General features: G+C 40.1%; 1 protein-coding gene across 6 annotated transcripts; it reads left to right on the forward strand.

Annotated features, from left to right (window-relative positions):
• The first annotated feature begins 18,439 nt into the window (after positions 1–18,439).
• TMEM260 (transmembrane protein 260) lies at positions 18,440–85,294 on the forward strand. 6 transcript variants are annotated; one of them, XM_058566992.1, is made up of 16 exons: positions 18,440–18,715; positions 24,045–24,076; positions 24,800–24,951; positions 45,650–45,827; positions 46,999–47,112; positions 52,312–52,491; positions 54,017–54,057; positions 56,872–56,955; positions 58,152–58,266; positions 59,501–59,670; positions 61,611–61,782; positions 67,093–67,241; positions 74,444–74,620; positions 75,990–76,043; positions 77,609–77,699; positions 81,681–83,972. In XM_058566992.1, the coding sequence occupies exons 1-16, from the start codon at positions 18,556–18,558 to the stop codon at positions 81,933–81,935; spliced, it is 2,124 nt and encodes a 707-aa protein (XP_058422975.1). In that variant the 5' UTR covers positions 18,440–18,555; the 3' UTR covers positions 81,936–83,972. The 6 variants fall into 6 exon arrangements, 5 of the variants coding, with proteins under 5 accessions (XP_058422975.1, XP_058422976.1, XP_058422977.1 ...); XM_058566993.1 differs by lacking the exon at positions 81,681–83,972 and adding an exon at positions 81,321–81,487; XR_009223683.1 differs by having other exon boundaries at positions 18,441–18,715; positions 77,584–77,699; positions 81,681–81,748.
• The last annotated feature ends 58,885 nt before the right edge of the window (positions 85,295–144,179 follow it).

Consider the following 144,179-nt stretch of genomic DNA (forward strand, 5'->3'; position numbering starts at 1 on the left):
GCAAAGACAGACGTTCTTGTTTATATTAACCATCACTTGATAGACCAGAGGAAAGTTTAAATCAAGGCTTGCAACAAATTGAATGATATTTCCTTATGTGAAATTGGTTCTGGTCCATTGTTTTTATTTATCTGCAATAATGGTACTCACTCAAGTTTGTAATAACACTGTCATGGCTGAAGGGAGTTTGTTTTAGGTATTATATCTATTATCTGCTTCCTCTCCCTTCTTTAAACAGAATCTCCAAGGAGAAAGTCTGAATGTGGTTTGGATTTAAGAAGAAAAGAAAAAACAAATGCTTTCCTAAAACCTCATTGGGCAGGATGTTATTTTAGATTGCTTTAAGATTTTTAATAATTCTTGTTTGTTTGCCCTTGGCATTAAACATTGGATAAAACAGACCTTGCTTTATTCTTAAAGGAGAATTATAAGGCTTGGAGTAGTCATATAATGTTCTACTCATTTCCTTTGCTGTTTTCAGGCAAGCCTACCTAACCTTTTGCCCAAACGAGGAACATTAACCTAATGCTCCCTGGCAGTGGACCATTTAGCAGTTTGGAAGTGTTTGCTTTGCGTCACCACCACTAGAGCGCGCTCTAGTGCCATAAGATTCAGAATATTTTCTTTAGGTAGTTGGCAAGGTAGATGAGTGAAATGCCTGGAAAAAATATTTCCATCTAATTCCCTTTAGGTGTCTTGGTAAGAATGGACTAGATTAAGGTGAAGCCGAAGACTTTACCTTCAATATTAACGCATGACAATATTTTGGGTGAGTTCATTTTTTTGTATTTAAATTAGCTCCACTTAGTTTATGTGGTTAAGAAGTAGTATGTTTCCTTCCATCCACAAGCTGTATTTTCAGGCAATAACTCTTTCACTTTATGTATAAAACAAGCCTCGCTGTGGCCCCATGCACGGATGTGCAGTGGGATGACTAGGGAAGAATGAACTCCTAGAGTGCCTGCTGCCCTCGTCTCACGTCCCTGGCAGAGGACCCCTCCCCCAATCTTGGCCCCTCCAGGTAGAGACCAGAGCACAGTCGCAGTATCTGCACCCGGGACTGCTCATGCTGGGGGGCAGCACTGTGCTCATCAGTGTGATCCCAGCGCATTTTAGCAGCACCTCCTCCTCCCTCAGCCCTCTATTGGCACAGAGCACTGACTCCTCCTCAGGAGAGAGCATCACTGAGACTCGCTCCAGGCACTGTGGCCCTTCAGTCCCTTGTGTCTCCAGTGACTCACAGTCCTTTTTCTCTCGAGCCTTTAAACAGCATCAGATCCAATATAACTTCTTTTCCAGGCGTCAGTTGCTCCAGAAAAGTCTGGACCACTTGTCTCCTAGATGTCTGAGACTCTCTGCTCAGGGTTCAGAGACCACAACCTCTGGGATTCACATTCTCCTTCTGGCCAGAAGGTAGCCCAAGGCCACTTTCAAAGAAGTATGTATCTGGGTCAGATGGAGGCCCAGCTCAAGTCCAGCTCTGGAGTCACCCTGAAGCAGATTGGCCATAGAGGGACCAGAGTCCACAGAGCCATCTGAGGTGCCTAGTGTGCCAGGCTTTCCGATGGGCCTGGAGGGACCCCCACAGGTGTCTATGCCCTGTGTGGGGCTTGGTGCTCCCCATCCCTGTGAACCTCAGTGAGATTTGGAGTGGACAGCATTCTAGCCTCCTTCTCAGCAGGGCGGTGGTGGTGAATGCTCTTCAGGTGAGGGTTTCTCTTGCACAGTGGGGACACGAAGAGGTGGCTTGGGAGATTTCAGCTCCACCCCCCACAATAATCTCCACCTATCCGCTTTCAAAGCCACCCCAAATAAAAGCAGAATCTAAATAAAAGCAGTGCACTTGCGGGGCCGGCCTGGTGGTCTAGTGGTTAAGTTCCCAGTCTTCGCTTCTTGCGGCCCCTGGGTTTGCAGGTTCGGATCCCGGAGGGGACCTGTGCACCACTTATCAAGCCATGCTGTGGCAGGTGTTCAACATATAAAGTAGAGGAAGATGGGCACGGATGTTAGTCCAGGGCCAATCTTCCTAAGCAAAAAGTTGAGGATTGGTAACAGATGTTAGCTCAGGGCTAGTCTTACACACACACACATACACACACACACACACACAGCAGTGCACTTGCTATGTAAGTACAGCTTTAAGCCGAGTCATGGAACGAGCAGCCTCTGCAGCCTCCAAGCGGAGCCCCATCCATGTGGACATCTACGAGCTATCTCTCTTCTGGGGTGGCTCCTGAGCAGTCAGTCCTTCAGACTCCCCTTCAGAAACCCAAGGGTGCCACCCCCTACTGGGACTCTAAGGCTCCTGGGGCAAAAGAGCACCCTCTGTCCTACTTCTGAGCCCGAGATGCTATCAGGACCAGGAGCCCCCAAAATGCCATGTTTTGTGGTACCTCTCAGAATAACACCTGTGATGATGGTCTGTGTAATAACAAAGCCCCCAAGCCGATCCGACTCTCCTCTTGCCCTCCTGAAGTTCCTTCAGCCTCTGTGGTCGCGTGACTTGCAGACACTCTTTGGGCAGAAAAAAACCAATGCAGTCCCAGCATCTACTTGTCACTTGGGCAGCAGCGTGATCCTGTGTGTGGAGAGAGTACAGGCCCCACATTCCTCAGCTTGTCAGTTGTGTAATCAAGGAGGTTTACACAAACTTTCTCGGCCTCCGTTTCCCTTTTTGTAAAAGAGAGGAGATAGGAGAGCCAGGCTTAGTGTGGCACAGTGCCAGCCCAAAGCCATAATCGGCGCTCTTCACTCAGGTGGAGACTTTGTCAGCCCAGGCGCACTCACTGATCAGCTCACCGCCGAGGGTTCACTCAGTCACGTTCGTCAAAGCTGCCTTGAAAAAGGAAGCGGTGTATTATTCCTTCCTGGGTTTACGTTACTTACCAAACAAGCCATAAATTTCAAAAGCAACAAAGGTTTGACAGACTTGAAAAGAAAAAAGAATTCTGAGATTTACACAAAATAAATTTTCCTATCACAATATTGAGTTTTCACCCCTGAACATATCGTAATATGTTGGCGTTTTTTAATCATTGCTATTATTTAACTGACATTTATTAAATGTACCATGGGAGTTGGAGATATAAAAATGATAAAAATAATATGGTTCCCACCTCTAAACTACTCACATTCCACCTGAGGATAGAAACACACACCTTGGCATTGTAATGAGAGCTTGTTACATAGAATTTATTGTGCATAATTACGGTTCTTCACAGTTTATGATGATGAACACTATTTGCTAATCTCATACAAAAACACAAATGCACTTATATTTGGGAGTATTTCCCCCTATAGCATTTTACCCATTCAACACAATGACAGGAATACAGAATATTATGGAAAAACATCAGACTAAAGCCCGGTTCCAGTTCTACCATCAACCAACCGTGTGGCTCAGGTGAGACGCTTGACCTTCCAGGTGTCTGCTTCCTTATCTGTAAAATGAAGGGTTGTCACTTTAGATCAGTGGGCCCCAGACCAAGCTAATCAACAAGGGCACCTGAGATATCCAGGATCTACCTAGAACTATTAATTAGAATCTTCAGGGGTGGGCCCAGAAATCCACATTTTTAAAAAGCTCTGCCAAACATTTCTGATGATCAGCTCGGTTTAAGAAATACCACCTTAGAAAACTGGCCACTCTTGGTCTTTCTTTAACATACTACTTTTCTCACTCTACTTAAAGTATTTCTCTCAAATTCACCCCAATCTCTTCCATCACCTTCTCACTCCTTGCTGAGGGATTTCACAACTGCCCTTTTGCATCTGTGGCCTTAGACACACACCTCTGCTCCTCCTGTGTCCACAGGTCCCTCTTTCCCCGGGAGCCCCACACTGTTCTGACTGCCTCAGTTCCTGCCCCCACAGCTCACTAATGCCCACCGCTGAAGTCACTTATAGGATGAACCCTACCCCCCCACCACCCACACACCACACACTCAGGCTCTGAGGCCAACCCAGCCCAACACAAAGGTACTTCAAAAACTAACTCAAGGACTCAGTGTTAAAGCAAGGGCCACAGATGAGAGAGTTGCCCATCGTGGTTAATGTGTGGGCCCTGAGATGAAATACGTGGGTCTGACCTCCTGCTCCACCACTCACTGGCTGTGTGACTTGGGCAAATTACCTGACCTCCCTATAGCTCCCTTTCCTCATCTGTAAAATGAGAATAAAAATGGTGTCTAGCTCACAGGTTGCTGGAATGTAAAATGAGATCATGTGTAACAGCTAACATTTTTTGAGGGCTTATTACGCTGCAGGTGGTGTTCTAAGCATTGTACATGTATTAACGCAGTTCACTGGTGAGGCAGGTCTCAAACTCAGCAGGTAGGCTCGGAGTCTGTGGTCTCAGCCACTACTCTATAACTTATGTAACACACTTGATGAAGTGCCTGGCATACAGTAGGAGTTCAATAAATATTATTTTAAAGAAACTCTGTCCATGTGTTTGTTCTGATTCTGACTCAATTTTTATTTAGGATTCAGAATCTGGGCTCTTTCTTTCTACATTATGACTATTCCTTTATCTTATAGTCCAGTTGCAGCCAGACTCTGCATTGTTCTCTGTGACTCCATCTACTTACCCAGTTCTCCCCACTCCGGAGAGCTCCCTCATGTGAGGCCTTCCTTCCTAATCCCTGTGTCTTTAACCCCACACACTCTTTCTGCTCTTCTTCCGCCATCATCCTGGGAAGGACATGACTGTGCTAGCCTGACGGAAGATGGAAGACCCATGGAGGAGAATTAAGTCATCAGTCCTCCCAGCCCAAGCCATCCTAGACCAGCTAGCAGCCAGCAGGTCCTCAGACACATGAGCAAGTTCAGCCAAGATCAGCTGAGTCACCATGCCAATTTCCCCAGATTCGTGAGCAATCATAAACCCTTCTTGTTGTATGCCTCTGAGGTTAGTGTTTTGTTACATGGCATTATTGAAGTAAAAGATGACTGGTACATAAATGTTAATGTCATTTAGTCATCCATCACTTGGATGCAATAACAAAAACCAGAATGTGGGAAATCCTACAGGATGAATAATCCAGTTTCTTCTCTTGTCCTATAGAATTCCCCACGTTCTGGAGGGAGAAATACTATAGATTAAAGGAGACTTAAGAGACATATGAGCAAAAGCAATGTCTGGATCTTATATGAACCTTAATTCAAACAAACCTGCTATTTAAAAACGTTTATAAGACAACCAGGGAAATTTAACTTTAACAGAATAGTTGGTAATATTAAGAAATTATTGCTAATTTTTAGGTATTATAATGATAATATAGTTACGTTTTTGAAAAAGAGACCATATCTCTGAGAGACACATGCTGAAACATTTACGGATGAAATGATGTCTAGGATTCTCTTTAAAATAATCCAGTGCAGCAAAAAAGTAGGAGAGGGGTATTGATGAAACACAATTAGTCACATATTGATAAGTGTTGAAGCTGGGTGATGAGTACTAGAGGTTCATTATACTATTCTCTCTAGTTCTGTGTATGCTTGAAATTTTCCATAATAAAAAGAAAGAAAAGAAGGAAGGAAGGAAGGGAGGGAAATAAGAATAGGACAGTGAAGAATAAGAAGCAATTAGAAATCATGAAAGTTAAAAATACAGTTGATTATAGATACCATTAAAAATATTCATTAAGTAGACTGCCTGTTTTTAACTGAAGAGATAATAAGTAAATTGGAAGAAAGAACTAAGTAAATCTCTCAAAACGTAGCTCAGAAAGGTAAGAAATGGAAAATATGTAAGAGATGTAGAAACAAGGAGAAGCCCAACTGGAGTTCCAGAAGAAAAGGAAAGATAACATGATAGAGACAGAATCTTGAAAAGATAATGGCTAACAATTTTTCAAAGCTAAAAGACCTGAATCTTCACATTGAAAAGAAAAAATGAGTGCCAAGCAGAATAAATTTACAAATATCTATGCCCAGATACATCACAGAAAATTTAAAAAACAAGAAAGATGAAGAAAAAACCCCAAAAGCTGCCAGAGAGAAAAGGCAAAATAACTAAAGGAATGACAATTTGATTAATAACAGGTTTCTCATCAATAGATGTCTGGAAAAACAGGGCAATAAAAGTGCTGAGGGAGAAAATGATGAATCTAAAATTCTATACCCAGCTAAATCATCATTCAGAGTCAGGGTGAAAGAAAAGACAAGGTCAGACATTCAGAGATTCAGAAACTACTGAAAGATATATTTCAGAAAAAAAGAAAAAATGAGCCCAGAAGGAAATGGCAGGATGAAAGAAATAATAGTGGAAAAAATTTTAAAAATCTAAGTATTGCCTGAAAAAGCACCTGCATTTAAATATGAATATTATAATGCACCTAATTCCGTTTTTCTTCATCTCCACCACCATTGTTCTGGTTAGGACCAAAGCCATCTGTCACCTCGATTACTCCTGTGCTTACTCCTAACCAATTTCCCTGCCTCTGTTCTTACTTAGCTTTCTTCTTCACTCAGCAGCCAGAGTGAACTTGCTAAAACATAGATCATACAATCCTTTGGAAGTTTCCTAACATTTTTAGGATAAAGTTCTTGGGATTATGTGTGTGACCAGATGAATAGGACGCCAGTTTGAGTTTTGTTTTTGCTCCTCTAAGTATTTTTCGTTCTCCATCCCAAGAAGGGAGTCAGATCTTCATGTTCTCTTGGGTCTGTGTTGGAGAACAGAAAGGAGAGGTAACCAAGAAGACAACTCCAGGCCTGGCTTTTGTTTGTGACATTTGGACTCATCAATGTTGGCTCATCCCAGAGAGGGAGAGGAAGGGCACAAGAGTTGAGGGTATAAGACACAGGAGTAACCAAACTAGAGGGGTGAGAGATTTCCAGAGATAAGAGACCAGGTTCTCAAAGGTTTTGCAGGAGGTGGAGACCTAGATTCACTTGTTAGCAACACTTCACACTAATGATTGATGGAGGATGCTGGAGTGGGGTAGAGGGAACAGGATGGGGATACATACATAGAGAGGCATCTGTTTGGCATCCAGGGGGAAAGTCTCTGCAGGACCAAACCTGGCACTGGCATTGATGGCACCTGCCTTCAAGGGACCATGAGAACTGGACAAGGAGCACATCAGCAGAGGCCACCGTGACGATTAAGCCCAGAATGTGGCTTGACTTTTCTTACCTTATTTTTCTCACGTATAAAATGAGGATATTGTGAGAATGAAATAAAATATTCTAGGTCAAGTGCTTAGGAGCCAGCCTGGCACAGAGTAAGCACTCAACAAATGCTGGTTATTATTCACTTCAAAAACATCAGTTGGGTATCTACTTTGTGCCAGGCTGCATGCACTGGTAAACAATTATAAGTATGGCAGGCATTATTACTCAATTGATGTTTTTGAAGTGAATAATAATAATAACCAGCATTTGTTGAGTGCTTACTCTGTGCCAGGCTGGCTGCTAAGCACTTGACCTGGATTATTTTATTTCATTCTCACAATATCCCCATTTTATAGATGGGAAAAACAAGGCAAGAAGAGTTAAGCAATTTGCCCAGCTGGTAAGTGATGGAGGTGGGATTTGAACTCAGGCAGTCTAACTCCAAAGCCCATGGACTTAACCACTGCCCTGTAGTCCTGAAAGGAGCATGGCTCCTGGTAGGTCAGGTACCACCGTCTTTCTGAGCTCTTGCAAGACTACCATTGCACTGAGAGGCCCATCTCACAGTTCAGGACCGCTTCCCGCAATCCCTACATGCTGTCTGCTCACTCCACGCTCCCAGCACTGCTGCTCTTGCAACCTTCCTCTATTCTACAAACATGTATGCTTCATGTACTACCCTTGTATCTAAGACAGTACCTTTCAAGGTAAAGACTCTAGAACCTACTAAACCCGTCTTCTTTCATATGCACAGAGGAGAGAGGTCTCATTTGTCCCTTAGGTAGTGTATTTGAATCTTAATAATAACTGTTGATGAACGGGCCCTGGGCTGACTCCACTGATTTACAGTCAGCTTATTCAAAATGTCCTGAGCCCAACCTCGTGATTCAACCAAATGATGCACTCCACATGGGGCATTCCCACAGTGACACAAAACCCTTTTATTGGGAAACTCTTTTATTGTGGAAAAATAGAACACTAGGAATGGCATTAACTTCCTGACACCTGATAGAAGTCTCACATATTCAGACATTCTTCATCTCAGCTTATCTTTGGCTTCAAGTGGACTTGCTCTTACCATCCTTGCAAGATGAGGATTCAACTCTCAGCATCCTTTCCTTTCCCATCTGGGGAGAGACAAGCAGTAGGGATGGATCTAGGGCGTCATCTAACAGGGTGTAATGCCAGCCCCAGAAGCCTTGGTGTATGTGGGGCTCAGACCTCCAGAAGTATCCCCGCTTCCTACTCTATCAAGCTCCCATCCTTATGGGAGCTCCCCTCTTTCAGAGAAAAGCCAGTTTCCCACTGGGCTCTGTTACCTGAGAAGTAAGGGGTTTCTTCCTCACTCATCCTGTTTACTCCTAAGACCCCAGCAGAAGAAAGATGACCCATCTTATCTTACTTGGGAAGACAAATTTAACCAAGATGCTCTTCTGATGAGTAGTGAAACACTAAGTTGTCTTTTGACTTTCAAAATATTTTGAGCCACTATTTGCCTTCTTCTAAACCCCAACCGTTAGTGTGTGGCTATTTTCTAAAGGGGAAGAAAAGTATCAGTCTCAGAAAATCATTAAAATACAGTCTGACACGTATTTTACTTTTTTATTCCCAACTTCCAAGATTAGATCACTATAAGCAAACTGACACTTCTGGAGACAACCTCTCCAACTTTGGTGATTAGCGTGGCTGAGTGACTAATCACAGAATTTCAGGTCAGGGAAAAGTAAAGAGCGGGATCACAGCCTGACTGGCATTGGGGTCTGAGGCTACTGATCCTCAGAAAGCACCATCCAGGGACTCCCTTCCTGCACCCAGAGAAACCATTGCATAGTCCAGAGTGGGTAAATACTTGTATGCATATGTATGAAAATATTTATTTTATCAAGTATGTTAAACTCATTACCATGTTACATATCTATCCTTTGGTAATTTTTCTTTAAATGTTGAAATCACCATCCCAGGAAACCTGAGAGAGAAGAAAATACACTAGACTGGGAGTCAAGTACTAGATCATTAACTATGCTTGTGGTTCAGAATTTGTAAACCCTGTCATATGGAAGGTCCTTTATTCTACTAACCAAATGCCTTTGATGACTTTGGGTATGCTAGTTTGGGCAAGCTAACATGCGGTGCATACGAGGGGGGAAGAATTGAGAGTTTGCAGAGGCAATTTTGGGAGAGAGACGGATGAGGAGGAGAGTGAGTAGGAAGTTGAGGTGATGGCTGTTTGTTGAACACTTCTTCCCATTCTACTAGAACTCAGCTTGTTTAGCATGAGTGGATTTCTACGGAAAACGGAGAAACGGCCGAATTGGGCTGATGCAGCATGATTGAAGAGTTAGAGACAAAGTGGAACATGGTAGCAAGATTTCCCACTCTGGAAATATTGAGAAGGAGTTTGGACTTCCATACTGCATGGAACTGGGTGTTTTACCCAATTAGACTAAGTCTCTAGGGAGCAAAGAGCTTCCCAGATCACATCTAGGCTGCAAGTGAATGGTTTGTTTCTCTCATATATTTTCATTTCTAGCGGATTAACTTTGAAATTGAAGTAGAAAAGTATGAGTTGTACTTGCTCTATTATAAAATGATATCCTAGAGTGTTTCTTCTAAATGTTGGACAAGAATAATAACAGTGAATATTGATTGTGGCTCACAACGAGCCAGGCTTTGTTCTTTTTATCATTTTACTTACACTTTAGAACAAACTTATGAGGATGGCACTATCGTTATTCTCATTTTTCAGATGAGCAATTGGAGGGCCAAAGAAGTTAAGAAACTTGTTCAAGATCACAAAGATAATTAGTAGAAGCAGGATTTAACACGAGCTTCTCTCTGAACTATTAAACGTTTAATATCATATAAGTGCCATAATTACTTTCTAAATTACCCTGTATAGTTATACGCATCTTAAATTTCTTTTGTCATTTGATTTATATGGCAGGTCTGTTTAGGACAGATCTTCCTTAGGGTGGTTGGGTTAGATATAATCTTTTCTAAAAACAATGGCAAAGTTTCATTTCCCCTCTACAACCTTTCTATTGTCAATTATCAAATACTTTTTGAGTACTTATGTCTAGGTACTATGCTAGCCGCTGGGATAAATCGGACAATCCTAGTATTCAATACCCATTTTCAATATGATAGACACTTTTTAATATCATCTTCTTTACTGAATGTAAAAAATTCATTACTTGAACTTGAATTAGAACAAGAAGATGTGGAAAACAGCATGAACCATGAAAAACTCTAGTTGAATTATTCAGGTACAAGCTCACCAGATTTTGAAACAGTAGTACCACAATATTTGTTACAAGACTCTTCTGTATTGGGGCCAGACACTTCTTTTCCTAAATGCATATTGTGTTAATGTTTTGAATTTTCTAGCCATCCTGCCTCAGATGTATTTTCTTTGCTCAAACAGAAAAAAATAATATTCACTCCATATATTTTGTTTATTTTTGTATCAAGGGTCTTTTTGGAGGATATATTAAAGATGGCTATAAATTCTTTCCTATCCCCTTTGATAGATGGAGTCTAATTCTCTTTGTCTTGAATCTGGGCTGGCCTTAGTAACTTAGTAAATTTTAAGTGGCCCAGTAACATTCTGGGCCTTCTGAGGTCAAGTCATTAAACAAAAAACCCCAAAAAACCCTGCAGCTTCTGCCCTGGCCTCTTTTAAGTCTTTGGGAAACTCGAGCAGGTAATAAGTTCAAGGACCCTGAGATCGCAATGCTGGAGAAGCCTCATGTGACCACTCAGATCAAAAGTGTCAGCCCAGTCCAGCATTCCCGCCATCCCCAACAAAGCATCAGACATGTTATGAAGGCATCTTGGACCTTGCAGACCATTTACCACCAAGTGACCTCAGTCAATAACACACAAAGCAAAAGAATCTTCCAGCTGAGCCCTGCCCACGTTTCTGATCCACAAAATTGTGAGATACAATGAATGGTTGTTATTATATGCCACTAAGTTTTGAGATAATTTTTAACAGAAAAACAGTTAACTGGAACAAAGATTTTCAAAATACTTTATAAACATTTAATTTCTCTAATATGGGTAAAATCATATTTATAAATTGAAACAGAATGGCTAAATAAGAGAATTTTAAAATGTAATTCAAATAGAAAACTGATTTAGTGCAAACATTTATATAGCTCCTACTATGTTTCAGGCTTTTCATATACATTATAATCTCTAATTCAATAAAGCTATGGTTTGGGCTTTTTTTCATTCTCATTTGTTCCTTTACAAATATTTGCCTATTCTTTATCAAAGTAATACAATGCACATGGAAAAATATATAATAGTATGAAACAACTTAGAATGAAAGCAATATTTCCCATCCTGCTTCTCGCCTCCCCTAGACTCCCTTCTCAGAAGTAATCACTTTAAACCTTTTCTGGTTTGGGTTCTTTTCATGATTACCTCCCTAAATAATAGGGCTTTAGAATGATCTGTTGATTTATCAGTTTAAGACATTATCTGTTGAGTCCCCAGAAAGAATGAGGATTTGGTTCATTGCTACAATCCTCACCTCCACTTCTAATTTTGAGAGTTATTAGGTTAACTTTTCTAATTGTTTACTTTTGTGACTTTCAGTAATATTCCTCTTTATGTGATATCTTAGACTTTTGTTTTTAAAAATTGGTTCATTAAAACTTTGAAGAATACTGATAGACACCAGACTATGAAACCAAGTATTCATTTTTGCCAAAGATCTGGAGAATAATTCATAAAATTTATGTTCAAAAAGTAAATTGGCTTCAGGAGAGAGTTTAGTACTCTATTACATTAGATCACCAGAAGGGATTTTGAAAGAAAATTTACTTTCATGCTGAAATGTATCTTCCTTGAGTATAAAACACCCCCATATAATCACTTATATTACACGGAACTAAAACGATGCAGGAAAATTCATGAGTTATCACATGCTATCTAGGATAATATTCTGGTTAGCATTCATTACAAAACTGTCTGTTAGATAACTGCTCCATAATCTTTCTTCCTTCCTGCCTACTTTTTATATTGTGGAATATATCACATAGATAGAAGAGTGCAAAAAACATTTATGAGGTTTAAAGAATAATTATAAAGGAAATACCCATGTAGCCCCCGCTCAAGTCAAGAACAGAAACGTTGACAGCACCATAAACATTGGCCTACACGTTCGCCTCCCCAGTCACAGCCCCACTCACCCCCAGAGGTAACTATCATTATCCAAACATCCGTGATGATGATTTTCAATTTTCCTTATAGTTTAAAACTCTGTGGATACATCTCTAAACAATTTAGTTTAGTTTCACTGTCTTTCAACTGTAAACAGCTAGAATCATTCTACACGTATCATTTTATCACTTGCTCTGTTTGCTCAGTATTTCTTGTGAGAGTCATCCATATTATTCCATGGGAGCTAGCTGTAGTTTGTCCATTCTCTTTGCTGTATAGTATTTTATTCTATAAATACATCAGGGTTTATTTCTCCAGTCCGTTGTTGATGGGTGTTTGGGGCTCTTACGAGCAATACTGCTATGAACATTTTGTGTCTGTTTCCAGATACAAACCTTGGTACAAACCTGGAGTGGAATTGCTGGGTTACAGGCTCTGCAGATCTTTGTCTTTACTAGAAAAATGTCTATTTTCCAAAGTGGCTTTACCAGTTTACACTCGTGCTAACATTTCCATTGTTCCACATAGTCGCCAACGTCATATACAGTGAGACTTTCATTTTTGCTAACCTGGTAGGTATGTGATATCCCATTGTGGTTTTAATTTGCATTTCTCCGATTGCTAATAAAGTTGAACACATTTTCATGTTTACTGACAATCTAGGTCAAATTATATGAATATCTTATAGATTTTTTGATACATTTTGATATAGACTTTTTGAAATTTTGATAATTTTGTAGCTAAATTGCCCTCTAAAATGTTATACCAAATTCCTTTATCACCAATACTCTATAGATAGTAAATATCTTTGATAATTGGAAGGGGAAAAACGGCTTTTCTTTGTTTTTATTTCAAATTCCTTGGGTTATACGTATATTTGAACGTTTAAAATTATTTTTCTAAGGCACTTAACAGGGATATTTGTGTCTTTTTGTATTGTCCTGTTGTAGATGGTTTATTGGATAGTATTCCAGCTATCGATTTTCTAATCCAAAGTTTCGAATCTAAACTTTCACAGATATTAGTAAGATTAAGACACATTTGACTTTAAGTGGAGTTTTGGGGGACAATGACTTCTAAATGATAACTTTTTAAGGCAAATTTTAGTGCATTTATGTCTGTGAAGTTGCTCAGAAAGAATAAAACAAAGGAAAGTGACTCCTGCTTCCAGAAAGATGGAGTAGACACACTTTCCCCTGCTAAATACCACTAAACAACCTGGACAGTACATATAAGATGAACATAAGACTGAAAAGTGGAGAGGTGAAGGCAGACCAGACAGGAGTTTTGAAACCTGAAGAAGGACATGGTGGTGAATTCCCTGGGCTTTCTTTTTGCCTCATGTATCCCAGGTTGGGTGCTAGAGAAGCTGGCAACCCAGAGATGCCAACAGGCACAGACAAAAAAATCCCCAAAGAAAGCCTGCTTTCTCTCTGGTCAAAAGACAAGGAAAGGAGCAAGACAGATACATTTAGAAAATAACCTCTCTACTGTAGCCAAAAACCAAAGAAAAACTGTGGTCCTACCCCCACCCATTCCAGCAAAGTCTGAGTGGGAAGTCTAGACTTCCACCCTCTCCATATGGCCTAACACACCCACCAGGGTGATGCCTAAGAAGGCTGAGGAGGGAGCCAGAACCTTCATCCTGGCTAGCTAGTAATGAAGCCCCTCTTCTCCATGGTGTCAGTGGAGGCCACGGGGGGAGCCTAGATTTCCACCACCCAGCAGTAATGAGGTGCCACTCTCTCTCCTTGCTGGGGTGGTGTCAGATGGAGCCTGAAGGAGAGTCAGGACTTTCACCAGCACCCTAAAAAAGGAGGCCACTTCCCTGCCCTGACTCCTCTTCACTGTGGTATCAGCAGCAGCCACATGAGTGGCAGTAACAAGGCACTCCTACCCACCCCCAGCTAGGGAGGAATCAATGGACACCCAGTGGGGAGCTGGAATGCCCACCCCTGCCCAGCTGTAATGAGGAGCCACTCCCTTGGGTGTCCATAAGGGCTAGGTGCTGGCCATAGTGCCAGGGAGACTTTGCTTTCCCTGGGGAACTAAGAGGCCACACAAACGATCCTGCTTCTCTTTCGTTTTGTTTCCATGACTCACACAGCCAAATTTGGGATGCCATCGGCCCACACATCTGTGTATTTAGTTCTCCTCAATCTGATGTTCTATTTCTAATTTACGTGTCCTCTGGTGTTGAATTTGCATTGCATATACTGTGATGTTCTTTGTATGTGTCAATTTGGCTTGGCTATACCCCCAGTTTTTCAGTCAAAAACTAATCTAGATGTTGCTGTGAAGATATTTTGTAGCTGTGATTGAAGTCCATAATGAGTTGACTTTAAGACAGGGAGATTACCCCAAATAATCTGAGTAGGCATGATTCAATCAGTCAAAAGGCCTTAGGAGCAGAGCTGAGGGTTTCTTGATGAAAAAGAAATTCCATCTGTGGACGGCAAGCAGTTTCACCCCATGCCCAAGAGTGCCAGCCTGCCCTTCCTGATGGCCTGCTCTACGGATTTCAGATTTGCCTAGACAGCCTCCACAATCAATGATACAATTCTTTCCAATAAATCTCCTAATATATATCTCATACTAGTTCTGTTTCTCTGCTTGGATCCTAAATGATACACGCATTTTTCTATTTTACTTTATGTATTATAGTAGCTGTCTCTAACCCACTGTGGAATGAAGCAGAGCACACATAATAGGTAAATACTCCTTGTATATTTTACTAGTCTACCCAAAGATCAATTGGGCATGTATTGCCTCAATTTCCCACTCCTCTAGTATTTTCCATCTTCATCACATATCTTCTTTCCTCCTTGGTCCCATCCCCTGCAGCCTCCTCTACATCTTTACTTCTTCACTCTCTCTCTCCAAATATTCCCTTGGATTACAAAAAGCTCATGTGACACTTCAATCCCTGTGAATTTCCATACTACTTTTCTCTTCCCCTTCACTGCCAGACTTCTTGTAAATGTATTCTATTTTCTCTTCTTCTATTTCCTCACTTCTTAGCCTCTATTACTTGGTTTCCATATCTACTACTCTAGGAATTCACCTCTTGAATTTTCAAGGTTCAAATACCTCCAGGTCACCAAATCTAACTACAGCGGGGCCTGCTAGTTACCTCCCAATAACCGTTCTCCCCTTCTTCCTTTGTAATAGAATCCTGGAAATCTGTCTAGCTAAAAAGGTATGTTTCTCAGCTGCCTTTGCCCCTAGCAGTGGCCTGTTACTCAAGTGTGGCCAATGAGATGTGGCAGAATTGTGGAATGGCATTTCCAGAACACTCTTTAAAAGGACAGGGCATGCTCTTCTCTTCCCATCCTTTCCCTTTCTTCCTCAAATACAGATGTAATGTCTGAAACATTAGCAGCATCTTGGATCAGGAGATAATCTTGAGGATGTAAGCTGAGTGGGATGGTGCAGAAAGATATAAGGACCTCAGTTTTGTCCTTAATGACATCAAGGACTTGCCAAACCAGTGTTGGACTGACTTCTTCCTTACTTCTTTTACATAAGAGAATAAATGCTTGCATGTTTAAGCCACTGTAGCAGGGTCTTTGTTACTAGTAGCTAAACGCAACCCCTGACAAATACACCCACGGTTCATCATTGTTCACTTATTCATTCATTACATAAATATTTGCTAAGTGTTATTTTGTGCCTGGCACCATTTTAGGCATGGGTATACAGGGGAAATAAGATAGACAAAGTCCTCCAGGTTTGAAATGCCGTTTAGACATAGAAATGGAGAAATCATAGGGCAGTTGCATTAAAATTAAAACAAAAAACTGTAGCTTACAGGAGAGAATTATGGTATGTAGCTTTGAAATGTATCAGCCTATAGTTACTATTTAAAGTTTCAATAAAATCATCTTAGGAAAGAAGGCAGAAAGAGAGAGATTACTTCTACAACTCAGCCGTGGCACACTCTAATGTTTGGAGGTCTCACAGAAGCCGAGCCAGGGCGGAGAGGCCAGTGGTAAAAGGAAAGCCAAAGGAGCATGCTCCCTCTGAAGCCTGGAGGAGAAAGGTTGCAGGGTGGAGGGAGGAGTCAGCATGAGCACCGCGAGGCAGAGTCAGGCACAGACAGAACTGGCTGTTCTCCTCACAGGAGATTAACCGTGAAGCTAATGAAGCTTAAGTGTCACAGCCCATCACTAGCACAGGCTCCTTCCGATGCCTGTACCTAATTTTGTACCTGAAGTTTTGCATTCTTTGCTTAGAAGATTCTGCAAATTGCATAATCTCCAGCCCCATAAAACCTAGATGTGCCTCTCTTCATCGTCCTTCACCTCTCTGTGACAACCTGACCACATATTCTTCATTGACGTTGTTTCTTCCTTAGCTTCTTGTGATACTGCGCTCTCTTCCACAGTTCTCTCCTCTGCTGCTGCCATTCTTTAAATGAAGATATGAGCTAACATTTGGCCTCAACCTTGTTCTCGCTACACTTTGCCTTTGCCAACTTATTCATTCATCTCATCCTTACACGAACAACTCTCAAATTCATACTTCCAGTGCTGATCTGTACCTCCCAAACATGGGGCAAAGAATTATGCCCTTTTAAAAGTAATTTGCCATGATAAAATTATATCTTTTTATAAAGCTCATGAGCAAAAGATGAAATGGATGAAAAGGTTAAGAAGTATGTACTTGGCTCAGTCAACATTAATCACTAGCATGCTCTTTCAGGAAGAACTAGAAGGTGGCCTGTCTTAGTAATCTATTGCTAAGTAATAAATTACCCCAAAATTTAGTGAACCCAAACAACGTGTATTATCTCACGGTTCTGTCGGACAGCACTCTGGGTGAGCCTTAGCTGGGTCCACTGCAGCAGGGTCTCTCACAGGCTGCAATCAAAGTCTTGACGGGTGTTACAGTCATCTCAAGGCTCACACATAGAAGGATCCCTCCCTAGCTCTCTCGCAGGGTGTAAGCCGGACTCAGTTCCTTGCCGTGTGGACCTCTCCATAAAGCAGCTCACAACATGGTTGGTAGTTTCATCCAAGTGAGCAGGTGAGGTAGTGCCCACAAGAGGGAATGCAGGAAAGACGAAAGTCAGTCTTTTATAACCTAATCTCAAAAGCAAGATTCCTCCATCACTTTTGCCATATTCTAGCAATAGAAACGAGTCACTAGGTCCAGCCCACACACAAGGGGAGAGGATTACACAAGGGAGTGAATACCAGGAGTCAAGGATCATTGGGATCCATTTTAGGAGCAGCCTACCACACAGGCCGTTCCCTACAGAAACTCATGATACAGCTGAGAGCGTTATGTAAGTACCTGAGGAAGACTAAGGGATGCCGGCACAATGACCGCCAGTCTATGCAGGTAGATGTTAGTTACTCTGCAGCTGAGACACTTGTTCCTGTCAGATTGCTTGTAACACGTTTTAGATTGCCACTGATCTTCAGTGTATTTTGAGACGCATTCCACGGAGGTTGCCCTCCTCCCCTCTACTCCAGAATAATTGCTATAATGATGTAAAATGTAAGCTTAAAAATCCTACTGATAGCCGTGCTATGTGGTTGTCCGGTAGTCCCCATTGTTTTTTGCATTGCAGTTAATTAAACACTAAAACACTTACTAAAGTATAGTGTCTCCGTTTCATTTCCCACTTTGTGGTCAGAGCTCTCTTCATTAAAGTAGGGGGCAACTTTATCACGATATGAGTTACTTCATAGAGAAAATATTTCTCAAGTCATCTGCCGAGTTTTCCTCGTGCTATAAGAAAAAAAAATAGACCAACTAGTTTTATTTTAATCTCTCTGAAAGTAACTCAGCAATCTACTAGTTAGCACACGGGCTTATAATTAATCGTAATAAACATGCGATTAATGCCTTTCTTGGCTTCCTTTGCACAGCCTGCGCGCACACTTCCCTCGCTTCAGCAGTTCGGGCTCCGGCCGGCGATCGGCCCTTCCGTGTAGTTCCACCCCACACCGCAGGGGGCAGAGGCAGCCCGTGCTCACTCCCGGCTTTCGACCCTGCTTCCGTCTCCTTCAGACCCGACCAAGTCAGTGCGCCGGGGGGAGCGGCCATAGAGACGGCGGCCCTGGGCGCTGCGGGAACCTCCCGGCCCGGCTCTGGCGAGGCTGGCATCCCCCCGCCCGGCGGAGAGAGGGGCGGCCCGGCCCGCAGGCCCGACCCGGAAGCCGCCGCGCGGGCCACGCTCGCCTCTCGCCGGGACGGTGTGCGCCGCCCCGCGTGCCCTGGCGGCCGGCTGTCCGTGCTCGGCCCCACTGGCCCATGGGTCTCCGTGGCGATGGCGGGGGCCTGGCCCGGGGACGGACGGCCCGGGCGCGGCCGCGGCGCTCCGGGGGCCTCGGCGGCGGCCTGGCCGTGTTCGGGGCGGTGGCGGCCGTGTTCACCGTCACGCTGCCGCCCTCGGTGCCGGGGGGAGACTCGGGTAAAGTACGCGCAGGCCGTCCCCCGTCCCGCCCCGCCCCGCCCGTCCACACGCTTCCCGCCGGGCCGGGCGGCTCGCGCCTCCGCCCCCGCCCGCGCCAGGTGCGCGGGCTGTGTGTCCGTCCTGTGACCGGGCTCCTCAGCCCTCAGGCGTCCGGGCGGGCTCCCGGCCGCTCCACTCCCCGGCTCCTTCTCCGGGCCTGTGTTTGCTCCCCGGGCCCGCGTGGTGCGCCGAGGCTCCGCCTGAGCCCTCACTGCGTGTCGCCGGGAGGGTCGCGGGGGCGGCGAGCAGGCCTCGCGGAGAGTGTCCTAGGGCGGGGGAGCCGTGCGCGACTACCGGCGGACGGCCGCGCGTTGAGCGGTGAGAGCTGGATGGAGAGTGAGAGGGAAACGGAGCGAGGGCGGGCCGGCACGGCGCTTCCCGACGGCTCCCGAGGAGAGGCCTCTGAGGAGCGGGTATTTCGGTTGAAACCTGAATGTGGAACAGGAACCAGCCCTGCAGAACATTTAGGCGAGAACACTTAAAAGAGTGGAAGGCAGCTGCAGCTTCCAGCAGGCTGCTTCTCTGAAGAAGAAAAGCATGACTCGTGGGCCACTTAAGTCACAGGAATAATTGTTATACATTTAGGGTGAGAAACAAGATCCAGGTGTTGTTCTTGGTTTTGATTGGCTGCCAAATTAAGTGACCCTCCAATAATGCCTAATAATGGCCAGTAATATTGTCAGAATAGTAACTTCGGGTGGTGAATCTATAGATTGAAAACACTGAGTGCACTAGTTATCTTTTGCTGCAGGACAAGATACCCCGAAACTGAGGGACTTAAAACAGCAAACGTTTACCGTCTCACGTGTTCGGTGGCTCAGGAGTCTGAGTGCGGTTTAGCTGGGTGCGCTTACCAGGGTCAAGTTTGCTGTCAGGGCGTGGGCTGGGGCTGCAGTCCTCTCAGCTCCCTGGAGGAGGATTCGCTTCTAAGCTCAATCCAGTTCTCTGCCAAGTGGGTCCCTCGCTAAGCTGGCTTCTGTCGAGAGGAAGAGATGGCACCTCTGTCTGGAGCCTCTGTCATTTCGTAAGCTAATCTTGGAAGTGATATACCGCTGCCCTATTTTATTCTTGACAGTTAGTCAATAAATCCAGCCGTCGCTCAAGGGGGAGAGGATCACACAGTGAGAATACCAGGAGTTGGGGATCACTGGGGGCATCTTCAAGGCTGCCAACACTTTGAGGGTCCCTGATGTTCCTTTATAAGTCATTACCATTACTCTTTCTTTCAGGTCCTACTGAACAAATGGGAGCAACGTTGCATTAGTATAGTGGGGGATGGAGTTACCGTATTTCCAAGGTTTATGTTAAATAATAGAAATAACTTTACAGTTGTGAGAGTTTTGACATTGGAGAGCATTTCTCAGAGGCTGAGTAGTACTGTACCTTCCCCCCAAAAAAGAAAGCACTGACAGTTACTTACCATGGGTGTTTGAGCCTGAGGTATGGGGATGGGATGAATAATAGTAACTAACACTTATTGAGCACTTACTGTGTGCCAAGTACTGTACCAAGTACTTTATGTGGATTGTCCTTTTAATCCTCCCAGCTCCTACCCTATAATGTAGGTATTATCAATATCTTCCTTTTATAAATAATAAAAGTAAGGCTCAGCCGTGTCCAGAATCACACAGTTGGAAAGTAGGGGCAGTCAGGAAAAGAACCCAAGTAGATTGCCTTTAGAACATGCTCTCTTCACCTTTGCTGTAAATTCTTTGTTAAATTTGTCATCACATATATAGTGATAGTTAAAGTTTATTTAAAATCTATGATTATTGTCTTGTCTTTATTAATACTGTCTTTTATTTTTCCATAAAGAATAAAGTTATCTCTTCACTTTGAGTTGCCAAACTTTTTAGGTGTTCTGATTTGTTTAGTTTGATGCTGAATAGTGGTTGCTTCTAGTATTTTTATGTTCATTTTTGAGAATGATAAATAAACTTTTCCAAGTATTGCCAGTAAAATTTGTATAATCATAGCTTTGATAATTTTGTTTATATGTTGAATGTACTGTTCTTGTGTTTATGAAATATATTTTTTATCAATAAACAGAACACATCTGAAAACCAGTATAAAGCATGTATTCCTGAGAAGTCTAAAATTATACTCCATAAATCATCACATTGTATGGCCTTGCCAAAATTATTTTTTGCACCACTTGGTACACATAGTTGATTTATGGGCAGGAGTGCTCATGGTCCCTTGGAGGAGAAGGTGGGACTCTAGCCTTTACTTCTATTTGTTATTCTTGGGAAAAATAAATTAGCTTATATATGTGTTTATATATTTTAAGGATACTGTCTTTAAAAGACTTGATATATGACAATATAATTGTATAATTACTATAAAATATAATAGAGAGGGAGATGGTTTTTATATAGCTTAAGCATCTGCTAACAACTCTGAGCTTGCCACCCATTTGTGTCCCAGACAAAAAAACTGTGGTTCTCAAACCTAAATGTACTTCAGAATTGCCTGGGAAGCTTGGGCTCCAATGTCAGAGGTCTTAGTGTAGGTAGCTGTGGGATCTCGTCAAGGAATCTTTAATTTTAAAAAGCATCCAGGTAATTTTGATGCAGGTAACAGTAGGACTTAAATTTTAGGAAACCATAGTGTATTAAAGAGTTGAGTGAAAGCAAGGACCAAGCTGGCTTTTTTTTTTTTTTTTAACTCTTCACTTTCTGTTTTCTCTTTGTCAATTTTAAGAGTTTCTCTTTAGCTTTTTATCAAGGTTACATTTATAGACTTTGAAAAGTAGCCATCCTTTTTCTTTTCCAGGTTCTTTTTTATCTCCTGAGGAAGATTTGCCTTGAGCTAACATCTGTTGCCAATCTTCGTCTTTTTGTATGTGAGCCGCCACCACACCATGGCCGCTGACAGACAGGTGGTGTAGGTCCGCGTCTGGGACGTGAACTTGGGCCTCCAAAGTGGAGCATGCCGAACTTAACCACGAGGCTGGTCCAGTAGTATCTTTTCTGTTTAGATTTTAGTTTAACATTTGAAAAGAGTTGGTTATGTAAATTTGTCACATTCCAGAATTTTCTTAATACCAACAGAACTCCAGCAAAGAATAGCAGCATATTGACTTTTTAATGGTAAAAAGAAGTAAAGAAAAAACAGGCTATTTTTCTTAATGTTAAATGTAACTAAATACATTTTAAATGCAGGAGAATGAATAGTGACCTTAAAAATTTGAGCTTAACTTTGCTTCATTGAACCTGTAGAAATATAAGAACAAAAAACTGATTAAAACAGTTTGGCACTGAAGACACAAGAGCTAACTCATTCTAGAGTAAAACTATAGAATATTTTTGACAGTAGTTATAAAGGGAACAGTTGTTTTAAACATTTTTAGACCACAAACAATTTCTTTAAAGTGTATAAGAGGGGCTGGCCTGGTGGCATAGTGGTTAAGTTTACATGCTCTGCTCCAGCAGCCTGGGGTTCATGGGTTCAGATCCCAGGTGCAGACCTACACACTGCTCATCAAGCCATGCTGTGGCAGGCATCCCACATACAAAATAGAGGAAGATGGGCACAGATGTTAACTCAGGGCCGATCTTCCTCACACACAAAAAATTACACTAACAAATATGTAAGATAGAAAAAGTGCCTTTGGTTTCTAAGGTGGTCTTAAGTATCTTCAGAAAACTTAAAAGATGTTCTTCAGTAATAGACTTAGGTGAGCAATACCTGTCTTTGGGTGCCTTTAATGGGGCTTCCATGATGCAAGCGGTCATTCACCTAAGATGTGGTGTCTGATTGGCAAGGATGACAATGTGATAGGTCTTTTTGTAAACCCCTATGTGCAAGGCTTGGATTAGATTCTGTGTGGCCAGCGGAGGGAGAGGGGGTGATGTCTTGACAGGATCCTGAAATGCATAGGATAATATTTTCAACTTAGTGGAAAAGAGAAATGAAAACTAATCAGAATATAAGGCAATCTAAATAAGTGCAAAATAGAGCAGTTTCAAGCAGGTTCTGTGGAGGAGGAAGAAAAGATTAATTCTGATGGAGGAGGCCCGGGAGAGGTATGTGTAAGGAAAGGTGTCACTGAGAAGGTGACAATTGAACTAAGCCTTGAAGGGTTTAGGAGAGAATGCTGGGTGAGAAAATGAGTGATAAGAGGTGTAAAAGAGACCAGTCTAGAGGAACAGTGGGTAACAGATTTGACTGAGCTGAGCCTAGGTTTCATGGATATGAGCCTTGTGAAGGGACTTGAAGCCATAGAAGGCTTGCACGTCATTGTGAGGATTCTGAACTTCATTCAGTAGGCAGAGAGCAGCCATTGAGAAATTTTAGACTAGGGATACGATCCAACCTTTTTGGGGAGGCTGGGGGTGGCAGTAATAAGTGATTTCAGTATGAAGATGAGTTGAAGGAGATTGGTCAAAGCTATTACTGTAGTCCTGGCCAGAGAGGGTAAAGGTCTAAATGTGGTTGGAACATTAGAAACTAAAAGAAGAGTATTTATATCTATTGAAGGATAGAAAATGGACATTAATACATTTCCTAATAAATAATAGTAACTTTCATAAATCATCAATTAGTATTAATCGATTTCTTACATTGTACTCTATTATAGTTTACAGGAATGTGTCAGAAATGGTCCCTATGCTCTGAATGCTTAAAATATTAACAAATAGGCATGAGTTACTGCATCATAATTTTAGAAATAATCACTACTGGTGAGGAATTATAAAGAACAATGTAAATACTATAATGATTAATGGTTTAAAAAAATGTATTATGGTAGTCAGAGCTTACCAAAATAACCTGGAGCTAATAAGCATTTGGCCATTGTTTAAAGCTGTCTAACCTAATTAGTGTAGAGAAGGTATCCAAACGCCAGTTTAGGGCTGAATGGCACATTTTATGGAGTCTCCAAAACTCAGATGTCTGCACATTTTACATATGATAAGGTTGAATCTTTATAGACAGGTTTGGATTAAATTCTTGAGGGATAAGGAGCATATTACACTAATGCTCTGTAAAAGTTTTTATATATTTGCAAGTGTATACAACTTTCAGGAGGGAAAATAAGCATTTTTTTAAAAACTAGAATTGACCTATATTTCCACTGACCAGTTATTAAAAACTATCAAAGATAGTTTATTCAATAAGGGAGAAAATATTCTTAGACTATTTCATGCTGTTAAATCTCTACAGATTTACAGTTTTATCCAGTCAAATTAATGCAAAACCCCAATGCAAGCATTTGGATTTTGAAAACTTTGGAGGAGTGTCATTTTCTAATAGTAATTATTGGTTTTACATTATTTTTTCACAGGGGAACTGATCACAGCTGCACATGAGCTTGGAGTAAGTATTAGTTTTATTGTTTAATCAATGCTCTCATTAACAGTTTTAGGAATTAAGAAAGTTTAATTAAGCATGGAGTAAAGTAGATTAATTTATTTTCTAACCTCAGTTTTTAGTAACTTATAAGTACAGTACGTGACAATTTACTTTGTTTTAAATCCAATTAAAGTAAATTATAAAGCAAAGCCTTTACTATATATACAGTAGCTGGCTTATTATCACCCCAAATTTTGTATAAGCTATGGAGAATAAAATAAATCGGGTTAACAGTTTTAATAAGTTTATTATTTAATAAACTTTATTATGGTGCATGATCCCTTTAGGCAAGACCTTAGGACTGTCAGCATGGTGGTAATCCGATAGCAGTGTGGTCTTTCAACTTTCTAACCAATACCATATTTCAGAACCTGCTTTTTTTCAATAGCCTTTTAAATGACCCTAATGTACTGTGAACCCAGAGAACAAACTGCTTAAGAACTGACAATGAAATGTGTCACCCTTTCTCTAGGTGACACACCATGTGAGAGACGCTGCCAAATCCACTAAAGAAAATATTTATTTGTATTGGCACAAGAGGATTACAATAGAAAACCACTATTCGAACATTTAGTCATTGGCTCTTAATCTTTATACTTGCCTGAGGAAAGGGCTACTTTTCAATTAAAGCCAGTGTGACTTCCTTTACGAGATGAAAACCTTCTCACTGTTGCTAATTTTTCGTAGGTTGCCCATCCTCCTGGCTATCCTTTGTTCACTCTGGTGGCTCAACTGGCAATTACACTATTTCCTTTTGGTTCAGTTGCCTACCGAGTCAATCTTCTCTGTGGCTTATTTGGAGCAGTAGCTGCATCATTACTTTTTTTCACCGTTTTCAGGTAAAGTAGTTGATTAGTTAAAATTAATTTTGACAAATTGGAGACGTAGCTTTCTGATGGCCCAAGTATATACATTAAAAAAAAAAGCTTTTGTTGCTTGGTTTTCATAATCACTCATGTGAATTCACTTTCTTAATTTACGGTAAGTTCATATGCATTTGACCCCCTCAAATGGTGACATAGTTGGTTCTGCTTCATACAATGGAATGAAGGTGTCACCAGTTCATTATCACAATTCTCTGGTTAGGCAGAACTAATAAGGTTTGTCATTTTATGGAGATGCAGATGGGCCAGTTTAATTCAACAACATGAAGTTCATCTTTTGATAAATGGTAAATATCATTTAATTACTCACAGTATTGCTGGTGGGCAGTTGCCCATTAGATCCAAGCTAATATCAAATTATATTGTGTTCTAAATATGCACATGTTGTGTACTTTTTGAAGTGAAGCTGTTAACTAAGGAAATCAGTTTGGGATGTGGTTTTAGCAGGGTTTCACTTTGTTCCGTTATAGCTATAAGGAGGACTGGCAAACCGGACCCCACTTACTTCGTGGTGGAAGGCTTTCTTAGTTTGGAAGGCTACCCTGCTTTTAAAAAACGGGTCATTAGTTTTTTAAACTCATTTGTCTCTGCTGTTTCTGTCTCCTCCATTCTTAACTCAGTCTAACCTATGCCTAAGAGGATTATAGTGAAAAATACAAATTATACTTCCTGCAAAGGGAAAACCAAATTAAAACACTTCTTTCAAAAACTGTTGCAGGTTTTATTATAAAAACAAATAATTTTTGTATGTGAATATGTATAATTTGAATAGCCAATTTCAGATGTCTTTTTTGGAGACTAATGTTTTTATTTGTGTTAGTCACAATATTGCCCTTTGGCTAAATTCTTCCTAAATTCCCTTTTAATTATTTATGGAAACGTAAAAGTTAACATAATTATGACTCTAACGCTTACTTTTAAATCTATTTGTGGAAAGCTTCCAGATTCAAATGTTATAATTGTTGATCATTTACTAAATTTTTATCTACATCATTTAATTTGTTTCTATTTCAGTCTTATAGGTTTTCAGTAATAGCCAAATCTTTAAGTATAAAATTTTTAAAATAACATCTCTGCTTGGATTGATTAGTTATGAATACCTTCTTTTTCTAATTGATTAGAATAACCTTTGTTAGAATTGTTTCTTCTGAATCTTTTATAATGAGGAATGTCATTATTGTCTTTGAGAGACAAACTAATCTTTCTTATTTTTAAATATCTAAGTTGAAATTTAGAACTTACCTGTTCTGTATTGAATGTATGAGTTATTAATTTTTACAAGACATTAAAGACAAAGACAGTTAAAGAAAATTAATACTTGTAGGTATTTTGATGGTTTATCTGTATTTTAAAAGATCATTTCTATAGTATATACATATATTTAAATGCTGTGTGGATATAAATAGCTCTTATGCAAATAAAGCAATCAGTTTTCTAAAACTGTCCCATGTTTTTCAATATATTAATTGTTGATGCCATTCCACATGAAAACCACTGTAAAACTTATACATAAAAATCTTTATCTCTACAGAATCCAAATAGCTTTGGACAATAATTTTCCTTTGAGTTTTCCACATTTTAATGTAGCTTTTATTGTTATGTTTGATTCTAATAGGTTTTAGATTAGCACACTAGCCTGTGACCCTTTTCTTTTAATATATAGTCTTAATGATAAATTTGTATTCTTGCTGACATATGTTTTAAATCAAAAACTCTTAATATGACTAAACTGGATATTTGAGTCGTTTTAGTAATATAGTACTTTGGAAAAGTTGCTTTCTTTCAGAAAAGGGATCTAACAATATTATCTCTTACAAACATTTTAATATGAAAATACTTCATTATTTTGAATACAAATAATTGACAAGGTACACGTCCTTTGGGAGCAACCTAGTTCAAGTGGCAAATCTGTTTTGTCAAACAATAGACACCCTTCAGGAAAGAGCAAGCCATCTCTATGGTAATAGGACTAACAGTAGCCTATTGATTGAGTGGAAGAAGACATTATACAATGTCAGCTGGCTTGTTACAATTTCATTTGTTGTATGACCTGAACTTAACCTTTAAAACCTTTCTTCTGTGAATATAAACCCAACAGCAGGACGGTTTTTGTACGGCCGTTGCAGTGACGAGTTTTTTCCAGCCCCAGCATACAGTAAATGTATTCCTTTACAGGTTGACTCCTTTATCAGAATTTGTTTAGGAGACATTTCGCTACTTGATTCATTTATAGACAAAATCGTCATTCCATTTTGTTGTTGAATATTGAAGGCTTTTGATCCAGGAAACAGTTTTATTCTTTCTTTCCTCCATCACTTAAGAGAACATTACTGTACATGTAGGATTAGTGCTGAGTGGTGTGCAGTAAATTAATTCTTTTAACAGGTTTAGTTTTTTTTTTCAGGTAATTGTTCACATAGCATTCACTATATTTAGCTCTTGGGGTGGACATAAAGACCTTCTATACCTTTTAAACAAAGATTGTGTTTCAAAAGCAAATTTCTGTTTAAATGTGTTGATGTAAAAAGCTCTATTTTTTTCAGTAAACATGACTTAGACTGAAAGAACAATTTATTCGTTGTTGCCAATTACTATGTAATTTTTGCTTTTCTTGGATCTGTCTCTTGCTTTTAAAAGCCGTAAGATGTCATTAACACTGCATTTTTTGTCAGTCTTTCCTAATGGTTGGCAAGAACTCTTTTATATTTGCTTTGCCCTAATGTAGAAAGCATATGAGTAAAACAGCACATTGAAAGCTGTATGTGTCACTGTAGTTTATTGAATTAAAAATAGTAAGATTGTAGTAGTTGTTTCTGTGTGTATTTATTTATGTATTGTCCCTTTCAGGGGTATTTTTAAGCATGCATTATATTAAGGGAGTATAATCTAATATATTTCATTTATATGAAATAGTATTCATTTTATTAACATGTACATGTATGCATTTAAGACTATGTAATACAGTTAGTGATTTATAGGAACTGGGAATTTCTCTTTTAAGGCCATTGAAGTAAATGATTTTTAAGTTTGACAGTATGATATTTAAAGTGTCGTATTTGAAATTCACAAATCCTGTTAATACAAAATAAAAAAGTTGTAGATGATATAAATCACTAATATGAACACCATTTAGCATTGCCTAGTACTTGAATTTCAAACTTATTTTCTAAGAAACGTCAAACCAAGTCCCACAGACTGAATAAGGAAGGACTGAAATCACTATCGTGAAGCGCCACCATGCTTGCGTTTCCTATGTTCTGCTGTCACTAAAAGAGAATAGGGCATGTTGATAGCATTGTTTAAAATTTCTTTACCTGAGGGAAGATTTAAGTTACTGAGGATCTCAGATGAAGGCATATATCGTATCGTTTATTTTGGTAGTTACAGGGCAGGTGATATATTCTCAACAGGCTTGAGAGTCAGCAAATCCTTTTCAAACTATTATGGGCCAAATGGAACTACAGACAGATTCATTTAACAGTATTTGTTGAGCACTCATATGAATTGAAAGTAAAATTGTTTTAGTTTTTTTTTTTTTAAGATTTTATTTATTTATTTATTTTTCCCCCAAAGCCCCAGTAGATAGTTGTATGTCATAGCTGCACATCCTTCTAGTTGCTGTATGTGGGACGCGGCCTCAGCATGGCCAGAGAAGCAGTGTGTCGGTGCACGCCTGGGATCCGAACCCAGGCCGCCAGCAGCGGAGCGCGCACACTTAACCACTAAGCCACAGGGCCGGCCCTGTTTTAGTTTTTATAATCAAAATTCAGTGCTTCTTTTAAAGAAAGTAAGACAAAGTCAGTTTTTCAAATATTTTTTCTAAAAGGCACTGTTTCAGGAAACTTCCATAAAAAAACTCTAATACCATTAACATTGTACACTAAGAAATCAGATCTCTTAATGTCAAGCAGGTTACGTAGAATATATGAATATTAAGCATAATTAAAGGTATATTGAAACTATGCTTGCTTACTACGAAGAACTTACAATCAATTACAGTAATATTTAAATATATTCTGGCAGATTGTTTTGTGCCAGTATTCTATTTATGGGGTATTTTATTTTTTATAAGTTATATATTTCTAAACATTATGCTGCTGCTAAAAATTAATTTGATCGCACTTTTGGAAAAGGAACACTTGATTCTGAGCACTGTGTCTGCTATTCTTATAGCTTCAGCTAAGATTCCATTCAATAAAGAATAGAAAATTAAAATACCTTAGAGAATGTTGAATCTCCTGCTTAAGGGACGTTTGGATTTTCCAGCTCAAAGAGTATTTTAGATTATTGCCATAGAGAACAATGTGAAGCTCTTCCTAATTTCAGAGGTAACTGTGCATAAGTAACAAATAGTCACCAAGTTTTTGTAGTTGAAGAAGAATGGAAAGTACTGGGGCATTAATTTCCATTCAGGAGAATATCTGTCTTGATCCCTGGTTAATTGATCATATATTTCTCTCATACTTGTATTAAAATTGCATTGACTGGGACTGGTTGAGCATATTAACAGCTTGGTTCATTTGCATTTTCTTATAAGTAGAGGAACATATTAGGCTCAAATAGCAGCACTTCATTTTGAAGGGGAAAAAGCAGGGCAAAAACTCTTTTTTAAGACTGTAGAGTCTTTTCTGACAGCTAGTCAGAGTTAGAATTAGTTCAAGGAAATGTTAATAATGCACTGCCTTGCCTAATCCCTTTGATATCACCAGGTATCCTCCTGTTCATGGGTTAATTGCTTTAAAAGCGGAGGCAATATTCTGAGCGGTGGGCCGCTTCACCTTTTCACAGCTGTTACCATTGAGTGACAACTAAATCCCATGTGTAAGATGAGGAAGAGCTCAATCTCCAATTGGGAGAAAATTTATGTAAACCACAATCCCTTCAGAATGTGCGGAAGTCATAGACTTTCTTGATTTACTCTGCTTTTCCCAGAAAGCTCTATTGTTCACTTTCCTAAGTCCCATCAACCCTTTGTAGCAGAATATCACAGCGGCAGCAGATAGCTTGAAATATATAAATGCTATCATAGCTCTGATTAATAGCAGTGCTTATGAGTCAAGTCTGATAACGGTGCAGCTCTCCACTCAATTTCAGATACTGCTAATGGAATCTGTCTTCTCCAATTGTAATATGAGAAGGCCTAATTTGCCATGGAGCTTGGAGCTGTCACCAGTAGGGGATTGTGGGGTCAGATGGGAGCTGCCAGGTTTTTGCCCTGCAGCTTGTATCTCTCACTTTGAATAGAGCAGCCCCCTGCCTGCCAGTTAGCTGATAGGCCACCGTGGGGTTTATGCCACTGTATACAATAGGAAAGGGCTACATAGGCTGACTTTATAATTGTGAAGCTAGCTCATATTTCCACAGCTACTGTGCTGCATAATTTCTAATAAGTGGTTTTAACAAATGTCAGATTATGAAAAGTTTCCTCAATTACAAAAACTTATAAAACATTTAAATTGCTAAATCTGTTTCCTGCCGAGATTTTGCCCCTGGAACTAGTCATCAGTCATTATGGCCATAATAATAAATGCATATATTTCTTAAAATTACGAATAAAATTATAGATCATAACGCACAGAGATTTGCAGCTTTTCAAAACTACAAAAATAGAAAACAGTCTTAATGAACTGAAATATTAAGATATATTTCATAACTTTGCATAATAATACTACTTAATATTAAATCTCTATTGTTTATTAAGTTGGTTAGTGTTGCTGATGAAAGTAGTTTAATACCCTCGTTCTGTTAATTTTCGTCATTTGGATCTTTTAGGTTTACTTCATATACTTTTTTAAAAATTATGCAGCATCTTCTAAGTTTTGAGTTAAAAAGAACCTAGTGTGATGCGTTGGCCTGTGCCTTTGAGAATAATATGCTGGAGTATACTTTTAACGAATTTCGGTTTTGTTACTGAATACAAAATACACTATCAAGATTGAGTAACAAGCTAATCGTGAGATCTTGTGTGTTTTTAAACATTTCAAACAAAATTGATAAAAATCTATAATTTGGGAGTTATTTTAAACTAGGCTGTGCCTTAAGAAGATATTGCCTCCCATTGTGCAAGTTATTTGATGTACCATGAAAATTTAGTAAAATGTAAAGTAAATGATGGTGATTCCTATAAAGCCCAACTCAGTGTTTTTCTTTTAGATATTCAGGTATAACTTGATGGGATATAATAAAATGAATTGTTCTAAACCTTAAATAGCTTTTCTCATTTATTGGTTAATGCAAAAATCTTACTTCTAATGGAAATTGTGTGATTACATTTTATTTATGGAAGCTATTCATAATCTTATTCCTTCCATTTCAGTTGTGCTTTTTTTCCTTTTTGAAGGCTTTTAAATTTTTTCCTCAATTTTATTTAGTGGTTTTAAATCAGGAATAATATTTTGTACTTTTCCTTTTAGTGTACTGATAGTTGATATTTATGTAGCTAAAAATTCAGAGTAGAACAGTTTTTTCTTTTTGATTGAATCGCATGAAATAGAACAAACCTTGGTAGGATTTTATCTGGAGTGAAAGTAAATTTTTATTAAATGTGGGGAAAAGGGCTTACTTGCAAATTTATTAAAGATGGAAGTGTTTTACACTTTTTTAGGTATGGCGGTGGCTTCAGAGATATAATTTTAATATACCATGTTCTAAATTACTGATTTACATTCATTAGGTCTAAACTTGAAAATGATAAGAAAAAGTTTAGATTCTACTGCTGTGTAAATGGCCACAGACTGCAATTTGCCCTAAGAGTACCTGGCACATATTAGATGCTCAATATGCATTTGTTGAAAGAGGGTTGAGTGAACTCCCACCAAAAAAGAGAGGTTCAGTGGTATACTTTTCTTTGTAGTTGCTTAGCTTCCCAGTTTGACCATTCTCCAGGTGCACTGAAGAGATAAATATATGCATATTGATTATGTGAATGAGCCAGAAGGTAACATTTATATAATTTTCATGAATAAGACCCAGAAAGATAAGAATTTGGAAGGATGAGGGTGGTAGATTTGCTATTAGTTGTATCCTGCTTTACCATACTTCTTCCCTGTAATCCGTTGCATTTTTTTAGTCATCAATATGAGTTGACAGTAATTTATTTAACAGTAATGTTCAGATGCTGCATTGTGGGCCTTCCTACACAATTCTACTTACTTCAAGTAGGAGTTTTCAGTGTAGACAGAGGGTAGTGTACCCTCCATGTTGGGTTCTTTGCATGCAAGTAATATCGAAGACAAATACATTCATGAATTTTATGAGGCACATCAAATGTGTGTTCTGAAAGAATTTCAGGTTTCTGTTATTTGCCTTTTGATTGAGGGTTAGACAAACATGTGACTGCACATGAAAATCAAATACTGTGTAGTAGAAAGAAAAATATACCTTATCATCAATAGCAAACCTGTGTCAATGGTGTACATTGTAACCTCCTGATTTATCCATTGTGTCAACAGATGAATGGTATTCCATCAGTGAGAAAACCACTGCACAATCAGTACTTGTCTTAGGAATCTTATCTAGGGCTCATAAAATTTGTGGACCAAAAAGAAAGCAGTTAAGGCTTTTTTGTGTGTGTGTGAGGAAGATCAGCCCTGAGCTAACATCTGCCAATCCTCCTCTTTTTGCTGAGGAAGACCGGCCCTGGGCTGACATCCGTGCCCATCTTCCTCCACTTTATATGGGATGCTGCCACAGCATGGCTTGACAAGTGGTGCATCGGTGTGTGCCTGGGATCCAAACTGCCGAATGCCGGGGGTGCCACAGTGGAGTGCGTGCATTTAACCGCTTGCGCCACTGGGCTGGCCCGAAAGCAGTTAAGATTTAACCATGGAATTCTGAGCCTCGCATTAGTTAGGCTGCTCGTAATGGTATCACATATCTCTCATCCTAGTGGAGAATGGCTGTCATTTGCATTATCTGGGTGAGATTTTAGACACTTGACCACCCTTCTCATACTATCTATCACACTCTTGGTTTATCTTTCCTCATTGCCTAACCACTGTGCTCTCCTGGAATGTGAACTACATGATTTTAGTGTGAACCCAAATAAAAAGCAATTAGGAAGATTTATTTACTGGAATGTAACATATAAAATATATTTATTTATATAAAATAAAACATACTTCAATGACTTTTAGATTGATATTTTGAATCATCTGTATCATTGCCTTGCTCTGTTTGTGTGAGACCTTGAAAATTGAGCATACCTCTCTAAGAGGGTAAAAACTTGATTTTGATTGTTAGTATTGGCATGTGACTATCTTTTACAATACAGTGGTTGTGTTATTAAAATTATTATTGTGTTTGAAGTGTGTGATCTTTATATAGCCTCGTAAGATGTTATCTTTCTATAGTCAAGTTAGATTCTAAAAATATATATTTCATTTGAAGAAATGTCTTCTTTGACCTCCTTTGAGGCTCTATGAAAATTAGATGCAAATAGAAAACATTTTTTCTCATATTATATCTAACTCATCATAAGGTGTTCTTAAGTTAAAGTAGAAAATACTTTAGACTATTGTCCAATTGTATTAGAGAGTTCTGGTGGTAAGAGTTCTCATTTTATTCACAACCTCATTTGAATTTCTCTTCTTTTTCTCCAGTTTATTAGTTTGCTTGAAGTAGTTTCATCAATTTCAATAGAAAAATATACGTCTTTTAATTTTAATGAGCTAATTTTAAGATGCCACTTTAGCACATTAAGTGTAAATAAAATTAATTCCTTAGTTGCTTTTTAAAAAATAATAACTAAGTATATTTATTCAAAAAAAAATCCAAAAATTGAAAGTAGGACTCCTGGATTGCCAGGTGAAAACACAGTCATGTTTTTGATTGTGTCATTTTTATTTGAAAAAAAAAATCAGACTTAGTCTATGGGTAGCTGACAGTTGTTTTGTCTTATTTGGGAGGTACTTCTATTTATAGTCCATCTGTACATTAGACTTTATGGATGATACCAAACAGCTTGTTTTGTTGTTTCAGAACAACAATTTCATTTAAAATTCATGTTTAAACAATAATTTTATGTTGAATATTCCTTCTGTATATTTTTACAAGAAAGATTACTTACCAGAAATTTGAGGTATCAAGTCATTTAACAGTATTTAGGCAGTCAGATTTATGAGTAGTGTTTCACTCAACCTATATAATCTAATTCTGCCAAGAAAATTTAAAATATATGTTGTAGCCTTTTTAGGGAAAAAAAAAAATTGTAGAATGTGTATTCTCGTTAGTATTATTCCCAAAAAGAGCTAGATTACTGGGCCAGCCCTGGTGGCCTAGTAGTTAAGTTCAGCACGCTTCTCTATGGTGGCCAGGTTTGGTTCCCTGGGCACGGACCTACACCATTCTTCTGTGAATGGCCATGCTGTGGTGGCAGCCCACATACAAAAAAAAGAAGATGATTGGCAGCAGATGTTAGCTCAGGGCAAATCTTTCTCAGAAGGAAAAAAAAAAGTTAGATTACAATTATTTGTCTAATCACTCACTCTGGGGCACCTTCATTGAGAGGGTTAGTCATTGGCAAACTTATAAGATACCAAAGGCCCAGCAATCAAAACAGACAGTGGGTTAATTGGAGGCTCTAGGAATTCTGTAGATTCATTACTTTTTTAAAAAACTGATAAACAGAAAATAAAAGAGCTTGCTCAGTCACCTTGTTTGCTTAACGCAATTAAGACTAGATTCACCTTCAGACATACTCATCAATATAATCTTTGCAGCATCCTTTAGTTAAGTCTTCTGCACATTTAATGTCTTTTTCTGTCTCAGATTTGCAGTGGCTTATTCATATGGAAAGTTCGTTGATATTTAGCTCAATAAGACATAAGATGGAAACTTTGAGGTATTTTATTTGAAATTTCACAAAAATTTGAGAAAATACAAAAAACGTTCTTTTACACATCAGTATGCAAAAGGCAATATGAGTAACTGTGAAGCTTCTATATTTTATTATTCCCTTTGAAATATTTATGTTATAGACAAGGAATAAATCAAGTAATATGAAAAAAATGCTTTTTAAGTAAATTATTATTTCTATATTCTTGCCAAAAGAATATTTAAACACTTGAATTAAAGTACAGAATGATGAAGAGATTGTTGCTTAGTTTCTATAAGATATACCCATATGGACATCACTTTATTTAAAAAAGAATCAATGTAATACAATCAAAATAAATCTTTAATTTTTCCCTTAATTTCATTTGTTACTAAGACACCACTTTTATAACATTAAAGGACAGCAGTGATAAAGGACATGGTTCTTAAAAGAAACAAAATTTACCCCAATACCAAGACATCTTTTCTTTCAATTTTCGAAAAAAGATTAGTTTCTAAATAATAGCATAAGTAATTTTATAAAGCATTATTTGGAAATGGTTGGACTTAGGGTGAGGTAATTAGAAACCATTGCTATTTGGAGAGTGTTAAAAACTACAGATGAATTTTGTCTGAAATAAAAATAGATATATATAGGTGGGAACATTTAGTTTTTAAAAAAATCAAATAGCTTTTCTAGGGACACACATACACGTACACATATGTATATGTATATATAAACTGAGATATACTTTTAATTTTAAAAATGCACTAATATGCTGGCGTGGCAATCCAGTGGTATCAATAGTCCAAAAATAATTCTATTTTTTTGTAATACATTATTTAGAGGATTTTAAGTTCCTCAAATCTGGTTTCCTTACTATGCTTTGATGAGTTTACAGTTAAAATTTTCTATTCTTCAGGATCATATTTTTTTAGAAATATAGAAAAAACTGTCTACTCAGTACCCATTTAATACCTTTAATTTAATGAGAGTCTGAAGAAGGGGCAACCACCCTAGTCTTGCGAAAGTACTTAGGGAAAACTTCCTGGAAAGGTGATGCCTATTCTGAGTTGTAGACAATAAGTGACAGTTGGCCAAGTGAACACAAAACAGTGCTCCAGATACAGGGAGCTTCATGTGCAAAGAAACCCAGAGGTGGAGGAGAAACAGCTTGTAAGTACAGGAGCTTACAAGTCCTTTAGTGTTGCTGGAACACCATGTTTGAGATGGGTTATGTACAAAAATGAAGCTACAAGTAAGCTAAGACCAGATCATAAAAGGACTCGTCTATTGTGAGGAGGAGCTTGTAATATGTTTCATAATCAAAGAGGAGTCATTAAAGGGTTGGAGGCAGAAAAGTGCAAGATGGGATGTTTTAGACCCCTCACTCTGATGGCAATGGTGGGCCTAGCACTGGAGTCAAACAGCACACAAAGCTGTTGCTTCGGTGTCAGGCTGAGGTGATGGTAATAGCTGAGACGAGGCAGTGGCAGTATGGGTGGAGAGAAGAGGATGAATTTTTTAAATATTTATAAAGTAAAATTGGCAAGATGTGATATGTTCAAAAGGGGGAGGAGCTTTGGCGATGACTCCTAGGTCCCTAACTCAAGCTCGGTAGATAAGGAAAATCACTTAGATGGAGAACACAAGAGAAGGAATCATTTTAGAGGAGAGGATGAGAAATTAATTTTGACAGTGAGGTTCTGTGGGACATCCAGAGTTGGGGTGGCTTTGTGGTGAGGTGTACAACAGTCAGGTGGAGACGTGTAAGTCTGAAATAAGGGAGAGGCAGTGCTGGAGACAGATTTGGTTTTTCAGTTTGTAGTTGGCAGTTGAAATCAAGATAGTGGATAAAAGCCGCCCAGGCAGAATATGTAGAGTGAGAACAACTGCCCGAGAATGAAATCCTGGGAAACACTGGCTTTAAAGGAGTTAATGGAAGAAGAGGAGCTATTCGGAGAAAACACAGGAAGAAGATCCAGAGCCACAGAAGGAAAACCAGAGGGATCTGGGGTCCCAGATGTCAACTCAGTAGAATGATAACGTGGCAGAGAGGTCCCAAAAGCCTGTCGTATTTGGCAGGTAGATGGTCACTGGGTGCTAATTCAGTGGAGTGCTAGGGAGAGAACGGAGGGTAGAGGCTGCAGATGTGGACAGTGTGAGGCAATACTGAGCCTGGCCATGACCCTGCAACTTGTCTTCATGAAATCATCCTTGACGTCAGCTTGCTCTTTAGTCATTTATCTCTGCCTCGATAAGATGAAATGAAGCATGCTCAGATAACGTAATATGCCTTGAACAATTTGATGAGACTGCCTACCTATAGCGTCAGGGAATGTGTTGAAGACCTTCTCCAAAGTCTTCAGAAAGTCCTCATCCTTACCATTGCTGACATCATCCTTTGACTTGTCAACAAGTCAGAGACTCAGCTTGCTGTGTCCTGATGTGGGGCATCACATCTCCCAGTTAGCATGTGTGTGATGTGGCACAGGGCCGCACACCTGTCTTCCTACATTGCATTCACCCTGCACTTATTAATCTATGATGTACCGCTTGTCTTTCAGGACAGATACTTAGTTTTTTTGTTTTTGTTTTTTGGTCTTTTTTGGACTCTTTACCTACGTGTACACATTTTATTTATTTTATTTTTTATTTATTTATTTTTATTGTGGCAACATTGGTTTATAACATTGTATAAATTTCCGGTGTACATCATTATACTTCTGTTTCTGCATAGATTATCTCATGTTCACCACCAAAAGACTAATTACAGTCCATCACCACACACATGTGCCTAATCATCCCTTTCGCCCTCCTCCCTCCCCCTTCCCCTCTGGTAACCACCAATCCAGTCTCTGTCTCTATGTGTTTGTTTGTTGTTGTTGTTATCTTCTACTTATGAGTGAGATCATACAGTATTTGACCTTCTCCCTCTGACTTATTTCACTTTGCATAATACCCTCAGTGTCCATCCATGTTGTCACAAATGGCTGGATTTCATCGTTTCTTATGGCTGGGTAGTAATCCATGGTGTATATATGCCACATCTTCTTTATCCATTCGTCCCTTGATGGGCACTTAGGTTGCTTCCAAGTCTTGGCTATTGTGAATAATGCTGCAATGAACACAGGGGTGCGTGTATCTTTACGCGTTGGTGTTTTCATGTTCTTTGGATAAATACCCAGCAGTGGAATAGCTGGATCATATGGTAGTTCTATCCTTAATATTTTGAGAAATCTCCATACTGTTTTCCATAGTGGCTGTACCAGTGTGCACTCCCACCAGCAGTGTATGAGAGTTCTCTTCTCTCCACATCCTCTCCAACACTTGTTGTTTCCTGTGTTGTTAATTATAGCCATTCTGACGAGTGTGAGGTGATATCTCATTGTAGTTTTGATATGTGTTTCCCTGCTAGTTAATGATGTGGAACATCTTTTCGTGTGCCTCTTGGCCATCTGTATATCTTCTTTGGAGAAACGTCTGTTCAGGTCTTCTGCACAGCAAAGGAAACCATCAACGAAACGAAAAGACAACCTAACAATTGGGAGAAGATATTTGCAAACCGTATATCTGCTAAGGGGTTAATATCCAAAATATATAGAGAACTCATACATCTGAACAGCAAAAAAACTAACAACCCAATTAAAAATGGGCAAAAGACCTGAACAGATACTTAGTTTTAATGAAAATCCTGTGATTTGGAGAATAGCTTTATTAAACTCTTTTCCATCATGGGCTGGTTTCAACAGTAGAGTACAGTGTGGCTTAATGGGCCTATTCTATCCTTTATTGATTTGATGTCCCTTTCTCCAACCCACTCTCCACACCCTGGCATGACTTTAGCTTTCAGTTCACTCATTTCCTTGATGCCCATACACTTGTCTTTCATTTAAATGAGACCTAGAACCCTTTGCTCATCCTTTTTATCTCCTCCATCAGCCCCCTGCTGTCTTTACTTCCTTCCCTATCCAATGTATCATTACTTTAACTCCCTTTCCCTCTTGTACTTCTGTCCTACCTACCTAGTAAAGTACCTAACCCTGGCTCCGTCCACCCTCTCCACGCTTGACTCAGGCTGCTGCAGACCTTTCCACAGCCGTGCAGACTGATGCTGCTGCTCCATACCCACTGTCTCTGCAGTCTTCAGCCTCAGCTGAGCATCTGTTGCTTCCTACAAATCCTTATGTATCCCTCCTTAGCTTGCAGACTTTCCACAGCAGATGTTTCAGATCTACTTTTCTTTTTTTTTTTTTAAAGATTTTATTTATTTATTTATTTCCCCCCTCCAAAGCCCCAGTAGATAGTTGCATGTCATAGCTGCACATCCTTCCAGTTGCTGCATGTGGGACGCGGCCTCAGCATGGCCGGAGAAGCGGTGCGTCAGTGCGCGCCCGGGATCCGAACCCAGGCCGCCAGCAGCAGAGCGCGTGCTCTTAACCGCTAAGCCACGGGGCCGGCCCAGATCTACTTTTCTTTTTTTTTTTTTTGAGGAGATCAGCCCTGAGCTAACATCCGCCAATCCTCCTCTTTTTTTGCTGAGGAAGAGGGCCCTGGGCTAACATCTGTGCCTATCTTCCTCCACTTTATATGGGACGCCGCCACAGCATGGCTTACCAAGCAGTGCGTCGATGCGCGCCCGGGATCCGAACCAGCGAACCCCGGGCCGCCGCAGCGGAGCGCGCGCACCCAACCGCCTGCGCCACCGGGCCGGCCCCAGATCTACTTTTCTTAATCCACTAGTTTGTGTGTTATATGGTTGGTAAATGTTGATTAATTCTGAATCTTAGCATAAAGCAAACTTTTAAAGGCAGTGGGTCAAAATATGTGCATTGTAAGGGACATTCACGGTTTGATTTATAAAAGGCTGTTGAAATCAAAGAAATTCATACAGACTTAGCCTATATGCATTATTTTATGAAAAACATAAATAGTAAAATGATGAGGTCTCCAAAATGTTTCACATTCTATATATTCTCTGTATAGATGCACACATAACTTTCTGCTCTTAGGCATACTGCTCTCTCTTCTATTTTCCACAAAGCTATGACAACTTCAGCATTTATTTTCAGAATTTCCTCACAGAGTTTCTCTTGAAAACTTAATAGAAATAATAAAGAGGGAAAGCAGATTGTTTCAGTCAGGATTCTTGGTTGCAAGCAATTGACTCTGGCTGTGTTCAGCAGAAAATAAACATATTAGAAGGAACTTGGGAGGAACCCTACAACTCAATGATAAAAAGACCAATAACCCAATTTAAAAATGGGCAAAGGATCTGAATAGATACTTCTCCAAGGAAGATATACAGATAGCCAAAAGCACTTGAAGAGATGCTTGACATCATTAGCCATTAGGGAAATGCAAATCAAAATCTCAATGAGATACCACTTTATACCCACTAGGATGGCTAGACTCAAAAAGTCAGATAACAAGTGATCACTAGGTTGTGGAGAAATCAGAACACTCATCCTCATCCACTGCTGGTGGGAATATAAAATTGTGCAGCCACGTTGGAAAACAGTCTATCAGTTCCTCAAACAATTACACAGAGTTGCCATATGACCCAGCAATTCCACTTCTAGGTATATACCCAAGAGAAATGAAAACATATGTCCACACAAAAACTTGTTCAAGAATGTTTATAGCAGCCTTATTCATAATAGCCAAAAGGTGGAAACAACCCAAATATCCATCAGTGGAAGAATGGATAAGCAAAATGTGGTGTATCTGTATAGTGGAATATTAATTCATCCGTAAAAAGGAATGAAATACTGATACATGCTGTAAGTTGGATGAACCCAGAAAACATTGTGCTAAGTGAAAGAAGCCAGTCACAAAAGTCCACATATTGTATAATTCCATTTATATGAAAGTCCAGAAGAGGGAAATCTATACAGACAGAAAGTAGATTAGTGGTTGTTTAAAGCTGGGATGGGATTAGGGATGGGAGTAGGGAGGTGATAGCTAAAGAGGATAGGATTTCTTTTTGAGGTGATGATAATGTTATAAAATTGACTGTGATGAGGGTTGCCCATATCTGTAAATATACCAAAAACCTTTAATGGTACACTTTAAATGGGTACGTTGTATGGTATATGAATTATATCTCAATAAAGCTGTTTTTTAACAAAAGGAAAGATCAAGTCTAGAATTGTAAAAAAAAAAAAAAAAAAGGAAAGGAAGGAAGTTGGAGATCTCACAGAATTTCTGGGGGGGCTGGGTTACCAGGCTCTGAGCCTAAAACGTCCAGAGTCCTAGGCAGGTATGTTCTAGTGAAACGACCGCTGCTGCCACCTCTGGGCACCGGACAGCCCAGCTTCCACCTCCAACACTGACCTGGATTCTGAACATTGCCCCTGAAAGTGCTGCCATCGTTGTCTATGGAAATGGCACATTAACGCCACCAGCCATGTCTGAATGGATTCTGTCCCCATCCCTGCCTCTTTGCCTCAGGAATTTCCAATTCAAAAAATGGAGCGAGTGCTTCTGACAGGCAGAGCCCAGGCCATACACCTATGCTGTACCTGCAAGGGAGACTGGAAAGTATCTTGTGTTTTCAGCATGTATAATGGGAGGAGGCTGTGCCTCATAAGCTGAGTATCCCTCAAGCATAGAAAGGGATTTTAGATGCTGAGTAGCAAAACAAAAAACAAAACAAAAGATCCACTAGTCTTTTTGTTCAATTTTATATTAGGACTGCAACCCAAATTCCTATACTTAGTCTGATTTCTAAACAAGCTCATTTGAGATGCTAAAAAGATCAAGATTATAGGTTTGATTTCCATGACTGGTTTTGTAATCAGTTAGTTACTTTCTCTTTTATAACCTTACTCAGCAGTCTCACAAATTATTTCCTGATACCAAGGAGAATCACGTGAAAGAGTATATGGATTATTCATTGCAAAACCATTCTGACCTTGGCAGGTGTGGGGGTGGGGGTGGAGAAAATTCAGATTATTGACCTTGCTGATGTGGGATTAGTCTTCAATAAAATGCTAATGTATGTAACTATCTGTAATAGTCTAAGGTGACTGGATAGATTTTATCACTGAAGTTGATAACTTTACCTTTCTCTCTTCAATTTTTAAAGCCTTATGAAATGTTAGAAAATGCAGTTAACATAGTTCATGATTTCAATAATTAATGTCAACAATTCAAACACTTTAGGATGTCTTCTGGAGCATAATAGTGTGTTAAAAATCATTGTAGATTAGTGAGTCTTGAGTTTTCTTCCTGAGAATTCTACATATCAGGACTTTCTTCTCAGTTCTATTTAATTAACTGTCTGGTGGTTTTAAACTTTGACCAGTTGCCAAAAAGAATGAAAGGTTAAAACCAGTCTTGAGAAGTGTTGAATACAATTCAGGCTGGTAGTGTGTTGTTTTGATAAAATAAAAATAAACGCAATTCTAATAATTGACAAAACTTTTACTCTAGTCTGTTCTTCACTCCAAGAGGTACATATTTAACCAAATAAAAGTACAATATATCATTAATCTAGAATAAATTATTTGACATTAAAACTAAAATAACCATCATTTGCCCCATAATGTAATGGCACTAAATAGCTAGACTAACAGTTTGAATCCTGGTTCAGCCACTTAATTGCCCTAGGACCTTGGAAAAATTACTTGACCTCTTTGGGCCTCAGTTTCTTCATTTGAAAAAAGGAGATAAATAGCATCCACTCATAGGGTTATTATGAAAAGTAAATGAATTAATATAAGGAAAGCACTTAGAACAATATCTGATGCATGGCAGGCAAAACTCGATAAATGTTAGCAAATTATTATCTCAGGAATTTGTTGATTTATTTTGTTCACTTTTTATTTTGACATAATTTCAGATTTATAGCAAAGTGGCAAGAGCGCACTCTATATACCCTTCACCCAGCTTCCTCAAATGTTAATATTTTACCACATTTGCTTATTCTTGACCCTGTGTGTATGTGTGTGTTTCATTCTGTTTTTCACCATTTAAAAGTAAGCTGCAGTCATGATACCCTTTTACCTTTAACAGCTTCCGGGTATGTTTCTTTAAAACAAGAACATTTACTTACATATCCACAGTGCAGTTCTCAAAATCAGGAAATCGCCATTGATACAACATTGTTATCTGATCTTCAGACTTGATTCAGTTTTGCCAGTTGTCCCAATAATGCACTTTATAGCAGAAGGAAATCCCAGATCATGCCTTGAATTCTATTTCGTGTCCCTTTAGTCACTTTAATCTGGAGCAGTTCTTCATGAGGTTTTTTTTGTGTTTCAAGACCTTGACATTTTTTGATACATCCAGGCCAGTTATTTGGTAGAATATCCTTCAATTTGAGTTTGTCTGTTTCCTTGTGCTTAGATTCAGGTAATTTTTGGCAGGAACACATAGAAATGATGCTGTATTCTTTTCATTGGAATAGATCAGGTAGCATATGATGTTTTTGTCCCATTACTGGGCTGTTAACTTTGATCACATGGTTAAGATTGTGTGTGTCAGGTTTGCCCTGTAAGGTTACCATTTTTCCCTTTCCAGTTAATCTATTTATAGGGAGATACCTTTAGACTATGTACATATTTCTGTTACTGTAAAACTTTTCCCACTAGTTTGGTATCCATCAGTTATTATGATGGTTGCCAAACGGTGATTTCTAATGCCATCACTTCTTCTACAGTTATTAGTTACTACTTGACTTTCTGTGGACTTTGCCTTCTCCTCCGTTTATGTATATCATTATGGATTCATAGATTCTTGTTTATTTATTGGGTTACAATCTATTACTATAAGTATTTTGATCATCAAATTATCCCCAGTTTGGCCCGGGAGAGCCCCTTTCACTGACTCCTGAGTCCTGTTGTCACGTCGCTGTTTGAGCACTTCCTTACTTTCTGGCATAAGATGTTTCAGGTTCATTTTGTACTTGAGCTACCCCAGCCCTCAAGTCAGCCCTTTCTCCAAGGATGATAATTTATGTTTTAAGTAGAAGAAGGAATCTTGTATCTTATGCTGACTTTCCTCAGTAATATTGACAGATGAAATTTGGAAGTTCTGTTAAAAATGTTACTAATACTTTAAGATTAATTCATTTTCTCATTCACTAAGTTTCCTATCTGTGCTTGGGGCTAGATGCTTCCAATATAAATGAAGTTTAACTCCAGGTCACATTTCAAAAACAATGTCAAAATAATTGTTACAGACAATTAAATGCTATAGATGTTCAGAGAAGGGTTAGAGACCTGGGAATTGAAGAGAAATTTGAGAAAAGAGTAGACTTTGAATATATGGAAAGGAGCAAAGGGGACATTCAGTTCAGGGGTAGAGCAAGAGCAAAGCTGTGGCACTAGGAATAGGCATGCTTATTAAGGAGTTTTGAGTGGCCTGACTAGTAGATGGAAATAATGTTGGTAATTAGTGGCTAGGTGGGGTCCAGTTTATTGGGAGCCTGGATTCCAGGCTGACTCATTTAGAATTTATCCTACAGGCAAGGAAGAGTCCTTAAGTTTGGGGCTAAGTAGTCATAAGGATTGTTTTAGAAAGTTTATTCTGATGCTATGTTGCAGAATAGACTGGAAAACAGAAGACAAGTTAGGAAACTATTAAAATAATTGAGTCTAAGGCAGTAGAAATACAAATCGAAAAGAATTTGGAAAGTGCTTTGGAAGGAAGAAATGATTTTAGTGTGTTGAATCAGGATAGCTGGGAGAATGGGGGACTGAAAGAAGTAGGAAACTGATGATTTTAATAAGGGAAAGAAAACAGAAATAAATTACAAAGAGAAACTCAAAGAAAAACAGATTTGGTGATACTGAAATTTTTATTTTAACTTTTTTTTCTATAGTGGTTGATTAAAAGCCATAGAATTACTCCATAACTTTTTAAACAAAACAATATAGTTAAAAAGTAATGACATGGGGCCATATAATATCATAATTATTAGACACAGTAATGCTTGCTGAATTTCATAACACTTGTTAGAAATAGATATTCAATAATAGCTTTAATTTTCATAGTTGTAGATTTATAGTGAAACACGAAGTTGTTTTGGTTTGATATGCTCTAGTATATTCAACCACATTACCAGTCTCAAATCATGTCTCTGAACTGAGATCCAGATTCCTGATTGATGTGAAATGTATGGCTCTTGTTGGTATTTGGGTGTGAGAAATTCGTTTGCAAGTACATATAGCATTTGATTCTTTTTGTGTTATTAAAATTCACATTCTCATCTGTCTGTTTAAAAAATATACCATTTTTAACTTCAACTTTGTGTAAAGAAGAAGTCATCAGAAACTAAGAGCTTACAAGATCTTAACGTCACTACATATTGTGACCAAGACATGCTTTGCCATGTGTTGGGAGATAATTGTAGAAAGTACCTAGATCCAAACTTCCACAAGAAGTGAGAATGAATGTTCTTGAATAGATATTTTGACATTTCATTAATTTTACAATTAAATATATTTCAGTCTTCACCAGACCATCATTCTTCTTCATAGATACTGCAAGAAAAATGACACAGGTTTATCTCTCTAGCTGCTATCTCTTCGGGCTTTCTGAATTGGCTTGAATCCTGGAGGTTAGATCTAAAAACTAAACCTCCTTCAGTCCATAGGATTCCAAGCAGGGTTGTTCATTTGTTTGTTAATAGGTTAATATATAAGTTTCCTAATTAAAATTGGTTGAAAGAAATTTTACATGAAGTGATGTATTAACTTTACATTAAGTGATGTATAATGTGTTGGGATAGTGCTGGGTGACTGTCATAATTTCTGCTGTTACAGTTTATAAAAAGGAAAATAAAGTCAGTTCTTTATGTTGGGAGAGATTTCATGTTATCTGTATTTGCAGGCTTTCTGGCTCATATGCTGGAGGAATCCTTGCTGCGGGGGTGTTTTCATTTTCTCGTCTAACATGGCAGTGGTCCATTGCAGCAGAGGTTTTTAGTTTAAACAATCTGTTTGTGGGACTGCTTATGGCTCTTACTGTACATTTTGAGGAGGCAGCAACTGCAAAAGAAAGATCAAAGGTAACCTGTTTTGATCAAAGTGAAGTCACTTTTTGTTGTAATTTTTAGACGGATGCTGTATTTCTTTTTAACTTTGGTTTAGATACTGTTTATCTATTCTGATTACTGTCAAGGTAATCTAGGCATGTTGAGAGAGAAGATATTTTCAGTTCTTTTACTGTGAACCATGAGAGCCTTTATAAAACATGGGAATTTTTTTTCTCTAAGAGTTCAAAAGTTTTTTGGAGAATGAGAGGATTCTGACGTCCCTTTTGAGTCCTATGGGAAAGATAGGCTTGTTAGTTAATTCCTCCATCATTTGTGTTTGTGTATGTGTGTGATCATAAGATGCCAAGCTCTAGATTGGCCATCTTAAATTATATTCCATTATGGTACATTGACTTACTCCTTAATTGCAAAAAGATCAAATTTGTACTTTTTTTAACTAAAAGGAGAGTATCAAACATAAAAATGACATAGTTCAGAAGAGATTACAATGAATTCGAGGGCAAACTATCATCAAAATCATCTGAAATGTGAAGGAACCCTGTCTTCCAAGAGCTTACAGTCTACACGTTGGAAAGGGCCAGATCATCCTAGTATAGGCGGCCTTGTGTTGTTAAAGAGTATAGAAACAAAAGAACATCATGGTTTATCTGTAGTGTCCATAAACAGATCTGTGATGCTAGTAGAGTTTATTTTTTGTCTAAAATTAACTTTTTTTTCTGATTATGAAAATAACACATGTTCAAAAGAGCAAAAACACCACCCATGGATAACCAGGCTTCTAAATAAAAAGTGTTATATTTCATTTATTTAATTTAATAGGAGAAAAAGTAAAATAGACATAATTGCTGAACTTCAGTTATAGACTTTGAGTAGGAATTACATGATATCTTATTTCTATTAGGACTTATCTAGTCATCATACAGGACTTGCAAAAACTTAGTTTGAAAACAGTGATTTAAGGTCAAACTGCAGTGATTTGATGAGAATGAAAAATATTAAAAAATAATGGTGTTAAATATTGGTGACTGTTAGAGCATGACTGCTTGCATCTGAGAGGTTAATTTTAACCTGATAATGGTACAAATGCTTGGTTTTAATATAAAGAATAGCTTTTTACTATTGTGCTTACTTAGAGCTTTTGGTGAATTTTTAACTTGGATTTTTTTCTTTTATTTATTTTCAGATAGCTAAAATTGGTGCTTTCTGCTGTGGCCTTAGCTTATGTAATCAGCACACAATAGTACTCTATGTTTTGTGCATTATACCATGGATTCTCTTTCGACTTTTAAAAGAGAAGGTAGGTTTTTGTGTTTTGTAAAAGAGAAAATTCATAATATTTTATTTAAGCCCAATATAACATTTATGGCATCAGAAAACATGGGACTTTTAATTTTTTTTTAGTTTTATATAAAGCATAAATAACCTTAGGCCCTAACATTGACTGAAAAAATAGGGTTTACAAAAATTATGCAGTATTGATTGCAGTGGCATCTGGCCTGTTTCATAATTTTCTTACCGATTTTGAACAGCACCTTGATGAAAATAGGCTAAAAGGACTTAAAACAACAATAGAAAATTTCCTTAATTTTATTCTGCATTCTAAGACAAAGGATAGTGTATTAATAGTAGTTCATTCATTTATCCAACGGTTTATTGAGTGCCTGCTCTGTGCCAGCTGCTGCCTGGGTGCTGGAGATACAGCTCTCAACACAACAGGCACCATCGTGCCGTTGTGAAATAAACAATAAAATCTCTGGTAAATAACAGTCCTGTTTTCTCAGAACAGATTTTCTTAGAATTAAAAATGATTTAATTTAGTTTCTTCTTTCTCTGAAAGAGAAAATGATTATTAATTTAGATGGCAGTATAGAGCAATATAGGTAAATTATTTTGTTAGGCAGTGGACTTGTAGGAAAGGAGAAGGCAGGACGCTGAGTTAGACACAAGTTCTTGAAAGAGAGAAGCTCTATTCTGTCAGTCTTCCTCCCAGAGGTTAACACAGTCCATATCCAAAGCCAGTACTGGAGTCATTTTACTTACTTGATTGTTTGTTTGTTAATTACACTTCAACCACATTTGTTTATCATTTCATTATTTGTGACTTATACGCAGCTATAATCAGAATTATATTAGAAAAAACACATACAATAAAATTATTATATGGAAATAGGGAAATAATTATACCAAAGCTTTAGATAATTGTATTTACTGTACTTGAATACATTTTCTTTCTTAGCTTCTTGGCAACAAAGCAAAAAGGGTGGAGGTTATAAAATTCTGTTTATGTGATAAAAAAATAAATGAAAAGGAAACATAACAATTGACAGGAAAGATCACCTTGTTCTTGGAACTAAATTCTGTTAAGTCAATCATATAAGACCTTATGGAAGGGATGTTAAACAGCATAACAGGCAGTGTCTTTAATAGTGGTTTTATAGAATATAAAGAAAATTCTTTATATGTTTTTTTATTATATAAGCCCTTGATTAAAAAAATGGAGATATAACACAAAAAGGTATAACTCAGTAAAGACTTTTCTATGGACTACAAACCTGAGGATGCCCAAATATTTTTCCTCTGAACTGATGGATGCACAGATGGGGATGCATTGATACCCTGATATCAGTCATCTTAGCCAGGCTTCTTTTTTTTAACTAGTCTTCACTTCACTTTCTTTTGTTTTTTTTTTCCAGCTTTATTGAGATATAATTGACATATAACATTGTGTGAGTTTAAAGTGTAAAATGTGATGATTAATATATGTATGTGTTGCAAAATGATTACCACAATAAAGGTAGTCAACACCTCCATTACCTCACATAGTTACAATTTTGTGTGTGTGGGTTGAGAACTTTTAAGATCTACTCTCTTAGCATCTTTCAAATGTACAATACAGTACAGTCATGCATTGCTCACCTAGGGGGACTATGTTCTGAGAAATGTGTCCTTAGGTGATTTCATCGCGCAAACATCGTAGAGTGTACTCACACAAACCTGGATGGTATAACCTACTATATACACCTAGGCTATATGGTACTAATCTTATGGGACCACTATTGTATATGTGGTCCATCGTTGACCAAAATGTCATTTTGCAGTGCATGACCATATTGTTAACTATAGTTACCATTCTGTACATTACATCCCCAGAACTTATCTTATAACTGGAAGTTTGTACCCTTCGACCACCTTCACTAATTTCCCTCACCCCTCCACCCCCACCTCTGGCAACCACCAGTCTACTCTCTGTTTCTATGAATTCAGTTTTTTAGATTCTACATGTAAGTGAGATCATACAGTATTTGTCTTTCTCTGTTTGACTTATTTCATTAGCATAATGCTCTCAAGGTCCACCTATGTTGTCATAAATGGTAGGATTTCCTTCTCTTTATGGCTGAATAATATTCCATTCCACACCACATTTTCTGTATCTATTCATATGTTGATGGACACTTAGGTCGTTTCCATGTCTTGGCTGTTATTAAAAATGCTGCAATGAACATGGGTGTATAGCTGTTTTTTCAAGATAGTGATTTCATTTCCTTTGGATATACGCAGAAGTGGAATTGCTAGATCATATGGTAGTTACGTTTTTAATTTTTTGAGGACCCTCTGTACTGTTTTCCACAGTGACTGCACCAGTTTACGTTCCCACTAACAGTGCGCAAGGGTTCCCTTTTCTCCACGTCTTCGCCAACACTCATTATCTCTTATCTTTTTGATAACAGCCATTCTAGCAGGTGTGAGGTTATTCTTGTGGTTTTGATTTGCATTTCCCTGGTGATTAGTGATGTTGAACACCTTTTCATATATATCTGTTGGTCATTTGAATATCTTTTTGGGAAAAATGTCTATTCAGGTCCCTTGCACATTTTTTAGTCAGATTAATTGGTTTTTTGCTATTGAATTATGAGTTCCTTATATATTTTGCATATTAACCCCTTATCAGGTATGTGGTTTGCAAATATTTTCTCCTTCTATAGGTTGCCTTTTTGTTTTGTTGATTATTTCTTTTTCTGTGCGCAAGCTTTTTAGTTTGATGTAGTCCCACTTGTTTATTTTTGCTTTTATAGCTTGTGCTTTTGGTGTCATATCCAAGAAATCATTGCCATGACAAAGTCAAGGAGCTTTTTTCCTATGTTTTCTTCTAGAATTTTTATGGTTTCAGATCTTACATTTAAGTCTTTAATCCATTTTGAGTTAATTTTTGTGTACGGTGTAAGATAGGAGTCCAGTTTCATTCTTTTGCATGTGAATATCCAGTTTTCCTGGCACTATTTATTGAAAAGATTATCCTTTCCCCATTGAGTATTCTTGATCCCCTTGTCAATTATTAGTTAGTTATATATGCATGAGTTTATTTCTGGGCTCTCAATTCCATTGGTCTATGTGTCTGTTTTTATGCCAGTACCATACTGTTTTGATTACTATATAGCTTTGTAATATAGTCTGAAATCAGGAAGTGTGATGCCTCCAGCTTTGTTTTTCTTTCTCAGGATTGCTTTGGTTATTCGAGGTCTTTTGTGGTTCCATAAAAATTTTAGAATTTTTTTTTCTGTTTCTGTAAAAAATGCCATTGGATTCTTGATAGGATTGCATTGAATCTATAGATAGCTTTGGGTAGTATAGACATTTTAACAATATTAATTTTTCCAATACCTGAACACAGGATATCTTTCCATTTATTTGTGTCTTCTTCACTTTCTTTCATCAATGTTTTATAGTTTTCAGTGTTCAAATCTTTCACCTCCTTAGTTAAATTTCTTTCTAAGTGTGTTATTATTTTTGATGCTATTGTAAATGGGATTGCTTAGTTTTTTTAGGTCGTTTGTTGTTAGTGTGTAGAAATGCAACTAATTTTTGTGCATTGATATTTTATCCTGCAACTTTACTGAGTTTATTTATTAGTTCTAACAGTTTTTTGGTGGAGTCTTTAGGGTTTTCTATATATAAGATCATATGATCTGCAAACAGAGACAATTTTACTTCTTCCTTTCTGATTGTGATCCCTTTTATTTCTTTTTCTTGCCTAATTGCTCTGGCTAGGACTAGATGCATTTCTCAGAACGTATCTCTGTCATTAAGTGATGCATGACTGTATATACATACATGTATTTATGTATATATGTGTTTGTATATATATATGTGTGTGTGTGTATGTGTGTGTATATTTATGCTGATCCTACCCTAAAATAATTCTGATTTAATTGATCTGGGGTGAGGTCCAGACATTGATATTTTTAAAAAGCTCCCCAGGTGATTCTAATGTATGTGCACCTAGGACTCAGAACCCCTCTCCTGGACTCTCTGAAATAGCTCTCATGTTATTATTGTCTCCCTATTTATTTCCCACACACAAGGAAAATTCTGCAGCAATTGCATCTAGCCATTCTCAATTGAACTTTATAATATGTAGAAACTGCCCAAAATATAAACACTTACTTTCTTTAAAACTACTTTTAAGAAGAGCAAAGGCATGTTGTTCGATTAGTTATTTCTTACACTCTTTTCATGCTATCATTTTTTATGCATCTTCTTACCACTTTAGAAATATCAAATAAAATCAGTATTAGAATAAAAACACTCTGTTTTCAATTAAGAATATTTATTTGAAAATGCTAATATAAGTCAACTGCTTTTTCTACTTCTGGCGAATGTGAACCTTGGTTCTTATATTCAGTCACATATGAATTTTCCTTTTTTGTAAAGGAAAAATTGGCAATTTCCAATTTTGATATTCGTCAGAGAGCCCCTTTCCCAATTGCTAAAGCAACCAACATTTGATCTTTCTAGTATACCAGAATTCTTTTGGACTTACTCTTTATAAGACTTTGTCAATATTGTTCTTTGTTTTAGAAATGTGCAGATGAGAAATATATTCTCATGTGAGGCAACATTGTAACACAGAACATCACATTTCCTTCCGTCCTATATGTAAATTGAGAAAAAAGAGCATTCAGATGAGCTGGGAGGTTATTTAAAAGCTAGCTTCATTTGTGCCAAGTATTTCCATGAAATTTCCAAAACCCTTGTAGAAAGAATCATATTGTCAATGTATAATCACATTAGAGTATTTAGTTGAAGTCTACTCCTGATGTGGGTGATAAGTGAATTGGTGTTAGAACAATATTTGGGACATATTCAAAATCAGCCAAACAACTTAATCACTTCCAAGTGGGTTATCTCAGCTGTGCAATGCTACATGTCATAACATGATTTTAAATGTAAAAGATGCAATAAATATGATACTCATGAGTCTTTGTTAATATTATTTGCTTCACTTATATTTCACCTGCCATGCAGAGAAGTTCAGACTGACGCAATTTTCTGGTAATCCACAGTAATCAGGTTTAACATAGTATTCTATAGTGACTTACTATAAATTGAGAGATCAGGTCTGAGTAAACATATTTGATGTTTTCCTTGATGTGTTCTTGAAGGTCCAGGATGAATCACTAAAGCAAACATGGTTATAACACAATGTGCTCTCATGCAGGAACTCTCCCTGGGCTCTTTGTTGAAGTTGAGTCTGTACTTCTCTGCTGGTTTGCTACCCTACATCTACCTTCCCATCTCATCCTACCTCAGTCAAGCCCGTTGGACCTGGGGAGACCAGACAACGTTGCTAGGATTTTTGACACATTTTCTCAGGGAGGAATATGGAACATTCAGTCTGGTAAATTTGTATTTAAATCCCTTTTAAGGAATAAGTGGCAAAACTTCAGTGTTCTGGCTGGACCTTGATTGAAAAAAAGACAATCAATGTTTATCAATGACAGTACATAGAATTTTCATTTCAGTTATTTATGTAACAAACTTGCCCCTTGGAATGTGGCCTTTCCATACATAAGAAAGAAATTAGAATCACTTAACCTGACATCATACTGTTGTATATCCTGAATATACTTTTCAGGATAACAAGCATTAAAGACTCTGCTGCCAGCAGTTGAAGCATTTCAGTCTTCTTAGTGTTGGGTGTCACTTCGGGCTCTTGGTCTATGATTAAAAATATTTGGAAAAGATTAAAGGACAAAAACTCAGAATTTTTAATTTACCTTGACCAAAACACTTTCTTTTTACATATTTGATGAATGGTGTTCATGTCGTATTTAGTGTAATACCTGTGTGTAAATGCTTTATAAAATATCATTTTACCGAATGTGTGAAATTTAGTGTGTTCTAAGAAGTTCAAAAGGCCTTGCTTTCCTTAATACATAAATTAGGGGAAAACACTAAATGTGGTTATGGTAAAGGTTATCTGCAAAATGAGAGGATAAATGGATGGTTTTTTATTTTAATATACACAGTTATTTTTCTTTCGTAGTTTGTGCTTTTTGTGTCCTACCTGAGAAAGCACATCTCAGTAGAGTACATATTATGTGACACTATTTATACAAAATTCTAAACCATGAAAAAACTAAGCAACCTGTTGCTCAAGGATACATACGGAAGTAGTAAAACTATACATTTTTGGAAAGTAGAGGAATAACACAAAATTCAAGGTAACAGTTACCATGGGGGGATGAGAAATGCGAGGCCTGTGAGGGCTTTGTGAAGTACCTATGGTATTCACGCGGTTCTCTTTCTTAAATGGATGGTGGGGTCTATAGATTGTTTAAAACTCTTTATCCTTTAAATATACATTATATATGTTGTTTCTATATAGGAGATATTTCATAATAAAATAGGTTAATAAAAGGATAATTATTAATTATTTTTTGGCTTAGAGAATTTGATAATTTAAATTTGTACTGTGGTTTACTTATATTGGTTATTCCATTAAAATATTGCTTGAGGGCCATTCCAATTTGTATAATTCACACATAACTGTGAAATTATAGACTAACAGGTGATAATGAGCTCTAATCAAGGTGCCTAAAAAGAGCTTAAGGAAACTCTCTAACAAAAGTGTAAAGTCTGTTAATTCATTAATGTATTAATCATTCCTGCTGAAATAGTTTAACTGATTTTTAGCCAATTATTATCTCTGAAATTCTTCCTAAGGGATGTCCATGTTTAGTTTTCAGTGACTTCTCTTTAAAAATTTCATAAGGCTCTGAAGTAAAGACCTTGAATGAAGAGAGGTGTTGCATTGTATATATAAAACATGTATTTTTTAAATCAAGATAGTTAAAATACAATAGCCTAGCAAAGCTTCAGTTTCATGCTTGTGCAAATAAACTTTTCTCTTTTATGTTTAGGCCAAATCTGAAACAGGATCCAGTATGTCTCAAATATTGCTGTGAGTATGAAATATTTGAAACTTTTTTTAGATGAATTCTCTATTAGTTCCTTTAAATGATTTTTGGGAGTTCTGAGCTTATCTCTTTGTGAAGCAGTATGTCCTGTCTGAGAAGTGGTTTTCACCTGTACAGTTGTTTGTGTATACTGTCAAATATTGTAGTATTTCCTTCAGTAAGATAAAGCTTCAAGTGAGCAATAAATACAACAGTGAATGAGAATATCAGGATCCTGTAAAGAACATATAAAACTAAAATGTTTCAACTTTCAGTTGGATACAAATTACTCAATGTAGTGTTGCTTTATAAATTTATTCTTTGTTCTGGTTTTATATATCTTCTTTCTTTCAGAGACGTTTTGTAACACTATATTTAGCAATTTGAATCATTATTTTCTTGTTATTTTGGATTGAGCTACACTTTTTTAATTCTTCAGAATTTAATTTATTTAACATCTCTTAAGATTTTTCCTGTATTTTTGACTTACATATTTTTAACACCCAGCCTTATTAGAGCCAGCTTAAGCAAATACATTTCATTTATATTATCGACCAGCGTTCTTTGAAAATGGGTTAGTATTTGCTTTAAAACCTACACAGATTAAGACAACTTTAAAAATATCCACACCAATCCAGTAATATTTTTATAATATTTTCAATATAAAATTAGTGAAGAATTGTTTTCTATAACTCTAAAGTGATCTCCTAACTAATTATTAATTTGGGATTTTCAGGACTTTTCAAAAACCATTTTAAAAATATGGTGAGAATATTTCAACTCTACATGTGAGGTAGTTCACAGGTTCTCACAATTTCTGTCTTATTTACTTGCTTGCTTCCTTCCATCCTTCCTTCTTTTCTTTTTAAATGACCTACTTCCCGACTCCAAAAAATTGATACATAATCATTATAGAAAGTTTAGAAAATACAAGTAAACAAAAATAAGAAAATTAAAGTTGCTATAATTCTGACATGCAGAGATAACCACTATTATTAATCCATTAATATTTTTGTCTATATCCTTCCAATATTTTTTATATTTTTGTTTGTTTTTAAAAATGGGATAACAAAATACATAGTTTTATTAGCCTGCTGCTTTTCATTTTATACTATATCTTGAAAATATTTTCCTGCCACCAATTATGCTTATTTTGATGGTTCTCACAATTGAGTTTAAATATTTCTTTTTATATCTGACTGAGACTTTTGTGGGTCCTTTTTCTTTTTTGTTGGGGAGAAGGTAGCAAGAAGCTCAGTTTCCCTGTTAAAGGTAAAGACAGCTTTACCAACATCTCTGATCTTTTACTTAATTCTGCTCTGCTCCATGCTGAAAGACTCACTACCTGATCTTTTCTACCTACCTTCTGGAATTATCACACTCAGGATTACTGGTATATTTTGCCTTAACAAATCCCACATGAATTCCAAAGAACTCTCAAGAGTATAGACCATACATCTAACTTTTAGTAGTTGCACATGAAAGTCATCTATTGGGGAACTTAAAGGCCTCCTTTACATTGAAATAATAGCAGTTATGTTTTATACCCAGGAAAAAAGACGACAAAAGTGATGACCACTCACACCCACACTCTTTGTTCAAATCAAATCCTAGTGTAGAGTGGAGGCATAATCCTAGCACCCTTTGATTGAGTGAGAGAATTCCTAGTCTTTAGTTGTTTCAGGTGGACAGGAGTGTTGAGAAAGGCAACTCATAATTAACTTACTAGAAAATCCTTCAAAATGATGGAACTTAATCATCTACCCTTTTCGTCAAGCAAATTAAATTCTTTCCCCATGCATATCTCTACATTGCAACCCTGTAAAAGAAAATTATTGAATCTAACCCTAGGCAGTGACCATGTTTTAGAGCTTACATTTAAGCAACAGATTTCCCAGAATTAATTTTGAGACTGACTTCATTCCTTTTGAAGACTGGTTTAAAGTGGGCCTCATGCTGGGATCAGTTTTTCAAGTGTGTTGGAAAAGGAGTAAGGATATCTTCTCGTAGTAGATGAGTCTCCATTAGTGAAATACACATTATGTAGTTTCCATAATTTTATGGCATCACATTTTCTCCAGTAAAATTGCCAGTAGGGAGAAGAAAGTTCTTCAAGGTGGTGTATAGAGTCATTTCTTTTTTAAAAATTGGAGACTGCTAGAGCTATTTCAGAACTCAGACAACACCTGGAAAATACTTCTTTGTTAATGGAAGAATTTAGTTTAATTGTAGGAGAAAAAACACATTTCTTGGAGATTGCTTAAACATTTTTTGAGAGAAATAATATAGAAAAAAAGGAAGAAGATAACCCAGAAAAGAATGGTTAGATAGAGGTCACTTCTTTTGTCCTTTTTATTCTTCATGATTGGATCTCCAGAAAATTACTTGAACTAATTGTTTTCAATTTTAATTCAATTAATTCTAAATCACTGGGGGCCATGTCTACACTGCTGATAGAAGAAAGTCCAAAAACTCTTGTCAGATGACTGCTTATCAAACCAGTCAAGGATACAAATTGGTTTACAATATCAATATAATATACCAAGATCACAAATAGAGAAAAATTATTTGTTCTGATCCTATTCCAAATTATATAAGTTGGTAACCAATTGTTACAATTGAAAACATCTTAGAACCGTTTAACTCTTTCTTGTAGTACTTTTTCTCCCAAATTTAAAAGAAAACAAAATAATTTTAAAATCTGACTCCAGCCCTTAAAACTATTCAGTCCCTAATCGGATGTATTCTACAAAGAATGTTTTATTTGGAATTAACCAAATTTGTTTTCTGCCAACAATAAGTTAGATTGTCTTTTACAGTGCTCAAATAACAAATATGAAGACCCAACTCTCATTCAACATTCAAGCCCTCGCAGTTTGGGCAAATATATGTTTAGCAAGAAAGTGAGTAATATAATTCCTTTTCTTATTATTTTTCCCACGTTCATTAGTTCAATTAATATGTTCAATATGTCATTGTAGAACATTGCCGGTATTATATTATATTCCAAATAAATGACTCTAACCACTTCTATTAAAGCAAATATGTATTGCTTTCTTGCTAGTTTTTTGTTATAAATTAATAATTTTGAAAGATTGAACAGTATATTAAAATCTAACTAAGAAAATCATTTGATGTCTTAAGCTTCTGATTTAATCCCTTACTCTGCCCATAGCCAATTATTGTTGCATCGCAAAAGAATCAAACAAGTATTTGAATTCCTCTGAAGATAAAATTAGCCTCCAATGATAAAAGAAAACCTAAAAAATATAGCACTATTAACTTCCATTAATTTTTTGTTCATTTACTTTCTAATCTCTTGAGTGTATTTTTACATAAATGTATATATATGTATATACATTTATAGTTTTATTTCCTTAACACTTAACTTTATGTTGTGAGCGTTTTCCCATACCATAAAAATACTTAAAATCATTTAAATGTCTATATAATAGTCCATCCTATGACCTAGGAGAATTAATTTAAATGTTCTCTTATTTGAGGATCTTTAGATTGCTTCCACTTCTTCCACTATTATAAGTAATACCAAAGCATTTTTATGCATTAATGTTTGTCCACATTTCTGGTTATTGCTTAAAGATTTATGCCCTTGTGTCAAATTACTGGGTCAATAAGTATGAATATTTTTAAGGCTCTTGATATATATTATCAAATTAACTTTTCTTGAAGATTGTACTAACAGTCATTCTCAGACTGCTGCATTCTCACCAACATTGAGATTTGTCATTTTAAAATCTTTATTATTTTGATGCATGAAATTCTTTTGTTTTGCGTATATTTAATTACCTCTTAAATTAACAAGATTAATAATTTGTATTTCTTTGATGAATTTTAACTTTATATCTTTAGCTCTGTGAAGTTAAGTTGTCTACAATGTAGTACAGTGTGTAGTTTATTACTGTGTTTTGGTTATCTGTTCCAACTCAGATTTTTAAAACTGAGACCTTTCTTTGTTCCTACTTAAAAATGGAAAATTTTATGATCCAAATATTTTTTCCTATAGTTTAAAACTATGTAACATTATTATTGATATTCATGCGCAGAAATAATTTTGGACATATTTTAATTTTTTTTATAGGGACAAACAGAATCCATCCTTAGTATGGCTTTTTACTGCAATGTTCTGCATTTATTCATTGTTCTTTGCTTGGAGGGCAAATTTAGATATTTCAAAACCACTTTTCTTGGGTGTGGTAAGTTACTTAGATATATCCTTTGACCAGAAATTTGATGAAGAATGTATAAATTTGTCTTTCATGAATCTTATAGAAGAGCAAATTTTCTCAGAAATAGTTAAAATTATATATACATGATAATAAATCAAAAGTTAAATTATTGAACTAGTAAGGCTAAGGTCTCTTTTTAGAAAAAAATTGCAGTGTTTAGTTAACTCAATAGTCAGAAAAATAAATGCCAGGTAGATTTAAGGTAGTCATTTTGTGTGTGCTTGTAGATATAAGTACTACTGTATTTCTCTTGGAACTTTTTTTAATGGAAACTTATTTCTTACCTCACCAGTCCCAGTCTGTGCAAAAGAGCAACCACATTTCTGTTTTTCCCTGGCTGCCATCTCTAAGATTAGGATATTTCTTCCCCTTATAATAGAAACTCTATAAATGTAGATAGCTCTTTTTATAACAGCTGAAACCAACTGTTTTTGTGTGTGTGTGTTCAAAAGGCCTATAAATAATACCCTGCTTGATCACCTGAATTCAGAATCAATTGAGAAACGAAATAGACTAATATAACAGGTGGGCGAGTCATCTTTGTTGCTGACAACGCTGAGATTGGACAATGTGGTTTATACCTGTGGGCAAGGGGGCCTCCTCACTTGCATCCCAGAACAGACAGACTTAGACTAGTCACAGGCAGTGCTGAACAGCACAGGCCTCTCCCCACCCACTGGTGGGGGGGTGGGGGAGAGGGAGGGAGAGAGGGAGAGAGAAAGGGAGAGAGAGACAGAGAGAGGAAGACGGGGGGGGGGGGGGGGGGGGTGGCTATCAAGCCCAGTCCCAGCTCCAAACTCCCCAGTCAGATCAGTCCCCACAATCCTACAGGGAGAAATGAGTGAGGGGGTGTTATACTAGTGGAGCTTCTCCATATGGAAGGAAACTTCAGGAGTAAAGCAAAAGCATTGCTCCACCTCCTCCACCTTACATATAGCAGGAGTTCAGGATGAAGTATTGAGAAGAATGTGTGGATCCAAAAAGGGAGATTCACATGTCAAACTGGGAAGGAGGAATGTTTGAAAATTGAAAACTAAAGTGGCATGGAGTTAGAGTGGGAAAGTCAGTTAACAGGCCCTGAGTAACAGCAGGCATAAGCAACTAGATGTAGCTAAAGTACATATGCTTTAAAATATGTAAGTACCTGATGAGTTGCATAAATCAGGCAGCTGGACGTATAGTTTGCACGTCTCTTTCACAGGTAGAGCGATTCTGGATGCAGAGCAATGCCGTGGTGGCTGTCCTCGCTGGCGTTGGTTTGGCTGCACTTGTTTCTGAGAGTAACCGAGTGCTGAACACCAACGGGCTTCAGTATCTGGAATGGCTTTCAGCAACTCTCTTTGTAATTTACCAAATATATTCTAATTTCAGGTAATGCATATTTATTTTTATGAAAAGTAGAGCCAGAGACATTTGGACATTTAGATTCTAGGACTTCATTTCACCTTTAACTTGCACGGTTTTCAAAGTGAGACAGCCTGGGCTGAATGCAGTGGTTCTTAAACTTTTGAACCAGAATCTCAGCATGAGTGATGTGTAGTTTCAGGGCATCGCAAACAAGGGTTCACGTGTTGCATGTAAACTATCTGTGTATTTTCCTCTAAGGAACCCTTAGAGATACTTTGTAGGATCTGGAGTATATGTAAAATTCCATGATCTAAAATACCTCTTAGATCAAGAGTAAAGACATGTGAGCCTTTTTGTATGCCCTAAAATAATTCACTTTATGCTTCAAAGATTTTATCTTTTGAGTAATACCTGGCCCTTATCTAGTTCTCTCTGTGGTAATGAATATTAATTATTTTGAAATAAAGTTCTAAAAGTCTCTTAACCCTTATGCATTATTAGTATTATATGTGTTTTTCAAAATCTTTTTAATAGCCATTCTAATGAAAAGCTCAGTCTAACATAAAAGATGTCCAAGTTTTAGATGATAGTTCATTTATTTCCAGCAGCATTGAGTAAACATTACAGAAGTGGAAAAGTCCATTGGAGATTTGATTGATACTTTAAAAGGTTAAATTTCCCCTTTCAACTTAACTTTAAAAACCAATGTTCTTTATGAAATGAGGGTAGAGCCAGTGTTAGGAAGGCTGCATCACCAGGAGGCCATGTGGAAAAGGGATGCACGTCCCGGACACAACTAACTCCATAGCCAGCTCAAGAAGAGTTTGCAAAGCCCACAGTGTGTTTCCCAACCTTTTTTTATCCAGTCTTCTTCTGGCTTGGGTCTTTAGGGCAATCCACGTTCGACACGAGGGATGATTGCACAGGATGAGTGGTTTTCTTTTGTTTTGATTCTTTTATTTGCCCCAGGGGAATGGAACAGATAGCAACTTTGCTGGGTGGCAAAATGTGAAGGCCTCACCCCACAAAGTAGGGAATCATAGTAGGAAACAGTTGCATCAGTTATAAGGCAAGGATAATATTTTGTTCCTAGTAGTGTTTATTTGCTTTGTGATACTAACCCAGGGATTCAACTTTAGGCTGTGTTTCTCAGCACCACTGAATGTAGCAGACCTGATAATATAATGGGAAGGACATTGCTTGTTCCGTTTTTGATACTTCCACTCGCTTGCAGTCTTTTTCTTTTTTCATGGGAAGCTCTCAGAATTCATGCCAGTTTTTCTTTGAAGTTAGAAAGTGCACTTCATCATTGAAAAGAGTCATACTGCTGTTGTTGGAAATGGCAAATAATGCCTGTAGAGAAGTAAACAACTCAACCAGCTAATCCTTTCCTTCCTTCTCGTTGGTCTCATTCCCTAATGATTTCTCAGTCTAGAAGAGAGAGAGGAACACAGAGAGCCTATGGTTCAGGGAAGTGGTGGAAAGGATCAACCTTGCATGCAAGAGAGTCAGACAAATGTCATACAAATTTATGCCAGAAATCAGCAGATTTCCTTTGGCATTTCCAAAAGTTCCTTTGGACTAAATGAAATTACCTTAAATTCCAAGTAGAATCAGAAAGCTTACTTCTTTTCAGTGAAATTGGATATGGTTTTAGGAAAAAAAAGATTTATTCTTGAGCACTAACTGATTCTTTTCTAATGGGTATGATTATAAATTCCAGAAGTTAAGCAGTACACTGATTTTTTTCAATTGCACAATTAATTCCTTCTCCTTTTTTTCCAGATGATAGTGTTCTCTTTTCAAATATAAGCAACTTCTTAGAAGATATAAATTAGAATACTTCAAAACACTAAATGTAGATTGCATGATGGGAAAGGAATGGGGTGGAAAATAAGCCCAGTCTTAGTAAAACTGAAGCAATGTGTTGCTCCTTTAATGGTTTCTTTGATCCTTTTATGTAGCATTTGTGACCAAAGCAACAACTACGTGATTGATAAATTTGCGAAGAACCTTCTAGCCTCTATGCCTCATGATGCAATTATCTTACTCAGAGGAGATTTGCCAGGAAATGCTCTCCGTTACATGCATTATTGTGAGGGACTGAGGCCAGATATTTCCTTAGTGGATCAGGAAGTAAGTATATGAAAAATATACTTAGAATATAGTAATTGTAATCATTTTAAAACATAGTTTTTTTTAAAAAAACTATTTTTTAAACAGTGGATGGGAACAGTTTTCATAATCACTGTTAAGTAGAATATATATCACATTTTTTGTTTACTTTAACTAATAGTGTAAATCATATGAGTTGCTTCTTTCTCACTTAAACTGAATGTTTTAAGAATCAATGTGTTCTCAGCACTCTTATTCAACATAGTACTGGAAGTCCTAGCCAGAGCAATTAGGCAAGAAAAAGAAATAAAAAGTGGCCAAATTAGAAAGGAAGAAGTAAAACTGTCACTATTTGCAGATGACATGATTTTATATGTAGAAAACCCTAAATAATCCACCAAAAAACTATGAGAAATAATTAACAAATTCAGTAAAGTGGCAGGGTATAAAATCAACATACAAAAATCAGTTGCATATCTATATGCTATATGCTAACAATAAACTAGCAGAAAGAGAAATCAAGAATACAATCCCATTTGCAATCACAACAAAAAGAATAAAATACCTAGGAATAAATTTAACCAAGGAGGTGAAAGCCCTGTACACTGAAAACTATAAAACATTGTTGAAAGAAATCAAAGAAGACACAAAGAAATGGAAAGATATTCCATGCTCATGGATTGGAAGAATTAAGATAGTTAAAATGTCCATATTACCTAAAGCAATCTACAAATTCAGTGCAATCCCTATCAGAATCCCCATGACATTTTTCACAGAAATAGAACAAAAAATCTTAAAACTTGTATGGAACAACTAAAGATCCCAAATAGGCAAAGCAATCCTGAGAAAAAGAACAAACCTGGAGGTATCACACTCTCTGATTTCAAAATATACTACAAAGCTATGGTAATCAGAACAGATGTACTGGCAGAAAAACAGACACGCAGATCAATGGAACAGAATTGAGAGCCCAGAAATAAACCCACACATATATGGACAGCTAATTTCCACAAAGGAGCCAAGAACATACAATGGAGAAAGGAAAGTCTCTTCAATAAATGGTATTGGGAAAACTGGACAGCCATGTGCAAAAGAATGAAAGCAGACCATTATCTCACACCATACACAAAAATTAACTCAAAATGGATTAAAGACTTGAATGTAAGACCTGAAACCATAGAACTCCTAGAAGAAAGCATAGGAAGTATGCTCTTTGACATCGATCTTAGCAGTATCTTTCTGAATATGTCTCCTCAGGCAAGGGAAACAAAAGAAAAAATAAACAAATGGGACTACATCAAACTAAAAATTCCTGCATGACAAAGGAAACCATCAACAAAGTGAAAAGATGACTTACCAATTGGGAGAAGATATATGCAAATCATATATTCGATAAGGGGTTAATATCCAAAATATATAAAGACCTCATATAACTGAACAACAAAAAAATAAACAAACTGATCAAAAAATGGGCAGAGGATGTGAACAGACATTTTTCCAAAGAAGATACACAGATGGCCAACAGGCACATGAAAAGATGCTCAACATCACTAATTATTAGGGAATTGCAAATCAAAACTACAATGAGATATCACCTTACACCTAGAATGTATTATTAAATGTTATAATGTTAGAATGTCTATTATTGAAAAGACAAGAAATAACAAATGGTGGAGAGGATATGGAGAAAAGGGACCCCTCATACACTGCTGGTGGGAATGTAAACCAGTGCAGCCACTATGGAAAACAGTATGGAGATTTCCTCAAAGAATTAAAAATAGAACTACCATATGATCCAGCTATTCCACTTCTGAGTATTTATCCAAATATACAAAAACACTAATTAGAAAAGGTATGTGCACCACTATGTTCATTGCAGCATTATGCACAATAACCAAGGCTTGGAAACAACCTAAGTGCCCATCAACAGATGAATGGAGAAAGAAGATATGGTGTATATATGTACAGTGGAATACTACTCAGCTTTAAAAACAAAAGATGAAATCTTGCCATTTGTGACAACAGGGATGGACCTTGAGGATATTATGCTACGTGAAATAAGTCAGACAGAGAAAGACAATTCCTGTATGACTTCACTCATATGTGGAAGATAAAAACAACAACAACAAACGTATAGATAAAAGAATAGATTGGTGGTTACCAGAGGGGAAGGGGAGGGGGAGGGCAAAAAGGGTAAAAGGGTGCACGTGTACAGTGACGGACGGCAACTAGACTTTTGGTGGTGAACGTGATGTAGTGTATAGAGAAGTCGAAATATAATGATGTACACCTGAAATTTTATATATTGTTATAAAACAGTGTTACCTCAATAAAAAACTGAGTAAAATAAACATTTTTTTAAAAAGAATCAGTGTGTTTTATGTTAGATTCAAATAACATCCTAAGTCTCTAGTTCACATGACAAACTATGAAAATATTGTGTTGTAAATTTATTTTTAAGCCAGCCCTGGTGGTCTAGAGGTTAAGATTTGGCATTCTCACTGCCATGGCCCAGGTTCGTTTCTTGGTCAGGGAACCATACTACCCGTCTGTCGGTTGTCATACTGTGGCAGCTGTGTGTTGCTGTGATGCTGAAAGCTGTGCCACCAGTATTTCAAACACCAGCAGGGTCACCCACGGTGCACAGATTTCAGTGGAGCTTCCAGACTAGAAGGATTAGCAGGAAGGACCTGGCCACCCACTTCTGAAAAATTTGCCATGAAAACCGTGTGACTAGCAGCGAGCATTGTCTGTTATAGCGTCAGAAGGTGAGGGGATGGCATGGAAAGACCAGGCAGGGTCCTCTCTGCTGTACACAGAGTCGCTAGGAGTCGGAATCCACTCCACAGCACCAACAAAAGAAATTTATTTTTAAATTGTTCTTTTTTACATTTGGCCAACTCAGCCATTCAAATTAACGCTGCCCACTGGTCCAGGGATTAAAATAAATTAGGTTGAATGTAAAATAAGTCATTCTGCAGGTAAGTAAACATTTCACTCAAAATAGAAATTATTAACCACAATTCTGGTATAGAATTTTTGTGTAAACTTTGTTGATCTTATGACAAAACTATGTTTTGAGAGGACTTGTGAAAATTTTGAGGTCTATTAAAACAAGCTTCTGGAACTGAAGAAATATATTTAAACTATAAGATTTATTATTTAAACCGTAAATACTTAAAAGGGAACAAATCTATCTCTGGTGTTTTTAGAGCAGTCATCAGGAAAAGAGACATTCTTAATCCTAAAAAAATACTGTGATTAGTTTGATTGAGCAAATTACTAGGCACAATACTTGTTTAATAAATTTTGTTGAATTAATGAATAATTAGAATTTTTTGGAGAAATCTCTATAAACAGATTTGCAAATACAGGGAAATTTGCAAATTACACATATTTTTATAAGCAGTTTGCATTTATATCAAGTACACAGATTGATTAATTTGATCTTCAGTCTAGCTTCTGACAAAAGCTGGATTATTTGTTGATGATATGGTATTGCAGTGTGATTTGAAATACTATTTGGGGTGGCAGCTACTGTAGTTGAGAAGCATGGATTTCAAAGTTAATTAGACCTAAATTCAAGTCCTCATCCTGTCACTTCCTGGATGTGTGATGCGGGCTAATGATTTTTCCTCTCAGAGCCTCCGTTTCCTTATTTATAAAACGGAAATGATCATCATATAAGTTAGGATGCTTTTGAATGCAAGAAGCAAAATACCTGACTAAGAGCAGCTTAAACTATATCGTTTTTAACTTCACGTAACAAGTAGTCTGGAGATGGGAGGTTTTAGGGTTGATAATACAAGCAGTTCAATGATATCAGGGTTCTGGGGCAGCTTTTCTGCAGGTCTCTCGAACTGATTGATGCCCGGTTCCTAACATCCCATCCTAAAACAAAGCAAAGTGCTTCTAGGGCCTGCCCCACCCCTCCCTCTCTATCAGGAGTAACATGTGCCCCAGAAGCCCCTACCAGACCTCCACTCAGGCTACCACTGACCAGTATGGGGTCATATGGCCACTCCTACTCACTAGCAAAAGGGAATGACTAAACCTGAGCAGATTGCTGCTCTGGGCTACTGATCAAAATCAGGACTTTGTTGGTGAGAAAGAAGAAGGTATTAGCTGTTGAGTGGGCAATCAACAGTATCTGACATAATTATTCTCACATAGTAAGGTTATTATGAGAGTTAAATGAAAAACATTAAGGTCATAGCACACAGTGGGTATTTAATTAATGTTAATATCCCCAAGAACTGAAACTATTGGGTAATAAAATCTAATTCAATAAGTATTTTTTGAATATTTACAATGTACACTTAGATTAAAATTAATTTATTTCTAGTTAAATGACTTGTGTAAGGCAAGTAAAACAGAAGCATAATTGCTCAAACGATGATATCCAAACTTTAACAAAGCTTTGAAAGTGTAAATATGAGTCTTTCTTTAAAAAAAGGAAATCTGTATATGTAAAAGTATAGAATTTAAGTACATATTAAGTACAGAATTAAGAAAATTATGATGTTTTTGATACTAATGATTTATTTTAATCAAAAGAACATGTCAGGATCTGTAATTAATTTGGAGCTACTAATAAATTCAGACAATTTAGCCAAAAGGGTTTTTAGCTTTGAAGCCTAGATTATCATATGATTGTGCTTCTCAAGGGCAGGGATTATATCTTCCTCATTATAGGTGAGCAATACTTGATTTTGAATGAATTAATGAAAGAATGGAGTAATGACACATGTCTGTATTTTGCCTGGGTTGTCTCGTCTGGCCATCAAAAACATTTGAACTTGAGCAAAGGTAATTTGAGAACTCTTGTGTGCCAGGCGCTGTGCTGGGCACAGGTGCACGAAGATGAAGAGATGCAGTCCCCCTCTGGGGCCTGCGGTCTAGCGAGGAGTGGACTAAGGGCTGTGACAGAGGTGCGTGCAAAGTGCTGTAGGGACATAGCGTGCTGCTGTGGACACTGGAGGGCATCACAGAGGAAGTGATGTTGAAGCTGCTTCTCAAAGTTGAGTACATGTTCTCTCGGTATAAGAATGGGGGAAGGTCTTTCTGGGCAGTCCATCAAATGCGTGGAGGCAAAATGAAACTAGATGCTGATGTTACCAATGACAGTTGTAACTTAAGACATGAAATCCAAGGTTTAAATCAGAAGAGTCGTGAGTGCCACATACCTCGGTTGTGCTTGTATGTATTTTTCAATTATGTTTATATTTAATGAGTATATCCACGTTTTAGATCTTTTTCACTTTACTTGCTAAACTTAATTCTTTTTTAGGAAATATATTAAAAGTATGATATATGTTATTTTTCTGGCAGATGATGACTTATGAGTGGTATTTACCCAAGATGGCAAAGCATTTACCAGGTGTCAACTTTCCTGGGAACCGGTGGAATCCTGTGGAAGGAATACTACCTAGTGGAATGGTCACATTTAATCTTTATCATTTTCTTGAAATAAATAAACAGTAAGCATTCTTTTCATATAATAGCTTTTCTAAAATCTTAAGCTTTTCTAAAATTGTTTATGTAGCAGCTGTGCTTTATCCAAAAGACCAATTTTCTACACCTATTTCTCTGTCACTGGTGAGATTATCTTTGTAATTAAATTGAATCTCTGTGCATAAATGAGGCCAGGCAGAAATAAATGTTATTGTTCTGGGTAAAGGAAAAATAAAGACAGATTAGCAAGAATAGCAAATAAGATCTTAGTACAATTCAGAGAAATTGGAGATGTGCCTGCCTACTTGAAATCATTGCAGGTGGATCGCAAGCAATTATAGTTTCCCCCGATCAACACCATGGCCCCCTTTTAAGTGTAAAGCAAATGTTTTCTAGGAATAATCACTATATAAAAATAGCTTAAGGATTTTTTAATAAAGGATAAGGCATTTTTATAAATAAGAAAAACACCTACAGTTATGTTGGCTGAGATAACATATGAGAATTATGAATTCTATACTTGAGAACATAAAATTATTCATAGTTAAGGTTGAGGATAAATAACTCCTTCAGTGGTGTAGTGTTGAACATTTCTCCTGTCTGAAATGCTTGGGATTGTCCAGAGTGTGAAGAAGAAAAATTTATTTCATAATTTCTATTCTCTTCTAAAGGGAACCTCAGAAATTCTTTGTAAATTCCAAAGTTAAATTATCCTTTACTAGGAACATAATAATGTGATACTTTTGGTGTTCAGAGCCTGAAGTTTCCTGAATAGAACATTTAATTGTTCTATTTTGGAATGAAATATTAAGAACCATTAACTTCGCCAAATAGACATTTTTTGTGTGTGTGTGACCTTGATGTAATTCAACCTCACAAACATTTATTGAATCTACTATGTTCCACCTTATATTAGGCCTTGGCAATAAAGTGAGACTCAGTTCCAAATTCAAGTAGGCCACAATCTAGTTGTAAATATATGTAGAAAGGAATACAACTGGCAATAATATGATAGGATAAGCCCTATACTAGCAAAGCCTTGAGACACAGTATGTGTTCAATATGTGTTTACTGAATGGATGATTTAACTGACAGTATAAGCCAAGTGTTCTGGGACCATGGATGAAGAAGCGATTAATCCTGCCTGGCGGCATTCATTCAACATTTACTTAAGAAATATTGGGTGTCCAGAATGTCCCAACAACTATACTAGCCGCAGAGGCATGGACATGATCCCTGCTGTTACAGTCTTTCAGAGAGGGTTTCAGGTGGTGTCTTAAATATGAAACAGATAAATTACAGTATCATCTGGTAGGCTTGATAATGTTGATATGGACAAAACTTTGGAGACTTAAAATCTAAGTAGGAATTTGCCAAGTGAGTGGGAGAAGGCTGATTCAAGGGAAGTGCATGTACAAAGTCCTGAAAAGGGCCTGCTGCGCTCTGGGGAAACGAGGCGGCCCAGGATGTTTGGAGCTCAGGGCTGAGAGGGTTAGGTGAGGGGGTGAGTGTGGAGGCCCAGATGGTAGAGGGCTTTTTCCTACAGACGTGGATGAGGCATGTCCTCATGGAAATATTGTATGCTCCTTGTGGGAACTCTAGACAATGTGGACAAACATAAGGAAGATCAGTACCATCTGTCTTTCAAGGACAACCACTATTAACATTTTGGTAAACATTTTGGAATTCCATTCATTTTTAACAGAAATTATTTATTTATCCACACACATACATACTCATATACACATACTGTATTTTACATAGCTGGGATAATATTGAGTTTCCTGTCCAATTTTTTTTCACTTAATATCGTTTCATGAACATTTCCTCATGTATTCAATAAAATGTCTTTATTACCATCATTTTTGGCTTAATAATATTCTCATATAGATGCATGATAACAAATATTCTATTTTTGGACATTGTTGTTGTTTCTAGACTTTTGCTATTGTAATATAGCCTGGTGATGATCATTCTGGCCAATAAATTTTTGTTAATATTTTTGACTAATCAAAGCCACAAGATAAATATTGCTTATTGGTGTCCAATTTTAAAGTAAACTTTTTAGTTTAAGAAATAGTATGTGTTCATTACAGAATAAGAAGTTATTTTTTAAAAACTAGAAAAAGTGTGGTCCTATCAATCAGAAATAACAAATATGTCAAAAATGCATATTATTTACAAAGTTGAAAGCATAATATGGAAGAATCCTATTTTTTCATTGAATATGATAAAACCATTTTCTTAATGTTTTTACAAACCCTTTGTAAATATTTTTAGTAGGTACATATACTGTAATTTAATAATAATAGGGGAATCGAACTATTAGTAGATACTTAATATGATATCTTAATTTTTACCTAATAAAATTATAGGCTACAACAAATGCCTCTGTGTATATAGTTTTCTTGTGGAGGAGGTGAAAGTTTGAATTACTAGAATAGATTCTCAGAAGTGAAATTACCAAGTCAAAAGACATGAACAATTGAAAGGCACTTGATAGAGATTTTTTTCCCCAAAGTGTTGAACCATAAGTGTCATATGAAAGCTCTCTAAATGGATACTTTTTAAAGAGAAGGAAGCTAATATTTATTGAATACCTATTATTTTATTTTATTTTTAATATGCAGTAAAAATTACCTTTTTTTTTAGTATACAGTTCTATGAATTTTAACACATATATGCATTTGTGTGACCCCCACAACAATCAGGATACAGAATAGATCCATGACCCCAAAAACTCCCATGTGCTGCTAGTATGTAGTCATACTGTTCCTGAAGTCCTAACCCTCACAACAACTAATCTATTCTCCATTGCTGTGGTTTTATCTTTTTCAAAATGTCTTACAAATGGACTCATCAAGTATGTAACCTTTTGACACTGGCATATTTCACTTAGCATAATGCCTTTGAGATCCATCCAAGTTTTTGTGTGTGTCAATAGTTTATTCTTTTTCATTGCTGAGTAGTATTCCATTGTATGGATGTACCATAGTTTATTTATCCATTCACCTATTGAAGGATATTTGGGTTGTTTCCAGTTTGGGGCATTTGTGAATAGAGCTGCTATAAATATTCATGTACAAGTTTATGTGTGAATGTGTTTTCATACCTAGAAGTAGGATTATTGGATTGTTTGTTTTCTTACTATTGAATTTTGAGAGTTCTTTATGTATTCTGTATACAAATCCTTTGTTAAATATGTGATTCATAAATATTTTCTCCCAGTTTGTAGCTTGACTTTTTATTCTCTTCCAAGTGTCCAAACTTTTGCAGATAAAACTTTTTTATTTTGATGAAATCCAATTATCATTTTTTTCCTTTATGGATTAAACTTTTTGGTGTCGTATCAAAAGATTCTTTGCCTAACGCCAGGTCACAGAGATTTCCTCATGTTTTCGTCTAAGAATTTTATAGTTTTATGTTTTACATTTCAGATCAATGATCCATTTTGAGTTAATTTTTGTAAGAGTCGGGGGTTTTAGGATAAGATTCTTTTTTTTTTTTTTTGCTTATGAATGTCAAATTGTCCTAATATCATTTGTTAAGAATATTATCCTTTCTTCATTGAATTGCATTTGCACCTTTCTCTCTATTTACAAAAAAAAAATCCCTCTGAGGTTTTTGGTTTTAATTTGATAAGTGTTTTCCTGATATGTCTTTTTTTGTCCGTTTGCTTTTAACCACCTATACCATATTTAAAGGGGGTTTCTTGTAGACAGCATATATTTGTGTCTTGTTTTATTCTCCATTCTGGCAATGTCTATCTTTTCATTGGTGTATTTAGACCATTCACATTTAATGTAAATATTGATATATTTGTATGTATGTCTAGCATTTTATTATTTGCTTTCTGTTTATTTCCTCTGCTTCTCATTCCATTGTTTCCCCTTTCTTGCCTTCTTTTGGATAATTTGAGTTTTTTAATATTCTATTTTAAATTGTTTATTGAGATTTTTACTATGTCTCTTTGTAAATTTTTCTAGTGGTTGCTCTTAAGATTACAGTATACATACTTAACTTTTGACAGTCTATTTAGGATTAATATTTTACTATTTCAAGTGGAATGTAGAAATCTTACTGCCATATAAGTCCCTTTAACCTTCCCACTTTTGATTACGTTGTCATATATATTATATCAGGCATGTGATATTTTTTAACTGTCATATATATATTTTAAAACTTAAGAGAAAAAATAGTCTGAAATATTTATCCAGATATTTACCAGCTCTGTTGCTCTACCTTCAATCCTGATAGTCCAAGTTTCCCTCATATCATTTTCCTTCCATCTGAAGATATTCCTTTAGCATTTCTTTGAGAGCAAGACTGTTAGAAGTGAATTCTCTTAGTTTTCCTTTATCTGAAAATGTCTTTATTTGACCTGAATTTTTGAAGGATATTTCTATAATTAGAATTCTGGGTTGATAATTCTTCCCACCACCACCCCGCCCCCTCACACTTTACAATGTTATTTTACCTCCTTTTGACCTGCATGGTTTCTGACGAGAGCTCTGCATTCACGTCATTGTTTCCCTGCGTGAGATGTGTTGTTTCCTCTGGCTGCTGTCAACGTTTTTTATTTGTCTTTAGTTGTCAGCAGTTTGATTATGATGTACTGGGCATGAATTTCTTTGAGTTTAGCCTGTTTGGGGTTCACTGAGTTTTTTGAATCTGTGAGATTATGTCTTTCACAAAATTTGGGAGCTTTTCAGATGTTATTTCTTCAAATATTTTTTCCGCTCCACATTCTTTCTTTTCTCCTTCTGGGATTCTGATGACACAAATGTTAGACCTTTTAGTATTGTCCCACAGGTAGGTTCCTGAGACTCTGTACATTTTTTTCAATCATTTTTCTCTGTTTAAATTGTATAATTTCTCTTGCTCTATCTTCAAGTTCACTGACACACACACTCTTTCTAAAATTATACTAAGCCCACCCAAAATTTTCAATTTCAATCAATATATTTTTCAAGTGTAAAATTTCCATTTGGTTCCTCTTTATATCTTCAGTTTCTCTGTTGACATTCTCCATCTTTCCCTTTATTTCAGGAATATTTGCCCTTACTTCTTGGTGCTTGGTTATAACAGCTATTTTAAAGTCTTTGTCTGACAATTCTACCATCTATGTCATCTTGGAATTGATATCTATTGATTGTATTTTCCATTGTGAGTTGAAATTTTTCTGGTTTTTCATATGCTGAGTAATTTTGGATTGTATCCCAGACATTTTTAATATTTGAGTCTTATTTAAATCCTAAGGAGAATGTTGATTTTTTGTTTGTTTGTTTAGCAGGCTATCAGCCAGGTTAATCTCAGACTGCAAGTTCTGACCTGCCTTCTGTGAACTGTGGTTCTGATGTTAGTTCTGTTTTCAAAGCATTTATAGTGCTGTCTAGATTAATCCCTTGTGTATGCTACCCAGTACGTAGTCTGGGTCCTGGGTGGTGGTCTGCCCTGTGGCTCATTCCTCAAACCCTCTCTAAGGTCAGATCCATGCATGCTGAGCTCAGAGATAAGCAGGAGTTCATACACAACTTTATGGGACTGCTCTCTTGATCACCGTCCTTTCTGTATTCATCCCAGGACTTTCCAGCTCCCCAGAACCTGTCTTCCTGGTTCTCTGACCAGAAAGCTGGAGCTTTAATTTTGTTCTTCTGCCATGCAATTCGTGTGACTGTGTCTACACCTGGGGCCAGGCTGTGGGAAGATTGAAAGAGGCAAAGAGTAGTGGGAATTTTCCCCCTGCTCTTGGAAGCACAGCTCCTCTGATTAGAGGAAAGTATTCCTTTCCTCAGAGTTGTAGGAACCTGCCCAGCTGCCGCTGCCATCGCTGTGCTGCCGCCTCTGCTGCTGGCACAGTATTGCCTGGTGCCTGGGGAAGGAGAGAAGGGAAAACAACCCAGGGGATTTCCTCTGCTTGCTCCAACCCTTATGAGTTCACTTTCCTGCTCCTTGGTCTAGAAAAAAAGAGCTTTTCTTGGAGCTCTTTTGTCCTCACTTGGTGTATACTTCTGGGCTTCAGGCTTCCTTTGAGTCCAGGCCAGGCAATTCTGGAAGGGGAAAAAACGGTGGGTAAACTCACCACGGATTTGGTAGAACTCAGAATTCTGGTTTCTTCCCCCAATCTTCTTTCTACCATTTACTTTTCAGAGTCCTCAGATGGCTGTTCTATGTTTTCTGTCCAGGAATTAGTTGTGTGCAGTGGAAGAGACAGAGTAGAATATGCCTACTCCATCTTCCCTAGAACCAGAACTGTTATGTTTTAAGACTGTGCTTTATATCAGATATCTCATCTAATCTCAAACAGCTCTGAAAGATAGTTATACCCGTTTCGCCAATGAGGGAGACTAGACACAAGTAGTTAGGTAATTTTCCCAAAATCATAGAGATAATAAATGGTGGAAAAAATCTAAAATCTAAGCCAGAAGTGTCTTGTTTCAAAGTTCATGAAGTGTTTTACTTTCAAGTAATTTCTGTTAATATGCTTCTTTTTTTTCCTACTTAATAATAGATATTAAGGCATATACCACAAATTGGAATCGAACTATTTAATTATAATGTTTTTGAAACAAGCTTATTTAAACTATTTCTATTACTAATTTTTATAGGATTTGAAGCTCCTAATAATTATTCGAATCTAATTAATTTTACTCAGCAAATACCATGTATTACCTATGCATCATTCTATATGGGATTCAGAGTTAATTCAAAGAGAGAGAGCCTATCCTTAGGATGCTTCTGGGCTACTCAGAAAGACTTATAAATGCAAAAAATAACTACAATAAAATAATGAGATAAAAAAGAGATAAAAAAGAAAGTGCAATGGGAATTTGAGAAAGACTACTTCTAAGTAGGGATACAAAGAAAACATATTTCCCTCTATAAAATTTAAAAAGGTGTCAAATAATATGTATGTTTACATGTGAGACAAGACCACAGAAGTTTTTATTATAACAGCGCTTATCCCTGAGTGATTTCTTTAATGTTACAAACAGGTAGGTTTTATCATTTATGTCTGTATGCTTCTTACCAACCCCCTAAAACAGCTTTTTTACATGAATATAAATTTCAAACAGTCTATTTGGGAAAGATTTAAGTAAACCAAAATGTTTGCAAATGGTTTATTGGTAACCAAGGTTTAAGGAGTTAAAAATGACCCTTCATGAGTTATATATATTTAACATTTAGAACTTTATGTTAAAAATATTTTTGTTTCTGTTTTCAATAGAAAAGAAACATTTGTTTGCATAGGAATTCATGAAGGTGACCCAACCTGGAAAAAGAACTATTCACTTTGGCCATGGGGTTCTTGTGACAAATTAGTTCCTTCAGAGATTGTATTCAACCCTGAGGAATGGATTAGACTTACAAGAAATATCTACAACTGGACTGAAGAATATGGAAGGTATGAAGAGCAGTTATATTTTTCATCAAATTACAGCAATTTTGTGTGCCTAAAAAACTTACTAAACTTTGAGATGTCTTTTAATTTTTTCGTTTTGTTTTTTATTAGTTGTTAATGTTGTTATTTTGCTGCCCACCGAGCATCGTAATAGAGAAAGAGAACGTGTATTTCTTGTCCTCATGTTTGAAGGACAGTGAGGAGGTAGAAGGGAAAAGGAGGCTGTGCTTGTGGACACCACAGCAGATAGATGCTGCACCTTCCACTTCCAGGTCTCATAAGGCTGTATTATCCACCATCCTACATCTCATACCCTCAAAGGGGAAGAAATTCTGCAGTAGAGATTTAAAAGGCACTCTTGCGCATAGTTTCCACATGCATAAACGTCATATTTTTCTTTCTTCAGGAATGGCAGTTAACTTCTCTATAGGGAATACTGGGACTTAAGTAACTTTTTCTTCACAGTTGTTTGTCATCAGCCTGGTTATGCTGTTTTGGGCATGATTAGTCTTCCTTGAAGCATTTCTACATAGAGTTGACTCTTTCCCATATGGAGAATGAGTCACCATCTAAAGAAATGTGCTTCTATTGCCTATTTTTAAAATTATGAATTATTTACAACTTAGATAATTATTGCTTATAATTCAAGAACAACAGGCAAGATCATATGAACAAATGCTACCAAGGTTTTTTGACTCAATAAGAGCAAACAGACCGCATTGCTGTGCACCAGCTAGAGATGGATAAGTAGGTCTACATCAGAGCACTCTGTGACCATTGTGAGGGAAAGTTAGAAAATCACCCATTCTCCAAGCAGCCGACAGCAGTACAAGTATGCATCATCACTCCTTATCTCCATTCTGTCAAAATAGATACATAATAAGAGAAATTTTAATTAAGAGAAAAAAAAAAGCCAGCAAGTGGTTTAGCCAGTGTTCTTTGGGCAGCTTCCTAGTTCCCGCAATAATTTATCAAAGCCAGGAGTCCCCTCTCCTCAGGCTTATTCCCTTACTTCACAGCCCATTGGCTCTTAGCTGTGTCCGTAGAGTGACCCAGGCCTCAGCCCCACACTATGGCCCATCTAACAGTTCTTAAGAACAGCTGGCTCCCCAGATGCCTCCAGCCTCTCCCCACTAATCCTTTGTTTGCTCCCATGAGGCACTGGGGCTCATTATGCAAATTAAGAACACATTTGCCAAAACCACAAATTCCTAACAATTGAACTTTTCTAGGAGAGTAAGTTTATTATCTTGTTCCTTGTTAGAACTTCAAGGCCTATTTTATTGGCCTTGCAAGATTGCAAAATCAAGATTACACATCCACAGCAATAAATGTAGCTGACAATAATGTTACTGTTGTCTTGTAACTACAGGTTTGATCCATCTTCTTGGGAATCTGTGGCCAATGAGGAGATGTGGCAAGCAAGGTGACTAATCAATGTTTTTGTGTTTGCAGCCTATTTTTAATATGGCAGAGAAGTAGCTTTATGTGGCACTTTTCATTTTGGGAGTAGGGGTGAGTGGTGATAATAAAAATAACTTTTATGATCAATTATTTTCTTTGAGGCATAATACTAATCATTATACATACATAATCTCATTTCATCCTCACAACACCCTGTGAAGAAGTTATTATTATCCCATTCTACGAAAGAACAAACTGGAGGTAGAGAGGTTGCTTGTCCGAGGCCACATAGCTACTAGAGATAGAGTCTGAGCTCACATCTGTCTGACCCTGGAGCACTCATAACTCCTGTGTTCTCTTGCCTCAACTACAGCAAAGAGAGCGCAGCTGATTGAGGAGAAGGTAAGAGGACCTTGGCTCCATGTGTCATGTGCTAATTAACTATTTAAGCTTTTATTGAAGGCTTACTAGAGGCCAAGCACTGTGCTAGGCAGGGAAGCTACACATATGAATATGGCCCAGTTCCCACCCTCAGGGAGCTCAGTCTAAGGGAGCAGGCAGATTTGTGAAAAGAGATTTGCATATTAATGTGCTAGATGCTGTACTTCCCTGTTGTTTCTTTATAGAACACTTTATGGTGATGCTGTTGACTCTCTTTGTTCCTGTCATTATATTAAAATAATCAAAATATCTAACAATAACAGACTTTGGCCTAAATATTAATGTAAAAGTCCTAAGTGATGCAGACAGGGGTACCAAGTACTTGTGAAGTACTTCCGTCAGCAAAAATGTATTGATGTGCACTCTGGGCCAGAGACTGAGCTGTGCACCGAGAACTGAGTTATAGTGTAAAGGCCTCACATAAGTTTAAAGAGATTTTTAAAAAGTTGTCAAGAAGTACAACTCCAAAATAACAATTATAAAAATAGATATACTATAGTTTTTGCAGTAGTGTCTTTTAAAAAGTCAGAAAACAGCATATTTCAAGTTATCAGTCTAGTTATAGGGGCAAATACTTGCTTATAAGAACTGATCAAAGACATACCGTATCTTTGCACAGTTCTTCACTGTGATTGAATGTGGGAAAGCTGGAGGAGAACTCACATAAAAGAAGAAAGCAGGTCATTATTCGGGCAGGTATTGATTTAAGTGGTGTGCTGAAGACAGGTTGGTGAGTTCATGTGGTCAGAGTCCAGCCACCTTTGAAGCACTGGTCACACATGGCATGAGCCTTTGCGATGGACACCTTCAGGGATGTGCTGACCAACTCAGCAAGTCTTCCCCTCCCCAGCTGCTCTTGCATAACAATAATGCACATCTGGAGGAAGAACGATGCCCAATAGTGATGAGGATCATAAGCTTTATTCTAAAAGATTTGGCAGTCAGTGTGAATACAGTATCTTGCGGTGGGGGAAGTAGGGGTTGCTGTTGATTCAGAGTAAATGTCTATGAATATGAGAAGTAAAAATAATACAATAATGGCTTTTGTATGTTCCTTATCAATGAGAAAGTCTGGCAGATTTAGCTTTGAATGTGAAATTGACAACATGATTTTAATGAAGGTTCCCACCTGCCCCACAACACCAGGATGAAAACGCCGTTCTTCATCTTTAACCTGGCAGAAACAGCAAATATACCTTCAAATGTGAAAGCCCAACTCTACACTCACGCATATAATGTAGGTTATACTTTTTTATATATCATCATATTTGGTGATTGTTTGGGATGGAGGGAGGGTATATCACAATAGAGTTTTTATTTTTTCGTTTCCAGCTTTATTTGGCAGTATAAGTGGAAAAATACTCATATGTATCACAAATAATGTCTAAAGTAAATGGCTGTGGTAGGCAAAATAATGGCCCCCCATAAAGATGTCCATGTCCAAATTTCCAGAACCTGTAAATATATGACCTTACATAGCGAAGGGGACTTAAGTTAAGGATCTTGAGGTGGGGAGAGTATCCTAAATTATCCAGGTGGGCCCAGTGTAATCACAGGGGTTCTTGTAAGGAGGAAGCAGGAGGTTCAGAGTCAGAAATGTGACAATGCGAGCAGAGGTCAGAGAGAAAGATTTGAAGATGCTATACAGCTGGCCTGGAAGATGGAGGAAGGGGCCACAGTTAGGGAGTACAGGTAGCCTCTGAAGATAGAAAGGGCAAAGAAACAGATTCTAGAGCCTCTAGAAGGAAGACAGCACTGTTGATTTTACAAAAACTTTCATTTTATGACTTTTGACCTCCAGAAATGTAAGATAATAAATTTATATTGTTTTAAGCCACTACGTTTGTGGTGATTTGTTACAATAGCAATAGGAAACTAATATCTTAGTTTTATAAAAAAGAAAGTCTGATAGGTTGCCTTCTGTGCAGAAGTCATGACCCTGGCTACACTTGCAAGGATAGGGCCATGGCTGGGTGAGATTTCATGAGAAAAATAAAAGGTCTTAGACAGTGGCTCTGTCTTCTAACTGTGGCCCCAGAAAGCCAAACAGACCTTCAGATGACCCCGCCACACTGAGGCTCTTGTGCAGTCGGTCCTCTCTGATGGGAAGTGGGGGTACAGAGCAGAGGCTTGCTGCAGCACTGTTTTAGCAAGTCCCTGCTTTTATGGGATTTATAGCACTGGGCTCTTCAGACACCTTCAGAGAGAGTCTTGGAGCCTGCTCTGTAGGAAACAAACGTGTTGGCAAGAGCCAGTGAGAACAGAGCCCAGGGGCTATAGGTATGAGCGGTGGAGGTATTCCTGCTCTCTTGAGGCTGCTGTGGATCTACTCAGCCAGGGCACTTGTTTCATGCCAAGTCAAATAGCATGATGGCCAATCAGGATGACTGATTTTACTCCTAAATTTTGTGATCATTGGCTCATTGTTTGTTCATTTATTCATTCACTCACAGAACATTTATTGACCACCCAGTCTGTACACAATACTGTGGTGGAGACGATCAAGCACTGTCCCTGCTATCGAAGAGGCGGCAGGTGAGAGAGGGAGATAGAAGGTAGAGTCCTCAGTTGGGGTCAGTCTCGTAAGTGATACAAGAGGTTGGCAGAGGTGCTATGGGAACACCTTCCAGGAGAGGAAGGTGGTGAGGAGGGAGGGAGGGCTTCCAGAGGAGATGTCACTGGAGTGTCGTCTTGAATGATCAGAAGGAGCTAGCCAGACATACGGTGGAGCAGGGTAGTGACAGAGAGGGGGAAGAAGGACAGGCCATAAGGAGGGAACCACAGAGACAAAAGCAGGACCCTCCAAGGTGCCCACTTGAGGACAGCAAGGGATTGATTATAGGAGGCAGCATGCTGGAGTTCTGTCCAGCAAGCCAGAGGTCCAGGTTCAAGGCCTGCTAATTGTCAGGCTGTTAATTGTGAAACTGTGAGTCAGTTAACCTTTCCAGTTGTGGATTTTTTCTAAAAAAAAAAAAAAAAAACATGAGCCTTAAACTTTATAGGTTATCTCTTGTATCCTGGTCGTATCATATCGTGTTTATCTCTAGTACTCTGCGATCCTGTGAAAAACAAGTGGTATTTAGTTGGGAGAAATCTGAGACTTACTACTATTTCATATTCTCATCAGTAATCTGGTCCATGGTCAGTTGTTAGGCCACTACTGAAGCTAATTCATGGATTTATTGTCCCTTTGGGCTTGTAAGCTTTGCTCTTTTCTGTGAACACAAGTCTATAGCACAGTCTATAGGTGTCTCCTCTAAGTACGTCTCCAGATGTGTGACATTGTTTGCAAGACAAATGAGGCCAAATACTTGATGGGTCAACACAAATCCAGCCCCCAGTACTGGTTTTTCAAGAACATTCTTTTTTAGATGTAAAAGATATTTTTGTTATTATTTACATTATCCTACTCCATAGCTTGTACAGGAGGACATTAAGTTAGGGGACATTAAGTTCAGGTGTAGTGGGGGAGCAGGGAGTATCCCAATCATCCTTAGGATACATTTGATAAGTTAAAGATGTCCCCAATAAATGGAATACAGTCCACTAAGACTATTGTCGCAGTAACACACGCACACAGAGGAAGAAATATAATTCCATGTGATGAGAATGACTGGCTTTTTAAGATATGGCTCTTGTGTCTTAATGGGCCATCCAGAATACGTTGATGATGCGTCAGTAACAAGTGCTCTGGAAAAGGATGGTCTGGAGGTTCTAATTCCTGAAGACAATAGCAAGGAGGTCATGAGTGAGCCTCTCATTGTCTTGAGACGTTGGGGAAATGCTCCCTGAAGTGTTGGCGTCTGTTTTGAACTCCACAACCTTAGTAGGACTTTGAAAACTTGGGAAAGTAGAGAACCGGAGGAGTTCCTGAGTACCTCCTCTGTGCCAGGCAGCGTGTGTGCACTTTACACACGGCCCTCATCGGAGTGCGGCTCTGGAAGAGAAGCAGCGGACAGAAAGAAGACTATGAGGAAAGGTGGAGAAACTTTGAATATTTTACCAAGAAAAGAAAAGGGCAGGAGGCTGACTTAATAGCTTTGATGTATATGGAGGTATGAGGCAACTCTTTCCTATCTTACAGAGTGAAGGAAACTAAGAGGAAAATTGCTTTAAAAGGCAGCTTGAAGACTGAGGGTCGTTACAGATCAAAATGACATGTCAGACACGGGGTGGGGACTTTTTCATGGGATGCTATTTTGAACTAGGTTAGATGTGTGTTTGTCTGCTCTGGAGTAGGGGTTGGGGAAATAGAGATTGTGATTTGGTCACTTTCAACTGAATGGCATGGTGAGGACAGTTGTCATCCAGAAAGCACTTGTCCTGGAAAATGCACCATTGCTTGTTCTGTGCTCTCATGGGGTCCATGGGTAGACTCAAGATCCTGCAAGTCCCGCTTCAATTGATAATCACCAGGAAGGCTGTGAAATTCCCAAGTAAGCAAGGGTAATATTCCATTTTGCAGATTTGTATCCACTTTTTTGTTTATTTGTTAAATTTTGATGTTTTTCCTCTGGAAAATTCAATATCAAAAATTTTAACTCTTTCCAATTAGTATTATCTCTGATGTTGAACAACAAAATTCCGAATTCCTGTGGGCAAAGTTTTAACTATGAAAATTGTAATGATGGGATACTGTGAAGATTTTCAATATCTCACTTTAAGGATGTCTCTTAAATTCTGTTATGCCCAGCCTTTTTGATGCTGAATTTGTTTGAGTTGTTTTATTGTTGCTATTGTTATTACTGTTGTTTTTAATGTAGAGAGAAATTTATGTAAAAATGAGGGACAAAATTTAAATTCCTTAAAGTTCTTTTTCCGTGCAGTTTCTAAAGAAAGCTATTTTTTTCTCCAACAGCTAAATTTGGAGTTTCAACTTTTCTGCCTGTTGAGTAAACAGCTTTCCATGAATTAGGACTAAATCCTTTTCCCAACATCTTTCTGGAGGAAGAGCATCTTGTCCCGACACAGTGTGTCTTAGGTTCCCTCTCCAACATCTGAAAACCCCAGAAGCAGTTTTAGATGACTCCTTGCCTCCTGCTACTGTAATAATTACAGCAGCATCCTTACATTTTCTGCATGGCCTAGCAACGATTAGATTTTTACTATAGGCTGCTTTGATTTTTTTCCTTATGTTATTAATTCCTCTGTGTTTTCTGTTTTTTGAAAAAGAATCAAGGGATAACAGTGGAATACCAACCTTTTTGCTGTTTTCCAGCTTTATAAGGAGATTGTCTATTTACAAAAGGAACACCCAGTGAATTGGCACAAGAACTACGCCATCGCCTGTGAGCGGATGCTGCGCCTGCGGGAAAGAGGTGCAGACCCTGAAGTCTTGTTATCGGAAACCATCAGACATTTCCGTCTCTACACTCAGAAAGCACGGAATGATCCACAGCTGGCTGATATGTTAGTTGCTCTAAAGCACCTAAGAAAAGAACTGCAAAGTCTGAGAAATATGAACAATGTCTGAGACAGCAAAATGTGAAAAACCTGCTCCTCATTCAGCTTCCAAAATTCCAAAGTCCAAAAGTTTTTCATCCAAGAAAAGAAACCATATAAAAAATTGAAAACTAAGTCATCTCCTAAATATAAGGAACATAGTACAGCAATACTGTTTAATGGAGGGTTCAGTGACGGAGATGTGCTATTAATGCAAATTCTGTTTAACCCGTGTTACCAAATTACAATTTCAGTGAGAATCTTTCAAAAAATCTTCCCATTTCCACAGTCTTTCACCAAATGACTGTGCTTGAGTAGATTCTAGAAGAGAATGAACTATTTTCATATACTTAAAATATCAACCATGAATCTTCTAAGGGCCCTGACTATTGGGATTGGTTTTGAAGGATAAATTCTTAAAACATCAATAACAGACCAAAGACATTCTGTGTTTCCCAAAAGTGAAATCTTTTAGAGAGTGAATCTTGTTCTGCTTTAAGTTAGAATACTTCTTTTTCTTTCTTCTTTTTTTTTTTTTTTTTGAGTAGCTGTGGTTGTTGCATAATCTCACACTTCAAGCTAAACACCAACTGGGTGATATTTTGAAAAAAGTTGAGGTTTTATTGTCTTAGATAATTCTCTGAAATCACTAAAACATATAGCTAACTTGTTTGCTTTTTTTTAAGTTGCGTAAACTGATTGGCAAGTAAAAAGGATTTTGTATTTCCTTAATTAATTTTCTATTTATGTTTTACTTCTATTTGGGCTCATAAATCTGGGCCCAATAATTAGGCGGCTCCTGCTGCCAAAATGCAAAAAAAAGGCGGGGATTGGGAGGAGGGGATGGTGAAGTTGTTCAGTAAATTCATTTCTGCTACAAGCATCTTTTATACATATTACTAAAGCGAACATAGTAAGAAATGCAAATAATAGTTCTTTATTTTATTATGACAGTTAATTAATAGCAACCTGTTTTAATGAATAAAGTCACTCAGAGTCCTTCAGCACTTCCTAAGTAAAGGCTAGAATCTGTAGGGATTCTTTTCCCCCCAATTGTATAGCCCCTAGACTCCAAGCACTATATAGGCCCCTGTATAGAAATGCTCACTAATGAAGAGGGAGGGCTAGAAGCTTGTCTGCATTCAAAGATCACTGGTGAGTCATTCAGCAAGAAAAGGCCCCTTACCAGGAATAGTCACAGTTCCGTGGCATTGTACTAGCAAAAGGGTCTGATCAAAGGTCTCCTGTGGAGCTTGCATGGTTCCCTTTCATACTACGACCATAATTAAAACCACTAATTCTCTTTTAAAATGCTGCAGGATGCCATGTAGGCATCTGTCTGGAGTGTCCTTTGTGATGTCATAAGCTGTTAAGGACCAGTGCGGAGGGCTTTTGAGTGAAATGCCAGTCATGAAGGTGCTTCAAGACAAGGGTGCCTCGAAAAGCTTGACAGGGCCTTGACTGCACAATTCGAGCTGAATTTGCCCCTTGTCAGCTGCCAGTAAATAAATCTCAAAGGGGAGAAGCTGAAGTTTCATTACCTGATCCATGGGGCTTTGTTGGTTTTGGCATCACACAGGGGAAGCTCTCGCCCTCCATTCTCTGGGTTTGAAGATGTCCATTGGAGCCTGCAGTGCCTGGACAGGGTTCAGAGCGGACCCTTTTGAAGAGTGTCAATAGTTGTAACAGTTCAGCTGTTAGGAAGACAAATAAATGGAGGAGCTCATTAATCCGCTTTTGGCTCTCAGTGCCTTTTGCCCTTTTATCACAGCCTTATTAGGCTCCTACTCATCTTGAACCAGAAAAAAGTGAATTGAAGTTGTTGAGTACTAATTGGCAAAGACTTTTAATCATGGGCCAAGAACTTTCACTGACTTGAAAGTAACTTCTCCACAGGGAAGAACCAAAAACCTGGTTTACCTTAAAACAAAAACCTGTTGGAGTTCAGTGTGGTGTAAAAATTTAAGGAAGCATTGATAAATTGTCTAAGTTTATCCATTTGAAAGAAATTCTGTAAGATTATGATTTCCACTTAAAAAAACATACAATAAAATTCAAATAAACATTCCCTGGAAATATGTTGTCTTTATTGGTTCAGAAGAGAGATTGCATGCATATGTGTTGGTCATGTTTATTTCTGAACATCTATATATATGGAGGTAAATATTCATTTGAGCATCTACATACACGTGGTATTGGAGGAAACTTATTAAAAGTAATATTTCCTGTTTATGGTTTTAAGAATGGCCAATGAAGGCCTTTTTTTTGAGAATTTTTAATTCTCTCTGCTTTTTAAATTTGTGTATACTATAGTGTCTACGTATATGTCTGAATATGCTTTGTGTATTGACTGTTGCCAAATGGTACATGGATTGTTCTGTATTTGCAACAATGGCTTTGGACCACTCTCTCTTGGAGAAAGCAGTGATATGATGGCCTAAAGTAGATAGTATCATAATTATTTAAATTTCTAAAAACCTTGAGTAAATGAAAAAGTGGCAAACTGAGCTAGATTTTGGAATGTTGGGCTTCATTCCCAGATCAAGTACTTTGAAGAATTCTCTCCTTTCTATTTGTGAGGTTAAACAAGTTGCTTTCTTTTTCTTTCTCTTACTTGTCATTGGCTGGTGCACAAACACCATAAAACCTGACAGAAGGAGTTTCCTGTAGTCTAAGCCTCGCCATGGAAGAGAACGTGGAGGAGGTGACTTCTCATGCAGGATTTGGCCAGCATTCTCCTAGCAGTGTCCCTGGAGTTCCATGTGTTGGCAGGCCGACAGGAACCCCACAAGGCCAACTTCTGCCTGGACTTTGGCCTGAGGAACAAGTGGGAGCCCGCAAAACTGCTTCTCCACATGCTGCAGTGCCCACCTGTCCGGCCGGGGGAGGGGGGCAGTGCACCCTGGAGGGCAATGGAGAAGGGGGTGTGGCCCCATGGTATCTCACACACCTCCCTAGCCCTGTTCCCCTGATGGCAGGTGTGCTTGCTTCTTGCTATTGACTTTCTTCTTTTCTTTGTTTTTTCAAAGGGCCCATTATTTAAAAAATGCTTTTGTTCTATTACTCAGAATGCAGTCAAATTAGAAGGGAATCAATTACTAGCATACTATTTTGAAATCTTCAAATAGAAATTGTGAAAAGTTATTTCTGTCCATATCTTCTTATTTTCTTGTAATAGAACCATGATGTTTAGTCTTTATGATATTTAATTAAAGCCATTATAAGTGCTAGGAGTATTTTATGATACCCTGCTGATTTCTTTAAGTCATCAGGCTGGGATATGAAGAGTAGTTTTTTAAATTTATATTTTAAAAGTTAAACAATATGAGTCCTTAATCATAGGTCCCACCAATATCCCTCAGAATTTAAAAATCTTTTAATACTTTTAATAATCACAAAATACTTTTAATAATAACTTTTAATAATCACAAAATACTTTTAATAATAAAAAAATTTAATACCAAAGGTTGAAAAAAAATGGATCCTGTTACAGTAAGTCCTTTTACTCTGTTTTAATTTTGGTATGTTTTATAAATGCACCAATGTAAAGTATTTCTTAAAATTCTGTTCTAACTGACTCCAAGTCCTATGGTTAGGTAAAGAAAATAATTCCACCCTAAGGAAAACAATTCACACTCCTTTGTTCATCCTCATATTTTGTTGTGGATGCAAAAATCTTCTCAAGCTTATTATACTCACAAACAAATAAGTAATGTTTCCAAGATTCTGGGAACATCTAAAGGCCAAGATCTTGGCACAGCATTACAGAGCAAACAGGGAGCTAAGGCTGTAGCAGCGATCGTGGTCAATGAAGACGTCATTGTCAGTACTCTCCAAAGGTCTGTTTGATTTGGATCAGCATGGGTGGTAGAAAAAAGGCCTCAGGAATAGTGCAATAGCTACCTGGATATAGGAAATTCAACTAATAGTAATGTATCTTGAGAAAGGGATTTTTCTGGAAAAAAAAAAATACCTGCTTGTTCTTCAACAGTGTAACATATATTTGTTGGAAATTGTATGTACTGGGAGGATTAGCTTATGTCATATTGCAAAAAAAAAAAAAAAAAGGTGATGAGGAGAGACAAGTAGAAGTCCCAAAACTATAATTACGAAGCCAGCAATTATGGACCTGTAAGTGGAGTTATCTGGATCTTTTCCACAGATCCAAAGTGTTATTGGTAAGCGTTCGTTTTCAGCAATATAGATATTGTGATGTTTTAGAAAAGTTGAGTTGATAGGGCTGAGAAAGTTTGAAGATATAGATCAGGAACACAAAGGCCAATAACTGGGCCATGTCCCTATCCCAGTGACCCAACTTCACAGAGCACCCGAGCAGCCTCAAGTCTTTCTGTGCATGGTTGCCATTAGATGAGGATGATGTTAGAGATCTAATAAAAGATATATAGAAATAAGCCAGATTTAACTCGTTCACAATTTTAATTGTTAAGAATTTGTTATAAATCTGTATAGTAGTATCTGGGGAAAAAGTATGATAGAAGGAGTATGATCTTTATAATGGTAAGTTCATTCTATATTATATATTATAAACTAATGAATGGATATTATGTCCTGTTTTTTAAAATATACAAACAAACCATAATCATCTTCCATTTAGAAGTATTACCTGAAAAGGGGTTATTTTATAATGTAACCTTTTAAAGAAGATATTTTGACATTTCTCTCATCTAAATGAAATACTCCCTAGATGGTTGAACCGTTGGAAATAACCCTAACCTGTGGTTGTCGCTTGTACACAAAAGTGTGTGTGATTAAAGCCAGAAAGGGACATTGCTTGAGAAATCAGACCCAATTTTCTCATCCTTGGATTAAGGTATGATGGAACCTAAATGAATCACCTACATATTGATGATACCCTAGATCCTTGAGTATCATCTAAGACACAGAAATCCCTGTAATACCCTGTCGCACCAAGACTTGAACTCAAAAGCTGCAGCAGAGGGTCCTCGGGGGAATTGAGGACAGAGTAAAAGATGCAAGGACTAGAATCTTCTTACAGTATCTTCCCTCAAAAGAGGTTTTCAAAGTGGAAGGAAAACATTATATAATTGTTTTATTATTAACTGTGCTTTTAAAAGTTAATATAAAAAAATCAAAGGCTCTTTTAAAATACTCTAGCAAAAGCTACAGAAACTTTAAAAGGGGTTGTTTATAAATAGAAGCTGATCCATTTATCAAAACACTAGGGTTCCTTTGACTGAAGAGTTAAAAGCCGGTCTAACAGGTGAGAGAAAATTTCAAAAAAAGTTTTGCTTATAGAAGAATGAAAAACCAAAGTTCAGTTATTAAGTTCAGAGCTTAAAACAGGTAAGTTCACTGGTGGTATTTGTACTTAGTGACTGTTTTTATTTAGCATGTCATAATTTTTCATTAAAATTATAGCATATTCCTTCAACTGTACCTACACGGTTTTTATATTTTTCTTTCAATGATCAGAATTTTAACCAGTTCCTTGAGGTGCAGGATTGTGCCTGGTTATAGTGAGTGTCAAACTGGGTCATGAGGCCACGTTAGTGGACACTGACCAGGTGTGTGTGTGTGTGTGTGTGTGTGTGTGTGTGTGTGTAGACCAGCCCTGAGCTAACATCTGCCAATCCTCCTCTTTTTGCTGAGGAAGACTGGCCCTGGGCTGACATCCGTGCCCATCTTCCTCCACTTTATACGGGACGCCGCCACAGCATGGCTTGCCAAACGGTGCGTCGGTGTGCACCCAGGATCTGAACCTGCGAGCCCCGGGCCGCCGCAGCAGAGCGCGCGCACTTAACCGCCTGTGCCACTGGGCCGGCCCCTGGACCAGCTTTTTTTAATGAAATAGAATAAAAAATATCATAATGCATCTGCGGCAACAAGGGTAAGTACTGTTTCAAGAAATTTTCAGTTTCATTTCGTGTGTGTGTAACATATATCTCATACTATGTGTGTATATATAACACATTTACATATAAATCTATAAATGTATGTGTACTAGGTCACAACATAAAATGTACTTATCGTTGGTCACAGTAAAAAATAAATTTGAGGGGCCAGCCCGGTGGCGTAGTGGTTGAGTCTGTGTGCTCTGCTTCAGTGGCCTGGGGTTCCTGGGTTCGGATCTCAGGTGTGGACCTACACACCGCTCATCAAGCCATGCTGTGGCAGCATCCCACATATTAAATAGAGGAGGATTGGCAACAGATGTTAGCTCAGGGCCAATCGTCCTCACCAAAAATTAATTAATAATAAATAATAAATAAATAAATTTGAAAGCCACTGGCCTGGGAGAACTTACCCAACTTTATTGAATGTTAATACCAAAAAGGTTAGTAAGGGATCATCTAGTATAACTAGCACGATTAATCTAGTTTGATAAATGAAGAAACTGAGGCCTACTCTAAGTGAGCAACTTAATGTCACACAGCTAGGTGGTGGCAGAGCTGGGAGTAGAGCACATGCGTCGTGGCTCAATCTGGTATACTTTCCCCTCTTGCATCACAGTTAAATGAAACCAGCTACATTTCACTGTCAACTTTATGTCACATTCAAGTCCCCAAGTAATGTGACCATATTAAAATTATGATAAACTTTTATAGAGGTAAGTGGTGTGTGAAATCAAGAACTGTCTTAGGAAATTGTTTAAAAGCCGTACATCAAACTTCTTTCTTCCCCTCCTCCAAACCTCTGGACAATAATTTCTCTTTTTTCCTTCCCTTTTAGACAGGGCCAGTTGTATCCCTGGCTTTTGACAGAAAATTTCCCTACCCATTTGGACTAAGAAATATACATTCAAATTAAAAGGTTTTAGTGTGATAAGAAAAAGTCATTTTGAAATCTAGCAACTTATTAGCATAAATTACATACCAGCTGAATCAGCTACTGAAAGCTCCATTGAAAAATGTTGTGCTGGTTGTATGTTCCTTTCCCTCCTAAGCAGGGTTCAAAACATAATAGTATTTCCATGTTTTGCAGAAGGAAATGTGTCCCAGCTCCACTGGGATGTTCACTGATTTGGAACTTGGACTTTTCCTCCCAGAGACCAAGACCATCTGGAGCCAGTGTCAGTGATTGTCCTGTTTGGTTCAGCCACTCTATTAAAAATTTTTAAGTGTCCAGAAAGACAGAGGCCTCTTTGAAGACCTAAATGTCTGGTTTCCTAATTATGACCCTTACCAATTTGGTGTTTAGGTGATAATGATTTCTTCCAAATTTTGCTCTTGAGTCATAAGTGTGATTTGTAAAAATATATAACAACAATAATAATAACAATTATTAATGTTCTTATAACAACTAATCCCATTCAATATCCATTGAATGGCTTCAATGATCTGAAATCACCTAAATTTCCTGCATTTACTGTCAGAGTTGGAAGTAATTTGACCCTTCATCTTTGGGAGGCAAATAAATTTGGTGTCACTCATGAGACAAAGTCTCATTCTGATGTGACAACACAAGCCAGGCTGTCGCACTCTGTGCATTTGACAAAGATGACCTCTTTCACAGGTTAGCCTTTATGTGACAGTACTGTTCTCCTTTTACATGTCCCCTTGTGAACAAATAGTTGATCAACTGAGCTTAAACCTGTTGAATACAATGAGCTAATTTGTACAAAGTAGGTGTGTGAACCTATACAAGAATCAAACAAAACCAGAACTTTGTATTAAAGCAGTTTTATGAGAGTTCATAATTGTGCTTCTACTGTCCTGTGAAGCACATGACCTGCTTGAAATTTTGGTAAGATAGAGATCCAATGTTCTTTTTTTATTAAAATGCTGCTGGATTAAACAAATACCATAACAAACACGTTCCCCTCCCCCTGAAGCTCCTGTAACAGTGTGCACATCCTGCAGGAGCTCCTGCAACCTCCCGGGACGGAGGGCAACTCTAGTTCTTACTGCCTGCCTGAAGAAGCACGCGCAAGGATGTTTGCCTGGTGTGTTCATTTTGTCCCTAAAAGAGCAAAGAGCAGAAACCTAGTCCTTCCTAACTCTTTGGCTCACGTTCGCAGGGTTACAGGCTGTTCCAGAAAGCATAGGCCTTCTAGATCACAGTAGAAGCACCCTATAGTCTAGTGTTTAGAGCTAGACCCCCAGCTCTGCCTCTTACCAGCTGGATAACCTCAAGCAAGTGTCTGTGTGTGTTAATTTCCTTTTCTGTGGAATGGGTATATGACAGACTGAGCTCATGGTGTGTCTGTAAGGACGAAATGGGTTGATATATATAAAGTGCATTGAACAGTGGTACGTGGTACGTACCACCTGCTCCCAGTACTGGCTGTTTTCATTAATATGTCAGTAAAACCACTTCTCATCTTGTTTATACACCTGACTAAATAAGTCTTCAGATCCTGCTGGTGCTTTGCTTCTCTCTTGTATGTTTTAAAAAGTCCTCACTAAATATGCATCTGGAAAACTTAACTCAATTTAAATTACAGTGATAATTATAAATAATGTGTTATGTAAATTATATGGAAAACTGGCAATTCTAAGAGAATAACCAAGAAGCACTGAGCAGATGAAGAAATGAAATCAGTCCCATCAATAAAGGAAACACATCTCAACCTGCAAGTGCATACACACACACACACACACACACACAAGATCCGTTCCATGCGACCCCATCACCTTGACTGCCTTTCCCTCTTTCTACTGGTTCCCCAAACCACAGTCCACCCAGAAAGAGGCTTCAACCCTGCTACTATTTGCCTCCTCTCCCCAAACTTAGATTTTGCTGTCTATACATTTGATCTGATTCTACTTTCCCCCAAACAGTGTCGATTTCGGTGGTCCCAGGAACTTCTCAAATAGTCTTCTCCGAACACAGCTTCTCCAGGCACTTCGCGGACTGATGGGACAGAAGGGTTGGAGTCCTGAGCTCAGGGCCACCACTGGTCTTTCAAAACCATGCTGAGGGACCAGGTCGTGGGTTCCCAAGGGGGGATGAGTGGAGCGCCCATCAGTATGTTTTGTAAATGAATACTCCATTCACTCACTGATTTTTTTATTCACTTAATCAATAAACATTTTTGGAGCTTCTACAATGTGCCAGGCCCAGGTCCCAAGTTTTCAGAGGGGGAAACTCTCCCTACCAACATCCATAGTACTCTGCTTCCATTGGCTACTCCTTGTCTGTCGGTGGATCTCAATAGCACTGGATTGCAGAAACACTAGCACTGTCTACCTATAGCAGAGAAGTGCTCTCACTTCTCCCATTGCCTCCCATAGTAAGGGAGAAAGGAGGGACAGGTAAGGGAAGCGTGTCAAGTGCTTTCAGGCTCCATGCCCAACTCTCCTGAGACCCGCCACTCAGGTTCCCAGAGGTGCACTGATTCGTCCAGGCCCTCAGCACGTGCCCTTGCTCAACTTCATTGCTGGAAAAGAACAGGTCCCACTTCCACAAAGCAATGAAAAGGAATCAGTGCTTCTGTAGTATTCTCGCCAAAAATAACCTCAGTTTAATCATGAGAAAACATCACACAAACCCAAATTGAGGGACACTCTATGAAATACCTGACCAGTACTCACCAAAAGTGTCAAAGTCGGGAAAGACAGAGAGCATCCCAGAGTGAAGGGGACTAAGGAGACATGACAGCTAAGTGCAATGTGGGATCCAGGGTTGAATCCTACCTAGAACAGAAGAAAGATATTAGTGGAAACATTGGTGAAATTGGAATTCAAGCCTGTAGTGTAGCTAATAGTATTGTACTGATGTTAGTTTCCTGGTTTTGATAATTGTACTACAGTCATGTAAGATATTAAATTAGGTGAGATCGAGTGAAGGGTATACAGGAAATTTGAACTATTTTTGCAACTTTTCTGTAATTCTAAAATTATTTCAAAATAAAAGGGTTTTTTAAAGAAATTTTCCTTAAGGCAAAGCACTCCTTTTCCCTCTTACTCCTTGTCATTCTTTGTTGCCTGCTTTAAGCCTCAAGATGAGCAATAGATAGAACAGTGGTCTTCACTACTTGGGCGCACCAATGATCAAAAAGACAAGATCCTTAAGGCCAAAGGCCACAGGCCTGCCACCAGCCCCACCGTTAGGGTGGGTGGTCCTCATTGGCCCTGGACCTGAGCCCCCTCCTTGCGGCTGCCCAGTGGGACCTGGGTGAGGATGGGCATCTCCAGGGGCCCGAGGCTCTGTTTCCAGAGTCTTAGGGTGGCTCAGCAGAGGTCTGTGGGATTAAATTCCACGCAAACCCACTGGACTCACACCCGGTTTGAAGACAGCGGGATCTGGTCTTGGATTATTCCTCTGGTCTGGGCTTCTCTCTTCAGGCAGTCACTACAGGAGAAGAGGAAGTGAAGGCGAGCACCCTTAATACCCTAATTCTTTCCAAAGATGATTCAGGTTTTTGTAGCTTCATTAGCCTTTGCAGATAGCAATACATTTTAAGTGGCATTATGCTAAGTAATTATTCTTACAGGATGTAAAATTAAACACATTTTACTCAGCATGAAATTATTCTTGCCACGTACTGGGTTTGGTGACAGCTTGAGTGTTTGGACAGTGGGTTGCAAGAGAGAGAGAAGCAATCTATGTATTAAAAAAAAATCCAACACAAAATATTTCACCAAAGGTAAGTCCTTGTAGCGAAATAATTTTGGCTGGATGAAATATTAAACCTGCTACTATAAATTTCACGCCTTGCATTCGTAAAGCAGATGCAGAGTGATGATGCCAAAAATTAATTGGAAATAATGCAACTAGCCTTGTAAACTCTGTCCAGTAGAGGGTGTAGCAGATAAGCATTGTGTGCGTTGGTGACTTAGCCCCTGATAAGGCTTGTTTGTAATTGCTTCTGTAAAGATATGTAGCAACATGCTTGCACGCTTATTTACATTTAGGAATGTGGTTCGGAATAGGAGGTTTAGATTTGTAACTTTGTTTTTGTCTGTCAATACATGGGAGACTTTTGGTTGTTGCAAGCATTATATTTACCAATGCGCAATGTTAAATTGCTGGATTTAATTGTTACAGTACAGTGAATTATTCTATTATTTCTTACTTTTTTATCCTAAGGAAAATTCAAACTTTCCAGGCTTTAGGGCAGGATAAAATGTCTCTGAGCATGTCGACGTCTCAAGAGCACATTATTTTCTTATTGGATTGTATTAACTTTACAGATGGAAATTTGAAGGAGAATTAGAAGGCTTAGAGATGGGAAATTTGGAGAAGAAAAGAATAATGTCTTAAGATTTCTGGAGGGGTTAACTGGTAAGTCATTTTGAAAGCTGCTGATGCTAATTCTCATAGCAAGAGACACAGCAGACCCTAAAATTATCAGGAACGAGGCATAGAATTGCTAAGAAGGAAGAGAATCTTGTGTCACACTCAGAATTGCCAAAGGATTATTCAGGTTTCCTCCCTCTCTCCCTCTCTCTCTCTCTCCTCCCCTACTGCCCCACCCCATCTCAATACCTGTTATAACTGGCACAGATTTTTATTGTGTAAACTCCTAATAGGGCAACTTTCCACCATCTTGGCAGAGGGTGTTTGGTGTTTCTCTTAATTTAAAAAACAAACACAGTCTCCTGCCTCAGATGCACATATTGGACCCAAGACGACAGCAACATGACATATATAAACAAACATCCACCCATAAGCATTCTAATTTGAGCTGAAGGGGAAGCTGTGGGAATAAAACACAACGTAATGAAAACTAACAGACAACAATGCTAAAGGAAAAGGCGCAGGCCTACCTCCTGCCAGGGAATCAGCCATTTCCTGAGGCTCAGGCAGCTGGGAGTGGGTGTCCTGTCCGTGCTGCATGATCAGACCCTCGGCCGGGCACCAGCCAGCGGGTCTGGAATCCTGGGTGTCGCTTCCCCTCTGGAGCTCTTCCTCAGGATTTTGGAGGCTTCCACACAATCCTCAGATCAGAGGCTCCCCGTTGGGAAAATGGGCTGAGGAAGAAATTCACCTGAGCTGGTCTCTGGGTGGGACACCAGGAACCCAGGCTCAGGGGTGGCAGGAGACTTGCTCTGTGCCCTTTTTAGCTTTGAATTTTGTACCATGAGCAAGTATTGCCTAATCTTAAAATCGTAGAGAAGTGGAACCTGGACCTACAGATAAGGAGTGACTTGCCCATTCCTGGACCCGTTCTTGTTGTCAGCTTCTCTCTCCCAGCCACATGAATGACTCTCTCCCGCTCGTGCTTTTCATATACGAATAATGATCCTTTCTCTCGGGGATTTACTCTACTGCAGATCTTGTTATCATTTCTCCTTTGGAACTGTAGTTTGTATCACATTGTTTCTTTACAAATGGACTCCTTCTGTGTGTATGTGTATGTGGTGGGTGAATAGTGGTGGTGAAGGGCTCCTGCAGGAGGGGAGGGAGGAAAGAGAGAGACAGCTTGGAGAGAACAGGAGAGGCCAATTTTCATTAGAAAGGTTGTGGCAGAAGAATCCGACCTGTAGGCTTAAAAATTTAGGGTTGAGTTTTAGGATGAGTTCAAGTCTAATGTGAAAGTTGGGGTCTACAGAGCTCTGCCTCCATCCATCCCTCACAATCCTGTTGGTGGTACTGCCACAGAAAATTGTATACACACCCAAAATGGTGAGAGCCCTGATTTGGCTCCTACAAACAAAAATTTGCTGCCAATACAAATTCTAAACCTTGCCTCTCTTCTTAGATAGCTCCTTCCTCTTGACTTAAAATCTTTCTAATCAGAAACTATATTTAATATTGCAAATAAGTACTCCCATTGTATATCAGTCAGGGTCCCGTGGCAAAGAACAGAATCCATTCCAGCTAGTTTCAGCAGACAGGGACTTATTACAAGCTATTACATGGCTCACAGAATTACTGGGAGAGCTGCAGAGACAGGCTCTTGGTTTAGCTTTTCCAAGATAACCTCACTCTGCTGCTCTGCAGAGCCCAGCCACCAGCAGAGCTGAGGCTTCTACAGCCAGGAAGCCCTTTGCCCAAATGGGAAGTTACTGCTCCTGCCCCAGATCCAGAACTGTGGCACCTCTGACACCCTCAGGAAGCCACCATGGTCAGGAAGTCCCTGCAACAGCTACAACCAGAAGCCCCCAAGTGCCCACTGGAGCCCGTACCAGCAGATGACTGACCCACCACTGCCTTCAACACACACAAGGCTAGTGGTCAGACACAGCAAAACTAAATGGGCGTGACTGTGCTTGCCCCAAAAAGAACAGAAACGGGGGCTATGTCTCACTCCTGCCTACCAGGTCCCAGGTGAATGCATCTGAATGGCTGAACCTCGCTCATATCCAGAACCCCAGCTGCAAGGGCGTCTGGAAAATACAGTTTTCATTTCCCAGCCTCTGCAGTACAGAAGGCATTGTAGAAGGCGAGTGGAGTAAATGTTGAACCTCAATACACTGTACCTGCTACACTTTAAACAACTACAGAGATGAAAACATGTTTTTTTCAAAAAGCTTATTTACAAACTGTACACAAGAGCAAATCGTCTCTTTTGAACTAAAAATAAATGCTCATTCAGAAATGGACAAATCAGTAAAGCAGGATTGTTCCAACAAGAATTTATAGGTACGGAGGTCGACACAAAAAAAAGGCAGAGAGGGAGTGGGAATTCTTTGATTTCCTCAATCCCAGCAGTAGAAGAATCAGCAACAGTCAGTGCATTGCATCTGTGCTACTATCTAGGGCACGCTGGTCAGTACACGAGAGCACGGAGCAGGAGAGAAAAAGGCAGCTGATTTTACCCACTACTGACAGGAAAGCTGGGGGCCTGCCCTGCGGTGAAGACCGGGGCTGAGAAAGGACACTGTTTCATCATCAGTGGAGTGTGGTAATGCAGAGCGGTCGTGGCCAGCCTTCAGGAATTGGGTCTGCATGTGTGAGCCAATGGAGTCAGTGTGCTTCCAAAAAGATCAGAGGAACGCTTTCCTACAGAAAAGACACAAAACCGACGTCAGAACATCTCCCAGTTTTCCGTGATCATTCGAGAAGCCATCTTAGGACAACTAGGGTGGGCAAGAGTGGAAGCAGATCCTTGGACGCTGCTGGAGGGCAGAGTAGGAAGTGCTGCTAGAGTGTCGGAACTGGGACAAAGTTGTTTATGCTACAGTAAAAAAGCAGCTTAACAAAAGAATTTCTGGGAACTCAAAATCAAATGACCCAAGAAAGTACAAAGCATACACTGTTCCAAGCCTTTCAGAAGCTGGAAGACCACTTATAAAGAAAAGCATAACCTATCACGGAATAACAGAGAGCACACATTGCAGAAGAGACGGGAGGTGGATAGGAGCAGAAAGACAAACGGAGATCATCCTGTGGGGAACCCTCTCAAAGCCTCCTGCAATTTACCATGGAGACTCAGAAGTCCAGCTGAGCACCTAGCATGAAGCAGGTAGCTGAGTCCCAAGGGCCATGCCGAGAGTGGTTCCCTGATGTCACCGGGTGAAGTTCAATGGCTTGGGCCTTGAGGAGAAGCAAAGTTAACTGCTCTAAAGTTTTGAGTTACTTGTGACCTTCAGCGTAGACATTAACTTTTTTCATTTATTTACTTATTTAACAGGTTTTTAAAAAGTCCTATATGTCAGGTAATATGAAATCATAGGTATGGTACTGTAGGGGGTTGATAGTTTTAAGAGGGCTAAATCGAAATAAAGAAGCAATTACATTAGAATTTGGTAACTGCTATAAGAAGGGACCCACGGAGGGTGATGCAGGAAACCTATGGACTCCAAGGGGGGATGTCAAAGAAAGCTACCTGGGGGAGGACACTCGGTGGAGAGGGGAAGGAGGAGGAGAGGCAGTGGGCAGACGAGGGGAGGGCGCCGGAGCAGGAGGTGAGAGTATTTTGGGAAGCGGGAATAGCAAGTGCAAAGACTTTGAGTGGAGAGAACATAGCACATTCATGGAACTGATAGTAATTCTGGGTGGTTGAAATGCAGAATGTGAAGTGGAAGTGGCAAGAAATGAAGCTGTGAAGCGAGCATGGAGCAGCTCATGGAAGATCTTAAGAGCCACAATAAAGTGTATGGGCTGTATCTTGAGGGCAATGGGACACTATTGGGAGCATTTTGAACTGGAGTGTGATGCCATGTCATTTAGAATGATCATGGTGACAGCAAAGTAGAGAATAGACTGGGAGTAGAGACAAGATGGGAAGAAGAGAAACCAGTCGTGGGCGGCTGTAATCACATAGAGGTGATGCTGTGGCCTGAGCTAGGTAAATGACAGTGGGAATGAGGAAAAATGGACATATTCTAAAGAACCTCAAACCTCGAAAGGGCTCCTAACACTGCCTAGCAATCCTGGTAGGCTTGATCTCTCACTCTCCAGACAACCATCAAAAACTTCTCTCCTCCAAACTCCAGCTCCGTTTCCTCCACCTCTTAGCTGTCTCCTATTTAGTTGAGAAAATAGGTGCCATTAGAAAGGATTTCTCTCTTCCTCACCATCAGACCCACGCGCTTCTGTGCCCATCTTCCCCTTCTCCTCTCCTGAGCCCTCCTCCCATCACAAGCCAACCCTGTGCCAACCTGAAACCCTATGCTGGCTGCCTTCTCAAGGACTCTGCTCCTGTGGGTCTCTTCTTCTACATCATTGGTGTCTCGTCCCTTCTGTCTTCCACTCTCTCCCATCCCCCCTTCCCTTCTCCCTCTCTCCTCCACAGTCTGGCTTTGTCCCTCTCTCCAAGCTCTCCTGGGTCTGTTCTATTCCTTATGCCCACACTTCAGCCACACTGGCCCCAAACACTCCAAGCCCTTTCCTACCTGAGGGCATGTGTAAACACTGTTCCATCTGCCTGAAAAAGATCTTGCCTTTTGTACTGGATTGAATAGTGTCTCCCAAAAATTCATGTCCATCGAGAACCTCAGGATGTGACCTTATTTAGAAATACAGTTTAGTAGATGTAATTAATTAAGATTAGGTCATACTGGATTAAGGTGGGCCCAAAATCCAATGACTGGCGTCCTTATAAGAAGAGGAGAGGACGCACAGAGCTATAGACACGGGGAAGAAGGCCATGTGGAGATAGAGGCAGAAATTGGAGTGTGCGTTCTGGAGGAATTTGATAAACCCCAGAAAGAGAAGGAGACCTCAGCATCGAAATGCTGTTTCCTTTGCTAAACCGTTTGTATGCTGATGCCCTTCCTCCCATAGCTCAACACAGGGGTGCCTGCGGTTCACAACACTGCCCCACTGCTCCCAGACCCGGCGTGCCCTGGCCCTGTGCTTGCTAGATTGGACACTGCTTCCTCCCTCTCATCTGCCAGCAGACTGATGCAGGACACCCAATGTCCCACAGTTCCCTGGGTCCCCACTTAGGGACACTCCCTTCAGTACTGCTTTCTGAGTACAGCCCTACATATTTGCCTTCCAAGATTGGCAGAAAGCTTCCCACGCAGTTCTCTACCTATACGTTCAGGAGAAGATGCGTAATTTTATTGTACACTGAGACGTGTCTAGCAGAGGTCGGGGAACCACACTGAGCCTTCAAACTTTCCTCACCCTGTCTGTCGCCCTACACGCCTTTCCATTTTCCATCATAACTTGTTTGCTTTCTTCCAATGATGGCGCATTTCCTGGGTCCTTCAGAGGGAGCTGGGCCTGCCCACTCCGGCCTTGTGGGTTTGTCTCGAGGCACCCTCCTCCAGGAGCACTAGCTGTGGGCGAGGAGCTGGGGTGTGGCAGCTGGTCAGGAGCGTGAGCTCTGAGCCCAGGAGACTTGTGATTCCATCCTCTCTTGTCATTTGCCCGCTGGGGGGTCTTGGACCAGTTACTCAACCTCTCTGAGCCTCAGTTTCTTCATCTGTAAAATGTGGGCAATAATATTTACTCCATAGAGGCTTAAGAGAATTAAATGATGTAATAAATGTAAAGCGGCCCTTTGTAAATACTCATTCAAAATCCATCGCTGTTATACACACACACACCCCGAGACCAGGCAGTGGCTCTGCTCTGACTCATTCCCCTCCTGCCCTTGTTCTTAGATGGTCTTTTTCCCCTTCTGGCACTAGCTCTGAGTCAGAGCACACGGTGGACTCAGTTTGTGTGCCACCATGTGTTTGCCTCACTCTCAGGCCAGAGCAGCCTAGTGACAGCATGACTGTCCCCAGGGTTGTGAAGCCAGGTCACTGCTGCAGCCACCACAGTGACAAACGGAGGAGCCCACTGGCTGGATTGTTCCCTCAGGGGCCCCGGCTGCTCAGAGCCTCGTAACAGAGCAATCCACAGTACAGGAAAGTTGACCACGCACGAGCAGGCTGGCCAGTGGGAGGGGGGATGGGAGGGCACTCGAGGGTTCATTCTTCTCCCTTTCTCCTCCTGGATAGACACTTCTAGGACACAGTTGTTCACACGGTCTCTTGAAGAAGGTCCACAAGACGAGCAGTCAGCTGCTCCTGCTACAAAGCTGTGACCGGCTCAGGACCACTACCCATGTTTCTCTCCCTGCTTCCCTGGCCCACTCCACTTTCCCCTGGCTCTGCTTCTGCGGGCTTGCACCCCCATCCCAGCAAAGGGTTAATGTGGAAGCTATTGCTTCTAGCACTGACTTTCAGAGAACTTGGGCCAAGACACGCAGAAATTCCTCTCCTGCATCCCTGGTAGGTGGGCACGAACGTGAAGTGAAGAGGTAGGAGGACAATGATGAACAGACCACAGCCTCACCACGTCACAGCTGCCCTTTCCACCACAGATTTGCCATTTGGGTTTGAGCCCTCTTTTCTCTGTGAACTGCAGTTTGCTTTCTTATACCTTGTCATGGCTTTGCTTCTTGGAGGACATTGTGTAAGTTCACTGCTCCTCTGCTAATAGCACTGGCCACGTTTTATCAAACACCATGGCTGTCCTCAGTCTTCTCCAGGTTAGACACAACTAATTTCTTCATCCAAAAAGAAAGTGGTGTCCAGGCTCACATCTCCCATTGTGGTCGCCTCTGGGGCCATGGGAGCAATGTTCCTCTTGAAAGGGGTCCGCAGTCGCAGGGACCGGGAAAGGGGCTGTGTGGCCCCTCCCTTTGGAGCATCAGATCTCAACTCTCAACTGACCTGGCTGAGCCTGAAGCATTGCTGTTTGCCTGATTCTTATTTAAATAGCAGCAGGGAGTCAGATTCCATTCCAAAAATAACAGACTTATTTCATAGAACCCTTTCAAAGTTCCCTACTTTAGAAAACTGGGAGGTATCTTGGCATCATACAAAGAAAATTCATGAATTTTGGAGTCCAGTGGAATTGGGTTTGAATCTGGGCTGGCACCTACTAACTTCCTGACCTTAGGCAAGTGAAGACTTTGATAAGCCTCAGTTTTCTCATCTGTAAAATGGAAATATTGGTACATACACCTCCCCCCCCCGGCCACAGGACTGTTGTGAACATTGAATTAGATAATTCAATCGCAAGTGCTCAGTAAATGTTAGCCTCCTTCCTTTGACCTGCGCTACGCGCTGAGCCTCTGCTTCTTCAAGGGCAGCTCTGAGACCCAGGGAAAGTGCTCCGGGCGAGAGGAGACTGGATTCTGGTCCAGATTCCCTCTTCATCATAGCATGTGACCTATGAATTCTGTTCTACACTGTCCTTGGGGCTAATGTGCACATCAGAGACAGTGCAGCTGGAAGTGCCTTAAAAAGCGTAAGGACTACTTGATAAATCTAAAGGATCTTTGTTTTACTTGTACTTGGTCAGCAGGTATTTCAAGTGCATCAGCTGTGGTCAGGCATCGTGCTAGGTGGAGAGGATGCAGGAGTGCAAAAACTAACAACCCCCTCCTCTGCCGCACTGAAAGTTTGAGGAGGCTGGGTCCAGTACCCCTATTTATCCATGGGGTTGGAGGATCTTTCCAGACCTTCTCTTCATGGACAGACCTTGCTAGATTTCAACTTGGCTTTTTGGGCAGACCAGCCTCCAGCCTGGAATGAGCTCCCTGCTAGGGCTACTTTCTGGGCTGTCTGGGATGAAGCCACCGCCTGGTGGTAGGAATTCTGTTCCTCAGAGCCCTGAGTTTGAATACCACCTCTGCCATCTTCTAGTTGAGCAGCGTTACCTAAACTCCCGAACTTCTCTGAGCCTCACTTGCTACCCTGTAGAGTGAGTGCACTATCTACATGGGAATATACATTGGTAATATACATGGTAGTTGATACGCCAACATCCATTTCATGCCTCCACCTTTGGATAGTGGCAACATTACCATCTGAAGAAATGGGGAAGCTCCCAGAAGCAATCCTGTAACTGCGAGGGTAATTCTGACACTGTGGACTATAAACAGCAAGACTGAATGAACCTGAATACTTTAGTGAAATATTTGTAATGGTTGTCTCTCCGGCAGAATGCGAGCTTCTGTAAGACAGGGGCTTGGATAGACCCGGCTCACAGTAGAGGCATGAAAGCAATGTTTACTTTCATACATAGGGGTTTGCCAGTGAACGAATAAAGAAAGCAGTATTGTAAGCAAAGTACAATGATATAGATTCAAAAAATGGTATCACATGTTCAAGAACAATGAGAAGTTCAAAAATGCAAAAGACGTGTGGCGAGAATTTGTGGAGATAGGGCTGAGGAAGACGGTACTGCCCTGATGGTGAGGGTCTTTTGTGTCATACTGAAGATTTTTTCAATTAATAAAATTTAATTTTTTAAAACAATTTTAGGTTTACAGAAAAATTGGGCTGAAAGTACAGAGAGTTCCTATATACAGCCTTTCTTCCTCCCTCCCCCAAGTCCACACAGTTTTCCCTATTATTAACATCTTACATTAGCAAGGTACATTTGTTACAATTGATGAACCAATATTGGTACATTATTATTAGCTAAAGACCATAATTTACATTAGAGTTCACTCTTGGTGTTGGCTTTTGACAAATGCATAATGTCATGTATGCACCATTACAGTATCATACAAAATAGTTTCACTGCCCTAAAAATCCCCTGTGCTCCACCTAGTCGTCCTTCCCCACCTCCCTTGGAACCCCTGGTAACCACTGATCTTTTTACTGTCTCTATAGTTTTGCCCGTTTCAGAATGTCATATAATTGAATTCATACAGTATGTAGGCTTTTCAGATTGGCTTCTTTAACTTAACAATATGCATTTAAGATTCCTCCATGTCTTTTCATGACTTGATAGCTCATTTGTCTTCATTGCAGAATAATATTCCATTGTATGGATGTACCTCAGTTTATCTATTCACTTATTGAAGGATATCTTGGCTGTTTCCAAGTTTGGGGCAATTATGAATAAGGCAGGTTTTTACGTGGACATAAATTTTCAACTTATTTCGGTAAAATACCAAGGAGCACAATTGCTGGATTATATGGTAAGACTATGTTTAGCTTTGTAAGAAACTGCCAAACTGTCTACCAAGGTGTGAACCATTTTGCATTCCCACCAATAATGAATGAGAGTTCCTGTGGCTCCACATCCTCATCAGCATTTGGTGCTGTCAGTGTTTAGAATTTTATCCATTCTAATAGGCGTGTAATTGGTATCTCATTTTAATTTGCAACTTCTTAATGTTGATCGTCTTTTCATATGTTTATTTGCCATCTGTACATCTTCTTTGGTGGGGTGTCTGTTCAGATCTTTCGCCCATTTTTTCATCAGGTTGTTTGTTTTCTTATTGTTGAGTTTTAAGAGCTCTTTATGTATATTGGATAACAGTCCTTTATCAGATATGTGTTCTGCAAATATTTTCTGTCGTTCTTTGGCTTGTCTCTTCATTCTCTTAACATTGTCTTTGCAGAGCAAAGTTTTTAGTTTTAATAAAGTTCAACTTATCAATTTTTTCTTTCATGAATTGTGCTTTTGGTGTTATATCTAAAAAGTCATCACCCACCATAAGGTCACCTAGATTTCTTCCTATATTGTCTTCTAAAAGTTTCATAGTTTTACATTTTACATTTAGGTCAATAATCCATTTTGAGTTAATTTTTGTGAATGGTGTAAGGCTGTGTCTAGATTCATTTCTTTGCATGTGGATATCCAGTTTTTCCAGCACCATTTGTTGAAAAGACTGTCCTTTTCCATTAAATTGCTTTTACTCCTTTGTCAAAGCTCAGTTGACTATATGTGTAAGAGTCTATTTCTGTGGGTCTGTTCTGTTCCATTGATCTATTTGTCTATTCTTTCATCAATGCCACACTGTCTCAATTTACCGTAGCTTTAAGCCTTGAAGCCAGGTAGCATCAGTGCTCCAACTTCATTATTCTTCAATATTATGTTGGCTCTTCTGGGTCTTTTGCCTTTCCATGTAAACTTTCTAATCAATTTGTCTATATCCACAAAATAATTTCCTGGGGTTTTGATTGGGATTGCATTAAATCTATAGATCAAGTTGGGAAGAACTGACATCTTTTTTTTTTTTGATTGTGGTAACATTGGTTTATAACATTATATAAATTTCAGGTGTACATCGTTATATTTTGATTTCTGTGTAGACCACATCATGTTCACCACACAAAGACTAATTACCATCCATCACCACACACATGTGCCCACTCACCCTTTTGGCTTTCCTCCCTCCCCGCTTCCTCTCTGGTAACCACCAATCCAATCTCTGTATCTATGTGTTTGTTTGTTGTTATTGTTATCTTCTATTTATGAGTGAGATCATATGGTATTTGACTTTCTCCATCTGACTTATTTCACTTAGCATGATACCCTCAAGCTCCATCCATGTTGTGGCAAATGGCAAGATTTAATCTTTTTTTATAGCTGAGTAGTATCCCATTGGGTACATATACCACATTTTCTTCATCCATACATCCCTTGATGGGCACTTAGGATGTTTCCAAGTCTTGGCTATTGTGAATAATGCCGCAGTGAACATAGGGGTGCATATATCTTTACGCATTGGTGTTTTCAAGTTCTTTGGATAAATACCCAGCAGTGGAATAGCTGGATCATATGGTAGTTCTATTCTTAATTTTTTGAGGAATCTCCACACTGTTTTCCATAGTGGCTGCACCAGTTTGCACTCCCACCAGCAGTGTATGAGAGTTCCCTTTTCTCCACATCCTCTGCAACATTTGTTATTTCTTTTCTTGTTAATTATAGCCATTCTGATGGGCCTGAGGTGATATCTCGTTGTAGTTTTGGTTTGCATTTCCCTAATATTTAGTAAAGTTTAACATCTTTTCATGTGCCTGTTGGCCATCTGTATATCTTCTTTGGAAAAATGTCTGTTCAGATCTTTTGCCCATTTTTTAATTGGGTTGTGTGTGTTTTTTGTTGTTGAGATGCATGAGTTCTTTATATATTTTGGATATTAACTCCTTATCAGATATATGGTTTACAAATATCTTTTCCAAATTGTCTTTTCATTTTGTTGATGGTTTCCTTTGCTGTGCAGAAGCTTTTTAGTTTGATGTAGTTCCATTTGTTTATTTTTTCTTTTGTTTCCCTTGCCTGGTCAGCCATAGTATTTGAAAATATGCTGCTAAGACCAATGTTGAAGAGTGTACTGCCTATGTTTTCTTCTAGAAGTTTTATGGTTTCAGGTCTTACGTTCAAGTCTTTAATCCATTTTGAGTTGATATTTGTGTATGTTGTAAGATAATGGTCTACTGTCATTCTTTTGCATGTGGCTGTCTAGTTTTCCCAACACCATTTATTGAAGAGATTTTTCCTTTCTCCATTGTATGTTCTTTGCTACCTTGTCAAAAATTAGCTGTCTGTAGTTATGTGGGTTTATTTCTGGGCTCTCAATTCTGTTCTATTGATCTATGTGTCTGTTTTTGTGCCAGTACCATGTTGTTTTGATGAGTTTAGTTTTGTAGTATATTTCGAAATCAGGGAGTGTGATACCTCTAGCTTTGTTCTTTTTTCTCAGGATTCTTTGGCTATTTGGGGTCTTTTATTATTCCCTATAAATTTTGGGATTCTTTGTTCTATTTCTGTGAAAAGTTTGTTGGAACTCGGATAGCGATTGCATTGAATCTGTGGATTGCTTTAGGAAGGATAGACATTTTAACTATGTTAATTCTTCCAATCCAAGAGCATGGAATATCTTTCCATTTTTTGTGTGTCTTCTTCAATTTCTTTCAACAATGTTTTATAGTTTTCAGTGTACAGGTCTTTCACCTCTTTGGTTAAATTTATTCCTAGGCATTTTATTCTTTTTGTTGCAATTGTAAATGGGATTGTATTCTTAATTTCTCTTTCTGCTACTTTGTTATTAGTGTATTTTTGTATGTTGATTTTGTATCCTGCAACTTTAGTGTATTCATTTATTATTTCTAAAAGTTTTTTGGTGGATTCTTTACAGTTTTCTAAATATAAAATCATGTCATCTGCAGTTTCACTTCTTCCTTTCCAATTTGGATCCCTTTTATTTCTTTTTCTTGCCTGATTGCTCTGGCCAGGACTTCCAATACTGTTTAAATAAGAGCATGAAAGTGGCATCCTTGTCTGGTTCCTGCTTTTAAACGGATAGCTTTCAGTTTTTCTCCATTAAGTATGATATTAGCTGGGGGTTTGTCATATATGCCTTTATTATTTTGAGGTACTTTCCTTCTGTACCCATTTTCTTCAGAGTTTTTATCATAAATGGATGCTGTATCTTGTCAAATGCTTTCTCTGCATCTATTGAGATGATCATGTGATTTTTATTTTTCATTTTGTTAACGTGGTGTATCACATTGATTGATTTGCAGATGTTGAACCATCCCCGCATCCCTAGAATAAATCCTACTCGACCATAGTGTATGATCTTTTTAATGTATTGTTGTATTCAATTTGCTAGTATTTTGCTGAGGATTTTTGCATCCATGTTCATCAGTGATATTGGCCTGCAATTTTCCTTTTTTGTGTTGTCTTTGTCTGGTTTTGGTATCAGGGTAACATTGGCCTCATAGAATGAATTAGGAAGCTTCCCTTCCTCTTCAATTTTTTGGAAGAGTTCGAGAAGGATAGGTATTAAGTCTTCTTTGAATGTTTGGTAGAATTCACCAGCGAAGCTGTCTGGTCCTGGACTTTTATTTTTTGGGAAGTTTTTTATTACTGTTTTGATCTCCTTACTGGTGATTGGTCTATTCAAATTCTCTATTTCTTCTTGATTCAGTTTTGGAAGGTTGTATGATTCTAAGAATTTATCCATTTCTTCTAGATTATCCAATTTGTTGGCATATAGCTTTTCATAGTATTCTTTCATAATATTTTGTATTTCTGAGGTGTCCATTGTAATTTCTCCTCTTTTGTTTCTGATTTTATCTGAATCCTCTCTCTTTTTTCCTTAGTGAGTCTAGCTAAAAGTTTGTCAATTTTGTTTACCTTTTCAAAGAACCAGCTCTTAGTTCCATTGATTTTTTCTATTGTTTTCTCAGTCTCTATTTCATTGATTTCTGTTCTGATTTTTATTATTTCCTTCCTTCTACTGATTTTGGGCTTTGTTTGTTCTACTTTTTCTAGTTCCTTTAAGTACACTGTTAGATTGTTTATTTGATATTTTTCTTGTTTGTTGAGGTAGGCCTGTATTGCTGTAAATTTCCCTCTTAGAACCACTTTGGTTGTATTTTCATTTTCATTTGTCTCCAGGTATTTTTTGATTTCTCCTTTGATTTCTTCATTGACCTAATAGTTGTTCAATAGCATTTTGTTTAATCTCTACATATTTGTGGCTTTTTCAGTTTTCTTCCTGTAGTTGATTTCTGGTTTCATACCATTTCATACCACTGTGGTCAGAAAATTATTGTGTTGGTATTATTTCAATCTTCCTAACTTTATTGAGACTTGTTTTGTGGCCTAATATGTGATCTATCCTGGCAAATGTTTGGTGTGCATTCGAAAAGAATATGTGTTCTGCAGTTTTTGGATGGAATGTTCTGTATATATCTACTAAATCCATCTCATTTAATGTGTCATTTAAGGCCAATGTTTCCTCATTGATATTCTGTTTGGATGATCTATCCATTGATGTAAGTGGAGTGTTCAAGTCCCCTACTATTATTGTTTTACTGTCTATTTCTCCTTTTATGTGTGATAATAATTGATTTATATATTTATAAATCAATGCTCCTATGTTGGGTGCATAGATATTTACAAGTGTTATATCCTCTTGTTGGATTGTTCCCTTGATCATTATGTAGTGTCCTTCTTTGTCTCTTGTTACAGTTTTAGTTTTAAGGTCTATTTTATCTGATATAAGTATTGCTACCCCAGCTTTCTTTTCGTTGCCATTTTCATGGAGTCTTTTTCCATTCCTTCACTTTCAGTTTGTGAGTGTCTTTAGATCTGAAGTGTGTCTCTTGTATGCAGCGTATATATGGGTCTTGTTTTTTTATCCAATCAGCCACCCTATGCCTTTTGATTGGAGCATTTAGTCCATTGACATTTAAAGCAGCTATTGATAAGTATGTACTTATTGCCATTTTGTTACTTTTTGGGGGATGTTTTAGTAGTTCTTCTGTGTTCCTTTCTTCTTCTCTTGCTCTCTTCATTTGTGTTTTGGTGGCTTTCTTTAGTATTGTGTTTGGGTTCCTTTCTCTTAATTTTTTGGCATATTTATTATAGGCTTCTGGTTTGTGATTACCGTGAGGTTCATATATAATAACCTATATATATAGCAATCTATATTAAGCTGATGGTCTCTTAAGTCTGACCTCTTTCTAAAAGCTCTACTCTTTTACTTCCCTTCTCCCACATTTTATATTTTTGATATTATATTTAACCTCTTTTGTGTGCATGTGTATCTGTTAACCTCTTATCATGGAAATAGATGATTTTAGTACTTTTGTCTTTTGACCTTCATATTAGCTTCATAGGTGGTTGATCTGCTATCTTTACTGTATATTTACCTTTACTAGTGATTTTATTAATTTTTTTGATAATTTTCTTATTCTCGTTTGTGGGCTTTTCAAATTTTCCACTTAAATAAGTCCCTTTAACATTTCTTCTAAGGCTGTTTTGTTGGTGATAAACTCCTTTACTTTTTGCTTCTCTGGAAAACTTTTTATCTCTCCTTCCATTTTGATAATTTTATTTATTTATTTATTTTTCCCCCAAAGCCCTGATAGATAGTTGTATGTCGTAGCTGCACATCCTTCTGGTTGCTATATGTGGGACGCAGCCTCAGCATGGCCGGAGAAGCGGTGTGTCCGTGCGTGCCCGGGATCTGAACCCGGGCCACCAGCAGCGGAGCGCGCGCACTTAACCGCTAAGCCACGGGGCCGGCCCCTCTCCTTCCATTTTGAATGACAACCTTGCCAGGTACAGTATTCTTAGCTGTAGGTTTTTTTCCTCGTCAGCACTTTAAATATATCATGCCACTTCCTTCTAGCCTGCAAGGTTTCTGCTGAGAAGTCAGCTGATAGCCTTATGGGGTTTCCTTTGTATGTAACTTGTTACCTCTCTCGTGGCTTTTAGCATTCTCTTTTTATCTTTAATTCTTGACATTTTAATTATAATGTGTCTTGGTGTGGGCTTCTTTGGGTTCATCTTGTTTGGTTGCCTCTGTCCTTCCTGTACCTGGTTGTCTGTTTCCTTCCTTAGATTAGGAAAATTTTCAGCTATTATTTCTTTGACTGGATTCTCTGCCCCATTTGTCTCTCTTCTTCTTCTGGGACACCTATAATATGGATGTTAGTGCACTTGATGTTGTCCCAGAGGTCCCTTAGACTGTTCTCATTCTTTTTAATTCTTTTTTCTGTTCAGCTTGGGTGACTTCCTCTAGTCTTTCATCCAGCTCGCTGATCCATTCTTCTGTATCGTCTACTCTGCTATTGATTCCCTCTAGTGAATTTTTCATTTCCGTTATTGTGTTCTTCAGTTCTGACTGGTTCTTTTTTATATTTTCCAATTCTTTGTTGAAGTTCTCATTGTATTCATCGGTTCTTCTCCCAAGATCAGTCAGCATCCTTATGACTATTAGTTTGTACTCTTAATCAGGTAGATTGTTTATATCTGTTCCATTTAGTTCTTTTTCTGAGGATTTGTCCTGTTCCCTTATTTGGAACATATTCCTTTGTCTCCTCATTTTTCCTATTTCTCTGTACTTATATCTGTGTATTAGGTAGGTCAGCTACGTCTCCCCATCTCAGAGAAGTGGCCTTATGTAAGAGATGCCTTATGAAGCCCACATTGTGCTTCCGTCTTGTCACCTGTTCCAAATGTTCCAGGAGTGTCCCCTGTGTAGGCTACATGTGTCCTTCTGTTGTGGCAGGGTTGCTCTTGCTGAAGGTGCATGGGGAGGCGAGGCTGTCTCCCTGGCTGGCTATTTGTAAGGCTCAGCTGTTTGTGGCTGCTGCGGTCCCTTCTGTCACTTTATTGGATGGCAGGAGCCCCAGCACAGTTGGCTGCAAGGTCTAATAGCACATTCCTGCTGCAGTTTTTCTGTTAAGTGAGTAGGCCCTCAGCATAGCTGGTTGCTAGGCTCAGGGGCTCATAATTGCTGTAGGCCTCTGGCCTGCAAGGCTGTTGTCAGCTCTCTTAGGATTGCAGCTGGGCTGGGCCAGCCCCAGGTGTGGCAGCACACAATTATTTCAAGCGTTGGAAGGTAGGGCCAATCCCCTATGTGGCTGTTTGAAAAGCACAAGTCTGCTGCAGCTGACAAGCCTCACTGCCCACAGTCCCACACACCCTGTCAACACAGTCCTGCCCCCATGCACGTGCCCCACCCCGCTGAAGAGGTCCCACTCCCTTGGCTGCAGAGGCCCCACACACTCCACCAACACAGGCCCACCCCTCACACACACCCTGCCATGCAGGGGTGGATCCACTGGGCCTGCTGCAGAGGTCTCACACAATCTGCCTATGTGGGCCTAGGAGTTGCCCAAGGGCTTGCTGTTGGGTGGGGCCAGTCCCTAGGGCAGTCTGCCTGCCCTGGGTGAGCTGGATTAAATTGGTGCTCTAGTGGGCAGGGCAAAGCACTGCACTAACAGGCCAGGGAAGAACTGTAATGGTGTCTGCCAGCATGTGTCAGCATGCCTGTACTAGGTCACAATAATGGCTGCCATCAACGTCTTAGTCCCTGGGAAGGTGGTCCCAGCCACCTTCTGCCTTCCTGAGATACACCCAAAGCCTATCAAGTGAGTCTCTTTTCACCAACAGACTGTGCACATTTCTTTCTGGTAATTTTAGGTTGCTTTCTGAAACAGGTGAATTTGTGCATGAGCCCTTTAAGAGCAGGCTTTTCTTTCTCATATGTTTGAAAGCTTTTCTGGGGGTATTCCCTGTTTATTTAATAGCCAGCAAAGCCAGATAGTATGACACTCATCTCTGTTGTGCTGAGTTCAAAAGCTGCTTATTGTGGCAAAGCCTTCCCACTCAGATCCCCTGTTCCTCCAGGGAAAGCTTCATACTTAAGGTTGCTCCCAGCTGTGAAGCACCATGGCTAGAATGTGACCTTTTTTCTCTCCAGAAAGGTATTTCTGCCTCTTCCACCTCAGTCAGCACTGTCCCTTGTGTGGGTTTTTTTTTAATCCGGTTTCCAGTTCTCTCTCAGGGGTAATTGTTCCAAGAGCAGTTGTGACTTTGTTGTGTCTGTGGGAGGAGGTGAGTTCAGAGTCCTCCTGCAGTGCCATCTTCCCAGCAATCCTCAAGAACTGACATCTTAGCAAAATTGAGTCTTCCTGTCCATGAGCATGAATATCTCACCAATTTTTAGATCTTTTTTGATTTCTTTCATCAGAGTTTTTTGGTTTTCCTCATATATATCTTGTACATATTTGTTAAATGTATACCTCAATATTTCATTTTTGTGTGCTAATGCAAAAATTGTGAACATTATATTGTAGGAAGTAGGAAGTCAAAAGTTGCCAAGCAGAGGAGTAATACTGTACATATATTTTTAAGAAGATTGTTCTGCTAACAGTGTGGAAGATGGATTATATTTGAGTAAACTTGGAGGTAGGAAGACCAGATAGAAGAATTTTTTTTTTTTAATGTACAAGTGGAAGTAAAGGCCTAAACTGAGGAAGTGGCAGAAAGTATGGGAAATGGTAAGTCTGACTCAAGAAATAAGGCATATTGTAGGCATGTTTTCTTCTGAGACAACCAAGCAGACAGATATTCCAACAGCCTTGATGACCATTCACCAGCACTGATCTTGACATCTCAGGGAGCTGGCTTTAAAGACCAAAATGGCAGTGCTAGCTGCCTGCTCCGGCACCCATTTATCCGCTGCCCCTTTTGCCCACCTAACCCCAGTTTTGCTCAAGTATCCTCCTTCCCCAACTAGCCAGGTACTACAGGGGAAGCCGGCTCCAGCTCAAGCTCCAAGGGTGGCCTGATTGTTCCAAGGGTCACTCCATCTCCCTTGCCAGGACTGGATCAGGAATAGACATGTGGGCCAATTCTGGCCAATGAGACAAACCGGGAAGTCTGCTGAACGGGGTCGGGACAGGGGCTGGAAAACATTTCCTCCCTCCTAAGTGAAAGCCACAGGAAGAAGTGGTCTCCTGCCTTGCTCTGAAGGTTGTCCTATCTTTGCAACTCCCAAAACTACTGCAGCCGTATTGCTATCAGCCTGAGGATGGGGCCAACAGTAAAGGTGGTATAGCGTAGAGAAGGCATTGTTGAGCTGCTGAATCAAAGAAACCACATTTCTTTATTGTTTAAGGCACTATGAGGTGGGATTTCTGAGACTTACATCTGAAAGCATCCTATCCATTACCCCTACCCTTATTCAGCAACTAAGCTAACTTGGCTTGCCAGCTACCCACCCACCGCTCTGAGGATGCTGAGTTTTTTCTTAGTATCAGGTTACATCATACCTGAGAGTAGGACTTTGCCTGCTTGTTTACTGCTGTATCCCCCACATCCAGAACCTGACATTCAGTAGGCACTTAATAAACATCTAATGTATCAATGAATGAATGAAACACTGAAGAGCTAAAATTTGAATCACATTTGTCTAGCTACTCCCCATCCTCTACTGTTTTCTCCCATTAAGATTTACCATTATTGAGTTGTGATTGATGTATGCCTTTGACAAGCACCAAAGATTATAGCAAGAAACAGCTATATCAGAATAGTCTCTGCATTTCATACATAAAAATATTGTCAGGGGCTGGCCCAGTAGCATAGCAGTTGGGTGGCCTGGGGTTTGCCAGTTCAGATCCCGGGCGCAGACCTACTCACCACTCGTCAAGCGATGCTGAGGCGATGCCCACATAGAAGAGCTACAACCCTACAACTATGATACAGAACTGTGTACTGGGGCTTTGGGGAGAAAAAAAAAGAGGAAGATTAGCAACAGATGTTAGGGCAGGGCCAATCTTCCTCAAAAAAAAAAAAAAAAGATTGTCAAACACACTTTATGATGTTTTCAGAGTTCCTGTACAAAGTCTTCGAAAAGAAGCTTGATGCCAGAAAAAAAGCATACTTCTCTTGGAGAATTGTTCTGCTTCCTTCTAGTAGGTTGTATGGACCATCTAATTGGGTGTCCATTTTTGCCCTGGCTGCCAGGAAGCTCAGAACCTAATCTGATGCTAAATCCCAGTAACTCTATTACACTTCACAGTCAATGCTTGCTTCTTCCTCCTTTCCACTACTTTGCTTTTCTAATTTTAGTTGAATGACCTTATTGTGTTTGCCTTTATTGTAAGTTGCTTCAAATCCTTTTCAGAAAGAGGTGCATATATAAAAAAAATTAACAGCTCAATTCTAAAAAGCCATGCAGAGCCCAAGTTGGCACCACTTGCTCTTTGTAATAGCCTGGGAGGGCCCCCAAAGTAGCCTGGTGCTTTATCTTTACAAACACATGTCAGCCGGAGCAGCGGTGCTCACCGGAGATCTCCGGAGACAAGGGCAAAAATCACCCGTCATTTTCTACTGAATGGGTGTCTGGAGGACCATTCAGGCTCCTAGTGGCTGGATTTGGTGGGGCGGATTAACGTGGAGAGCCCTTCGAAAATCAGCAGCGCCCCTGCCTGCACCAGCTATTGTTCCAGAGGTGAGTGTTCTGTCTAGTTTCGCAGATCGAATCTCTCTCCTGCCTGGCCCCCAGCCCTGCTAGCTTTCTATGCAGGGTCCCGTGCCCTTTCCTGACTCCAGGCCACAGGCCTCTCCTGCCAGCCCTCCATGCCAACTGACAGAGGGTGCTCTTGTATAGCAGATCTGACGCCCTCCCCACGAATGCACTCCTGATGAGGCTTTCCCGCTCCAGCCAGGCTGCCTCCACCGGCTGGGACCCTGGAAACTTCACATGGGGCAAATTGCTGTTTCCTTCCAAAGGCTGGCCTGCGCCATGCCCCAAACCACTGCTGAGCTGGCCTCATTCTCCTTCAAGCCTGTGTGCCCCTCTCTGCACCCAAATTTCCCCACAAATGGAATAGAATGAGGCTAAATATGGGGGGACATAGTTGGGTTTGCCAATATCATATGTGTGTTGGGAGAGAAAGAGAGAGAGAGAAAGAAAAAAGAGATACTGCCCTCTCAGAGCTGTGTAATAATAGATTTCATGATTTAATTGGAAATTTAGTAAATCTGCTAAAACATTTAGTGGTTTAAATTTTTCCTATTCTGCAAAGAAACAAAGGCTTCTAGTTTACCCTGTGTCTTTCAACAACTTTAATTTCATTTGTAGATTACGGATGGAAGTAGCATTTCCACTCGATTGCATACTGGGCATTAAGAAGACAAAAACCTTCTTTGTTTATAGCCCTCAGAATTTTTCTTCAGACATTAAGCTGTAGGTGGCATTCTTTATACCTGACATCAGAGCACTTTTGTCAGGCGTTTAGTTGACAGGATTTACTGCAAGCCCATCCTAGGTGTGTGAAGCAGGGAAAACAAGAAAATATTTCGTTCAGGTGGTCATAGAGCAGAGCGCACAGGCCAGTTGGCCCGATCGGATAACTGCTGCTTTTCAAACTGTGTAATTAAACATCCTTAGACTTCTTCCAAGGGAATTAATTAGTAGAGAAAGGCTATTTTGTTTACAGTCTTTATCATCAACATAAGCAAAAGCCAGCCTTGATATTGGTGGCAAATTGGACTGAATTCTCCTGAAGCCAGGAATGCTCCACGCAGAGCTTTTCCTGTTTTCAGAGGTTTGTTCCATCTGTGTGTTAACTTGCCATTGGGGGAGGGGAGAGGACAGAGGGGCAGTGGTGACTGTGGCTGGGGTAGGGGAGAAGCATTCTCAGTATTGTCAAAACACCCGTGGCCCCATGTGGCGTTCCCATCACTGAGACTCACTGTGTGTGGGGCAGGGGCAGGTTGGGATCAGCATGTAGGTTCTGGATGGTTTGTCTATGGGTGACTATGTTTGCAGTCCCGGCCCTCTGCCTGGGAAGCCCTAAAGAAATCATCTGGTAGTGTGTCACCATGGATATCACTGTACTGGCCTGGTGGCATCAGCAATACCTGGAGTGCTTCATAATAAATGCAGATGTCTGGGTCCCACCCAGACCTACTGAAGCAGAACTTCCCGGGATGGGGCTTGGGAATCTGTGTTATTAACTCACGAGCCAGCTGCTTCTGATATGCAGCCAGGTTTGATAGGCAGAACTACTGATCTAAACTGTTCGGTGAACTTTTGATGAAAGGACATGGGCATGAAGTGGGGAGAAGGGTAGGGGTACCCAGGGGGATTACCATGGGCCAGAAAAGGCCAGTCCCAAGGTATTAGACCCACGGCCTCTGGGAATAGACTAAAGCTGCTGGGAGGCAGGGTCACTCTTTGCAGAGTGCAAACAAACTCTCCCCTTGAAGGAGCATCCTATACTCCTAGTCTGAGCAATAGGGACCATTCTGCAAGCCAAGAGAGATGCAGGGCAGCTGCATCTCAAGAACCCCACTTCCTGGTGCCAGGAAATGTTCAAAAGGACCAGCAGCCTTCAGGGAGAAAGCCAAGTTGGTCATAGGATTATCCAACTTCAGAGAAGCAGGTCTCAGTAGGATCTGGGCCCAATTCCATCTGATCATCTTGGTGATAACGCTCCTGATCCATCTCATCTTGGTCATGACAAGAGCTCACAGACTTCCTCAGCTGTCCCAGATTGTGTCTTGACCTGGCCACCTCTGCAATCCATACCCACCATTTCCTGTGGATCTCATAGAATATCTAGTCCTAGCCCTTTACTCTAGGTTCATTTTCAGTGAAAAGTTTATATTGTAAGATAATACAAGTATGTTGGTAAAAAGAATTTTTTTAAACAAGTAGAGGTTTTCAAAGAGGACAGTGAAAGCTCCCCGTCTAGTCTTGCCCTTCAGAGAGAATCCCTGTCAACGGTGTCACCCACCTCATTGTCAGGATGTGGACCTGGGGTTCAGAGAGGTGAAGTCAGTGATTCTGTGGCACAGCCAGGACAGGGGTCCCTGACCTTTCCACCCACACCCCTTTGTAGGAGGACTCTCCCAGCACCCCAGGTTGCCAGAAGCTTTTTGATGCCATCAACAAAGAGGCAACTAACTCATTTCTTAGGCATCAGTAAAGGTAATCAGCACAATTCTCTGGAAGCCTGAAGCCACACCTCAAAACTGGATTCTACCGGATTACAGGAAACCCACCCTATGGCTGAATCCTCTTCCGCCCCTCTGGTATTTATACTAGCAATTGCTCATCAGAAGGCTTCACTTTTCTGAGGCAGGTTCGGGGAGGTTACAGGCCCGCAAGGAAAGCAGAACTGAGCATGCTCCATAACTGCGGGACGGGTGGGGTCGGTGGGCAGAGCTCCTGCGGCCATCTCAGAAAATGCCCTGGGAAGAGTGGAGAGCTAAGGCAGGTGGGGTTAGTGCGCTGCTCTAAGAATTCTCCTAAGGCCTTTTCACTTTCTCCCAGCATTGCTGGGACTCCAGCCTGCTCACGGCTGTCGTATGTTTCCGCAGCGTACAATCTGGTGAAGGGGCGGGCAGTGGGCGGAATGTAGAATTAAATACCCTTGATTCCCAAGTACCTGGGGCCTCCAGGTGCAATTTGGTTGCAGAGAGGCTTTCAACAAGACCAGCAAAGTGGAGGTTTATGCTTCAGGGTGTGTTCTGTTTGTTCAGTAGACCCAGGGAACAGTCGCGCTCAGTTTTCAGTACTTGCGGAATCACAACAACAAGAAGTTTCATTATATTAACTGTTATGTAGTAAGCATCAGGCGTGTGCCAGGCACCAAGCTAGGTACGCCACATAAATTCTCTCATCTAATCCACGCCATCATCTCCACTTATGGATGAAGCAATTGAGACTCAGAGAAGGTACCCGAGGTCACACAGCCGGCTGCCGAGTCAGGTTTCCAATCCAGGTTGACTTGATTGCAAAGCCTGACAGTTTATAAATGGAAACACAGGCCTAGTGTCCAATCTTAGCCTGTTCCTCCCACACCCTGAGACAAAGCTTATGGAGAAAGGCAAGGTCCGCTAAAGTGGGGACTGGTTTCCCACCCTGCACCCTATAAGTGAATGCTGAGCAAGGCTGTCCACCTATCATGTTGGGTGGAATTTTGGAGGACATCATGTTACCTGAAAACATGACAACTGCAGACTCAGCTGTGGCTAGGAATCGGTTATTCTGCCTTGCTGATTTATTTATTTTATATTTAATCCCCCTTTCCGCTAGAAAAGTAATCTCCACCTCTTTTGAAACTCTTTGCCAATAGTTCTGTTGACTGCAGTAATGTATACTGACCACAGCAATTGATAAAGAAATAAAGGCTTCTGTCAGATCTCAGAGTGGAGGGACACCGAGGGGGCAGTAATCAGCAAGGGAGGTGCAGCCAGCTCGGAAGTAGTTTTCAGAGAGCGGTTGTTTTGTTTTTTTCTTTTACCATTTTAAAAGCCAGGTTCTTGGTGCAGCCCTCCCAGAGACCTCTTGCTTTTTTTAGCTTAGTCTGAATCTCCTCTGTATTTCCCTTGCTGTTGTTGAAAGAGACCTTAATTTTAACTCTTTTCTCTTCTGTGGGCCCCTCCTACTCTCCCTCCTCCCCAAATGTTTTAGCATCTGTTAATCCCAGTTGGAAACCTTAGCAGATAAAAGTCGTGTTCTGTGTAGATTGCTTCCAGAACAAATACGGGGTGGTAGATAATTTAGCATTTGGTTTCAGAAGGGCTTAGGGTGGGGGCTGCAGAGGACAGCACCTCTTCCTCATAAGATATCCAGTAAAAGCAAAAGCAAAGTAATTCCCAAGCTCAGATGGAATGCAAGTAGATCAGGTTCATTTCCACAACGGCCGCTGCCTGCATTTAGGTGATATTAGAAGCCACCATGACAGCAAAGTAGTTTTATGCATAGCGGCTTAGCAAACACTCTGAGAACTAGTTTAGTGAAGCTATCAGGTTGAAAAATACCAAGTCACAAAGTTTTAATGAAACTAAGTGTGGATCAACGTATCATAAAGAGCATCCAGGACAACTTAAAAGATCCATGGGTGGAAATTAAAATGGATCTTCGGGATTTATTTAGCAAAGCCCGTCTATTTTGACCTTTTTTCCATTTCGTATTAAGGCTACTGAAAGTGTGTTTTGTTTGGCTGAGGCTGGAGGAGGACAGCAGCTATCGGCTGTTATACTGATGCTGCCACTGAAGTTTGGGAGCATAAATTGACTGATAAGAGCTGGGCATCGAATCGCAGAGAGAAAGGCCATCGGAGATTTTTCTTGCTTTAGTTCTCTCTGCACTTTATTTACATCTTAAGCCATATTGGTGATCCAGATTTGAATAAAGCCACAGTTTAAGCAGTGATTAGATCTCACTAGCTTGGGTTTTCTATGAAATTGCTGCATTTTTACTAGATGTATTTAGAAATACTGGTGAAAACTGACACCTTGGGTAACTTTATCATTTAAAACGGAGCTTCGAGTGGATTAAGAAAACCCAGCTAAAATGGGAGTATTCGTCGCCAGGCCTTTGACTCAAGCAGTGTCAGGGGTTAGAATTAGACAAAAGCCAAGCTCAGCATGACTTGGGCAAGAAAGAATGTAGATAAGTCAACCCACCACCTTCCCCTCAGCCCGCGCTCCCCAAAAATGGTAATCGAAGCAATGATCCCATAACCTGGAGAAAAGTAAGGAAGCCAAAAGGAATATATAATGCAACAAGGAGCTTTTTTTATTCTGAGATTTTTTTTTTTAATCATGAAGCAATATTTTTAACTCTAAGGTTAACCTGCTAATCCTTAAGCTGGTGATATGACAGTGTCAAATGTGATGGGATTTTGTGATTCTCATTATTGTTATGTATTGTTCTTTCCCTGGTATTCCATATTAATATTTATAAATGCCCTTTTTATAGAACCAAGAGGACCAAAACCCATTATTAAATTTTTAAAATGGACAAACCTCGCATCCAATATAGTTGATTACAATTTAGAACAAAAGGGATTTCGGTAGTAATCCACTTCTTGTTTCTCGTTGTTGATTTGTGTAGACAGCAGAGCTCCTGATGTTATTATTTTTTTTATTTATTTAAACTACCGTTTGCACAAAGTAACATCCAAATCACAGAGAATAACAGAATATTCATTCTGCCCCACAAGAAGGAGGTGAAAGTCACCATGAGCAGGTAAGAGGCATAATGGAGAAAAGGTGTGCATTTAAAATGCTAAGTCACCCACCAAGAGCAAGGGCAAAATGAAAGAATCAATTAAAATTTTAAAAAGAGGGACGTTGTTCATTCAGTTGTCTTCAAGTGCCTCATTTTACTTGACAAGCGGCCTCCGAAGGGTTCAGTAGGCATCCTCGTGTGTGAAAGAGGAAGTCTCCATGATACAGAGAGGCAGATCAATCATTCTGAGGCCGAGCGTAGAGAGTCAAAATTGACAACTAATCTACCCAGTCCGCTCTCCTTTCAGCACGCAATCAAACATCCTTTAGAGTCAACGAGGAAGAAAACGTCTCTGCCATGCTCAGGCACACTACTGTCACCAGCTCTGGGTGGCCAAGAACAGTCTTCAGCCCCAGAGAGGAATATTCACAGAAGGAAGGTTTTTTAAGGCTGACTGGCCCCACCACTCCCCCTCCCTCCGGAGGGGCCTGAATAAGTGGTGGTAATTAGCAGGAGTGTGCGGGACTAATTGGTTGTGGTTGGGGGAGGGGGCTGGGTGGGCTGGTTTGCAGAACAATCAAGGAGGAGAAAGGGTAACATCTCTGCTGCTGGAGCCAAGAACCCAGAGCAGTTATGACAAATTATTAGAAACGTCTCAACTCTTATCCTTTTGGAGAGAAAGAGTTTTCATGGGGAATTTTTTATTCTTGTTTATAAAAATCATTTTTTCCAGATTCAATATCCAAAGCCTGGGCTTCAGAATCAGACTTAAAAGTGTGAGTTCTAGCTTTTCCCCTTCCCCTTGTGTGATCTTGGGCGAATTACTTTATCAAGTTTCCTTGATTATAAAATGGGGAAACTAACAGCTGCCTCACGCTGTGGTTGTAAGGATAAAATGAGTTGACCGAATGTTGTACGGGGGCTGACACAGAGGAAGCATGCAAGAAAGGGTAGATCTAGTTAATAAATCTATAGCTTTGGAAATTTGAAACTCTGTTTATTTGTGGATAATTTTCTCTCTTTTATCCTCTCCTGGTTTGGGAATTAGACCCCATGCATATGGATCTTTGTAACTCTAGGCTTGCACAGGCAAAAAATAAACCAAATGGGATATGTGGAGGCCCAGGTTTCTTGAGGAATTCTAGGCTGTTTGGCCTTCTGGGATTAAACACTAGGGCATTTACTTTCAAACACATCTAAGGTATTTTCCAACACCAATAAGGAAAGGGGAGTCAGAACTGATGCCTAGTGGTTCTGACAGTTATTCTATTATAATGCAGAGTTACGGCCACAGAGGTGGTGTGTTAGCTGCCAGCTGAGGTGTATTGTATGTTCAAAGCAGCAACGGTGTAACTCAATTCCAATGAAACCCAAGTTTGGTGAAGCCACGAGAAGGCTATTCTTCATGACCAATCTTTATAGAAACTGGCCTCGCCTTCTGGGGAAACATGTCTTAGGTTTCAAGCATGTGTAATGGCCTGGGTTTGCAATGTGGTATTTGTTCAGAAAATATGCTAAGGATGCAGGCTTCTCAGACCTCTCAAAAACTTGTCAGCCTACTTCTCCTTGGAGTCCCTAATGCCCTCCTGTCTGAAGTGTCTTCATTTGCGTTCCTCCCAGAGGGAATTCTCCTGAGGAAAGTTGGAGAGATTTGCTTCCGGTGCTCTTTTCCTCCTCTGCGCGTGGGACCCCAGGCTTCTTTCCACACTCTCCTCAGGCAGTTGGTGACCCGGGTTGGCCTCGGAGATCTTTCCCTCTCCACCACCACTCACTGCCCTCAAACTGTTCTCCTCCCACTGATTTATCAAAATTCATGTGTCCTCTGCTCCATTTCCTCAGGAGGACCCTGAATGAGCAAAGCAGCGCTCTAGTAGGAAGCTCAGTAAGTGCTTGAATTGAATTGAATTGAATCGAATTGAATGAATGTGTTCAGTGATTGGCACTAGCCTAATGTAATAGTGACTTATTCTCCCTCAGATAACATTTCCTTTATGCCAGACAGATATGTGCCCTTTCTCACGTGGACTCAGGCCACCTTCTGGCTCCAGCTGTTACTGTGGCAACACCTGTGCCCCATTGCAGTCTGACAGCCCCTTCCTCAGCTGGGCTTCCTTTGGCCTGCTTTCTGCCCAGGGCTTTGCTCCCTCCACTGCGTGTGGGAGCCAGCTCAGCGACGCTCCCTCACACATCCATGCACAACCTGGAGGTGTGAGGGGTCAGCAGTCCCCAGAGCAGACTTTGACCAGTGGAGATAAGAGCCAATGGGTAAACCCCCTCTCCCATGTCTTTCACATGGTTCCTCAGAAAGTGCCCCTGGGGGCTGGTCTCATGCATCACAGCGATAACCAGCTCCCTAATGCGGTCCCGGGTTGGCTTTCCCTTCCTCCTTGCTTCCTTCTCCCTGGTTCCTTCACTCCAGATCCCTGACTTCACTTCTCAGAATAAACTACCTGCACATAGGCCCTTGTCTCAGACTCTCCTTTTCGGGAGAACCCGAGGTGAGACAGCCTTTCTAACAGAGGATTTCTAGAGAAGGCTCCCTAATCAAAGACACTACGTCTCTGCTGGGGGGATTTCTGTGCTGTTTATATATGCTGGCGCAGTGCTCATCCTCTGAGTCCCGCTAGCTCCCAAGGTGTAATCTCCCATGGCTTTTGTCACGTTAGACGGTCATGGCCCGCTGACTTGTCTGTCTTCCCAGTATACTGAATTCAGGGACAGCATCTCTTCTTCCTGTCTTCATGTGCCTGGCAGTTTCTAGCATGCAGTGATACTTAAATACATATTTTTCATGGATGAATGAATGAGTGAGTGGGTGAATGCAAGAGAGCCATGGCTGCCCCATATCACATATAGTTAACTATTCACTCTAAATCCCATCTATGTCCCCCAAAATACAAACATAATACGATATAAAAAGAATATAACACAACCAAGTTAAATTCTAGGGGAAAAAGGAAGAAACACAAACTCTCATGGACAATCCCTCCCCCACCAAGAACATTTTTGTCCTTGCACACACCCTTTCAGTGGTGGCCGGCTCTATCTTCCTGGTCAAGCCCCTTTCTCTGACTACTGAATCACTGGTCACATCTTAGTCCCTTTCATCTGCCTTCTCACATGATCCTTTAGGTATAATTTGGATCTGTATAGACTTTCCTTCAGAGATTTCTCCAAGGGATTTGTAAGAGGGTCTTATATCAAGAATATGAGGTCCTTTCTATGAGTTTTTAGAACCACTCAGAACTGAAGTGACAAGGCAAGTGGCAATTTTACCTGGACTCCCCATAATAAAAGACCATCTTGGGAAGCTGGCACCAAGAAGAGAAACTCAGCTTAAAATGCGTCCCAGGGTGCAACAAGCTCTGTTCAGATTACCTTACCTTACCCTCCATCTGAAACATCCTGTGCAACTGCGAGACTTTTCTCTGAAATCTGTACATTTCGTTTGGGGAGCTGCTGAGCCTAGCAGGCCAGGAGGCAGGACCTCTGTGGGAGAATGTATCATCCCTCTCTAGCCAGGAAGACGCAGCACCTCTGCGTCATCCTGCAGCTGGAAGACAGATTCTCTTACTGGCTTAAGAGGAGTGTTAAAGACTTAATTACTGTAAAGCATTTGGAACAATTGCAAGTTTGTACATCATCTTATTTTAAATCTAATTTCCCATTTAATTAAATGAGAAATTGAGCTTTTAGCAATGTCTCTGCTACAATAGTAGTAGCTGCAGAGAACTGGAGTAAGTTAATCTCACCTTGCTAACAGCCCTGATTTATCAGTTAGGATGCTTTTGGTTGCAAGAAACAGAAACTCCAAATCAAATCAATTTGAACAATAAGAAGATTTATTATCTCACATATCAGGGGAAAAAATGAGGTACAGTGAGTTCTAGGACTGATTGATTCAGCAGCTCGAAGATGTCATCAAGGACCCAAGTTCTCTCTACTCTGCCATCTTAAGGGTTAGCCCCATCCTTGGGGTGGGAGCAAGATAGCTGTAGCAGCCAGTCCCAGGCCTCACACCCAGACCCAAAATCCAGAGGAAAAGAGAAATTACCTCTTCCTGTCCTTTTCTAGGTGAGAGGAAACATTTTCCAAAATCCCCCATCAGACTTATGTCTCACATCTAGAATAGGGTCATAGCTTAAGCTAAATTATGCTCTAGTAAGAAATATTCCCTACATCTTGGCAGTCTCATACAGCAAAGGTTTATTTCTTGCTTCCTGCAAAGTCTGCTGCGAGTCCAGAGACTTTCCAGGATAGAGATCTCTATGACCGGGCTCCAAAATCTTGTGGCACTTGCATCTCCAAATATTCTTCTGCAATGGCTGTGGCCAAGGAAAAGAGTGGTGGAGGGTCTTGGGCAACAATCTAATGCTGAATCCTGGAGTGATACTTGTCACTTTCATTCATGGCATTAGTCATATGGCCCCATCCAACTGCAAGTGGATGGGAAAGTGTGATCTTCCTATGTCCTTGGGAAGGAGAGTAGAACCAGATATGGAGGATGCTGGAAAGTCTCCACTACTGTGCCCAATTCTAACCAATAACTTGCAAGGGTGGTGGGACATGAGCTGTGGAATAAGGTTAGGCTAATCTAAGGTGGGATGTATGTTGAGGAGTAAACCATATATCCACTCCAGGTGGTTTGAAGATTAAGACAACAAATATAAACCTTTGAGATTCTTGAAGATGACACAGAAATCAAAGAGCAGTTCACCCTAGATTGCTCATGCACTGATTACCCCATCTTTGATGTGATCATCAGAGAAAAGGAAGAGAATGACAATTTCGGGTGCCTATGTTAGAATCTTACCTAAACACCACCACCCTTTACCTGAAAAGTCCCTTTTGCCTAAACAATTTGAATTTGGAGATACAGATGTTTTTTTACAAAATCAGGGTTCATTTGCACATCAGAATTGAGTATTTGAGTGCCCATAGAATGCTTTTGAACCCTGCAGAGCAATCTCTATTAAATTAAAACTTGATTAAATCTTTAGCAATCACACTCAGTCCTGGCTATGAGGAAGAACTGGTGGGCAACTTGTGGAAGCTCTTTTTCCGCATAAAACCAGAGGACACTATAAAAAGCTTCTTTACGTCCTCTCAATTTCTTGAAATGGGACATGACTCTTCTCTAAAAGGTGGCGTCTGCCACATTTTTAAAAACTCCTTTTAGTTCTCTTGCACATCCAATGACCAACTGCATTAAAATTCCCCAGAAACCATGCACAAACACAGAAAAAAAAAGGTAAATAAGTAAATATAAATAGAAGCAGCTCAAATATGGAGATTTGGCTCGAGTAGCTGTAGTATGTGGCTCAGGAATCTGCGTTTTTATAAACCTCTCAAGTAATCACGATGCGCTGCCAGGTTTCACATCACAGCTGTCTCTCAACAGGTGAAGGGCCCCCTATTAACAGTTTTCTTCTTCACTTGATGGTTAGTTTATCTAACAAATCATGATTCTCATTAGGTTATTAGGGCAACAAAGTGATGTTTATTGAGCCTAATAGAATAATAAATCCAGTTTTTGATCATTTTATTGTGTCCATGTGCAGTTATCTTGTTTCTTGATGTCTTTCTGATGAGCTGGATGAGGATGTCTCTAAAGGAAGCATAGCTTCTTTCTAATTTGACTCTTCATAGAATAAATTTCAGCGTAATTGAGCCCACCTTTAATACAGCTTTCCCTCATTATTAGTAGAAGTGTTTACTAGTGTTCATTGCATGCCCCTTACAATAGTAAATACTGGTGATAGAGACCTTGCTTCTACTCTCTTCACCTCAGTTTATTCATCTGTAAAGTGGAGATAGCAATAGCTTCTATTGCCAAGAGTTGTTAGAAATGAAACAAGACAGAACAGAGAACCCGGAAATAGACCCACACAAATATGTGCAACTGAATTTTAACAAAGATGCAAAAGAAATTCAATAGAGGAAAATAGAGGTTGCCAGTGCTGGAGCAATTGGACATCCACGGGGGTGAGGGAGATGAAAGACCTCACCTCGTCTCACATCTTATACAGAAATTAACTCAAAATGGATCATGGTCTTAAATATAAAATGGAAAACTATAAAACTTTTAGAAACAAACATAGGAGAAAATCTTTAGGATCTAGGGCGAGGCAAGGAGTTCCTATGCTTGATACCAAAAGCATGATCCATAAAAGGAAAAATCAATCAATTGGACTTCATCAAAGTTAAAAAGTTTGGTCTGCAAAACACCCCATTAAGATGATAAAAAAAAAAAAAAACAAGCTACAGAGTGGGAGAAAATATTGCAAATTATATATCCAATAAAGGACTAGTATCTAGAATACATAAAACTCAAAACTCAACAGTAAAATTGAAACAAACAACAATCCAATAGAAAAGGGCAAAGACATGAAATATTTTATCAAAGAGGATATACAAATGATAAATGAGCACATGAAAAGATGTTCAACATCATTAAGGAAATGCAAAATAAAACTACAATGAAATATCAGCACACACCTATCAGAAAGACTAAAATAAAAAATAGTGACAACACCAAATGCTGGTGAGGCTGTGAAGAAACTGGATCTTTCATACATTGCTGGTGGGAATGTAAACGTTTGGCAATTGCTTAAGAAACTAAACATGAAACTATCATACAACCCAATAATTGCACCCCTGGGCATTTATCCCAGGGAAGTGAAGACTTATGTTCACACACATACCTATACACGAAAGTTTATAGAAGCTTTATTCATAATAGCCGAAAACTGGAAATAACCTAGATGTGCTTAAACAGGCGATGGTTAAACTGTGGTGCATCCACATCATGGGATACTACTCAACAATAGAGGGGAATGAACTACTGATACATGAAACAGTCTGGATGAATCTCCAGACAATTGTGCTGAGTGGGAAAAAAACCACAAAAGATTACATGTTGTGTAATTCCGCTTATATAACATCCTTGAAATGACAAATTTATAGAAATGGAGAACAGATTAGTGGTTGCCAGGGGTTAAGGAGGAGTGGAGGGGCAGTGGGTGTATCTACAAAAGGACATCATGAGGGATCTTGTGGTGAAGGAAATATTGAATATCTTGTCTGTATCCATGTCAGTATCCTGGTTCTGACAATGTTCTGTAGTTCTGCAAGATGTTACCACTAGGACAGACTCTTCTTATTTTCTACAATTGCATGTGAATCTACAGTTATCTCAAACTAAAAAGTTTAATTAAACTAATTAAATGAGTTAATATCCATGACAGAAACCTAGAAAGCCGTTAATGCATTTCAGCAATTATTGATTGCACTTTCCCGTAATACCACTCCTCTTTTGTCCCTGTCTCTTCTGAAGTGCTATGAGACAATGTGGTGCAGCAGATGGGCAGTGCTAGCTGAGAGTCAGACTCAAGCTGTAATCATCACTTTGACACAAATCAGCTACATGACACTGGGCAAGACAAAATCTTTCTCGAGCCTTATTTTCTTCATCAGTAAAAGGAGGATAATAATTCCCCTCCATCCTCATCACAAGGCTTCTGGGTTTGTTTATTTGCTTGTTTGAGAATCAAATAGATGATGTATGGGGGGAAGAAAAGCTTTGAAAACTGTTAAGTGCTGTAGAAACGCTACACATTCAACATACATTTATTAAATACCTACTACCGCTATTACTAATAAATATGACCATTTACTCGCTTGAAACCCTTGTTGGAATTTGGCATGCAAATTTCCCGAGTGTTGCCCATTTGCATTGGAAAAAGGAAAAGAGGTGGGAGGCCTTTTGAAGCCTTTTGAAAATTGAGCTCGGGGGGATGAATTCTTATCACTGGGCCCAAGGTATAATTGATTTTCTACACAATGGCTCACAGGTGCTACATTTAACACCCTGAGTAGTAGGAGGATGGAAATGTATCCCAAGGTGCAGCTTTTACTTAAAATATCTACATAGTCAGCGCCTTCACTCTGGGGAAGGCTGAGAAGCCTGGGGGGGCTGAGGTAGCCACCTTTCCACCAATTGTCTGAATGTGCTGACAGAGGCACCTGCTCCTTCCTTCTCATCCCACTCGGTGAACTGGGCCTGGGTTTCTTATTTTCAGTGGCCAGATGCCAAAAGTACCTCTTTCCAGACCCGGATCACAAGGTTAGGGAAGAACACAGGGCAAGCCCACCATGAAATACGTATTAATATTATAACAACCCTTTCAGATTTCACTGTTGCTATGTCAACAAAGCAGCTGGGGAAATTGGGTCTTTGGGAAATTGGGAAATGAGGTCGGCCCTGGCAACATGGCAAATGTTTCCTTCTCTCAGAACCATTGCTCTGTGATCTCAGCCAGACTTTTTCTACCTACCCTTCCTCCTGCTTATTTATAGAAACATTGAGAAGCAAAACAATGGCCATTAAGGTTTGGGGTTAGGGAGCTTCTCTTTCACGGAAGCAACAGAAATGAAATTATCCTTGTCCTCCCTTTTCACCTGGTTATGTCAGTTTCTCAGTCCCAGCCTGGACTCCAGTGGACTGAAAATGGATTCTGTACCCTGCTCTGCAACTTTAAATGAGTTACTGACTTCATCTCAGTCTCAATGACCTCCTCTTATGAAATAAAGGCACATCTGCAGGACCAGCTATGTAATACGAGATGAAAAGGCGGATAATAATTCCCCTTATCCAAAAATTATTAAGAATTTCAAGATGGCGACAGCAGAGCATTAAACCAAGCACAGTGCCTTTCTAAGCACGGAGCCCTGTGCAAATTCCCAGGTCTCACACCCATGATGCCAGCCTGTATATTAGTTATGACTCTAGGTTTACAAATGAGGGAAGCCAAGTCACACTCCTTCTGCAGAAAGATAATTTGGTGGATGGTAACTGTGGTATCGTGGAAACCAAGGGAGAGCTGCACAACTGAGGGGCCCAAGGGACGCCTCCGGGGCTCCGTTCCCTCATCTCTGCTGTCCTCAGAGTAGCAGCTCCGTCCTCTTGCTTCAGACCTGCCCTGATGATAAAGCAGAGCCAAGGCAGCGCCTGAGTTTTCCCTCTTACAGCTTCAGCCACCAGAGAGACTCGCTGACATGCTCTGTTGGTTTCCTAAATGCAAAATCTTAGGAAGGGGCTCCCAGCCCGGGTTAGGTCAGATGTCCACTCTAGATCCATCAGCCCGGGATGGGGGGCCCAGGTGAATTTCAGAATACTGGTGGGGGCCCAGCAGGTAATCCCACAGCTGCCCTACATGTTGTAAGAACAGAGATAGATTTCATCTCACCACTGCTGCGGGTCCATTGGTAGCAGCTGCCCAGAGAGAGGTGTAGAGAAGATGCTGGGTCACACTGGACTGTCAGGAGGGCAGGCCACTGTGCTGTCTGCCATGGGAGGTGATGGCCCAGCAGCCTGCCTTTGCCATCCCTGGACTAGATCCTGTGAGCTCGAAGTTTTCTTACAGGCTTAGCATTCTACGGGTATTTCCTCTCTGTGCTCATGTTCATCCCCAGAATCTACTTTCAGGAAACTTCATATGTAGGGATAATTTATTTCATTCAATAGATGTTGGTGAAATGTGATTAAATCTTTTAAAAATAAATGAATGTATTTTAAATACACAAGAGAAATGCTCTGGCTTAAGCAATTCTGAAGTGAATTCTTTGGTAAAGCAGATGCTTATTTAAATTGAATAGCCACTTAGCTCCTTAGCAACTCTGAATTTTGGTATAGAGTGCGTTGCTTAAGATAGATAGACTGACGATCTGACTTGGAAAGGCAGCCACTGAGGAAGAAGGCGATGGGTCTGCAGCTTGTAGGAAAATGTACCAATAGGCCTCACTCTATCCCACCCCTGCCTAAGCAACAAGGGAGGATTTTCCTCCATCTTTACATCCTTGGGTGGCTTGCCCCTTTGAGGATGCCTGAGTGTTTATCCAAGCATGAGTCCACTTGTAGAGGATTTGGGGGGTGGGGAGTGGCAAATAACGGAGCTTTAGATCTGTGCCATCCAGCATGGGAGCCACTAGCCACATGTGGCCGTTGAGCACTTGAATTGTGGCTGGACTGAACTGGACTGAATTGAGACACACTGTGTGTGCAAGACACACACTGGATTTTGAAGACTTTGTATCAAAAAAAGAATGTGAAATATCTCAACAATTTTACTATTTAATGATTATATGTTAAAATGTTAATCTCTTCATACCGTGGTCAAATAAATTGGATTATTAATTTCACCTGTTTCTTTTTACTTTGTAATGCAGCTACTGGAAATTTAAAGTGGCTCACATTATATTCTATTGGGCGGAGCTGCTCTTAGGCCCTGTGGTCCAGCAGTGGTCCTGGGTGTGGCCTTGATGTCTCATTGATTAAAGCTTTTTCAAAGCAGAGGGTGAGAATAGGTCAGACTACGGGAGACTAGAGAGAGGACAGAGGTAGAATAGGGCTGAACTGAAGACTTTTCCACATTGGGGCTATGCTGACAACAGAGTGTCTGAAAGAACCTTGCAGAATTGTAAAGCTGGAAGCCATAGGTTGACATCCGTGCTACCATTTCACCCACACAGTTTAATCTACCCTGTGGTGGAGGATTAGAGTCAGCTGCAAATTCTCGAGACTCCTTCCATCAGGAGGTGGTCTGTGTCCCCCACCTCACCCCTTGAGTCTGGGCAGGCTGTGACTGCTCTGTCAGTTCTGGGTCCAGCCTTTAAAAGACTGGTAGTTTCTGCTTCCTTCCTCTAGAGCCTTGAGCTACCATGGAAGAAGTTCCAGTCCCTTCTGTGGAGAACACATGGAGAGGCTTGATGACCACATGGAGAAGTTGAGCCCAGCCTGCACTGTCTGCGCTGAGGTGCCAGGATATGTGAGTGGAGCCATCTTGGATCCTCCAGACCGGACAAGCCACCAGCTGATACTACCAAGTACCCCAGTTGACACTACATGGAACAAAAGAATTGCCCAGAAGAACCCTGCCCAAATCCCTGACACAAGGATTTATAATAAAAACGACAATGGTTGGTGTTTTTAGCCACTAAGTTTTGAGTGGTTTATGATGAAGCGTTAGTTAAGCGGACAACCTGCACATCATCCACTGTCTGGCACTCTGGCCAAATATTCAATCAGTCACTCCTCATTCCTTTGGGGACATAAGCATCTTGAAAAGAAAGTAATAAAGAGGAAGGGATATTAAGGCCAATTTGTACAGGGTCTTGAATTCAAGGCTAAGGAGTTAGATTTTGTTGCATGGGCAATAGAGAGCCGCTAATGTTTTGAACAGGGAGTAATGTAATCAGAGGAAACATTACTTAACAGCTTTGTCCAAAATGGATTGGAGAAAGGAGAGATTAGGAGTGAGAAGGCCAATTAGATCATCTGAAATCCAACATCTCGGATGAAAAGGGAATTGTCAGAATCCAGGGTAGTGACAGAAGAAAACCAGAGGAAAAGTTCCTGTGTTTCTCAGCTGGGAAGGTATGGAGCCTGGGGGACATTTGGGAAAGTGTAGAGCTGGTTCTGATTGTCACAGTGACTAGAGGGCATTGATGGCATTTGGTGGACAAGGGTCAGGAATATTAAATGACCGCAGCGTACAGGACAGTCCTACATAATGAAGAATTATCTTATCCACTATGCCTTGTTGACTCATACTAGTAGACAGAAAACTCTACCATGAGGCAGAGTCAATAGAGTGGAGGTAGAGCGGAGGGGAAGATGAGAACACTGGCCGTGCTGAGGTGTCTAAGTTTGGTGACTGTATCATACACAGAGACGGGAATCCAGGGACAGGAGCAGGTTCGGGTGGAAGCTCAGGAGTTGGAGGTGCTCACGAGGCCTCCAGATGAAGGTGTCTCACAGACAGCGATGGAGGTCGGGACACACTCAGAAGACAGGGCATGGGGTGGAGGTGCTGAAAAGCCGGAAGCCCGGTATCCAGCCCACGGTTTCCACCACGCTGCAGGGGCTGCGCACCCCTGCTTTAGGTCTTGTATGAGATTCATGGCTCCCTGCTCCAGTAGAGCCTCCTCTGGCCTGAGTACAGCCATCAGCATTTAGTGATCATCGAGGCTGAGAAGATGACTAGGGGGCAGGGAAGATGCTGGACCAAGGAGCAGCAAACTTTGGTCTGCAACTGGCTCTACTCCTCACCCACCACGCAGACCCAGCCAAGTGGCTGACCTTCGTAAAACAGGGGTTCTTGAACCGCTAGATGAGCCATAAGGATTATGCTGATGCTAACTCTCTGACTGGGGACCGTGGCTCCAGGGAAGGACCGTCATCACTAGGCCAACAGCCTGCTACACAAGGGGAAAGGGTTCTCGCAGGACCACAGGGGGTTTCTAAAAGGACAAGCCAGTGCTCCCCCACAGGAAGACAAGTGGGGATCCATGGACACTCAGGTTCAGCAGATGATGGAGAACATAAGCTTCCCTCTCTTCCTCTTCCTTGATTCTATTCTAACCTAAGGCTTGGCTTCCTAAGGGCTCATCTTGTGTCTCATCTTTTCTTCGGGACTGGGGAGAAGCAGCCCACCCCATTTCACTAGGTGCCCACGTCAGGCCCGAGCCTGCCCATTGCTTCAGAATCTTCTCTTCCCTCTCCCCCAGGCACATGCAGGAAGACCTGTTTCCTGTGTGAGAAATGAAGCAGAATGTGGCAGTGGATGATCCACTGTCATTTCTAAGGTGCATTACATAGCAAGGAGATTTGGGGACCCAGAGCAGCTAAATGACACCTTTGCTCCCCAGGGCAGTATTTGAAAGTGACGTCACCCCCAAGACCCAATTAAAATTCACACCTTTTAACCTCCACAATCATCTGAGATCCATATCATTAAGTTTGATTCCGGTAAGATTCCTTGAAAGTGTAAATTATTTGTCAGCCTGGCACGGCAAATAAACATTTGTGAAACTCATTTCAAAAGATGTTAACACTGGTGAAACCCACATGCCCCCAGAGGGATTATATAAATTTCCATGTCAAATATTTGAGGCAAAGCACTTGTAGAGAAACAGTGTTTTTTTGTGTTTTGATGCCTTTCATTTCCATAAACTAGATTACTTTCTGAAATTACTTTCACACAGAGAACAGTTTCTATTGAATTCCAGTCAGAGAACTCCTCCGAGTGTGAGGTGAATAAAATATCTCGGGGCTGTGGGGCCCCCTGGATGCGCATGCACCCACGTGGTGTAAGGAGGGCAGACCGGGTTGAGATGTTATCTTTAGAGGGCTCATGCACCCAGATCTGCTATCTCACAGCACTTGCTAAACAACCGATTCACTGAGACCTAAGGAGGCAGCGCCAGGGCTTTCTCTCCCCGTCTCCCTACCTGGCTCACAATGACTCCAGCTCTGTTGTTCACTGGAGATTTGCTGGCAGGCAGCTGCTTGCTACAGCGAGGTTCTCCAACAGTCAAGTTTTATCTGCTTCTTGCAAACACTGATTCTGCCAAAAAAATTCGCACAAAAATATTTGATCCTAGCAAACATTGTCCTATTGTCCTAGTTCTGTCAAGCCCATAAAATTAAAATGGACTTAATTTTCTTAAAGGGAAAAAAAAGAGAGGAAGTAGTTGAAGGCCCAAGTAGAAGAGAGCTGCTGGGTGAAATGTTCCTGGAAGCAGACAGGCGGTTCCTGTAGGTGTGGGCTCTGAGCCTCTGTTCCCATATGGGTGGGGAGGGAGGAGACACTCTCTCCTTAGATAAAGCCACTAGAGGTCTTATCTTCCAGCTCTAGTAGGGAGAATTCTCAGATCTGGAGAAGATATTTCTTAGCAAATCTAACCTTGATCAACTTTAAAATGACCAACTGGTCAGCAATTGAGGATAACTCTGCAGCCGGGGCGTGGCCCTGAAAACCTTAGCAGCCTGGTGCTCCCACGATTGAGGGAAGCGCTCGGAGCAGGCAGGGCTTGCTCTGGGTTCTTGTTTTTTCCAGAGAAGCAGGCGTCAAGAGAGCAGAGTTCCCAGCTTGACTCCTCCAAGTGAGGTGGGAGCCACTGGAGGGTGTAAACCAAGAGCCAGATGATCTGATTCGCTTTTTAACAGGGTCACTCTGGCTGCTGAGTAAAGAGGAGAACAAAAGAAGAGCGGGTCAGAAGGCTATTGGAATTGCCAAAGCAAGATAGATGGTGGCTTAGAGCAGGGGGGTAGCAGAAGAAACGGTGAGGAAAGGTTGAATTCTGGATTTATTTAAAGGTGAATCAACCCTTTCGGGGTGTGAGAATAAAGGAAGAGAGAAGGATGACCCCGAATGTGTTGTCCTGAGCATTTAGGAAAATGAAGTTGCCATTTGCTTCATGGAGAAAGCTGCAGGTAAAAACCAGGATTTGGACATACAGTCTTCTTCTTCTTTTTTTTTTTTTTTTTGGTGAGGAAGATTGGCCCTGAGCTAACACTTATTGCCAGTCTACCTCTTTTTTTCCTTGGAGAAGATTCGCCCTGAGCTAACATCTGTGTCCATCTGCCTCTATTTTTTATGTGGGACACTGCCACAGCTTGTTGAGTGGTGTAGGTCTACACCTGGGATCCAAACCTGTGAACCCGGGCCGCCAAAGCAGAGCACGCTGAACTTAACCACTATGCCACTGGGCCGGCCCCCATACAGTCTTCATTTTGAGATGTCTATTGGACTTTCCTGTGGAGAAGTCAGATAGATAGGCAGAAACGGTGGTCTGCATGAAATGTAAATTTGAGAGTCATCTATTGGTAGGTGTATTTACAGCCTGGAGACTGGATGAGATCACCAAGGAGTGAATGTAAAGATAAGAAGAGGTCCTCGGCCTGTCAACATGAGGCTTATCTGCAACTATCAAAATATAATACAAATGCAAAATCAGCTACCTTGGTATAGAAAAAATTAGCTATCTGGTCATTAATGGGCCCTGGAGGATTGACCACAGGATGTGCGCCTTATGAAGGAGACAAGGCAAGGAAATGGTGATATCTCAGGGGCTGGGAGGGAGGGAGATGCTATCTATCATCTTCAGAGCAGTATAACCCAGGAGGCAGAGGAGGTAGCAAACGACACCGGTGTGGACGAGGAGGCTGGGTGCGCTGGGAGGTCATTAAAGAGTTGAAAGAGAACAAAGAGAGGAATGGACCGAAGCCCAGGGAGCAAGCCCTCTTTGCAAATTTTACTTGGTCTCCCTGTCCCTGCACTCTTCACAGCCCTCACTCCCACCCTTCCATGTAGCGAGGGCCCGTGTGTGTGCCCATAGGCACTCCCACACATCCTCTCTCTTCTTATCCAGGAAAGAGACGGGTAACCCGGTGCGCTCCGCTGGAGGGATGCCTGGCACTAAGGGGACAGATGCTTGAGAGGCGCCGAGCCACCTCCTCCCTGCCCTTCTCCAGCCCCTCACTCTGCATCATTTGCTTCATCTCCCCGCTGCCCCACATCTCATCACATGTTTGCCTGCCTTCTCAATCATGGCCTGGAAGCCCCCTGAGAGTAGAGGCTCTGTTTGGTTCACTATCATTTCCTTCATGCCTGAAACTGTGCCTGGTACACAGTGGGCACTCAATCAAGTTATGTGCTGACGAAATGGATGACGTGCTGAAAGGCAGTGAGGGTTAGCGATGCTGACACCTACTAGTCCCTAGACTTTATACAAGTTCATTATCCCTTTTTACCTCAGTTTTTTGAAGCACAAAATGGAAATCTTATCTATCTGTAGTTTGTGAGAATTACAATTCAATGGGATTATTTTTGTAAAGCCTTTAGTCTATAATGGGTGGGGAAGAAATGCTTTCTCCCTACCTGCCTCCACTGTGGTCCTAAGAGAGTCGAGGCAGAGAGTTCCACCCCTGATCCTAGCGCCGTGACCCGGCTCCCGGCATCGTGGGTTCTCCCCAGCATCTCCAGCTTCCTAGGAAGGAAAAAGTTTTCTGTGTCAGAAAATGAGTTTTCACAGTAAGAACTGCACTTTATAAAATGCTTTACCAATGTAAAATAACCAGATTACCAAGGAGAACCTCAGAAAAGAATCACATAACATTTCCTAAATGAGAACTTGCACGAGATAGCCATTCACTAATATTCGATGAATGATTAAATGAATGGACAGCGACAGCATTCATTTAACCTAAAAGTAAAGGCTTTACTAAATCTTGCCATTGATTATCAATACATTTTATTTTAACGCAAGTAGCCTACACTGCTTTTTCAAACAGTCTCATTTTGTCAGTGGACTTTCCTCTGATCAATGCTAAAATGCAAAATTTACATTTCTGCCTTGAAAAAAATTTTTTATTTGATTCTAAATTTTTAAAATTTTCCCAGCAAAAATGTTAATTTCTTAGCAAATATGCCTGAGATTTAAGCACTTCAAACATCCTTCATTCTCCCCTGTCCGTTTTTTGGTGCTTTCTATTTTGTACAGAAGGTGTTTCTCTCTTCTTGCAAGATTCTCACTAGTGCCCGGGGAAGTTCTGGGCACAGAATAAATAAAAGGAGAGGATGCCCAGAGGAAGGTTGTGATGCTTGCCCTCAATCAGAGAGGAGCTGTGCTCAGGAGAGGGGTGGGAGAAGCTCCTTGAGGCTGAGGCCCAGAGGGTAGGTTGAGGTCATCTTGGGAAAGCAGTTTCTGGTGCTAGAACTCACCTTCAGAAGACTGGGGGAGGGGGCCTGCTTTGAGATAACTTTCCCGGGTCAAATTGACTAAATGGCTATGATTCAAAATCTATCAGAGGAAAAAACACAAGCTTCTTCTTGGCTTGAGACATCCCATGCCAGATTTCTGCCTGCAACAAATTTCCATGGCAAAGCTAGGAGAGAGTGAGCGTAGGGCTGTGCTGTTGAGAACGACAGCCTGGGGCAGGGCATCACAAACACAGCTTTGACTGGGCATCCACAAACACAGCTTTGACTGGGCGTCTCTGGGGCCGGTCCCATCCAGAAGCAGTGCCCACGCTGCCCATCCTCCCTCCGGCCCCACCACCCTCCGCCTCCACTCCTCTTACATGTATACCCCTGCCCTCACCTCTTAGGCTTCGAGTCTGCTCTACACCAGGCCAAGATCTCCAGAAAAAACAGTAAGTTGTTCTCCGAGAGCGTCTGCAGCTGCAGGCCTTGCGTCCGACCCTCAGGAGAACTTGCAGCAGCCTGTGTGGAGCGGGTGGAGGCAGAACAATAACACTGTCTTTGAGGAGCACCCATTTTTACAGGCAATGGGCTTGACCCTCTCTTCTGTCTTAGTCAGGACAAGAGTCCAGGGCCTCCTGGTGGCTTCTCAGTTGGCAGAACCAATCTGAATGTCTCCACGAGGGGCGCCTTCTGGGAAGGAGGGCTGCAGCACTTTGCCGGCTCCTTCACTGACAGAGTTCTGGTGGCCTAGGTTTGGGGGCCACAGGGTGCTAACAGCTTTCTTATGCTCGTTATCATTTACTCTGCACAACAAGTCTCTGAAGCAAGAATTGTCTTTGACATGGATGATGAAACTAAACTGGAGGAGACTTTTGGGTACTTGTCCCCAAATAGCTAGTAAGTGGGAAAAAATCCTGGACTCAAAACATGACGCCAAATTCAGACTCCCAATGCATTTTCTGCACTGTAAAGAAGGTTTTTCTCTCCCCATCCAGCAGATGAGGAGACAGAATAGATTTAGCAGAGTTTTCAAACAGAGAAAGCCTTGCTAGATCATCCAGACTCCCTGCACCCTCCTCCCCCCACTGGAGATGTAGTAACAGCAAAGGAAAACACAACGGCAACTTTGCATTGTGCTTTTTAAAGAAAACAAACTTGATCCTTGCTGATTCAATTCCAATTCCAATGTAAATGGCGGTCCTCACCAAATCTAACCTGAAGAAAACCTGTCACTGCAGAGCCACTGTGGCTTGAACTTGCTTGATGTAATGATGTAATTATAATTTACACTTAACTCTAGCGGAGTCAGGACACAATTACAGACCTAAAGTCATCTGGCCCTTGCCATTCTTAGGGGAAAACAAAGCTATCTGAGCTTTTTTCCATGACCTTGTGAGTGGCTGCTTGGCTAACCTCGGTGGCCAGGGATGTTGACTTTATCTGAGTTACTAGTTAACAGGATTGGTTTTCTCACTTCTAGGGTAACATGGATGCTTGCAGTTGCTTTGTATCGATTGATGACCACCTGTTGGAAGAGAGGCCACCTCTGTAGGGCAGATGGCCCTCTTTTTCCGGTTGTGCTAACACAGGTGGCTGGGAAGCCTCAGATCCCTCTGATTCCTGATTTTTGTGGTCGCATAGAAGTCTTTTTTGACAGAGCAGCAAAGGGGGCCTCAATCTTCTGGGTGAGCAGACCACCCCTAAGTTCAAATAAGATCAATTCAGAGCAACTTAACAGTTGGTACTTTACTGACTCGAAATGTCTCGAGAAACACCCAGGGATTTAGCTGACAGGAAGACAGCACACAAGTCTCTTCTTAAAGGTGGCTCTCTGGGTTATAGCTCAGTTTTCAGATGTTTGTAGTTCACTAAAGATGGTTAAAGATGGCAGACCGGAGGTCTGGCTCAGAGACAGATCTGGCCCTGGACCTGTGTTTGAGCAGTCCTCCATCAAGCACTTTCTCCCGGGTGGGATCACAGCTGCGGTACCTGCCCATCACCACTCACACTCCTGGCAGTCAGGTCAGCTCTGGGAGGACCCTCTCGTCTCTACTCCACTCTCTGTTCCCTGTGCCCGCTCTGTCCCCAGAGCCCCACCAGCACCTCCATCCGTCTTCGCCTCTGCCCTCTCCTTATGCTCCCTCGCCTCCTTCCCTCCCTTTCTTCACCACACACCATCCTCAGTCTCAGGGTCCCAACCAGGGCCTTCCATCTTCTCAGCAGCAGCAGGAACACTCACCAGGCTCTTGGAGGTGAGGTACTAGAGTCGTCTGAGGATAACAGTATTGGAGAGTCAGTATCTTAATCAGGCTCCTTGGCAAAACGTTTAGGCAAATGTGAAGAGGAGCAACAGGGCCCCCCAAGTCTGCCCTGATGGCCTCACTTCTGTCCGTGTTCCCACCACCCAGACAAGAACTCAGCCGGGGATTGGGCTCCTAGCCCAGAAGAACCCCCTGGTTAGTGATGTTGCTGTCAAGCGGCTCCCTGCCATTTCCGGTATTCAAACAAAGCCTTCTTCTCCAGGGTGTCCCAGGCAGGGGTGACATCAGAGAAAATGGTGGGGTGGCATCTGCCCCCACCCCTCTGGGGAGCCAGGTGGTCCCCCTGCCCGCCTATGTGGGGTTAAACTTGTGCCCCTCAGGAACATAATGACTGTCCCCTCCCAGGTAGCATGTGGCTGTCCTTTCCACACAGTGTCACATTTGGAAACTCTGTCTATGTTTTTCAGGTAATTAATTCATTGTGAAAACAAATACCTAGAGAAAGCAAACTTTTCTCAGGGATGCAAATAACCGTGGATGTCCTGTGTTTTACAAAGACAGCTAAACACTGCTGACTTCATGAATGGCTTTATTACATGTGTGAACCATCAGAAATTTAGCCTCACTCCCAATCAACAGGAGCGATTTGTAATCACAAACTTTGTGACAGAAAGACAAATGCAGAAATCTCAGGACCAAATTAGGCATAATTAGTATCCATACAGGAAACTCTCCAGTAACCTGGCAATTTGCAGCCGGGGGAGGACACATGCGGCATTGTCTTAACAACAAGTTCATCAAACGTGTAATTAGCCACCGGCCACCAGCCACCTTTGCAAACTGAATCTGAGCTGCTGCCAGTCACAGACTGGCCTGCACCACCCTTAGCAGATGCCTCGGCGAATGTGCAAAGGCAGTGCGCACCAGTAGGGGCAAAACAGCCGTGCCTGTCTGGCTTTTTATTGATGGACACACGAGATTTTGCCTCATTTTAATGAACTTGGATCTCTGGAGTCAGTTTCACTCAAGTTGCTTTCTTTTTTTTTTTTTTTTGTGAGGAAGATCAGCCCTGAGCTAACGTCCATGCCAATCCTCCTCTTTTTGCTGAGGAAGACTGGCCCTGAACTAACATCTATTGCCAATCCTCCTCCTTTTTTTTCCCCCTTTTTCTCCCCAAAGCCCCAGTAGATAGTTGTATGTCATAGTTGCACATCCTTCTAGTTGCTGTATGTGGGACTCGGCCTCATCATGGCTGGACAAGCGGTACGTCGGTGCACGCCTGGGATCCGAACCAGGGCCGCCAGTACCAGAGCATGCGCATTTAACCACTAAGCCACAGGGCCGGCCCTTCAAGTTGCTTTCTGAAGCAGGAAGCCCAGGCTATCACTTTTTGTCAGAGTTTAGTGACAGCTATGAAGAGAGTTGGCCATAGACGATGACCTTGATTCAGGCAATTAGATTTTCCATTGTAAGGAGTTGATTTCCAACACTTCCAATAAGGAGAAATATTCCGAACCCCAGTCCTCAAAGCCTCATACATCCAGCACAGCAAGAAGCCCTCAGGATCCCCACCTTCCCATTACAGCATTACAGAAAGAATTAACTGGAAAATATTGTCTCTGCAAATAAAAAATAATAGTACATCCAATTAAGCATGACCAATAAAGATTAAAGTCTGTGGCTTTTCTTTCTGGACATATCTGTCGATTCACTCTAGGACCAATATAGACTATTTCTCTCAGGAGGTGAGATTACAAAGGAAGAAAAACGTTCTCAGAGCTCAGTTGGTAATTAATCTTTGCATATGACTTCCTCATAGTTCCCATTAATTATCAATATTCAATCATGCATTAAAAATGGATTTTTCTTTGACAGAATTTAGCTGTTTATAAGACTTACTATATCAAACTAACTTCTAATATAATCACAGAGCTTGGCCTTGCAAACATTCATTACATTTTTACAAACCCTTTAGTGGAAGGTTACATACGAACACATTAATAATAGCCAATTCAGCAAAATCGACGTGCAAAAAACAATATCAAAGGCAAACATAAGCATATCAACCAACTACTATATGTGGACTTTATTGGGACTCTAATTCAAACAAACTGAATTTTTAAAAACATTATGACATTTAGATAATTAGTAATTGAACACTGACTGGATATTATTAAGAAATACTTATTCATTTTCAGGTGTGATAATTGTATTGTGGTTATGTTTAAATATTTCTGGATGAGATGATATGATAGCTGAGATTTGCCTCAAAACAGCATGGGAAGGAGAGAGTGAGAGTACAGATAAAACAATATTGGCTGCTAGTTAATAAATGCACATGGGAGTTTTTATGTTTCCTCAGCCAGATAGCACAGTAAAAAAAAAAAAAGTAAAACACATGAAGTCAGCACAAGCATTGTCTCTCTAAAGATCATCTGTCGAGCAACACTCACTTAGTAAAAGTGAAAGCCCATTCTTTCCAATAATAGCAACTCTAAAGGTGTCAAACCACAGACCTGCTGATTGCATCTGGCTTGTCATTGTGTTTTGTATATTAAAAATTTGAATTTTTTACTAACATAATAAAATCAAGATCTTTTGCCAGATTCCTGGCTTCTCTTGCAAAGTCACAAGATCTGGCGACCCCAGGCCCGCATCCCCCTAGCAGACATCCCGGAGCTGAACAGACGTTTCCCCCTTTGGATGAGGCAGGACTACTAGGTCGCCAGTCTCTACAGGCCCATTTAACTCGGGGACATTATCCATGTTTGGGCTTTGGACCACGATCTTAGAACAGCCCCCAGGGTTACTCAGGGACACGTTACTTGAGGACAAAGGGCTTTAAATTAGGTTTTCAGCAATTACTACAAGCCACCGCATTTTCAAATCAAGTCCCATTTGTCAAAAAGGGCACAATTCTCCTCTCAGAGGCTGGAGGGAACATCTATCCAGTAGTTTCCAACTTTGGCTGCAAATTAGAATCACCCAGGGGATTAAAAATTCCAAAGCCCAAACTTTAATCAATCAAGGCCTTTAAATCAGACTCTCTAGGGGTGACATGCAAACGTCACTGGTCCTCACTCCAGCCTAGCAGTGGGCCTGCTGCTGCTGGCCCACAGGGGCCTTACTTTCCAGGAAACCTTGGCTGTTCAGGCTTGTCTAGACATGCCCAGACTTCCCAGGCCCTTCACAGCCGCCTTCTGCTGTTCACGCCTTCAGAAATGTCCTCCACCTGTTGAAATCCTTTCAAGACTTCAAATGTCACCTCCTACATGATGCCTTCTCTGATCTCAGGCTCCAAGCAAGACACTTTCCCCTCTTCTGACCCCCCACAGCAGGTAATTTATAGCTTTCTTATATTGTTTACTCTATTCTACCGTGTGCCGCAGCTATTTTATACATCTGCCTTTCTATGCGTACTAGATCTTAATCTCCTGGAGGCCAGGAGGTGTGTCTTCATTATTTTACCACCACCCCCCCAGCATGATGCTTCAAAACAAATATTCCAACATGAATGAAATGAATTAATTTGAGTTGCATGAAATGATCAGGACCTCCCTCACTTCATAATCTTAAGACATGCCCACATATTTTTTAGTTTGTTTTTGTTGTTGTTGGTTTACTAAGAGGGGGTGAGGAAGGGAGGTATTAGTTTCATTTTAGAGCTGAGAATATTATGGTAACAAGAGTATTCTGCTCAAAGCCATTGGAGTGGATGGCGGAAGAGGAGCTAGAAATGCAGCCTGCTGGCTTCACCCCAGCCTTTCTTCTTCTCACTGCCCTGCTCTGTGTGCGATGGAGCCATCCAGCTTCAGTGGGGTTATTCCAGTCGAGGGGTTAGGAACACTGGGGAGAAGAAGAGAGCATCATAGCAGAAATCCAAGCCACCTGGAGACTTCCTAGGCTCAGCAGTGATAGGGCGCTCTGTTCTTATCACTACCCGGCCAGGATCTACGGCCTCAAAAAGGAGGCTACTGCCCTTCCCCAGCCCTTCCCAGGGATGAGTGTGCCCAGCATGGCTAGCACAGAGTAGGTCCTCAACAAACGGTAGTTGTTGATGTATTATTATTACTCAAGAGTCTGGCCAAGTCCAAGTGCAGAACGAGGAGCCTGTGTGTGGAGAACCCACAGCCCTGTCACTGGTCCTCAGGGAAAGCACAGGGCAGTGGTGCTTATTATTTTCAAACATGGAGCCTTTTCAGAACTGAAGAAAGCTGCAGACCCCCCTCAAAAAGGTGCACATACATACAAATCTCGTACACCTTTTCAGGGACCTCGAGGCCTGGCCAGAGCTCGCCATTCTGAACCCCTGGCTAAGAAACCCTGCCCCACAGTGGAATGACCCTGTGCACCTAGGCCTGAGAGAAGGTGCAGAGGGCCCGCACCATGGGGCACACGGTGGTATGCACGGCGACCACTCACTGGTTATGTGGTCTTGCACAAATTATGTATCCTCTCTGCTTCTCACTATGCTTAGATGTAAACTGGGAACATTACCCCATTTACCCACAGGAAGTTTGAGGAGATTAAAAATGAGACCCTGTCGGGGTTTTTTAATGCCTGACACATTGTAGATGCTCAATAAAGGTTATTTCCATCTCCCCAAGCAGAAAAGACTAGAACTTTCGCTAACTGATTACTAAGCCAAAAGAACATGAACAGTCAACATATTTGACCTGTTGGAAGTCTAATCAAATAAGAGGACTTGTTCCACATCCCGAAGGTCAAGCCCTCAGCGTTTGCCAGCCTGGGGTGGAATGCTCTGCTTTCGGAGGTCCACTGTTCTGTTTCCTGCAGGACAGAGAGGGGATCTGCACATCTGAATTGCAGCCGAATGTAACCAGAGCTCTCGTGAGTCTCTGGGGAGTATAGCTGGGTGCCTGGTGGATGTGCAGATCCTATTTTCACGTTACACTGTGGTCCTGCTCTTCAATACCACACTCCAAACAAGGAAATTAAATTAAGCATTGCTTAAAATGCCTCAGACAATAATATAAATTTGTATTAAATGAATTTAGTGTCATTTTCTTGTTTGGAGTGGAAGGTGGGAAAACAGTGGAGTGGTGGAAAGAGTAAATAGCTAACTCGATTAATCCTATTGAAGGAGAGGATGGAGCCACATGAGCGACTTTAGCGTGTGTTTGGTTAATATTTTACTGAAAATTGCTATTAGCTCTAACTGATCCGAATCAAAATCCACTGTGCAATATAGCCAACAACTTAATAGCTGAAGCATGGGATGGACGGCTTGACACGACACCACACTATTCAGGGAGATAGAAAGAACAACAGGGGTGCTAGAGCTTGAGATTTAAAATCTAGTGAAGGGAAAATTCAGAGCAAGTAGGGAGATGGGATGGTTGGGGGAGAGGAAGGGCGGGGCAGGAGGAAGATGAGGCCACTACCAGGGCCTGCTCTACTGGAAATCTGCTTTTTTTAATTCACGAAGGGCAAGGAGAGCATTTGGAGATGGGGGATAGGGAATCTCAAGTGAAACCCCAGCCCCACCCGCCACGAGCCATGGTTATGTATGTAACTCTCATCTTCACTAGGACCCAGCGAGGGGAGGGAGAAGGGGAGAATCCCCATCTGGCCCCAGCCTGCCAGGTAAATGTCGACGAGAGATCTTTCACCCTTAGCCTGAGGAGGGAGGGTTATTTTTCACTTCCTTCCACAGGGGCATGGGGGGAGGGCAAGAGTAGGGGTCCAGTGGAGGACGCCATGTGGAGCCCTTGCCTCAGTGCTCCTGTCACCGTGCCCACTCGGGGTGTTGGGCAGAGTCACTGGGGACGGGGGCAGGCACTCTGAAGGGCCCAGCTGGGCCCAGAGCCTGGGGCTCTCCCCTCCTGTGTCAGCACAGCGAGGAAAACGGGGGCTTCTGTCCACTCGGTTGTCCCGTCCTAAGGTACACAGGCATCAGAATGGGGCGTTTGGCAGTCAGATGCTGACTGCATCTTACTAGCTGTGAGCAGAAAGTTATGTGCAGAAAATTTTGGAGAACTGAAAGTTTACTTTCCAGAGCAGGGAAGTAAAAGTCGACTTTTACTGTTATTATTACTTCAAAAGATTCTCAAATCCCCATCCAAGAAATGTGAGGCTAGACCAGAGGAACTGACCACACTTCAGGTTATATCTTACACCTTCCAAAAAGGATTTCATCTGACTTACAATATGAAAAATCACATCAAACAGAACAATTAAAAATAGAAACAAAATAGACCATCTGGGGAAGCAGAGAAGGGCATCTTCCGGGAACTCTCTAAGAGGAGTTCGTTAGTGCTGCCGAAGCATGATTTGGGCTTTAAGTCTCCAGGTAATGAAGGCGAGGAGGAAAGTATGTTGGGTTACACGGTGCCTTCCTCACCAAGTGCGCACACACACACATACATATACACATATACACACATACATGCACATACACACATGTACCCATACACGCACATACACACGATACACACACGTATACATATGTACACACATACACACAAACACATGCATACACGCATGCACAAACACACACATGCACACACACCACATATAGATATGAACACGTGTGCACGCACACATGTACATTCGTATACGCATACGTAAACGTGCGCACGCACATGTGTGCGCATACACACATAATACACACAGGTGTGTACACACACATACATACGTGCACATAGACATACACAAACCCATATTTACACATATGCACACATACATACACATACACCACATATACATATGCACATGTGCACACACATACACACATATACATATACACATGCACATGCACATACACATAAGCGCATGCTTGACTAAAAAGAAATTCTTTTCTGGGAACTAATTTCCAGGAGAAATCTATGATGTGGTCTCTTGAATATAGTGTATTGGGTGACAGGATAATGCTTTCAACTATGGCTGTAAATATTCAAAGAGGACTCTTCCAACCCCCCTGTATGCTGTGTGCTCATAATGCTATAGCTAAAGTATGGCTTGGGGGAGGGAGCAGCGGCTGAGATAATGTAGGACTAAATATTTTGCTTTCTCCTGATTTTACTTAATAAAGTGAGAGAACTGGAAGGATCTAAGAGAATGGATAATGAACATGTCTTTTGCTATCCTGGCCGGTATTGAAT

The sequence above is a fragment of the Diceros bicornis genome, chromosome 24 (genome assembly GCF_020826845.1).
Source record: "Diceros bicornis minor isolate mBicDic1 chromosome 24, mDicBic1.mat.cur, whole genome shotgun sequence".
NCBI lineage: Eukaryota > Metazoa > Chordata > Mammalia > Perissodactyla > Rhinocerotidae > Diceros > Diceros bicornis.

Excerpts from the sequence above, each read along its gene's own strand:
- TMEM260 (XM_058566992.1), top strand. The coding sequence starts at position 18,556 with ATGGGTCTCCGTGGCGATGGCGGGGGCCTGGCCCGGGGACGGACGGCC. Across the intron at positions 54,058-56,871 it reads AGTATGTCTCAAATATTGCT|TGCTCAAATAACAAATATGA; the intron begins GTGAGTATGAAA and ends TGTCTTTTACAG. Across the intron at positions 56,956-58,151 it reads AATATATGTTTAGCAAGAAA|GGACAAACAGAATCCATCCT; the intron begins GTGAGTAATATA and ends TTTTTTTTATAG.